A 139580-nucleotide genomic window follows, 5' to 3' on the forward strand; every position below is an offset into this window, starting at 1 on the left:
CCACTTGTTTTTGTAACAAGTTTTGCTGCTGCAGAGGGGAAGAGGGAGCTGCGAGCTCTGGCAGCAGACAGGATGAGATGAGCCATGGGGAGGAAATGAGTCACAGCCCCAGAGGGGCAAAGGGAGTTCCCCAGAGAAGAGACAGCAGAAATCAAAGCCTGCTGTACTCCTGGGGCACCCTGAAGAAGAGGAGACACAGCTGGGATGAAGTGTACCACTGGACAGGAGAACCCTGCACTCTCATGCCAGGGATGCTCAGAGCCATTTTGAGCTGTGAAAGGGCTGTGCAGGTCTAAGAGTTTAAATTCCTCAGATTCTGTCTTTCTGTCACATCTTTCAGTATTTCTCAGTACAGCAGGGAGATGCTTGAGACTCACAAATATCATCAGAGTCTTGGAAAAAAAAAAAAGGACTAAATAATACAATTTAACCAAAGTAATGGTGCACAGCTGATGCTGTTTTGATTCCCAGGAATGGCAGAAACCAGGGCACATCAAGGGCCCTTTCTGGAGGACTTGGGGCTGAGGTCACAAAAGCCTGTGTACAGCAAATATTAACCCAGATATGAGTTACCTTGAATGAACCTGTGCTGCCAGCAGGACAGTTTGAAGCACCCAGTAGCCATTAAAAACAAGAACAAAACCAAACCAAGCAAATAAACAAACAACCAAAAAAAGGTGAAAAGCACTGTGGTGAAATTTACTGGGCAAGGTCTAGAAATGTCTGGCACATATCTCCAGCTGTGATAGAAAAGGGTGTAAAGTCTGGTACCTCCTGGGTGTGTGGTGCAGCTGATTTTGGGGGTTTTTTTTACAGAGCCCTGGTCCACACGGTGAGGAGATGGAGAGGAGGGGGGCCAGTGCAGCCCCACCGACAGCACAAGCACAGCAGCGCCCAACTTGTCCCAAACACGTCGTTTCTCGGCTCAGAAATTCAGATCCGGGCTAGAATGACTCCTAGGAACCTTCCCGCACAGGATTTCTGGCAAGACAAGAAAAACAAAGAGTACAGGCACAGTCTTGTCAGCAGAGCCCGGCTCATCTGCAGAGTCAGGGAAAGGGAAGTTTCAGCTTTAACAACGCAGCTCCGCCAAGGTCCGGGCACTGCTGCGGGTGAGTCACGCCCTGAGCATCCCATAAAGAGCTGCTCTGTAAACACGGCAGGCAGCGAGGAGCAGCGGGGAAAGGCAGGACTGCGGTCAGGGGGAGGAAAATCACCAAGCACCCCCTCCGCCCAGCCCTGGGAACAGAGATAAACCACTGCCCAAGCCAAGCGCTGCTCCCCGCCTCGCTCCGCCAAGCCTTCCCGCCGCGCTCTGGAATTCCCCCTTGTGGGCTTGTGAAAAATGTGTATCTGTGAAAAATGAGTATTTTATGATTGGCTTTTCGCAAGTATTAAAATTAATGTTGTATTGTGCTAGAAAGTTATGCTATATTAATTTTCTTAAGTAGTGTATTAAATATAGTTTTAGGTTATAACATAATGCTAAAATAGAAACTATGCTGTGTAAGATATTTGTTTAAGAAAGGACTCGCACCAGATAGAAGCCACAGGACACCTAAATGTTTCAGAGAAAGGGAATTTATTGCTCCCTTATCAGCAGAAAACTAACTTCTTCCCACCTCGCTCAGACAGGAAGACAGCATGAGGATTCAGAGGAAGAAGTTGACAGAATCTTGTGTTTGAATAGAATTTATGCATCATGTATGAGATGTATGAATACGCAAAAGGCAATTATTTTTAAGGGTTAATCCTCTGTTAATGGGGGTCCTTTTTCGGGCATGTGTTGCCCAGGAAAAGGTACCTGGACGTATCTCTTTGTTTTTATTGTCTCATATTCTCCTAATCTCAGTTGTTCAAATTTTATTACTCTAATTACATTACTATTTTTATAGCCATTTTATTACTATTAAACTTTTAAAATTTTAAAAACAAGTCATTGGCATTTTTCACAGGCTGAACTTCATATTTCCCATCCCCAGAGGCGTCCCGGCTTCCCAGGAATTCTCTCTTGGGAGGGCAAAGCTGCAAACCCAGGGGTTGGGCAGCGGGGGCAGAGGATGCAGAGCAAATGTCAGTGCTGGCATCACCGTGCAAATCCTGGTGCAGAACTCTCCAAACTCTGTTCTTCCCAAATCACTGGCCTGCTCTCAGCCACTGGCAGCAGGTTTGGGGTTTAAAAGGATTGGTTCTCTTCTGGCACAATGCTGGTAGAGTTTTCCAGAGCTTTTTTTTGCAAGAATAATGTTGCTGTCATGATTTATCAATATTTTCCCTACAGTGGGAGAGGATGTTCACAAGTGTAGATATCTTAACCTGGCTCATGCAAAATACTGTTAGCCTTTTTAGCTGTTGCAAACATAATGGTTTTTTTGACTTGATCTAAAACTCACTGAGTGGCAGTGGAAAGCCAACCAACACTGAGGTTTGCAGCTGGTCCCTGGCAAGAACAAGCGACCACATTCCCTCCAGCTGTGGCAAGTTCTGAGGGGCGGAGGAGGATTTTGACTTCCTGGTTCCCTTAGTAGGTGGGCACTTGCACTCATACTGTGTTCTTTGCAAAAATATTGATTTTCAGGGTCTACACAGCACCATGCATTCATTTTCTCACTCCAGGCCGTTATTTTTGCCACATTTAATAATTGCAAGTTAATTATTTAGCTTACTACTCCACCCCAAAGCTGCTGTGCTGCTGGCCTGGTGCCTCAGGAGAGCAGAGCAGGAGAGATCTGTCATGGATCTCACTGGGGAGAGTCACAGCAGAGCTGTGAGGGGAGCAGCAGGCATGGGGTGAGGGTGTAATCCACCTGCCAGAATGGATCCTGGGGTCCAGCCCCTCTCCCCTTCCAGGGAGCTTCTCTGCTCCTCGTCCAGAAGCAGCCTAGGAATTTGGACACAGGGCAGGGGTGTTCTGCTGGTGCCAGGGCAGAGCATCACCATAAGCAGGGGTGGTTCTGGCTGGGCCTGGTGTGTCTGTCCCTTGCAGGGCCATCACAAGCCACTCCATACCAACCAAACTCATTTCCCCCAGCAGAGGATTTCCTGTCACTCCTCTCCTGCTCCATGGTGACTGGAATTACTTCGGATTTTGCAACATTTGGGGCTGCTGCTCGCAAAACCCAAGCTCCCCCAGAGCAGCCGTGCATTTGCCACCCACCCACGTTTGTGGCACAAGTTTGGTGTGTCTGCAGATGGAGTTTTCTCAGCTTCACAACACAGCACGGGGCACTGGGCACCCACAGGCAGCTCTGGGGGGGTCAGTGCCCACGGGGAGCAGAGCAGCACCTCAGCTCACAGGGCTGTCTGTCCCCATCAGCCTGCCTCACAGAAGCACCATGTGGCTCTGCCTAGAAGTGACAGATCTGTGGGTTTGTGATGTGCAAAACGCCCTCCCTCCCCGCCGCAGCTCATGGTGACTTGCACGTCAGCGGCATGTAAATCGTGCTGGCTTGCTCTACCAAGAGGTTTCACCACAAATCAAGTTCTCTGCACTCCTGTGCTCTCCTCTGCTCCTGAACATGCAAGGAAGCGGGTTTTGCTGCAGTGCAGGGCAGCCCCACCACACATCTCGGAGCAAACACAAATCCAGCAGATTAAAAGAGAAAGGAGGGACTGAGAACTGCTCCCAAGGGACAGCTATCTGTGCTTTGGCTCCATTAATGCCATATGCCTGTGTTCAGAGGAGCATGAGCAGGAAGGGAAGCTGCTACAAGCAGGGATGTCCTCGGGCAATGCATCACCCAGCCAGGCTGCACGGAGTGCTGCAGCCCTGGTGCTCACTTATCCACGGTTCAGCTCGATGCCCGTTCAATCTCCTGGCTTTTTTTAACCACAAAAAATGTCTGCTGCCTTCAGAGCAGTGCACAGCTGTAAAATGTTTCCCATGGTACCCATGTTTCCTTTCCAAGTAATCCCATCTCCGTGCTTTCACACACTTCTGAAACAATAAATAATTTACCGAGAAGCAGTGTTGTAATTTCCCATAAAATATTCCTGTGCTGGCCTGCCCTTGGTTTGGCTTCCTTTGTGTTCTTTTGACTGGAAGTTGTGCTTCTTAAGAGGCACCAAGTGTGGTATTAACCTAAGAAAAACCTGTGAAACTTTATCTGGAGGGAGCCACGGTACCAGCAATGGAGAAGAACTTGATCCATGCAACTGAGAAAAGATATGAAGAGGGAAGTAATGGCAGTGCAGTGGATATAATGGATTCAGGGAGGCAGGCTGTAAGCAGATACATGGTTGTCAATGTTAATGCAGCTTTTAACATATTAATGTCACTTTCAGATGAGGCACTAGTTAACCAAGTTAAACACAGGATGAACCAGATGCTAACAAGGCTGATAATTGCTCCACATCCAGCCAATCCGCAATTATTGAGCAGACAGAGCCCAGCATTTTAATTTCCCTGCCTCTCAACAGGAATTTCTTGTTTCCCAGAGGTTGTTTTTTTCCATACCCTGACACAAGTGCAGAAGGAAACACTATGGAAGTACTCTTGTGATTACTGACATTTTGTTTCACGGGCAGCTGCTGAAAGGATATAAGAAGAATCATAGAATCACAAAATAATTTAAGTTGGAAAAGACCCTTGAGATCATCGAGACCAACTGTTAGCCCAGCACTGCCAAACCCAACACTAAACCATGTCCCCAAGTGCCTTTTTACATTTACATGCCTTTCAAATCCCTCCAGGGATGGTGACTCCACCTAGGCAGCATCACTCTCCAAACAACATAGGATCAGGGAAGGATTTTCAAACCCTAGGAGGAAGCAAAAGAAATCTTTCACAGTCCTGGCAGAAGAGCATTTTGTGTTTTATAGCAACCAACACTGTCCAGGTCTCTCCCAGAAGCACAGTCCTGAAAACTCCCAAGGAACAGCTGTAAAATCTTTTATTTTATATTACAGATGTCATGGCCACACTGAGCTGCTTCTGCCACTGTCAGCAACAGCTGATATCAAGGCTGCTATCTGGATAACCCTTGCAAAAGCTGAGTGGAGGCAGGTGAAAGAAGTTTTTTCCTCACATTCCTAGCCACAGATGATCTCCAAGGTTTCTGTCAAAATTCTACCGTACGCTAATATTTTGGTGTGTATTGGTGTGTAACTTCATTGCAAATTTATATTGCCTATCAGTGCTGTTTTGAGTTATTCTCCTTCAGTGTTTAGTCATTGGTCTTTTATTCTACCTGTGAACCATGGGAGCATTGTTTAGTGGTACAGTGCATTACATCTTGTACAAAATAATTGCAAGATATTCATGTATGTGTGAATGCACATGCACGCTATATATAAAGTAGTTGAGAATTAGCTTTAACTTTGCTTCTGGATTAGTTATAAACTGTATTTTAATCTGGCTTGGGATTTTCCAACCTTGATGCCATGTGTATCTGAGTGAGACAGTGAGAAAAGGCAAGACAAACCAAAACATAAGCAGGGGTGTGATGACATGTGAAACCTTACCTTCATCACCCTGGCATCAAAACTCACCCACTGCACCTCTGCAAACCAAAACAGACCATTTTTGACTTCTTTTACGAAAAACACAACTCTTTTTCACAGCCCTTCCTCTGGGGAGCCTCTTAATACCAAGAATCTCTGGATTAATTTCACCTGAAGAAGGGAAGTGCCCTGAGGGGAGCATTGTTTACTTTGATGATTAAGGATGAGGGCACTGTGGCACTGGAGGGAATGCTATCAGTCTCAAGCAAATTACTGTTTCTGTAGCAAATGGAGACTATGTGAAAATATGTCCAAGGAGCACGTGGAATTTTTAATCTCTTGCATGGATTTTATGACTTGGCACAGATCAAAGCATTGTCTAAAAACCTGCACGTTGACAGTGTAAGCTGTACTTAAAAGCAATGTGTTTTATTTTGTGAGCATGGATTTCTATTGATTTTGAAACCCTAGTGTATAAAGAGTTTAAAGTATATTTCTAAATACACAAGGCTTTTCTGCCTCACCGCTCACAAAACTCACCAATCTGCAATTTCTACCTACAGAATTCTACCCACCACTCTAACCCTATAGTTTGAGAACCCAAGATGAATGGTACTGTCATTTTCATATACATATTCACAAATCAGGTTCATAAAAATCAATGAGGCTTAGTCCATAAACCCTTCTGCATTTTCATAATTCAGTTTACACCTGAGAGAACGTACCTCACACTGGGAGAGTCCTTTTCAGGCAAAGCCAGCAGACAGAGTGAGCTGCAGGCTGGGCACTCCTGCATAGCTGCAATGTTTGACATTCACTGGGGCAACGCCTCACTCGTCCTGCTGCTCTTCCTTTTGGACTCACTTTGGGGTCACAACCTCATCTGGATCTGTATCCAGCCCAGAAAAAAATGCCTGTGGTTTGCTAAAAGCTTAATTTATAGTGTGGTTTTCAAGACAATTACCTTGAATTTCTGCTGACTCCCAGAACTGACAGCAGCCTTTGGCTGCCCCAGTAGAAAACAGAGAGAAGAGAGGACCAAACACAGGTGGGAGAAACACAATCCTGTGTGATGAAGGCTACAATTTTATTTTTTTCCCCCTCATGGTTGTATGTGATACATTTACTAAACATTGGGATTTGCTGCATTTCAATGTAACGAAGGAGAAAATCTGCATAGATAAAAACTTTCATACATATCACTCAAATCTGGCGCCAGAAATTATTCAATATTAATTTTGAAATGGTTCTGGTTTTTAATTAACGTTGATCTTGGTATTTAGGGAATTACAAAATATCAAACCTCAAGGAAGACTCTAATTTTCTCCTGGTTGGTGTCAAAGTTTATGTCTTCTGTCTCCGGGGAGGAAATCCCCACTCAGGAGTGGGATAAAGTCCAGCAGGAAATCTTCACACTACATTAAACTAGCAGAGGACATACAACTTAAATGATATTAGATGTTTATAATATGTGCAAAAATACATGTATCCATAGATAAGGAAATAAACCTTTCTTTTCAATAGTAAGGATTGGCATTGTTTTCTAGAGCAAGAATGTCATCAAACTAGGCTTATCAACAAACAGAATTTCCATGATTTAAAATTCCAATTTCCACTTTCTGAATGTGTTGTGAACAAAAATAGTAGAAGAAGAAATGAAATTTGCTTCTCTGTCTTTTTTTTTTTTTGGTTGATGTGATAAAACAGGGTGGGACTGAATTTCTTCCAGGATTTGAATGTGTCAAATTAAAAAGAAAAAAAAAAAGTAAATCCTGATGGTTTTGGGTTTCAGAGGAAGACAAGAGAACAACAACTTCTAATGAGTTTCTTTGTAAACCACAGGAAGAGGATGAAAGAAATTTTTAAAAAAACTATTTAAACTAGTTTTTATACTAAGACTTCTTTTAAAATACCCTAGATAAAAATCTAGTCACACAAGACATTTTGTACTTTATTTTGTAGATTTTATGAATGACTCATAAGCTTGCAGTCATACCATTATGCAAGTTATATTAATAAAATATGTATGCCTGGCAAAAATTTCATCCCATCCTGCCAGAATTTAGAGCACCTTTTTATTGGGAAGCATTTGACGTCAACTGGTGCCCTTTGGAGATGAGGCATGGTGGGGAAAATGAATCTGTGATTCTCCATTCCAATTTTAGACTCCTAACACCTTGAATTACATGGAAATGTATCCATGACTATTAAAAGCACACCAATTCTTTTTGAGTACTTGTTCACATCACTGCAGTAAAAAACAACCTGTGTGCTCCTGATGTGGTCACCTGCTCTTTTTCCAGCCAATAAACACTGAAAAAAATTATGTTTGTGCTGCCCATCACGTCTTGTATCTGTTTCTGATCAGCCCTGTGCAGAACTCCATGGCTAATGCCATGTAAAATCTCAGCAAGCCTCAGTGGATTTGCTCACTTGCGGATGTTCTGAAGGAATAAGTAGCAACTATGACAGAAAACACAGTGTGATTTTGATACCACACACTTGTATGCTGCTGCAAGCTGCAAGGAAAACTTTTTTTTTCCTTAGTTAAAGATAATAAAGTGTCAGACTGACTTGGATAATTATGACTGCTCTACTCAAACATCCAAATCTTCACCCAAATGAGTAAACTGTTGGAGTGGTGTTTAGGCCTTTAGTATTTTAAAAAGCTGACTCAAGCATCCATCAGCTGACTCTCCTTCTGTCAGACAAAGAAGAACCTGCTTTTCCATCCCCAGGTTAATGTGTGCTGCCTGCACCCTTTACATATAAACTACATATAGCCAAGAATAAACTTGGGAAGAAATTGCCAATAAACAATTGTTTCCTGAAGCAGTGGCAAGCTGGAGAAGCCTTCTAATAGCAGCAACAATGCCAAGCCCTCGGCCCTACAGCAAGATTTCCTTGCAAGGCTGGAGGGAGCCCAATCAGTTTACAAAACTCTCCAACAACTGCAGGAACTGGGGCAAGCGTCTGGGCAGCTCCCCTCCTTCCTGCAGCAGCGTTCAGGCCTCATTTATAAACTGGACCTGCCAGCAGAGCTGGAATGATGTGCTTCTGGGTCAGCAGGACCCTGAATGTCCAGCATGATGCAGGCTGACATCACCGAGGGTTCCTTGGGCTGCTGCCCTGCTCCTGTGCAGCTCCACCACCCCAATTACTGTCAGCTCCAGTTGTTTGTCATCAGGCAGTGACGCTTCCTGAGGGCTGCCTGCAGCCAGCTGGAGGAATGCAGCACAATCTGCTAGACCTGTCAGAGTGACCCCAGGTAAACCTGCCGCACGTAGGAGCGCCTTGCCTAAGAGTCTGGAGCACCTTGGCTAAGTGTCACAGGCTGAAATCAGAAAGGAAAAGCAGGGGTGGCTTCAGGCAGATCCCTCTGAACATTCCCCCTCTCTCTGCAGAACAAAGTCCTTTCCCAAGGCCTCACCCACTTGTCTGGGGTCTGACAGCCGAGGGCGTGGGCACTAATTGGGTTTACAAGCTTCCAACCACGCGGATGAGTCCTACTGCCTGCTCCCCAAGGAAGCAGCTGACGAGCACTCCCTAAAGACTGGGACACTTTTCCTTCCTTCTGCTTATAGACAGGGCCTCCTGACACAAGGACGTGCTCAGGAGCTGCTGCTGTTTCCCCTTGAGAGCAGTGCACTCATCCAACAGCTGTTCCACCCATCCTGGAAGGGGTTGATCCTGGGGTTCCCCGGCACAGAACACCCCAAACACTGACTTGGACTGCACACAAACTGGCGAGGCAACCTCGTCAAACTCTGCTTATTCCTGCACACGATGCCTGTGTATTCCATTATATAGCCTGACCCGCAACAAATCCCCGGGATGTGAGGGTTAGCAGCACGCCAACCCGCGGGATGCGCGGCCAACTTCCCAACCAGCCGCGTGTGTTTGCGTGGTGGGAACGAGCTGATGGGGCCACCAGCTGAGAATCCCGGGTGGCACAGCTCTAGGGGGGCTGGCACAGGAGCCAGAGGCTGGTGGGGGAGCCAGGATGGAAAGGCTGGGGAAGGAGGCTGCCACAGGAACATGGTGGGAGGGAAGCTGGCAGAGGAGCCGGGTGTCAGAGGAGCCCCAAGCAGCGGCTCCATCTCGGGGCAAGGGCAAAATCCTCGCTGGGGGCTGCCACGGAGCCTGGAGCTTCCTAGGCTGGGCTGCCGACACCCAAACGCCGTCCCAAGGGGAATGACCGGAGTGAGGAGAAGAAAATCTGCGCACTTTTTTTTTTTTTTTTTAAGAAAACCCAGCTGAACGCCTCCCGCCACCGCCTCCCCGTCCCTTCCCCGCCGCCTCCTCCCGCACCCGCAGCCCCCCTGGTTCCCCCGTCCCGGCTCGGCCCCGGCAGGAAGGGGAGGGATCGGCGGCCGCTCCAGCCGCCCCTGGAGCTGCGATCCGCCGGGCAGCCTCTGCTCTTCCCCGGGACCGGCATGTCAGCGCCCGGGCCGGGCCGGCAGCCGCCGCCCGCGGCGGTAAGGCGGGCTCGGGGATGCGGGGAGGGGTGTGAGGAGGGCGGCGATGCCGCCCCGAGCTGCCCCCGGTGCCCCGCGGCCCCGGCGGGGGAGCGGCTCCGCTGCGGCACCGCCCTGGGCGCGTCCCGGGCCGGGCAGGGCCGGGCCGTGCCGGGCCGGGCCGGGCAGTGCCGGGCAGCAGGAGCAGCCGCAGCGCCATGGCTTTCGCCCGCTGGTGGTACGCTATGGTGAGTGCGGGGGGAGAGCCCCGGCAGAGCCGGGACCGCCGCGCTGGGGAGCCGGGAACACCCCGGGAACCCCGCGGGAGAGGCCGGAGTGGGAGCGGGCAGGATGCTCCCGGTAGCTCCCCGGCGCTCGGGATGGAGAAGGGGGTAAGGCAAGGAGGTTGTGAGGCTGGAGGCGAGACAGCGCTTCTTTTTTTTTTTCTTTTTTTTCTGTTTTTTTTTTTTTAAAAAAAAGCCCCAGTGCTTCAGGTGGGAGCGCTCCCGCTGTCCCATCGCGCTGCCAGAAAGCGACGCAGAAAACTGCGGGTTTTGGTGCTGTTAGCGGTTTTCGTCGTCGCCCGGGGTTGCGCAGGCTCGCGGCGTGATGAAACCGCGCCAGAGCGCGTTGAGACGGGATTTTGTGTGGGAATGTTCCTGTTTTGGGGGGGAAATGCCCGGCGGCTTTTCCCGGGAGCGTGTTCCTCACGGCAGGTGGGCGGCGGTGCTGCCGGGAAGAGCCGTTCTTGCCGGATCCTCCCCAAAAACCACAGCAAACCACAGCTCTCTGACGGCTCCGTGCGGCTTTGGGTCGCTGCTCATTACTTTGACGGACCCGCGACTACTTTAAAGGGCTTTTGAAAGCCTTTAAGAAAGATTTATGGTTTGTTGCACGTAGGAGGAAGCAGCTGGCCTCTCTGTGGAATGGTGAAAAGAAAAAAAAAAAAAAGTTTGCATTCTGTTAAAGTTTTACAGAAAGCGTGTGTTGTGAAACGTTGGTTTCAGAGAAAATATCACTTTAATGCATTTCCTAAGTGTGTGATCAGGTAGATGAAGCCTCTTGCAGTTATAAGTGCACTTTTAAGTTGCCTCATGTAGCTTGGATCAGTGTTTTCAGGTATCAGTCATTGTGTCAGGTCAGATCAGTGTGCGGGAGGTAGCACAAGGGGGAAAGTTTGAGAATTACTGCATTAGGTTATGGAATGGATTTAAAAGGCCTCCTTAGCTCTGTGTCATTGCATCCAGGGGAAGAAAAGACACCAGGATCACCTATGTGTGATCAGGCAAGGAAACTGCCCCCACAGCTTTGGAAACCCCTGGCTGTTGGGGATTGCTGGCTCTTGTGGGACTGGAGTCCTGTTCTGTTCATGGGGAGGCAGGAGAGGTGGATGAGAGGGACAGACATAAAGGAGATTAAGGTTTTTACTGGCTGGTGCATTTAAACCTGGGGTGGGATGCAATAAGAACCTCGGTTTCACCTTTCGATTCTTCACCTGGCTTGATTGTAACTCCCCTGGCAACTCTTTGCTTATGACAGTTTTCCAAGCAGTGTCCGAGATCTCTCTCTTCCTCCTGGTTCCAGCTGAGAGCAAAAGTCAGACTCCCATCTCCTTAAATGTCTGTAATGCTCAGTTGGGTGACTTTAGCTGAGAATCTTGCAAGACTTCACTTCTCACCCAGTTGTTGCACATCCCCCAGATGCTGGGCAGTGGCCTTAAACCAAAGGCTTGTAAATGCTTCCTAAATCTCCTGAGGTTTAGAAGGAATTTCTTGCAAGCAAAGCCTTTAGTGAGGGGTGGATTTTTGTGCGCAAAGGTGTCTGTTCAGTTGTTAGTAATTTTCTCTGTGCTTTTTCACCAGTTACTCTCTAGTTTATGAGTGCTGCTTGAGTCAGAAGCTTAAAGGTGTGTCTTAATAGTGTGGTGACATTTTTGTGCACTTTAGAACAGGATGAAGATCTCAGGGCAAACTTTCTTGTTCATGGCACTTACGTATTTTTGTGAACATGTGATTATGGGTAGGATTGTGTGGGTTTTTGTTTTGGTTTTTTTTTTGGTTTTTTTTTTTAGATAGTAAGGTTGGAAAATATTTTGAGCCAGCTTAAAAGCTACAAGGAGCTGTTAGCTCATGAGTTGAACTAAAATTGTCACTTCAGCTGTATGCCCACTGTGGATGTGAGAGAGCTGGAGCTGCTCTGATCCACTGCCTTGGTTATGAATCTGTACCTATGGCACTGGGAGATGAGCAGGAAAAGGAAAGAGTGCCCAAAGAAAAAGATTGTCACCATGAGTTGTGAATATGAATGAGCAGTGGATGTACAACTGTCCCACAAAACCTGAGCTTAGCTTTCTGACTACACAAATTGATTTACTGCCTGGTTTGTTGCTGTTGTTTTTTGTTGTTGTTTTTTGTTTTATTTCGGGTTTTTGTTTGTTTGGGGTTTTGTTTGGTTTGGTTTGAGTTTTTTGGGTTTTGGTGGGGTTTTTTTTGGTTTGTTTGATTTGGTTTGATTTGGGTTGGGTTATTTTGGTGGTTTTTTTCTTGGTTTTTTTTTTTTCTTTTTTTCTTTTCTGTTGTTGTTTGTTTGGAGTTTTTTGTTCATTTGTTTTTTGTTTTATTTCTTTTTGCATATTTAATTTCTTTCAAAGGTTGAAAATCCAGACAAGAAAAGTGCTGTTGAAGGGCATTATTGAAATGGGGATCCCTCATCATAGCTTAAGCATCAGGTGTACTGTGAAGCTGTGCTTTCCCAGGTTCCCTCTTCAGGACAGCAGACTTTCCTGCAAGGCAGTGCTTTCACAGGCTGTTTTATTATCTGAGGCCAGGGAGTGAGTATCAAGGCTCCATGTGTACACAGTGCATTACTCAACTTACTGGGAAAAAAAAAAAAAAACAAAACCAAAAAAAAAAAACCCCACAACAAACCAAAAAACAAAACAAAACTACTTTGCTCTGACCATATGTGCTTTGTTCCCTGAGCTGGAATAAACATATTTGGCCTCTGAGTCAAAGGCTCTTTATTACAGATGGTATTTGGCATTGCCTTCTGGAGGGAAGATGTCGTGCTCTCAGTGTCTCTCTGACTTGAGTTTAGGGGTAGCAAAGTTGTGGTTCTTGTCCTGGTCTGTTCTGCATCCTCTCTGGGCACTGAAGCTGCCCTGGGGTCCCTCTGGGATTTGTTCTGCCTGAGGTTGAGCGAATCCTGCCAGTCCCCTTCCACATCTCCCTCCTAGTCCTGGGTCTGGAGGCTCTCTTGGTGCCATGGTCCTGTCTGCTGTGGGTTTCTTTGGTGTGAGGATGAGGAGGTGGACTCAGGGAGGAAGAATAACACGGATTCAGCTCTGATAAAGGCTTGGCATGCTCAGTAAGAATCAAGAATTTCGTTCCTACATTCCCTGACTTGGTTTAATAAAACTTTAAAAAAAGAAAAAACAAACCAAAGAAGAGATCCTACAGTACAATTGGTGTTCCTTCTTTTAAAGCTATGTCTGAATTTGAAGAAGAAAACAAGTGAAAGCAAGCGAAGACTTTAATAGCTGGACTCAGGATAATACTTGATTTTTGGAGCATTTTGATGCTGAGGGTATCCATGCAAGAAGAGAGCCTGATCAACAACGTTCTCCTTTAGCTCCTGAGCCTTATGGCATTGCTGACTCTGAAATTCCTCTTCTGTGAGCAACAGGAGACTCACTGGCACTGCTCTTACTGATATATGTGCAATGTGCTTTTATTGTAGCAGTAAAAAGCACAGATAGCTGGGTAAATTGTGTTTCTACTGGAAGTGCTATTATGGAGCAGTGAATCAATTAATCTCTTACCTGAATAGACAACCAATGGGGCTTGTTTTTCCTCTGAAGAGGCACATTTGGAACATGACTATAGCATTTCCAATTTTAAAACTCGTTGAGTGTCTTAGTCATAACCAAACTCGTTTTAAAAACTTGAATTGTTAGAGGTTGTCCAAAACAATTACTGAAATTTTTGTTGCTATAGTACTTTTTTCAGCCTGCACTTTCTCCTGCTGATGTGCTGGAACTGATTTCTGTTGAAGACAGTGCAGTGGTACATGGATCATTGCTTTCTCCCTATAGCCATGTAAAGAAAAATCTGCAGGAACTCATTACTTAGTGGATTAGCAGGCTCTACCTCCTGCTGCTCAGTCCCAAAAACAGAAGGGAATAAATGGGTCTTGAATCATCTCCTGTCTTTACTTAACGAAACAAACCAGACGTGAATCCTCCCTCCCAGATGTCTCAGTTGCTGTGGGAAGTTACACTAGCTGAGATACTAGAGAGCAGTTCTATTATGTTGCTTTTCATATTAATTTATGCTTTTTGTTTTCATTATTTTTAAATTTTTTTTTGAGGGACAATATTCACCACTTTTCAGAGGTGCAGGCAGTGCCAACGTGCTGGATACATGTGTGTGTGCTGAGCAAAATGTGTCTACATTGCTGCACATGGGATGCTGCTGGGATTGTACATCAGGTTTAGTGAAAGGAAGAGCACATAAAAGATGCAGGAGGTTCAGGGGTCCTGAAAGGACTGTATTTCCTAACGTGCACCTGTGCCTGAACTGTTGGAGCATTTATTTTTTTCTGTGTCAGCACCAGAATTACAGCAATCATGGCACCATCTTTCTTTCAGGTGAGGAGGGCTGGGCATAGCAAGCATTTCAGAGTGTCTGAGGGGAGTTCAGATGTTGGAGTGGGTTTTATACACCATGCTGGTGTCTCTGAGAGCTGCTCACTTGCTGCTGAAGCCTGTGGCTCTGACATTTCCAAAACAAGCACTGGAGAGTGTTTTGCTGGTGAGGGATGAGTGATAAGTTGAATATCTCCCAGAACTTTTCACAAGAACAGTCATGTAACTGCCCTAAGAGTCATGACCTTATGACTGATTTCTCTTGAAGTTATCCAGCAGGATAGAAATCCTGTCCATTAATGAGAAGAAAAACTTCTAAAGCATTCCCTGCTGTGGTAGCTGAAATGAATCATCCTTGCACTAAGAATTTTGATAATTTCTTTGTGTGGAAGATAAGAGTTAAGGTCTAAATAACTACACATCTATTTTCTCTGTTCACAGCATGGTGACAAGAAGGCAAGTGAAGCTTCTTCCAAGGCAGGAGAGAAGAAAGCAGAAGTGGAAGAGGTAAATCCAAATGTTTGAATATATTAAGAAAAGTTGGCAATGAATTTCCTCCTATGCTGACTTTTTGCCTTTTGATAGCAAAGTGGTAGTTTTTGGACAATACACTGGTGACTCCAGGCAGCCATTATTCACCCCAGGAATGTTTAGATTTGTCTTGTTCTGCTGAACATCCTACTGGAAATGTTTTTTGGTTTTTTGTTTGTTTTTTTTTTTTTTTTTTTTTGCTCTGTTCACATTTTCATGCCTAATACTTGGTATCCATGGAAGTTACCTCAGTGGGGTGTGTGCTGTGCAGTGCTGGTGCAGTGTGGGACACATCTGATGGCCCTGGTTTTTCATTTGCCCAGAAGCACAGGTGAAGGGAGTGCACCCTGATGCTTTCCACCTGGTGGTTCATCCTCAGCAGAAGCTGTGTGGGAAATAACTTTGCCTAAGCCTGTTTGACTGCACTGCAAATCAGGGTCAGTGAATGCTTTTGTTACAGTCCTCTGAAGTAGATGATTCAAGCAATTGCTTTTCTTTCCTGCCCAGAAAGCAAGGAAAGCTTCTCTAGCCTGAGAATATGTTCCACCTTTCCTCTCCAGACAGCTTGGGTTTTTTTTTTCATAAATACCATTGTGCATTTGTACAATCTTGGTTTAGTGCCATATTCTCTGACTGCACATTGCTCTTCCTATTAGAGAAGTTTTTTTGTGGGAAGGGTGGGAGCTGAGGCCTGTAGTTTTGGGTTCTGGGGTTAATGTTTCTGACCTCTTATTGAGAAGATCTGTTTCCAGCAAAAACAAGACTCCTACTAAAATTTATTGTCCAGATACTTCTTCTTTTTTGAGTCCTTAGAATACTGCATGCATGTTTCCTCTTGTGAATTTATTCGTATGTTTTATTTGTTCCATCCACTCTGCAGTGCTTAAAAGTAGAAATAGATCAAAAACCTCTTCCAGAGACCCACTGAGGGTCATTGACTCCACTGTGACTCATACCTACATCCAAGACACTGACTTCTTAAGCAGTTGAGGCAACAACTCAAAATCATTCAACAGCTTTCCCAAGAGTCTGCAATGTTACGTTTTTGTTTATAAGTCAGAGAAAATTCCTATAGTCTTCAATTTTTAAGGCAGAAATTTATAATGTATCTGTAGAGATCTTTGGCGAGCATTGTCTAGAATATTGAGTTTGTTCACCTGCCTACTAGAAAAGGTTTGGCATTAGAAAAATTACAGTAAAACATTGAGGTCTTTGAAGAGTTTGTATCCATACTGAAAGGAAAACAGTAAAATCAGTATGGTTGTTTTTCTAACCAAAAATATCAACAAACAACTCTTGCCTCTCAGATTCTTTGGGTGAGTGAAGGAGTGAGAGATGGAGGGTAGAGCTTTGGAAAGCAAATTTAGGAAGGGCCTGACACTGGTTTGAGTGGGAGATGTCAGTTAGCCACAGCATCAAGAGGAGCTCTGCATGAATAGTGTTAGGGTGTAGAAGGGGCTTCTTAACCCTTCCTTCTTGGAGACTTAAAAGCAGACTGAAGAGAACAGAGCAGGTTTGGTGTAGATAGGAACCTGTTTGGTAAGAAGGGAAACCGTGGTGGACAGTGATGAGCAGCTGAGTGTGTGCATGGAGCCTTGTGGAAACAGGCAAAAGATGTGCTGGAAGTTCCAGATGTGTTAGGATATGTAATTGGAAAAAAAAAATTAAAATAAAGGCAGTTCTTCATCAGTGTAGATGTCAATAAAAGTGTATGTGCTAAGTTGTGTTAGGCATTGCTCCAGGACAAAGGCTCAAATCACAGGGAGCTGTCTTGAAATCTTGATGTCTTGGTTGTTAGAACCTTACATTTATTGAGTTCACCTTCTAGGGAGAATCAGACACTTGCTGAAAATCTTGGGAAAAAAACCTAGCTGAGGATCTCATTTCAGCTTTACTGAAATGTTTTCATTCCTTGTGGGTGTGTGTGTGGGGGAATGTGGGAAGTGGAAAAATAGAAACTTCCACAGACACTGAAGGATTTGATCTGCAGCCTTAGAAGAAACTTAAATTGATGTAAAAATAAAGTACACAGACATTAAGCAGAAAAAACTATAAACTTATGTTTCTATAGTTGTAAGTAAGAGTATTCCTTAAATAATACACTGTTTTGATACATGGTGAAGGTTTTATAGTGTAGCAATGTAATTGTATAGAGTAAGCAAAGAGTTTAGAAGTTATAATAGAAACATGTGTGTAGGTGTGACAGTAGCCCATTGGATAAAAGTATACTAATTGCAACAGACATAAGTAAAAGTGATAGTTTAAAAACGTGAAATACACTTTGTAGCAACTGCCCATTGGATTAGAAAGTTATTTATTGTCTTGTAAAAAAGACCTTGTGTGGCTGACTGCTTGCTCTTTGAAATCTCACAGCCTTTGAGACTGATGTTTATCTGGGCAATAAATAGTTTTTAGCCCAGCTGTGGCCCCATCCCTTCAAATTAAAGCGCCGATAATAATAGGGGGGTGTTAACAGAAAAGAATGGAGGCTGTTGCAGCTGCTGGTTGCTCCTGCAGGTGAAGCTGTGGCACAGTGTTGCAGCTGGGATGCAGCTGCCACCCTGTAGAAGTGCTGCAGGTTTCCCAGACCATTCCCTCTGTTCGCTCACTGTGATGGGACCTCGTGGAGCTGAGCCGGCGTGTTTGCAGCGTGGAGCAGTAAATTTCCTTTCTTCCCCTTGCTTCCCGGTCTTCCAAGGCTTTTAGCAGTTTGTCAGCACGTGAGGGACAGCTGGTGTGGTTTTATTTTATTCCCCATCTGGGCATTGTCTTCAGCTTACGTATGTGTGTGCCCTTCTACCAATTTCAGACCACTTCCATTTTTGAGGCCATTGGGGCACGAGTGCTCTAGAAACTTTTGGATGCTAAAACATAAATGCTTTCAAGGGCAGGTGGCACAAAATCACTGAAGAAAAACCCAGGATGGTTTGTCAAATACACTGAACTTAGAAAACCCTGACCCCCAGATTGAGTGTGGAAGAGTATGTAGAAGAAACATCAACATAGACCTGAACTATTTTCACATAACTGGTTTTGGTATTTTTCCTACCTGCTCCTGACCACTGTTAGAGACAGGGGAATGATGAAAGTGAAGCTTATCCAAACTCAGGAAGGCAGCTCTTGCACTGTGATGAGGCACATGGTCCTGCTGTCCTAACCTTGCACGCCACGTCCAGCCTGTCAGAGGGCTGCCCTTGGGGCACAGTGTGTTCTGCCACATGAAATTCACAAGAGTAATGCAGAACAAGTGCTTGCATTGTGTGTGGCTGTGCTCTGAAACCCCCCTGCTCTGTGCTGATCCATGTTAATAATGTGGAGAAGGGCCTGTTCTCTTTTTACTGTCCAAGAGGGAAATACCAGGGAGAGATTCTGCTTCTGTGTAAAAGCCCAGCCTGTGCATGGCTGCTGTCTGCATGTGAAAATGTGGTAGTAAAAAGGAAGACAGAGTCATATATTATAGGAATTGGAAGCCCCAGCTTAGAGTGAGGCCGTATTTCACCAGGTGTGTTGTGAAACAGGGCCCTCTCTAAGGTGGCATTTTGAGTTGCTCTTTACAGGAATGCAGGCAGAACCTGTGCTGCTTCTTCAGCTCATTGTACTTATCAGGAAATATATTCTCTGCTTTGAAAGGATGACGGTGGTGATTGGTACTAAAGCACTCTCTCCTTTTAGAATGGATTCTTTGCCCTGAAATCAGTGTGTCCTTGATACTTTTTAATCCTGAGGCTTGCCACTTAGGATTTATTATCCAGAGAAAGCATTGATGCTGAGTAAAGGCATTATGACTGGTGAAAACCTTGTTGGGGTGCCCACTGCTGGTCTGAGTCATGGAAGTGCATGGGTAGCTTTTATCTGGGGTGTTTGTGAGGTTTCTTTTCACTTTGGTACCAAATTATTAATTTATGTCTGCTTTGTTTTTTTGTTTTCCTTCCCCTTTGTGCCTCACAGCACCTCAACACTGGCAGAGGGGATTGTGGCCTTAATCCCTCTTCAGTAGAGGAGTGGGAAAGTTCTGGGAAGCACAGCAGCAGCTTCTTTATGTGTCTGCCTTTTCTGTTTTGGTGCTTCTTTTGGCTAAAATGCCGAAGGTAGTTGAAAAATAGCATTATTTCAGTTAAATTCTGGTACTCGCTGAGAGCTGTTGCAATGTAAGTGTCTGCCTTCAGAAGGAATATAGGGTGATTGCTGCTCAAGCTGTTCTTGAATTAAAGATTGATAGGGGGAGGCTGAAGTGCTGCTGATGGTTGTCAAAAGCATTTGCAGAACAGAGATTGCACATCCTTGCCTCTTGTGTTTTTTTTTTTTCCTCAGGACAAGTGTACTGTAAGAATTCTTACTGCAATCTTACAATGAACACTTGAATGTTGTAGTCCAAAATGAACACTAAGTCCACATTTCTGGACGCCAGTCTTAATACATGTCTTCCTTTGCAAATCCATTTAGCAGAAGAATGTATATTTCATCTCCCCCTTATTAAACCTGCAGAATTAATATTTCCACTCTGAAACAGTGTTCTGTCTTTTTGAAGCCACTGCTAACAATGACGAGTAGACTGTAAGCCACAGCTTTTATTCCTTCACACACAATTCTTCACAGGCTCATAATTCATTTAATTCATTTCATAAAGAAGATGTGCTTTGATAATTCATTGTCTCTGTTAATATCAGGTTGGCAATCAAAGTGTGAGCACAGCTGCAAGGTAATTCTTCACTTGTTTGTGTCTGAGAATGTGACAGGAGAAAAATACTCTTCCAGTTCTTGGAAGGGCAGAAGATGAGAACATCTGTGATGCATTTGTCAGTAAAGTGTATTTGAGCTGGTTTGCATGGAGAGAACATCTTGGGACACGCCCTAATATCCTTATTTTAATCAGGGTGAAAGAAGGATAAACCTGAATTGAATGATAAATGTTGAATGATGTGGTCAGTGCTTCTGCTTTTACAAGTGTGGTGAGGATACCTGGATACCAAAGAAGTTGCTGTTGAAAGATGACTCTGGGAACTAAAATATATATTACTCCATGTGCTGTGGTCAGCATTCACTGAGTGATACTCATTTGATATGGTGGCTTCAACTTCCACATGGCTTACCTCCAAGTGGTCTTTCTCTATTGCAGAGGATAATTTATTTGTTATTTTTTCTTCTCTATCTTTTATTGCTGTTTGGTTTGCCACCAAATAATTATTGGCATTAACATTTTTTTTTTTAATTCTGTTTAGCTGTTTAACACAAGTTCATACTCTGAACAAGAATTTATTGCACTCTGTTAGCTGGTTCTGGTTTTGGAGAAGGCTTTTCTTTGATTGTTTTTATTGTTTTTCAGGGAGACATTAGTTTTTCCTTGTTTTTTTGGGGGGGGGTTTGGGAGGTGGGATTTTTTGTTTCTGGTTTTTGGTCTAGGTTTTTTTCTGTTTTTTTTTTTTTTTTTTTTTTTTAGTTTTTTTTTGTTTGTTTGTTTGTTTGTTTTGGGGGTTCTTTTTGGTTTTTATTTTGGGGGGTTGTTTGGGGTTTTTTTTGTTGTTTTGTTTTTAATTGTTAGTTTAGTTTGGTTTGGATTTTGGGGGCTTTTTTTTTTTGTAGTGCAGACTTGCAGGGAGGTGGGGAAAGCTTTCCTTGTGCCTGAAATTTTTTGGGTGTGTTGGTAAGTGTCATAAAGACTCCCTTCTCTAAAACAGTACTCTATGGATTTGTGGAATTCTGTGATTTGGTGATATTTTCAGAGCATCACAGTTCTGTTAGACATAGTCTTTGTTACCAAAGGTAGATCCTGAACACCATAAACCCTGAGCCAAAGGCTGAGCATGAGGTGGCAGTCAAGATCTGTGGTGCTGAAAGTGAAGGTGTGCCCAGAATTCTGATACTCTTCAGAGGTTTTGTTTGTTTGTTTGTTTGTGGGTTTTTTTGGTTTTGTGGTTTTTTTTTGTTTGTTTGTTTGTTTGGTTTTTTTTTGTTGTTGTTGTTGTTGTTTGGGGTGGGTTTTTTTTTTGGTTGCGTGTTTTTTTGTTTGTTTGGTGGGGGTTTTTTTTGTTCTTGTTTTTTTGTTTTTGGTTTGTTTTTTTGGGTTTTTTGTTTTTGGGGTTTTTCATGATTCTTTTATGGTGACTTTATTTTTTTTTTTTTAATTTTCTCTTTGAAAAGAGGAGGTTAGCACTTCAGATTTTGAGCTACTTGGACAGCTTAATTAAAAGCTGAAGGATTGGTGGGTAATGCTCATTACAGAGTCTTCAGTGCACTGTGTCAGAGACAAAGCCCAAGGCGTTCTGCATCTCCTGGCTGTCTCTACAAAATCACAAATGCATCACACCTCCATCACCTGCCTCCAGGATCATTACCACCCCAGCTGGAGCACTGCTTCCCTCCTTAGGGAGTTAAAAATGCCCCTTGTAGCCAGGGTTGCAGAGCATGTGCAAGGAGACTGTCTGCTCCCTTAGGAATGTGTGGTCAGAGGAGAAAATATCAAGACAAACCTGACTGGCACATGATGGAGGGGAGCTGTGAGGCTCCTGGCTGTCCCTCTTAGTTTCACTTGGTACCAGATTTGGGCCATATTTTGTTAATCTCATGTGCATGGCCCTCTGCCTCATCTCTGGAGGTGACTGCTGAACGTGCACCTTTGCCCCAGCTTTTTGTTTTTCAAACAGAACCAGAAAGAGGAGGTGGGATTACCTGAATGGCAGAGGTCTCGGGATCCCCCAGATTGTTACAATTCTGGTGTCCCATCCATTGAGAACTGGTGCTTCTGAATTTGCTGCTTGAATCTCTGGTCCTTCTGCAGACCTGCCCTGCTTGTTGACACGTGAAATCTTTAACTGCATTGTGAATCTTGTGCTTCTTAGGAAAAAAAAAAAAAAAAAAAAAACAAAAACATGATTTTGCCCTTAACTTTGTATCTTTACTTCCTTGCCCCTGTGTTACCTCCTGGCTGGTCATTCACATTCTGTCTGAACAGCAATAGCTTGTCCCTCTTCTTTTCGTGATACTTTTTATGTAAATATTGTTGCTTTAACTGTTAGCTTAAAATGTGCCGCAGGAAATAGCACAGATTTATGTATCGTCCATAAAACGCTGCAGGAAAACTCAGTCTGCTCTGGGTGTGCACATTTCTGAGATCTGAAATGTGCCTGTGTGAATTAAAGCTACGTAGGAGAATTCATTTTTTGATGACTCGCCTCGCAAAAATGTTCTAGGGGACATTTTTAAGTGTGCTTTTTCTTTTTTTTAACAGTTTGAGTTCGGTTTGAGGGAGGATTTTTTTGTTTGTTTGTTTTACAGTTGGCTTTTATTTTCCTTCATTGACACTTCTGACCTTTATTATGTATTTTTATTTTCTAGAAGAAACAAGCAAGTGCTCATGTCAGCCAGCCGCCCAAAACGGAGACGAGTGGAGCAGCTGCTTCTGCTAAGGTAATGTGTGTACTTAAGGAAATTATACTTTTTTACAAGTGAAGAGGATGTGGTGTGACTCCATCCCCTGCACTGGGGTGGAAAATTATTTGTTTGCCCCCATCCAACACCACGGGGGTGCTCTTTTGTGACTTGCTAGAAATTGTAACCTGTTGGAAGGAAAGGGAAAAATCGTGAGGAAATAAATGGTAACATTCTCCCTTTACACGTGTTTTTTTGTTAGTTTCCCAGTTATATTAAAGGATCCTGGCCCTGCTGCTGTCAGTGGGCACCTTCATTATTTGGCTTTTGGGGATGCTGTGTTTCTTTTTTCAACCTGAGGTGTTCTTATTTTTTGGGTGGAACTCGGTGAGTTTGAAGAGCTGACAGCTTGTCTTTGCTTTCCTTGCCCCCAGAGCAGTCCAGCTGATCATTCAAGAAGCATTTTAAGGCTGAATTGCAAAGGAGTGCAGGTGGCATTCTCTGAGGGGAAGCAGGGTGCTCGGGTCTGGCAGGGTGTTGAAGGAGGGTGCTGAAAATGCTCCTGGTGATGCTGCCCCTGGTAGCCATTGTTAGTGCACAGTTGTCACAGGTGAGAAAAATTCAGATCACTTAAAGGACAAGCACTATGTTTATTGAAGTAAATAAATATTTTTTATGGAATTTGGTGAAGTTTGAGAGTAAAGTTTAACTCCAGCTGGAGTCCAGGGAGAACTCAGACTGGGCCCATTTTGATGGCAGCATTCAGGAGGGAGGCAGCTGGGTGCTGGTCAGTGCAGACAATATTAATGTCTTTGTTTGGGTCTGGTACCATGTCCTGTACTTCGGTTACCTTGAAATTCTGGGTTCCAGAAGCACCTTTTGGGATATTTCTCAGCCCACCTTCACTCCCATGTGTGTGCCAGGGGCTTTCCAGCTCCTCCAAGATGTGGAGCTGGCTGCTGCTAAGGCAAGCTGAGAGGGGTCCACAGATCCACCACAGTGTTCCATGTCTGGAGAGAGCCTCTTGCTGGAGGGATCCTAACAGCAGGAACTGTTTCTGCTTTTGAATGGGATTTTTCACTTTCGCAAACAGTGCTTTTGTAACATAATGCACCTAAAGATATCTGCATGCTTCCCAAGCAATTTATTTTTCCTTTTTACTCAGTGAGGGAGGAGACAAAGATATAAATCCAGTTGTCTGTTTCGTTCAGTGTTTCTGTCTATTACTAAAGACAGGCCAGCATTTTAATTTTTTTTTCTTTTCTTTCTATTCCTTGTACTTTGCCAAGGTTTACTCCTCCTACTCAACATGGATGTCACCAGCTGCATAGTCACAGGGATGCTTACATCTAATTTTCTTACTAATACATCCTTTTTTTTTCTTTTTTTTTCCTTTTTTTTTTTTCTTTTTTCAGTATATGTTCTTTCTGTGATTAGTAGAAATAAGTTTTAAGTGTGGAAGGCACAATTCATACATGCCATTAAGCCTAGGAACTGGAAGGTAGTGTCATGAAAATAATGCAATGGAATCACCAGGAATTGCAGCTTAGATTGTGTATTTTAGCAGTACTCTCCAGTTTCTGTGACATTCCAGCATACTTACTGGTAAAGATTATGTAATATAAAAATAAAGATTATGTAATATAAAAATACTCACCTCATACTATCTAATATTGACTTTTAATCAGACGCTAATTCAAGTTCAGCCTTTTCAGTTCCCACTCAGCCATTTCCATCTTTTTTCACTTAGGCTAAATCTTCTGTTAATTGTAACTTTTACTCTCAACAATCTCCTGTGATCATCTAGTGTTACTTAAAATAGAGGGAAACTCAGAGATTTATTGCAGTTTGTACCACACATACCTTTTTTCAAGCCATTTGTCTGGCTGTTTTCTTTTCTACCTTTATTTTTGTCTCTAAATTATCTATTGAAAACAATAATTTTGCAGGGTTTTTTTTCTTTTTTTTAACAGGAATTTTACAGGAAGGGAAGTATTTCTTGAAAAGTCAAGGCAGCACTTTCTACTTTCCTGCAAAACCAGATCAAATCTTTTAGTGCAGTCAGAGATACTCCATGAGATTTTGGACACTTTGGGGTCACTCTTTCTTCTATTATTTATTTCCCCCTAATGTAGCTTTAATAATTCTGCTGGTCAGTAGTGCTTACTTGTCATCGCTTATCCCAGCTACATTTCTAAATCCTGACCAGTGGCAAGGGAGGTGGGATAGTTAAGTTGCTCCAGCTCACGCTTTTTATTTTTTTAACCAATTCCTGCCTTATGGTGAAATTAATTAAACTGAAGAGCCAAGAGGGGGTTTGCTGCCTGAGTAATTTTTCCTTCAGCTAGAAAGCAATAATAACTGGTGGCTTGTTTCTTCTGGGCATTCTGGCTTTCAGATGCAGGAGCTTGTGTGGGGTGGAGGATTGTCACTGTGTCGTGTGGGCAGTCTGATCGTCCAAGGGAGGGCACTCAGCTGCCTGGCTTTGTTTTCCCACCCTGTCCCTCAGAAATGCAGTTCTCCGTGCCTTCACTTTACCCCTGTTGTGTCACTCTGGGGCTGCAGCCAGCGTTCACCCACTGCCTCTGCTCCCTGTGCTCTTACAGGGGTGTTGATTCCCTGCCTGAGTGTCCCTGTGGTGCAAGAAGTGCTGCCCCTCCTGCCTCCTCCTCCTCTGCACTCAGGAGGCTCAGTCAGCATCCTGGACGTGCCCAGTTTTTGTGTGACTCAAACCCAAGTGGATAATTTAGAGAGGCTTCACCAAGGCAGCTCTTCTGAATCCTTTTCTTTTTTTTTTTTTTTTTTTTTTATTTTTTTCTGTGACAAACCTTTCTTTCCTCTTCGATGGGGGAGTGCAGCTCGACTGCTGGTTTGGGGTTTTCAGCGAGCACCTGGCTTGGCAGGTAAATGGAGTGGAAAGGGAGGTTCAGGTGAGGCTGTCATCATCAGGAATGCCTGCTGGGTTGCCCAAGAGCAGCCTCTTCCATGCACACGCTGCCTGCCAAGGTGCACAAACCAGGTCACGGCTGCCAGGATTAGCAGGCAGCAGTGGGGAGGAAAAGCTGAACTCACCTCCTCCCTCTCCTGCCAGTGCTGCTGTGTTTCCTTTCACAGCCTCTAACGAGGATTTTGCCAGTTCCACAGCCATCAGGAAAGCCAATTTCCACCTCAGTGTTCAATCGTGTCTATTAATAGAAGGCACTAATACTTGAACACAGCTGGATCCAGACACCCTTCCTGGATCTTTGTGTTCTTATGTGGTATTTCTGCTGATAACAGATGGAGTTTTGCTGCTTTTTATGTAGCAGATTTTTTGCATTGCTCCTAATGAGTAATTATTTTCTTTTTCTGGGTGGCTGCTATAGCTTAGAGAAGTGAGAATCTTTGTCTGTATTACTTTCATGGCCTACTGAAGCAGTGCTGGGAGAGCTCAACAACATTTTTAATAATTATTGTTATTTCCAATTTGCAGAGGAAGCTTCTTGACCTTAATGATTTAAGAAATTTAAGGTTAATTACTTTTAGCTGGCACCCAAATTAACATTGCTTTAAAGGGGAATCCATTCTGCTTTCTCATGCAAAAAACAAGAAAACAAGGAAAAAGAAGAGAAGTTGATAAGTACCTTTGAGTGAAAACCCTACTATTTTTGCAGCAGGCAAATTTATCTAGTTTATCATCAAAAATGACACCTACTCTCAGTGTTTTTTTTTCTGCTACACACCTTATTAATTGTCAGCAAATTTTTATTTTGTGAGCTTTGCAGAGGCACCTTATTGTGAAGGAAGAAATTTTTTGAGTAGAAGGCATCTGAAGTCACAGGATTGTTTGGGAATGTCCACAGAAATAACTACATTTATTTTCACATTTCCAGTCATATTATGAAGATTGGAAATGCTACCTCTAAAATTTGAGATTATTTAGAAAAATAACAATTCAGGTTACCTGGGGACTTAGTTTCCATGTTCTCTCTGGGGTGGGTGTTTGTCATGACACAGATTCACAATTTATAGGTGTTCTGCAGCAGGACTGTGGCAAACCATGGGGCTCTTCCTGGAAGCTGCCCTCACAGCTGTTGGCAGCACGTGAAAATCAGGAGGGCTGTGCCTGTGTGGGGAACAGTGCTGGCTTTCTTGGTGACAGAGGCATGCTAAAAATAGACCTAAACATTAAAAATTGGAAGCTGCTGGAGTACAAAAGGTGCCTCGTGCGTGGAAGAGCTGGCTTTCTGTAAAGATGCAGGATTTGCAACTTGTAGAGCTGTGCAGTGGTCAAAATAGCACAACCTTTGCACAAAAAAAAAATTCTATACTTCACTCAGAAATGGGATATTTTCTTCATCAGTCTGCTGATGTTTATGCCTTTCTAATTCCCTTCCAGTGCCTGACTTATTTCTTATTATTCACTCAGGACAAAGGGCAATACAGAGGCTATTATGAAAAAGTGGCTGAAGGTTTTGTTAGTGGCATGGGGCTTTGTCTTGAAAAAAAAAAAGAAAAAAAACAACCCCCCCCAAAAAAAACCAAACCAAAACAAAACAAAAAAAAACCAAAAACAAACAAACAAAAAAAAAACCAACAAACTCTCGTGTAATACCACAGGTATTGAAAATTTGATTATATGGCTAAAAGAAATTCAAGAGCAGATCACTATTGGTATTTCAAGAAGCACCTGTTAATTTCTAAACTGATACAGATTATTTGGGTTTGTTATGCTTGAAAACAACCCTACTCAGTCACATTTAGGCCTTAAGTGGCCAAAACCATCTCAATTACTTTCAATTAGCAACTCAGAGAGTCTGGGCAATCAGTCCAAAATTGGAGACTGTAAACTTGTCATAGGGCTGAGGGGAAATGAGCAGGTTCCTTCCCTCGTCACCAGCGCTGAGAAATCCACGGGTGGGAGGCGAACACCGCTTTTTGGACGCGGGATTTAGGCTCACCCCTTGCTGTTGCTGCCTGTCCCTGGGTGACAGCTGGGTGACAGCTGGGGCACCCTGCTCCAAGGAGCAGCAGGAGGGCTTCTCTCCCCGTGGCTCGGCCCAAACCTGCAGGTCTGGGTGCCCTCCCCTGTGCTGCTGGGTGGGGATCCTGTGGCTCAGCCCTTGCCAAGGGCTTGGCTTGGCCAGCAGCTCCCGGAAGCCCCAGAGCCAGGAGCAGCCTCGTCCCTGCAGCAGGCAGCAGGCCCGCCACAGTGAGTTGGGGTTGGCTCTCCCTGCTTTGCTTCCCTGCTGCCTCTGCCTCAGGCTTGGTTGTGTTCCTGTTGCAGTTTTCTCTTTTTTTATATATATTTTTTTTCCTTCTTCTTTTTCTTGTCGTTTTCTCCCCTCTCTCCCCCTCTTCTGGGAGTCCTGCGGGCTGCGATAACACGAGCTGCCAGCTCCGGGGCTTTTCTGGCGTGCCTCCCCTGTCAGCAGGCTGGAGGCACTCCAGACCAGCCTGGGATGCAGTGTGGTTTACAACTTTCAGTTCGTTTATTTATTCGGATATGCTGGAAACAGCCTTTTTGGACGCCCGCGTGGCACGGAGGTTGGACAAGGAAGAGCCAGCTTTGTGTCCAAGTTGTTCTGTATTTATATCTTTGCTGCGGGGCGGGGTTGGTATTTTCTTCCTCGCTCACAGCCCACGCTGTTCTGGCTTCCAAGACCTGGGTGATTTTTTTTTGGCGTACTAATGCAGAGCCTATAAAGCCTGTACTGAGTGTTGCATAGCCAGGGTGTGGTGCTCTGCAAGAGCAACTCCTTGTTTGAACTGTGCTCAGGTATCTGTAGTTTATTGCACTTAAAAATATGTGTTTTAGCATATCTGAAATATGCTAAAACATCTGGGGAAAAAATAACACTTTTCAGTTGATTGTATTGTTCCTGCCGTAGTGAACATTAGGGTAGGCATTGCTTAAGTAATGCCACTGTTTGATTATTGTTGGTAATATTGTCTCTCCTTTGGAGAAATTAAAGTAGTGCATGAAATAGCCCAGAATTTTTAAACATTGCAGACACTTCTGCTGAGTACTTGACCCCTTTTATTTTCCCTTTTTTTTTTTTTGTAACTAGTTTCCTCAATATTGTGGTATTATAATAGCTATTTCTGCATTCGACATTTTCCTTTCTAGACTAATATTTGTTACTTTCAGTCTTTTAGATAACAGTGCTTTCTTGAGTGCTTTTTTGGTTTGGGATTGTGGGGGTTTTTTTTGGGTTTTGGGTTTTTCTTGTTTCTTTTGAGTGCTTAGATACTTGGGGTGTGTAGATCTTGCAGAAAATTCTGTTTCTGATCTTGGAGTTGCAGAAGTGAGCTCCATGACCAGTTTTTCCTCACAGCTCTGGTTGCAGAGCTTTGCACATTAGGGGGACACTCCCAGTTTGAATTCTGTGCTGCCCTGGTGGCCCTTGGAGGACTGGGAGTGAGGGGTAGAGAAGAAAACCTCTATCTCCAGCAAGCAAAGGAGCTTTTTTTCCACTGCCTTGGTCTCCAGCCTCTCCACTGTCCCCATTTCTGCCCCTTGTTTCCCTGAGGGGAGGATGCTCGTGCTCATTAACGCTGCGGGGCTTTGTCTGCTCTTCTGCCAAAGGGAGAGCCTGGCATGGAGACAGGGAGGGTGGCAGCTTTCAGCACTCTTTGGGAGCTCCTTAAGGCTCAGAAGCCCTGCTGGCTTTATGGAACAAGTCAGGTCTGTGCCTGCCTTTATGCCATGCTCAGCATGCTCAGTGCTGGAACCACCTAGAAAATGAACATTTTTGATCCCCAGGAGGGAAGACCCCTGTGAGGCAGGATAAAACCTCACCAAAGTGGAGATTTTGTATTTTTACCTGGACCATAATGCAGTTATTCCTCCAGAACATCCTGAAGGCCCTTCTGAAGTAATTTTAACTTGAAGCCAATGCTGAAGCAAGAAGTGCCCCAATCTGCTTCTTTTTAAGTGGGGACAATAACACAATGCTGAAATTTTCTAAAATGATCTAAGGACAAAGCCCAGTGACACACCACCACCAGCCCTGGTTATGCAGCTTTGCCCTGAGATGACATTTAAACAGCCATGTTCTATTCAGATTCTTTGACTTGGTGTTTTTTATCTGTTCTCCTGTGTTCTCCATTCATTTTGGTAGCCACGTGTGTGTCAGTCCATACAACCATTCGTGAATATTTTTTTCTTTTCACCTTCTCTGCATTCTGGGAGTGAAAAAACAAATTTCCTGTTCTGAGTGCTGCTCCCACATTTGGTATTGCCTGGTTTGGTTGCTGCAGTGGAAATAATCAAGTTCATAACCTCAGAGGCCTTTAGCCTCAAGACGAAGCTGCGTTTTACGTGAAGTTGTGAACGTAAAGTTGTTTTACACTGAAGTTGTGTTTCAGTGTCCTTTTCAACCCCCACTTTGGAGAACACTGGTTCTGTTTGTAGCTCCCTGCTTCTGTTTGTGGCTCCCCTTTGCATCCCAGCCCTGCAGAGCACAGTGTGGTGTGACACTGCAGACCAAGTGACACAAATCCCAGCTGAGCTCAGCAGCGCCGCGTGGCATGTGGCTGGCACCTAATCTCCTGTTTTCCTGGTGTTTTATGTGTCAGCTTGCTGCTGCAGACAACTGTGGAATGTTCTGGTGTTTGAAACAGCATGCAGAGAATGGAAACAGCTGGCGGGAGAACTTGCAGCTAGATGCTCACGTGAGGCAAAACTGAAAAGAGGATTTTTGAGCTGCCCACAAAAGCAGGGGAGTGAGTCTGCAGTGAGCAGCTCATACATTACTGTAATCCTCTCTTGTGCAGAGTGGGAACCTGAGAAGAGGCTGGACAGGGCTGGGGCACTGCTTCTAATATCTGAATGTGACTGAGTGAAAGTGAAATTTCAGTGCCTGCCAGCTTGTAGTTTATTGTCACAGAAAGAAGAAGTTTCCAGGAGGAGGTAAATGAAGAGCACGTTTTAAGGGGAAATAAGAATGAGGAGTTTAAAGCTGATTGTTGATTAATTTAAAAGAAAGAAGGATTGTGCAGCCGCAAATGCTGAAGTGGTCTGTCTGCAGACTCACATAATGTGAAGGCAGCAGATGAAGTCTGTTACCCTGCTTGGAACTTACTGACTTTTTTTCCAGATCACTTCCAATATCATGGAAGAGCATTAAATAGAAATTGCCTTTGTATATAGTGAAGTCTTTAAAGCAATAGGCCAAGCCACATGCTGGAATCTAAGTGATTCCTCACGGCCACAAATTGAACTGTGAGTATGTAAATTCTTGCTGTATAAATATTGTGCATGACCAACTTTCCCTCTGCTTCCAGAAGAAGCAAACAGGCACAGTGTTTCTTGCCACCAGGTGTGGGATACTTAAAAATTTTATTAAAGTCCTAACTTCCTGCATATAAGTAAGCATAAACTGAGGTGTTGGAAGCTAAAGGAAAAGTGGAATACTACAAAAATTACTTAAAGTGAATTGTCATTCACTGGCCTCAGTTGTGCTTTGTTCCAGCAAAAAGCTGTTCCAGAATCTTAACAGTTGCTAAAATAAAGACAAAACAAACATGCAAATATTAAGCCTCGAATTAGGTCACTGCAATCCAGACGTTGTAAGACAGACATCTCAGCTAAAGGTGGTTTGGCAGTTTCTAGGAGGTGTGAAGCCTTGTTCTAAGCTGTGGTAAATATAATACTGGTTCTTACTCACTGATTTGCTTGTTAACATTTCATTTAGTGTGGCCAAATTCAAATGCAAGTAGGTTGCCTCTAAAAACACTGCTTGAAAACCTGTTGAATTGAATTTGAGTGGTGTGGTTAACCAGCTTTAGCTGATGCATGAAATTCAGTAGAGAAGTATTGAAGAGTTTCATATCTGTGTCAGAATGGCAGAAATTTTATTCTAAATTCAAAGAGGAAGAAACCAGTGAATCTGTGTAATGGAAGTTGTCTGTCTCAATATTCCATGAGCATCAATAAATTTAGCAGCACTTGAGGCCATAAAATAGTCTTTAATGGCTAATCAGCACCTCAGTCTCCTGGTTCAAACCAGTTCCTTTAAAAAATTGTCATGTTTTTGTTTCATGAGGAAATGGCTGTATTTCCTCTGTGTTTTTACCTTCTCTAAATGGTGGTTGATATTGCTTCTGGGCGTAGATTAATAATTGTTGCAAATGCTTGTCCTGCATGGTGAGAAAATGGCAGAATAATGAAATTTTAGGGTTATTCTTTTTCACGATAGTAGCTGCAGAAATTTGAACTATAATGATAGTAATAGATTGTAGATGTTTTTCGGTTATATTCACACCAGCTGAATTTATGAATGCTAAAAGCACAAGGAAGCATCTCAGACAGCTACACCAGTGTCTGAGTAATACACAGGTGCTAACTAGAAACCTGCATCCTGCTCTTCCGTTTCATTGGGTTCTTAGTATTGAGCCTCCACAAAATTTACTGACTGCTTGAAATCTTGAGAACAATATTGTTTTCTTGGTTGTTGTGGGTATTTTTGATCTCTCTCTCAAAAACCTGTTGTTTTTCTTAGAAATATAATATCAGAGCTGCATATAAGAGCAGCAGTTGCAAAATAGTAGAATATTTCCAGAATTACTTGGGATGGAAAATAACACAGGAGGCACTCAAAGTTGTAATATTTTAACTCAGCTTTTATAGACACCGTAGCAATAAAAGATATTTAAAGAGTTAATGCTTAATCTTTTCTCCCATTTTAAGTCACTGCACGTCTGGCACGCCGTGCAGCTTTAAATGTTTATAGATTTATGTATTTATTTGTACATGTGAACACACACACACACACCCCCTTGGTGCTGTCCCTGCCCCACCTTCTGCCTCCTGTGTGTGTGTGTCCAGGGATGGGAGGGCTGCACAGCCCTTGCCACACACCATCAAAGCAAGTGAGAGGTTTAACCTCTTAACAGCTCAAGTGGTATTTCACACTTGAGCGAAATAACCCATTATTTTTCACAGTGGTTCCCTGAAGAGCTTTTGCTGCCCACATCTTACAAGCGCCATTAATTAAAGCTCAGAATTAGGGCCATTCATAGGAGAGAAGCAGCCACTCACAGTCAGGTAGATTAGGTTTTCCCTTGCATTGCACACCCTGTGAGTTAGTAATTGTGGAGTCATAGGGAAGCAGTCCCAGCTCAGTCATACCAAAAGGGTGTTATCCCACAGGAGCTCTTCAGTCCTCTGTTCTAGACTGAGTTCGGCTAGATCACTCTAAAAATGTTTGTACAAGCTCCCCCAAAGGCTGCTGGAGCTGGAGGTGCCTGATTTATCCAGGCAGCCTTTGCCTCAGAGTGAGTCTTCTCTCCGGAAGGAAGATCTTTGAGCACAGACCTGAAAGATTTTTTTTTTTTTTAATTAAAGGCTAAGTCACTTCTTTGCTTCCCATTTTCTTGGGGCCCTGGCCAGAGTACAAAGCATCAGGTCCTGACTCACCTTTCCCTGCCACTAATTCCTTCATACATAATTTTTCTTAATTTTCTCCCCTAAACCTGTCCTCGTATCTTAAAATATTCATCTCTGATGCAGTGTGATGGCAAAAATTGTGCTAGCACTTGACCTAGAGAACCTTAAGCCAAAGAGGTTGGAAGTTACATTTTACATTTATATTTACATTGTCACAGCAACAGATTACTTTTTCCCAGATTCCTCTTCCCTTGTTTGTTTTTGGTAGGAGAATCTCACTCTGTGACATTATGGCCGTTGCATGTTTTTGTCAGTATTGCTGCCTGTCTAGAAGGGTTTGGTGTTGTTTTGGATTTCTGTGCTGCTGCCTTCAGCCTACCCCCAGTGTCAGAGATCAGGAGCGCTGCTTTATTCTGAAAGCAAGATTGTAACTCAGTGTTACAGACCAATTTCCCCATTTTATTCGAGAAAATGTCACCTCAAGCAAAGTGAAAAGTTGCACTGGCAGTGTGTCCTCCTCTGGAGGTTTGTTGCTTTATTCTTCTTTATTCTTCTTTATTCTTATTTATCTTCTTGTTGTCATCTCAACATTTCTGTATGGGTTGCTTGCTAAATGTTTGCAGCATCTCTTCTGGTTTTGAAGAGACCCACCTGGTGCTTTGTGCTCTTTTCTGAGGTTGGGCAATGACCTTCCTCAGCCTGATGAATCTTCCTCATAAATTTACAGAATTTATAATTTTAGTTGATGTTAGCTCTCACTGCACTTGGTGTAGTTTCAATGATCTTTAAGTCTGTGAAACTGAGAGCACTCATGGATTTATTTGCCTGTTTTATTTTTTCAGAGGGCAGTTCTCTGAGCTGTTCAAATTTTTAATTTTGGTGTTGTCACTATTATTTTCTTCTTCCCCTGTAACACTTTCCATTTTTCATGCAGATTTCTGTAATACTCACAGTGAGACCAGATAACCAGTTTCTGATTGTTTTGTTTTGCTTACCCACTGCTTGGCTTCTGTGACAGTTCTCTTTCAACCAGCACGAATACTGCCCTGCTAACTTGACAAATGAGTTTCCAAGGGTATTCCTTCTCTTAACTCCATCAAATTGGATCCCAGATCTCTTCATCAGCCCTTCCTGGAAAGCCATCCTCTAACTCAGGAGCACCTGAGGTCCTTTGGTCAGCTCTGGTGCAAAGACTGGTGTTACCCCACACTGCAGGTCACCCAGCAGCTCTGCTGGCAGGGTGGGGTAATTAATGAGCCTTTGCCTAATCAGTGCTGTCCTGTAACCTCTTCCCTGTGTGCTGAGTCCTGCTGTGGCGGTGTTAGGTGGATGCATGCTGTGGATTTGCCTCCCAGCTGACACAGGAGCTGTGTGTTAGCCGTGCCCCAGGCTGGGATCCCTCCTGCCCCTCACTCGCAGGGCACCAGGGCTGGCACAGCACCCTCCAGGACCCGCTCCTGCTTTCAGGCAGGACCCACAGCGGGGGCAGCTGCAGGAGGAGAGGAACCAGCAGTGGCTGTGCTGGTTCTCCCCTCCAGGGATCCCTGACAGCTCAGAGGGCACCCCACTCTCCCTCTGCAGCATCTCCTGATGTTCCCTGCCCCAGCCTCCCGGCCAAACCCTCACTGTGTGACACCCCAGCCTTCCTGCTGGGGCTGTCCAGCCTGGGGTGTGAGCAGGGTGTGCCACAGCCACATGGCAAAAGCCTCCTCCTGCGTCAGGAGGGTTTTGTTGCCAGGTTGCCAGGCAGCACTTCACTATTTACCTCCACGCCTGACACACGATGTTGCTTCACGCCTTCTGCAGTCCCTCTGTGGAGCTGTGGCCGAAACATCTGGGCACAGCTGGCGGCAGAGCAGGGTCCTGGGGACAGAGCAGCGTGAGGTAAGAGGCTGATCCGTCCCTGAGCCAGGCTGGCGGTGACCAGGTGACCACCCCAGACAAAGGGCTTGGAGCTCAGCAGCCTCTTGGCGTTGTCAGCCTGGCTGCAGACCCCCCTGGCTGAGGGGCTGGCAGAACAAGGGCCCTGCTTCTTCCCTGCAGTGGCTCTTTTTTGGGGAGAGGGTGGAAAATGGTGGGCCTTTATTGTGGAACTTGAGCAGGAAGTGAAGCGCGGCGCTCCTGTGCTCTTCCCAGCTGTCCTGCTTTTCTCTGGCTCCTCGGGGCTTTGTTCTCCTGAGTGTCCCCAGGAAGGATGGCCTGGTGTCCTCCACAGCCCCTGGTCAGCATCGAGCTGTTTTTTTTTTATTTTCAGAGGGCTCCTCCTCCTCCATTCTTCACCCCTTGGCTTCTGCTGGTCACTGCCCTCCAGCTGGGCAGGGCAGGAAGGAGCAGCTGGGGTTTTGGGAAGTTTTCACTCATCCCTGCAGGTTGTGGTGGTGCTGCTCTGCTGGGGAAAAAAAGAATTTTTTCCGTGCATTTTGAGACAGTGGCTTGGTAGGAGTTTTCTGAGGGCTGGAAGGGAGAAGGGCTCAGATGAATGTTTTCATTATTAAACAGACAGGGACTATGGTGACTAATTCTAAGGTGTAGAACAGATACCTACTTGTTAGTCATGCAGAAGGAATTCAGATTAATTTCTTGCTGAGGAAAGAAAAGAAGAGGAAAACTGTTGAAGAGCAAATTAAGAAAAAATAGCTGATGGTCGTAGTGGAAATAGGTTAAAAGCTTATTAAAAACTTTATTTTTCTGCTGTGATGTAGGAGGCTCTTTACATTCCTGTGTGTCTCTCCACCCATGCAAAAACTCCCACATATTAAGTCGTCAACCTGTAGGTATATGGAAGCAGGAATTATTTGTTTACTTTTCTGCAGTGTGACAACTGCAGATTCTCTATAATATATATTTGGAACAATCAAACCTCTCCCTGAAGTGTGTGAGACATCAACTAAGCTGGTGGGGAGACCATGCTGTTGTCATCACAGTGTGCATTTTAAATTCTGTACAGCTTTCCTCTTATTGCTGAGAAATCCTTGTGGTGCAAAAAGTTAAGGAAATTACAATTTTTTCCATGTGGAAGTAAGAAGCCACACTGGGGTCTAGAGTAGTAATATGGTTTCTGCTCATTCAAACGTGTGTGTGTGTGTAAGTAGCATGGTAAACAGAGGCAATGTAAAAAAATGGATGGAGAGGAGAAGAAGTAAAAAAAAAAAATTATAAATTGTGCAGTAAACTTAAATGTGACCTAAGAATGTGTTACTGTGACAGAGATGGCAAATCACAGAATCATAGAATAGAGCTTTGAGCCTTTGCAAAAATACAAAATACACCTTTAAGCAGAGGAGCATGAAGCAGGAATAGAGGAGTAGTATTACTTCTTTATAAAGTATTGATGAGACAGCTGGAATGTTCTGGGCTTTGAGGTTTGATACAGCCACAACAGCAACACACCATGGTTTTTTTGGATTGACATCCCTGAAGCCAGGAGAAGAGACCATATCCTCTCTAGAGTTCCAAGAAGGTCAGATGATACATAGGAACACTGAGGGGGACTTGGGTTATTCACATATTAACTACTCCTTTTTGTCTTGACATATCTAAGTTTGATACTTTAGTACTCAATATTTTTCATAACAAGCCAGTAAATCCAAAGGCACAATTTTTGTTTAAAAAATTTAAAAAGTAGCATGGGCGAATCCTGCAAAATAAGTGCTTCAGTGTGAGAGCAGGCTTTGAGTTTGTCTTGGTACTTGATGGAAAATTTGCTGTCTGTGCATGTCAGAGGAGAAAATATAATGTCTAAAGAAGGTCTGTGGGCCTCTGTCAAAGTTCTATATGTATTGTGGAAATACAGGCTGGGCAAAAGATCTCCAATAATAACTCTAATTGTCAGAAACAATTTATTCTTCATTTTCATCTGGATAACAAGTGAATTCAGATTCTTTATGCTTGCTCGATACAAGTATTTATTACAAAAGTAAAGTTGGTTTTTTTTTCTCTTAGAAGCAGTCTCCTTCTGTGGATGCATCAAAACCACAAATTATGAAGCCATCTGAAACTAGGGTAAGAATTTCAGAAGGAAATCATGCTTGCAGGGCACATGTATGAGGCCATGGAATTTAGTTTTTAACACTTTGATACTGAATAACTTTACCCATATTTCTTATCGTAGCTTAGTTTCCTCTGCAAAAGAAGGAAAAAAAAAAATCCAAAAAAGTGCTATTCAAAGCAACCAGTGGTTTTTACAACGGCAATAAAAAGAAAATAGATTGCAATGTTAAATTTTAGCTCTGTCAGTTTTGTGACATGCGTATAGCTCCCCCCAGTGAAACTGCAGATTTATTTATCTGGTGATGATTTTTCACACACTCAACAAATCCAGGATGAGCTTCAGCTCTCTCTGTACGTACAGTTGCATCTTCTGGTTAATCTCCTGTGTCTCCCTGTCTGACAGCTCCCCTGCCTTTGCCCTTCACGCTTGTTCTGTCTTGTTTTATGACTGGGGCTTCCTCAGTGTCAGGGCTGTGTCATCAGTGCTGCCCTTTGCTGGCCAGGAGAGACTCATCGTGCTCACCTCGCCCAGCAGGAGTTACCTGTGTTGTTTCAACAGATGATTAATGGTTCTCCCCCCCAGCTCTTCTCATTTTCCACAGCCATAACAGCAAAACCAACAAAAGCTGGATGCCACAGCAGGCCAGCAGGGACTTGTGTGGTGGTAAAGGCTCGGGCTGCCTGCACCTCGTGTAAATGCCAAAAAAGGGGTGCGTGGAGGGGTGAGGGTGGGAGAGGCCCCAGAGCCAGCCCTGCAGGTAAATGGCACTGCTGGAAGCCCTGCCAGGCACCTTTTGGGCACCTACAGCCTGTTGGCACAGTCAGAGCTGAGGTTGCCTTCACAGTGGTGATTTTCTTTTTTTTTTTTTTCCCCATTTATCAAATGGGAAGTTTCTTTGTGGTAATCTTTCACTCTTGCCTCTGCTCATTCTGGCCTGCACCCCCATCTCTGCATTTGGACTTAGCCACTACATTCCACTCAGCCTTTTGAAACCCTTTTCCTCCGTGCACACGTACATCTAAGAGCTGAATGGCAATTAAACAAGTCTTCCATTTGTGCACCATCATCGTTACTCACAAATGAAGGCATCTGCCAGCATCTGGTTTCTCCTCCCTGTTGTGTTTGTGGGCAAACTCATTTGTGTCATGTTCATTAGTGCTGTGGTTCTCCATATGGTCTAACCCAGACAGCTATGGTCTTTCCCTACTTGAAATTTAAAACAACTCTCAGAAGAATGTGGTAAATGAGCCAAAAATAGAGTAGCAGAGGCATGCTTCAGCACTGTAAGACTGGCAAACACAAATCCCTTTGAAACAGTGGCCTGCATTTGCATGTGTAACATAATTAATGTTTTCTTTTAATGTCTGTTGCATTATTAATGTCTTTCTCCTGCTGGATTAAACAAGTTATTTGCATTTTTGACAGTAGACTTCTTTGAATAGAACTAAGGTTGCTGAGTCACTTCAATTTGTAGTCCTAAATTTCTTGCAAATTAACAAATCTTTCCCAGCTGCCTGCTATAACCACATGTCATCTGTTTTTCCTGAAGTCTCTCTAGTGTGCCACTGCTCTTAAACATGCTCTGGACCCCTCCTTAACCTCCCGTTCTCTGTGTGTGCATCCTTTGCCCCCAGTGAACCCTCAGAGCTGTGCCTCTCCGAGAAAGCCCTGAGTTCACTGTGGCAGAGGAAGGAATGTGGAATTTCTTGTTCTGTGGGCAAAGCCTGGGCTTAGGTGGGGAGTTTTCTCCACAGAAATTCAGTGCACTCCATCAGCTGATGCCATGGCTTCAGTCTGTGGCTGCTCACAGCTGACTCTGTGTAAAGGATGGCTGATTCCTCTGAATTGATAGTTTCATACAAAAATTGTTGGTTTGATTACCTGGTTTTTGTGTTTGATTTTTTAAAAAAATTAGATTTGAACCTTATAATTGCTAAAAGTGTATCTAAATAGATGTGTCTCTGTGTGTGAGCAGGTGTTTGTAATAATGTGTTTTGTTGTGGCCTCAGCTTTTGTGTGCAAGGCTTGAATCAAATCCTTTCCAATATGGGTCTATTTATTCTTCAGCGTCACCAAACATAAATTTATAGTATGGGTAATTCCTCATATTTTAAACATTATAGAAAAGGATAGTGAGTGATGCATGTCTCACACAGAAGGTGCATAAAATATTCAGTAAAATAATATTTACAGTATGAAAAAGAAGACTTACAGTTGTTCATAACTGGTTTGGCAAGTTGAGAATTTGTATTCAATGTTCTGTACAGGTGTTGCTGGGTGTGGGCAGAAGTGCAAGTACATGTATTTTATGGTCCTGCAAAAATAAGGTGTGCTTAGTTTTCTTCTGAAAGGCAGATAAGAAAAACCTGAATTTGTACTGTGACAGCAGGGTACTTAGAATCCTGAGCAAGCAGTAGTCCCAGAGTCAAACTCTGTATTTTTTGTACTTCATCTCTGCACTTCTGTTATATTTTTTGCATCTTGCTGCTGAAGGACACCTCATGTCTGATTGACTATTTGCTACAGATGTAACAGAAACACACCCAACCTTAATTTGTCTTATAAACTAGGAAAATCTTGGATTATCCTCTCATTACAGGATTATTTTGTGTGCAGGTACAAACAGGGATGTGTGTCTTTGAGTTAGCAGTAGTCAAGTAATAAGGACACACAAGTGGGAGTATATAAAGCATGACTGAACCTGAGAGCTGCTGTGCTTTAATCAGGTTTTAGGCATCAAGACAAAATACAAAGCAGGGAATTTGGGGAGAAGGTGGGAATCTGCGAACCTTAAGTGAAATATTTATTTTTAATATCTTTTTCTCACTTTGAGAATTTTTGCTTCTCCCTCTCCATCACTATCTCCCCATTTGTGCGTGGAGGTGTGTCCCTCAAAGCTTCCAACACCTCTGCCAGGATTATGCCCAGGCATCTGCATTTAATGTGTGCTCAGGATTTCCCAGCCAAGTGTCTGCAGTTCAGTGTGGGGGTGTGAATACTTGCGTAACAAAATGTAAACAAACTTAGCAAATTTCTCTGTGTGGTCAGCCAGGAAACGGAAGCTGGGTGATTCTAAGTGGTAGTGAATGTTTGGCAGATGAAAGGCTCTTTCTGTGCTGCTCATAGTGAACCAGCAAGAAGAAACAGGAAGAAAAATATGTGAGGAGGCTGGGTTTCTCTCTTCTCAACAATTCCATAATTTTTCATTTTCAGCTCTTACTGTTGTGAATTTATTGCTTACTGTACTTTGACTGGATGAATCACAGGAATTGATTTTGTGGCATGGCTGCAGAAGGTTCTCAGGTGTAAACCCTGGAAATGCAGTCATGTAAGATTATCCTAGCCAGGTTGTCCAGCTCTGTTGTAAAATAAGAACATTAGGAGGTTACAGAGGAAAGAAAAAACACAAATTTCTGCTGTGTAGTATAAGGGTATTAACTGAACATATCCCACCCTGTGTGTGTGCCGTTGAATCTAAGTAGTTAATGTCTTTTCCATCATGCCTACATGTATTTTTATAATTACTTACTTTGCAATTATAATTATTTTATTGATAAATTAGTGAAAAATAATCCATTCAATCCACATAATCCAAATAATATTTGAGGCTATTTCAGAAATTGCTAGTGGCAATTTGGGCTTGGTATCTAACTGGTTACTATATTTTTACATCTTTCCCTGTCAGTCCCCCATGTGAGGAATGAGTGTGTTTGTGTGTGGATGTTTGCACATATTTGAGTGCTCTTAAATCACTGGTAACCTGTGTTAGGATGTTATGAACTGCAAGATTAGTGTGTAGTAGTTAGACAGCATGTGTGCTGACAAGTGTGAGCCTGTCTGATATTCTCCTTTACATAATCTGATCCTCTGCAAATAACCATGCATATTAATTGCTGCATAAATGTTGTTTATATTTCAGTCTGCGCCGACAACCACAGCAGGAACTGAAAAAACCACCCAGTCAGACAAGGTAAATATCTACCTTTCACCTTTGCAGAGCTGCTGCACTTTGGTCTTTTACTAACTTTGAAAAAAGAGGCTGAACTCCTGGCTGTTTCTGTGTCACATGAAACTGGTGTGTGACCAGTGACATATCTGGGCATAAACTTCAGAACAGCCCAAGAAGTGTCCTCTTAACCATCTTTAGATCTGTCTTGTGCTTGTTTGGACTAGCATGGATCATGTTCTGTAGCACTGAGTGGTAGAAATGGTAAATTATCTCAATATTTTATTTTATGACAGCCAACAGACTCTCAAAATAAACAGCTGTCTGAAGAGAAGCAAAAGGAACCCGGTGATGTAAGTAGTATAATTTCTACCTCTCTCTCTCTCTGAATTTTTTAATTTCTTCTGATATTTTACTCTACTTTTAATAAGGGTTTCTTCATGTACTTTACCTCTGTATTTCACTTAAAAAATTATTTGAAAAAACAAAAAGCCAGCGCTCCTTATCTAGTGATAATGGTTTATCTCTACACAGGGAAAAACCACACCTACTGTGACAACAGCTTCTAAACCAAATAACACAGGAAAAGTAACTACAACTCAGGCTGGCCAGCCTCCACCAGCAACATCCACAGAGACATCAAAGGTATCGTAGAAACACAACCAGTTTTTATTACTCCAGCTAACTTTTATTATTTTATTGAGGGAGTGTTAGGAATCCATATAAACATGGATTGTTTAACTGAGTATTGTCAAGTGAGACTTCTGGGCCCCCAAAAATCACAATGTAGTTAAGCTCTTGGCCAAGCAAATAACAGTAAGAACATCACAGTTTTAGGCCTGTTTCTGTGTCCTTGGGGCTCTTCTGTTTTTTCTCAGTTTTTTTCCTGAGTTCCTTGTAGTTTCACAGCTGTCACTGGTTCTTTGCCAGGCTCTCCCCTTGCCCCTCACTGCCGAGTTGGCTCCAAATGTAGCAGGTCAGCCCTGAATGGAAGGCTCTGAAAAAAACTAAAGTGAGGAAGGCTGGGGGAAGAAAAAGCTGGGGAGGGGTGATTTCCACAGGGTAAATGGTAAATGGCATCAGAATGTGGATGTTTTTTCTGCTGGTGTGGATGTGTCTGGTGGCAAGGCCGGGGTAACAGCTCTGCAGCTCTGCTACAACACAGTTTTTGGCAGTAAATGGCAGTGTCAGTAATGCAGAAATCTGCCTTTTGTGTGGTGGTGGTGCCCCTCCACCTCCCTGCCTGCAGCAGTTTTTACCCCACCTGCTTGAGCACCTTTTGCTGCTGGAGTTTAATGGAGCATTGAGAGCTACCAGAAGTAAGTGACAGCTTTCCAAAAAAACATGGAAGGGGCCTCAAAGTCTTTCCTTCCCTGCAGATTTCTTTCACTGGCAGACAAAAATAAGGAGGTAGAGTGCTTAAAATAAAAAGCTTTCTTTCCCACAGCAGAATCTCACTGGAAACAAAGCTGTTATGGTGGTAGCTCACTCTGCCCAAACATCTGGGTGCTGTGCATTTGCACCAGGCAATTGCTGACTCCAAAACACTGTGCACAGCCTCAGCATTGGATGTTTTACCTTTTTTTTGTCTCTCTGTTAACATTGTTATAAACTGCCTCTTACTTTTTCTCTTTTACTTCTCCAGCAAAATTCCAAGGAGATGTCCACAGTGACGGGTGCAGCTGCTGGAACAGGCACAGCTGGTGCAAGTGTGGCTGCTGCTGCTGCTGACAAATCAAGTACTGAGGTTAGTAAACACAGCCTCAGACAAAGGGTTCCCTTGTGATAATGTCTCAGAGAGTGCTTCTCTCTCTGAATACTTTGGTTTCAGGGGAAAAAATGAATGGGTAATTGCTGAAGTTACATCCTCAATGTGTGTATGATGGTGGAGGGCCATCTGCAGGAAGAGGTGGAAAACAACTGATGTGTCATTTCTGTTTTGCTAAATAGGACTTCTTCAGAAGCTAGCTTAAAATTATACAAGCTTAAAATCAGTTACTCCCTATCCTCAGTTATATTTGAATATATATGTGTATCCACTGACACAAATATAAAATACCTTGTTAATGACACTGTAGAACTGAGTTTAGAACCATTCTCACTGAAAAATTTGTCAAGTGCATATCCTGCTGAAAGAAAGCTTTTAGATTGGTTTCTAGGAGTATTCTAAAGATTCACCAGATGTTTCAGGGTTTTTTTTCCCCCCCTGTCTACACCTTTGTAACCTCTGTAATGGTTTGCTTATTTTTTTTTAGCCTAGTATGGATGAGTCAGCACTTGATAGCCTAATAGATACCCTTGGGGGACCTGAGGAAGACGTGCCCACTACTCCTGTTTACACTGGCCCAGAAATTACGGTATTTCACACTTCACATTCTTATTTCTTAGAAGATTCATCCCTAAATTACATCTGTAGTGGCCCATTACTGCATTGATCCAGGACTTGTACCTGTGATCTGTAAAGAGTTAAAACTGTGTGCACAGTTACATTTTAATGTTAGTTTTGTTAATATAGAAATGACAGTTTTGGGAATTTGGTGAAGAATGCATAACTTTCTGAGTCTGAATAGGAGAATCATGTAAAAATTATTAGATTACAAGCTTAGTGGCTTGGTAAGACATGACAAAAATTTTGGAATACATAAATATTTAAAAAGCAATCTAGGTTCAGCAATACATCCTATGGTCTGAGACAGTGAAATGGCTTAAATTAGGAATCTGGGAATGTTCTGCTGGATGATGAGCACTGTTGAAGCAGATGAGGAAGCAAGTGCATGACAGTAGGTACTGAAAGATGCTATAGAGTGTCCTAGTCAATATTTGCATTTTCTTTTTGGTGGTATCACTGTAGGTGACTCTATCAGAAATTTATTTCAGTAAAGAACGGTGCACAAACATTGTATGCATTATTTTCACAGGAAGATATATATTCAAGATACTTGGAAGAATTGGGCAAACGGGAAGGTAGTCTCCCTCCAGAGTATGTTAAACTGTTGAAGGTGAGTTAAAAATTAGTACATTCTCCATGTGTGTTTTCTGCAATAGTGGATATTTCTTCTTTCCATTTACTACAAAATTCATTCTCACTTTAGAGCAAAGGATATGGCAAAGACGTGGTCCCACCAAAACCAAATGAGCAAGATGAAGTAAGACTTTTTTTTAATATACTGGAAGGTGAAAGTAACCCAGGTGAAAATAACCCAGTTATCATTGAATTCCTAGGAAAATACAAATGTTGCCTGTTCTCCAAAAGTTCCAAGCAGTAGGAGGGGGATGTGGACTTCCAAATAACCCAGCTACTGATAAAACTGAATAGAGTTTGGCGCAGATGGTTTTAATAAAGCTCTAGGAATTTTCACGATGCTGAAGCTGAAATGAGTCAAATAAATGCTTACAGAAATATTTGGCATACAAATAACAAAGGGAAGAAATACTACACAAGCAGGAGTCTCTCTGTAATGCCTTCAGCAAAGACTATTTGTATTTCTGTACTTGGCCAGAGATTTCTGTCAGCCAGCACAATTTTGCTGGTTAGGACGTTTGACATACTAAAAATAAAAGCTTGTCTGGGACATGAATCAACCAGTGGGGGCAAGCACCTTTATTTTTTGTTGTGTCAGGAACTTGTGCCAGTGAGGTCACTGTGTGAGTAATTGTGGGACACACTCAGGCTGTAAACTGAGCTTGACCCATGATGATATTTGAAGTTTCTCATGTTCATAACTGGGTTTGCAATTCCTTGCTCAGAAGCCAATGACAGATGATGAGCTTGCAGAGGCCCTGTCATCTGACTTCACCTGCAGTGCTGCTTCTGCTCAGGAGGAGAAGACAAGTCTTTCGGAGGTATTGACACTTTCCTTTCCACAGCATGCATTTATTGTTTGGAAAAAATTGACACTGTTATCGTAATATTTAATTTTGAAGTAGGTAAAATTTCCTGCTTCTTTTCTATATTTGCAAATTTGTCTGTAATTTCATCTCGCTCACAGAAACCAAATAAAGAAGGAGAAATTGTGCAAGCACAAGCAGCAAGTTCAGTCAAGAGCTCAATTCCTCCTAAGGAGAAGAAAACAAAATCAAAAGAGGTACACATAATCCTTCTTTCACTGGTTACCTTGTAATTAAAATTTACTGGCATGTGCTGCTGTTATGTGTTTTTTATTCTCATAATATGCTCATCATTCTAATTTTCAATTGTAAATCCACTTTATCATAGAAAATACAGGAATAACAAGAAATGCCATTGCCCAGATTCCATTGTGCCTTAAAGATCTTGCTTTGGTGTATCAGATGATTTTCCTTCTGGATTCTGAAGAATAACTGTGGTTCTTCTCACTAGAGGAAGTAGAGTAGAAATATTTGTAGGAAAATTTTCTTAGCTCTGTGATCTGTGTTTAAAACATGGATATGAAGTAACTTTCTCATGTTTTATGAAGTTTCTGGTTTTTCCCTCTGAAGAGCAAGTTTTCAGTTTGCCCAGTCAAAGCACATGAGAATTGTGTTAGATTACATTATGACACTGTGTTTTTGTTTTGTTTGCTTTTTTTTTACTTCTTTTTATTTTTTTTTCCATTGTCTCCTTAAGAAAAGCCTCATGTCTGACTAAAACTGTGCTAATTCTGTCACATAATTTGGTGTTAAGTAAATTGGGTAAAGCCAAATCAGTTTGGCTTTACACCAAATAACCAATCTGGTGCTGGCAGTTTTCTTCATACACAATCTAAAAATACTTGAGGTAAAAACCCATGCCAGTTTAAAGAAATTACAAAGTGGTTTGCACATTTTCTTCAAATACAGGAAATTAAAGATGATGCAATGGATGCTCTCCTTGATACTCTTGGAGGACCTGAACCTGAACCTGAAGAAGATCCTACCCCTATTGTAGAGGTGTCAGAGGTAACACATCACTCCTTTCTTACCCTGGCTTCCAGACTCTGACTCTGAATCCTGAGTTTTCTTTGTTAGACACTGGACAAATGTGTAAAGTAACAAGAAAGTGACTTTGATATCAAAGGCCTAAGAAATGTGTGATTAAGAAAATGAAAACTATTCAGAATCCCAAGTGGCTACAGTTAGAATAGAACATAATAAGATGGTCTAGAAAATTATGAGCATGTAATTTGTTTGCTTACACAAGCAAACATGCATATATACATACATAAATTCACAAGTAGATACAGCTCTGTTTTAGTTTTTTCTGCCCCAGCACTCTACACAATTTATAGCAAGCTTTCCTTTTGCACATATTTGCTGTTTGATTTTTGACTTCCAGTGTGTGTGTGCTCCTTTTTCCATCAAACTCCATTGTGTAATTTGAGTCTTGCCTTCACTGTCTTTTGAGAGTTTTGCTTTTCCCCAACAGATAGAATTTAAGTAGTTACCCTGTGTTTGCATGTTGAACTTGAACTTTTTGGTTTAGTCTTGCAAACTCTGTCTATAACAATAATTAGAGCAAGTTTTTTCCTGTCTTCACTTATAGTTCAGACCAAGCAAACAATGGGGAAATAGTAAAAAATCTTCTGTTGCTGAGCTAAATTTTGACTAAAAAAGAGCTTCTTGTAGTGCAGATTTAGTCAGTCTGGGCCTTCAGATAACTTAGCAGATGCATTTCTTTATTAAGGAGGCCCAGAGAAGTAAAAACTTTGTTTTGGTGCCAGTGATGGTAAAAGATATACAATTATGGGTTCTGTAATCAGAGTGCTGAAGTGCAAGAAAACCTGACAATTTTGTACACACACACACACAAAAATTCTAAAAGTGCCTGCCAAAAAGAGCTCTGAATACTGTCTAGAGTTTTTAGGATTGAAGTTTTTAGGATTTAAAATAATTTAGCAGTATTCACATATGGTGTTGAATCTTAAACCATTATGATTTTACCAGAGACATTTGACAGAAATAAATTGAGGTATTTTAGTATCTTGCTACACAGAATTAATTTGATCTGATGCCAGTCCTTTTGTACACAGTAGGCAGAAGTATCCTGACAGTGGAGTTATGTACCTAGAGCTTTTATTTTATTTTAATTTCTTTAAGTAGTTTTGTTTCTTTAATGTTTTTTTCTTTTCAAGGCAAAAGCCAAAGAGAAAAAGGAAAAGAAGGCTGGAGAACGTGATGATACAATACCTCCAGAGTACAGGTTAACACCAGAGTTGGTAAGTTTTTTATATCTCCATTGCTTTGTAGGCAGGGCACTGTGCCTGACACTTTCTTTCATTACAGAGAGAGAAAGAACATGGGGAAAACAAACTAAAATAGTATTTAATCAATGGCTTTCTTCTTGGTGATTCCTGTACCTCTTATTTCCTCCTCTACCTTTGTGGGTACCACTGTTTTTTCCAGGCACTGTGGGCAAAGATCTCATCTCATCTGAGTAATCTCAAATGGCAAAGTCACCCACTCCTTCTCCAAAAGTGAAGTTTTGTGTTTCTGACATTAAATCTCAGCCTTGTAAAAATCCATCGTTTTGCAGAAGTGCTCTTTTGTAATGTAACCTTGAAGCACTGATGTAAAATAGTGGGAAACTATTTGGAATAGGGAAAATTGCTTTTTTTTTTTTTTTTGGTCTCTTGTAATGTGCTGACATCCCATTTGCTTTTTTGGTCTACATATCTGGCCATGTAAAAATCCCCCATGTAGGGGAATTCCTGTCACTGATTAATTCTTGAGTATGTAATTTACTTTACCTTATTTTGCTGGTGATTACAGAGTATGGCACTTCCTGTAACAACAGAAAAATGTCAATAATACTTAATTTCCTTCTAGGATAAAGATGGAAAACCAATATTGCCGAAGCCTGAAGAAAAACCAAAGGTTAGAAAACTGACAATATTGTAGGAGTGTGGCTAGATATCCTGTTTTCTCCCTCTCTGTCATCACTTCTCTCTGTACCATGATGTAAGTCTCTTGGTCTGCTTGTGTGTTTTACTTCCTTGCACAAAACCTGCTGGTCACAAGCATCAGGTGGAAGTTGGTTTTATTGAAATTCACTTGTCTGTGAATGAAGAGCTCGTATAAGGAAAAGGTTTAGAAACTTTAAGACAGGAGAGATTTAAAAAAATTACTGCTGACTCAAAAAAAGGCTGTGTGGGGAGCTAGTATGAAGTATTCTATAGAGGTGTGTTGGAGCTGTTAAGGACAGAGAGAGGTGAAGCAGGAAAATCTTTTATTTTCTTGACAGTTTACTCTTGCTAATGATCAAATATAAAGAAATTTGCCTGGAAAGAAGGAAAAAAAAGCTGCTGTGGACATTTTCCTAATCACAAAGAACAACTTGGACTTTACAAAGAGTATCCATCATGGCCTAGAAAGTGAAAGAGCGGATTAAAATACTGAAAGAGACAGTTGCAAACACTAATTTTAAAGGCAGAGGAAGAAAGCAAAGGAACTGTGCACTGAAGAAACTGAGGGCTCCACTCTTTTGAGCTGAGGAGTGCTGCCAAAAATTGGAAAAGCACAGGAAATCTCTGCTCTCCTGAAAGGAGTGTGGTCAGGACCAGCTCAAGTGACTTCTGAAGTTCAGGGTTAAAGTGTGGAGGGAGGGAGTGCAAAGTGCTGGGAACCAAAAGACTTCTGGTCTCTAGAAATTGTTATTTCAGGTCTCAGACGTGTGATTGTTGTGAGTGGTGGATGTTTGAGAGCTGGACAGAAGGGAACTCCTGCCAGGCCTGTCATGAGGAGGAAAAGGGAGCAGCTCTGCTGTGGGGGGAACTAGGCCATGCTGTCAGGGAATCACCACTAATATTGAGATCAGTGGACCCAAAATCAGCAAAATGGCAAAAGCTGTCTTAAAAACTGTGTTAATAGCTGGGAACCATCAGCCACCTGCTGTTCTTCCATGATTTCTGGTGAAGGCAAAGCCTTCCTTCAGGAGATCAGCCAGTGTTTGTCTTTTCTTGGGCCTCCACTCTCTGTAGCCTTAAGCAGTGGCATTACTCTTATCGAATAAAATTTACTACCTTTTCTTATTTAGTGTCTGAAGGAGGATTTCAGGCATTATGAAAAGTTGAGACACTTGACAAAGAATTAGGGAAAGGGAGTGAGGGAGGGATTTCTCTGTCAGAAATGTAATTTTATGCATTGTGAGTCTGTCCCTAAGCTGTTGAGTTACATGCAGCAGGTGAATGGCCATCACTGCTGGCAAAGATTTAAACATTTAGCTTTGAACAGCAATTTGGAGGGTCCCAGGGACTTCAGGTGTATGGATGTAGGGATATATGGATTGCCTAGTTCACATAGCATCAGTAGATTGTAATATATCACAAACAGCAGGAAACTAAAACTGAATTTTTTTCACCAAAACACACATAGTGAAAACCACTGAGTGTCAGCAATCAGTGGACAGCTCAGGGAACTTTCAGGGAACTCTAGTTCTGCTAGTAAATATTAGCATTTTCTTTCTAATTAAGAGGTTGTATTTTCCTTTCCAGTAGCCCTGTCTTGAACATTATACATCTGGTTCTCTATATTATGTTTTATGTTATATGTACAGTTCTCTACATTATACTGACTTGTGATAACAAAGAAACTTATTCTGAAGTGTGTTTTTCTTAATTTTATGCACGAAAAATTAATTCTGTTTTGTTGCACATAATTTTGAAAGGTTATTTCAGTGTAAACAACATATATTTTTCCTGCTTTATGAGTAGCTGAAATACAGGTTTTGAAAAAGTAAGCTAAAAAGAGGCAGTGAGTCACCTGTGTCACATGTTGGTTGTTTTTTGGGTTTTTTTGCAGCCTATGAGTGAATCTGATCTTGTTGATGAATTTTCAAAGGACTTTTCCTGCCCTGCACAGCCTGCAGTAGAACCCAAAGCACCAAAGCCCAGCAACATATCCAAAGTAAGTCTTTTTGGCTCACTGGAGAAGCTGACACTGACAGTTTTGCTAACATTGGGTAGTGCTAGTGTTCTTTCAAAAAAAAAAAAAAATTTCTTCTCTTCCTGTTTTTTTCCCATTGCCTTTAGTGGAACATGCAGTATTGGCACTCAGCTCTTCACTGAGCATCTTCAGCCTTTAAATTTAGACTTTTCTTTCTTGTTCAGTACTGTATTTAGGAAAAAAAAAACTGTTTAACAGGCATATTTTATGTTTTCTAAGCATATTCACTAAAATACAGTGTAAATTGTTCTGTTTCAGAAGAAATCAGGTTCTGTGTCTGCAAAAGCTACTGAGGATAAGGTGGTCCCCCGTGCCACAGCATGCACTGTGCAGTCTGCAGCTCCTGTGCCTTCAGTAAGTAGTGAGCCCCTTCAGCTGGAGCTGAAACAAAACTTGGTGTTTCATTTAAGGAATGGTAGAGCATGTTGTCGGGATGCTCTTTTCAGTATTGCATGTTCTTCCTCCACAGTGGTAACCCACAAAGGCTGAGCGGTTCACAAAAAGAAAACAAATAAACAAAAAAACCCAACAAACCAAAAAACCAAACAAACAAAAAAAAAAAAAAAACAAGTCAAGCACAAAATGAATGGTCAGTGACCTTCCCCAGAGAGGAAGCCAAACTGATATTCTGTGATGTCTTGTGCTCTTCCTGCCCTAAAGGGGATACTGTTTGTGAACCTAATAGGGACTGCAGGAGAAGACAAAACCACGTTTCTTCAGACTAAAATTTTTTTTTTCCTATATCAACACCCATGCAGGTTGGTCCTGTGTCAGATGAAGCACTGGAAGCCTTGTCCAGTAGCCTAGGAAAGAGGGAGCCTGATCCAGATGAGAAAAAGCCTGCTGTGGACAAAGTTAAGGTAGAGGAAAAAATCAGACCTGAAAAAATAGACTATTGATGTAACTACCTTCAGCATTACTCCATTTCCTCAGGTCACAAACAATTAGACATTACATTTTCACTTTTTTTTTTTTACAAACAAATGTACTGTTGAAAGCAGTTCTGTTCTGCTTAGGAAGTACTAGTAGGATTTCAACACAATGAGTACACTTTCCTAATAATTCTGACTATTGCAGTGCAGTAGTTCCCTCAGTTTCTGAAAACTGTGTTTTGCTGTGTGCTGCTGAACTGAAGCAGAATTAAGATGCACATCAGGGGTAGCACACAGTATGGTCCTTTTTCTGAAGGAACCAACTTTATGCTGAGGGGTTTAAATTGGGAATTATGCACACAATTTTTGGGATTTCTATATTGAAATAGGGAATCATAAGTAAGACACTGAAATCCTTTCCAGGGGAATGCTGTTCATGTCTGAATGCCCTCATGTGCCACCCTAAACCTGATGGAATTGGCTGGAGTCAGAAACAGCCCTTCTGGTGGCTGGAATTCTGTCAAGCAGAAGTTCCCAAAGTTGGCTTTAGTCCCTTCTCTTAGTTGCCATTTTCCCAGCATAACTCATATGGGGATAATAATTTTTGAAGTGGGCCACTGATTTCTCTCTTCAGCCTTCCTTTGCATGCAGCCCAGACAGCTGTTGAATGAATTTGCAAAAATGTCAAGAATTAAGACTCGGAGGTATTTTTGATTTTGGTCCAACCTTGTCTATTCTTACATCTTACCTCTGCTAGCTTCACTGAAATAGATAGAGCTACTTCTAATACACAGAGGAAGAAACAGGCATGAATGAAGGCTTTCTCAAGAGAAAATGCTTTCTTTTAACTTTTATGAGATTTGTATCTAGTGGTTGGATTGAATGAGAAAGACCAATTTGAATCAGAGGACTGAAGGCTGGACGCTTGCTCATGTGAATTTCTAGGGGTAGTTGTTTTTCTTACTGTGATTCCTATTTTTCCTTCACAGGAGAAAACCAAAAAGAAGCAACACAAAAAACTGGGTGAAGAAGAAGAAACAATTCCTCCAGAGTACAGATTAACAGAAACCAAAGTAATTTAATGTGCTTAGTTTTACTTCCCTTTCATTCCTCAGAACATGTGGGTGAAACCGAGACTCCCATTTCATTTTGAAACACTGAAGTTTTCATTCAGCCATTTTTATAATATCTAGAAATTCTGGTTTGTAGTTCCCACAAATATCTGTCATCTGTCATTGGCATAGAAGTGGTTTAGATGCAGGTACCTGCATATCAATAATTCTAAGATTAGGCCACCAGAGTATTTCAGTAGCTTCTGGTATTTTAGAAATAAATAAATTGTGATTGGTTACAGCTGTTAAGTAAGTCCCAAGGACCTGGATGTTTTAAGTGGCATTTTAAGTAGCAGCAGTAGATGCTGCATAGACTGCTGGTTAGGTCCCTGTCCCCTGTAACAACTTCTGTTGCTCAGAGAATGCTCCCAGAATGCTTGAATTGCATGGCTTTTTAAGGGTTAATGCAAGGGATTTTTTTTTCTTTACAGGATAAAGATGGAAAACCACTCCTACCAAAACCAGAAGAGAAGTCACAGGTAAAAAAAGGAATGATTTCAAATAACTGTTTCATTTATGACTTACCAAATATGAACAGGGTTAGCCAGTGTTCAGTTTAAAAATGGGATATGTTACCTGCTTACTTTTTAAGAGATAAAGAGACTTATAATCTTCTTATTTTTCTTTCCAATGGCAGCCTATGAGTGACAATGATCTTTTAGAGGGTTTGACAGAAGGATTTTCCTGTTCTCCATCACCACCTGCACCACTGCCTACATCAACAGTACCAAAGGTGAGTATGTTAGATTTCTGAAATCGGATTTTATTTTCAAGTTGTTTGACTAATAATGACATTTTCTATGTTTTCTTTATATAAATTTCCTTCAATGAAATAAAATAACTAAAAATTTAAAATACTTATTGCAGTAAGTTAATAGAAGAGCAGGACTTTAAAAAACAAACAAAAAACTAGTTATGTGACCAATCTTTTTACCAGTTGCTTGCATGAGTACTGCTTTCCAGCTGAGGATTTTAAAAGTGTTTTTTGGGAATATTAGACGGCTTGGTGAAATCTTAGTTCTTTTGGAGCCATGTTAAACCTGTTCAAACTTCAGCTGTGGTGAGGTTTATCCCAGTGGTTGAGATGGAAGAACAAACTGAGATGAGGAACAGTTGCACAGTGTGTGGGGGGGGGGGGGGGGGTGTGTTTCCATCTGAAATAAGCAAAGCTCCTCAAGAAAATTAAATGCTAGAAATCAGCTGTGTGGGTGCTGTGTTTTGGATACATTTTTGGGTCTGATGAGTGTTTTTCTCTGGTTCCCCTGTTCTTCCAGAAATCCAAGGATGGTGCCAAGCCTGCGAGTTCCTCGGATGTGATCTCTGCTGCTACAGTTTCCTCGGTGCACTCAGCAGCCCCTGCACCTTCTGCCACTGTAAGAAACCTCTCCTGTAGGTTCTTACCCCAAAACAAGGGGCTGAGTAGTGAGGAAAGGCAGCAGTGTGATCTGGACAGTGTGACCAGTGTGAATTGTTGCAGAAGTTAATAATTTATTGCTAAAAATGGCTATTGCAGAGAAGGAGAATGTTCCCCTGGGGGAAAAAAAAAAAAAAAGTGGAGAAAAAAAGAATGAGTGGAACCCTCCATTTTCAACAGAGTTCCACAGGCAGTACCATGACCACCTTTGAATACCAGGGGAACTTTCCTTCCTGGTGTTTATTGTAATGTTGCTCACACATTTTGATCCATGCTGAGGGATCTTCCCCTGGTGCTCCCAGCCTGGCTTGGAAGGAGAATATAAAGCTCCTCCTGCCTGTCTTGGCTTTAAGGGCTTTTTTCCTATCCAGCCTCTGTATAAAATTGCAAAATCCATGGTAATTGCCAAACAATAATTGCCAAGCAATTGCCAGTTGTTTCACAGATCTGTTCTCATTGCAGCAGCTTGGCTTATTTATAAAAAAAAGAAAAAAAAAAAAGAAAACCATTCAAGATAATTCCATAAGCCCTTCTTGAAATTATGTTTTCCACAGGTCAGGAATATTCTGTATTTTCCCCCAGCTATTGTGCTACACTGCAAGCACAACAGGAGTGCTCTTTGTTCACTCAAGTTCTACAGTTCATTAGCCAGTACTTACAGTAGATTGATGAATTACATCATTTTTGCAGCAGATGTGCTTTCACAAATGTGTTTCTGCTTTGTTAGGGAGGAAAAGAGGTGGATGAAGCCTTAGATCTCCTCTCTGATTCCCTGGGACAGAGGGAACCTGACCCTGATGAGAACAAACCAGTTGTGGATAAAGTGAAGGTAACAAAAGACATTCTGAAACTTAAGCAATTTGGGGAGAAGGAGTGGTGGGTGGGAATAAACCAAACCAACCAAAAAAAAACCCTTCAAACTCCCCAAAATCTGCAGTGGTTTCCACACACTCACAGGAGTATATGGCATTGGGATTTTAGATGTTGTAAGAGCAAGGTTATTGGAAAAAAAAAATCCATGTTCTTACATATGGGTATATCAACCACTTTTCAGTCATCCGGATTACCTGTGTGTTCTGTGAAAAATGATGATTTGGTTAATATACTTTTGCCACTCCAGGGCAAGTGTTGAAATGTTACGGGAAATTTGAAATAATTTTAATTCAGTGCCTTTCATTGCCATTATTCTCATCATTTTCCAGGTGTCTTCTTGGGCCTCAGTTTCTAAAATTGATTTTCTGGCCATCTTTTTGTCAAGCTTTGACTTTTATAATGACAAGCTCACTTAATCAGGCACATTTTTAAATTTCCTTGTTTCTGCTGGTCTTGTCTTCATTTAGTCTTTCATAAAATCCTATAAAGACCCTTCTGCTAACAAGAAAATAAATTTCTGCATAATAGTAGTAATAACACAAACAAATTGTAATTTGAAATAGCTAGGGTAAAGTACATTACTGGGAGAAAACAAAACCACCATATGCTGCCTATCAATAAGTTTAAGCTGGAATCTTAGCTGGAGAAAAAAGAAAAAAGAGGCCCCTAAAATGTCTGCATTAAGAATAACAAAAATGTTCTTCAGCAGTCTTTTTAAAAACCTTATTGTAGTGTTCTGTGTGGCATCTTCCTGGTATGCTACCAAAAATCAGAGCAGCATAAGTTGAAAAATAAATGTAGTTTTTAAAACTTTCAGGCGTGAAACACGCTTCATAGTTAAATTACTATATGGGGGTTTTCTCAGTAGTTTTAAAATTTTTAAGTGAAAAAGGATATCTGTCCTGAGTCTGATATGCCCTCTGACTTGTTGATTGCTAACATTTCCAACATGGATAACAAAGTTTTTTGGGGTTTTTTGGTTTTTTTTAATGTAATACTTTCAGGAAAAGGCTAAATCTGAACACAGAGACAAGCTTGGAGAGAAGGATGAAACAATCCCACCTGACTATCGAAAACTTCTGGAGTCAGGTGAGCAGGTAAGGAAAAACTTCCCTAGATTTTATCTGCAACAGTGGAAACTGAGTCTGTCTGAGCCAGTCTGTCCTCTTTGGGATTAAAAGTGGAATAAGTGAGTGTCTGCACTGAATTAGGGTAAAACATGGAAATATCCTTCAGTGAGAGTAGCTCTATCCTCACATGCTTATAAGTAAAAAAAAAAAACAAAAGGGGAGGGAAAAAAAAAGAAGTTTTGTTCTTGTTTTGCTGGTTTTTTTCTTCTTCAGCTGGGCAGTCTGAACAAATCAATCACTTTGAACTACTAAATTCAGAACAGTGCAGGCTCATTGGCAATCTGTGAACACCCAGTAGTGCCATATGTAAATACTTGTATTTTAAAACTAATCTGTCTGGTTCAAAATGAGTGAGGATCTGGTTTTTTTTCTTCCCAAGAGTAAGCCAGCAAAGCCAACAGCAAAGGATGATGTGAAACACAAAGGAAAGAAGGTAACATTTATGATCGGGTTTATTGAGGGGTTTTGGTGTTTGTTTTTTTTTAATATTTATGATATTTATTCTGTGTTTTCTTTCATGCTATGGGCTATGATTTTGTTGTGTCACTGTAGGCTTAAGGGGTGATTAATTGCAAATACTTATAAATGAAGGTGGTGATAGGAACAGTAGTGGACAGTAAAACTTTTGTGAGGAGTAACATAAACACAGTTTTTATGTACAACTGCATTATGAATGTTCAGGAAATCATGCCTCTTGGGAGCCTCAAATAGATATCTCTAACAGATGTGTGGAGTTCAGGTGTGCTTTTCTTTAAGAAAAGGGATAATTAATTAAAGCAGACATAAATTCCTGAACCGCTAATTTGACTGTGGGACGCTGAATTGCACATTTTGAGACTACAAAATTAAAATTATTGCAGAAACCTGCGGATGACAGTGCAGCTATTGATGCCTTATCAGGTGACTTTGATACTTGTGCAAAGGCTCCTGCTACGCCCCAGCCCTCAAAGGTAGGACATTTTCTGCTAATAACTTGCAAAATAAACAGTTTTTCACTCCTCACTTTTCTTTGCAGTAGCTCATTTTAGGTTTACAGGAAGCCTGTCCAGATGCAGGGATTGTCTCACTTCTGCAGTGGAAGTTGGATGTATTTTGCTGTGTACTAAATGTCTGGAAGAAGGAAGGTTTGTGGTAGTTAGAGCCTTTCAGACAGGCTTGGAGGAGTAAGTCGAGCAGAGAAATGTGGTAACAGTTTTTAAGAGTGTTCATAAACTGCAGAGAGGCAGAGAAACCTTTGCTCAATGACAGCAGGCACTGTGTAGCAATGGTTGCTGGCTGGAGCTGAGACACAAGAGGGTTTTGTAGAGGGAAAAGCAAGGACCAGCAAAGACTTTCAGATGTGTTAGGGAAAACAGTAGAGTTGACAAGAAGAAAGCAGAAGGAATGGGCTCCAGAGGTCCTTTAACTGAGAAAAGGAGCAGCAGCTTTGAAACTGATGTTCAAATCAGCTGTATTCCTGAAAGAGCTGTTTCCAAACAGCTCTTCTGGCCACTGCAGTGCTTCCCCAGGGGCTTCCCTCAGGCAGCTGAAGACAGGACCACTGGTGTTTCAAGAGCTGCTTCATCTGCTCGTGAAACCCAGGGCTAAATCTGCTGCTGCAGCATTATTCCTCAGTAGTAAATACAAAACCTGCCCATCTCTACCAGGTTTTTCTGATGCAGTCTCCTGTCAGCACAGCCTGTGTTGCTGCCAAACCCTTCCAAAGATTGTGTTCTGGCAGATGTCAAAGCAGGAGCCACCAGTGCTCTATTCTCCTTGTAACTGTAATTATTTTTTTCTTTGGAGTGTAGGACAAAAGTGGAAAGGAATCTACGACCACTAAACCAAGCTCAAAGGATAAAGGAAAGCCCAGAGACCCTAAAACGGTACAGACACATTTATTATACTATGGACAGGCATACAACAGGGGCAGCTGGATTTTGGACTTATATTACAGGGTTGTTATTTTGGGGAGAGTTTTTGTAAACTCTCTCTTTTGTTATTTTGAGATCCATTTTTGTAAACATGCACAGAGGAGAAAGGCCCCTTTCTATTTCAAGGGAAATTGGCAATAAACAGGAGCAAAAAATATGTATATTTCAGACAGAGTGTTGTTCTCTGAGGGGGTGCTTTGGGGGTATGCTCCACAGGTTCTCCTTCCCAGATTTGTAGATCTAAGGATCCCATTTTGCCTGCCTGTAGCTGTCTCAGGCACAGGATCCCCACCACTTCTCTCATTTCTTGACAGTTTTGAGTAACAGCATCCAAAAGTGATTAAAAAGTACTCCTACAACCCCAGCCAGGTTCCCAAATTATTATCATAAATTATTTTTTAAAATTAATTACTACCTATATACTGTCGTTTAAAACTATGAATGAACATGGTGGGGAAAGGCAGGCAGCTGTTTCTATATTCAAAAACAGGGGTGAGAAGGGGAAGGTAAAAAGGGTTGCTTGAATTTTTTTTTTTTAATCCAGAATAGAGGAAGTTGATTCAGGTCAGGGTGAAGCTTGTTCCATCATATTGTCCTAACAGAGGATATGTGCAGTAGATGCCTGAATCAGATGATTACATCTGCTCTGGGAATTTTACATTTCACATGTCAGTGATGGGATTTCTGGTTGTTGTTATTATTAAAACACCACAGGTGCCTTTTTTGAGAACCCAGAACTGACTTGCAGTGTAAAACTGAGGGGGGTCTTTATCTCCTCTTCAGGAGGACTTTCTGAGCTGTGGCCTGATCACTGGGGTGGATAAAAGGGAACAGGGAATAATGAGGTCAGGCACAACCCATTGTCTTAAAGAAAGCAATTGATGGTGAAAAGGTGAAAATATTCACACTCAGCACAAGTCACAAATACTCTTGTTAAATTATTGTATTTCAGGTGCAGTTTGTATTTATGTCTGAACTGTAATTCTAACGAGTGTCTTGTCACTGCCTGATTTCAGGTTTTAGCTTGGTTCACTTTCTCATTGTCTCGTCCTCTCTTTAGGCAAAGGGACAGTCCTCCAGCAGCAAATCTGAGAAGCAGAAAGCAAGCTAAACGTTAACCTTACCAGGTGAGATTTCTTCTTCCCTGTTCCCTGGGCTACCACAAAGACAATTTCATGCTCGTGAGTTAAAGCTGAGTTTTGCTAGCAGTCCTTGAACCAAACCAAGACATGGTTAAAACTGCTGCTAAGTCAAAATGCTTGACTTCAGGGTTCCCAGGCAAAAAAGTTTTTTTTCACACCCCTTCAGTTTGTACAGTTTTGAAGTTTTTTGAAGTTTTTTTTTTTTTTCTGAAGTTTTACAACTTCATGTTGCCAAACTCCTTTAGGCTGGTGGAATTCCAAGCATTCTAAGATGTAACGTGCTGCTTCCCTAAGACATTTTCACAGAGTAATGAGGATCAAGCACATCTCAGCTGGGGGTTTTGATCTTTGGATATTGACCTTGTGTCACTACCTCTGCTCTGGATCCACCTGGAGGCTTAGTTCCCATAATTTCTCCCAGATTTACGTTGTGAGTTTTATTTCCAATTAACAGAGTATGAGCACTCTGACTTTGTTTTTTTGTTTTGTGTCTCCCCCCACCAGGATCCTGCTGCATCGTGTAAAATGTCTTCTTTCTGTGGGTGGATGATTATTCCTGAAGAACAAAAGCTGATGCCAAAAGCACATAGTTATTCTGGGTGGTTTTTGTACAGTGATACTTGCTGGACTTTTTCTCATCTTTTCTTTTTTTCCCAGTAGTAGACTCAGGTTTGTTTCTTTCCCCTAACAATTCAGTTTATTGACTCACATAGTCTGACTTTTTTGTCATTTCCTTCAGCATTCAGGGGGAAAGAATGCTTTCTATTTGCAGGAAATATATTGCACCAATGAAGAGCTATGCCAAAAAAAAAAAAAAAAGAGAAAAAATATCTGCAGACTTTTGCACATAATCTTCACATAGTGCCTGTAAATCTCTGAAGAGTTCATATGTGCTAGCATTTTTCAATGTTGCAGTGGATGCATTAAGTATTCTGGAATATAGTGAGCTTTAGTTACCCTCAGCTGGGCTGTGCAGCCTTCTGCTCAGGCCAGCTCCTGGTGGGAAGCTGCAGGCCAGCTGTGGGGTGGCTAAAGAGTGAGAAACTGGGGATTAGCCGCTTTTTCCAGCACATCTGGACATCGAGCAGGTATCTGGGATGCTGCCTTTAGCAGTAGTTAAAACACACTAGGGCAGGACTTTTTTTTTTTTTTTTATTATTAGTATCACCATTATTTCCAATTGTATCTGTACTGTTATCTCATTATTTCAGGAGTCTCCTGGACTGGACAAATTACAAATGTAACAGCTACCAACACAAAGGGGTGGGGAAGGGAAGGAAAGGAGGCACACGAGCCTCAGCAGCGATCAAAGCTCAGGTCCAGGGGCGGGCTCCTTTTTATCTTATTTTGCACTGTTTCTACTCCTCCTGTCCCTGGCGCTCCAGCAGGGAACAGAGGGATGGGGCTGAAGGTGTTGCTGCAGGGAGCAGAGCCCCATTCCTGCTGTTCCCTGTGAGGACAGGCACGGCCAGGCGCCTCTCACGGGTCGGCTGCCGCAGCCCTGGGTGTGCCACCACCTCCGTGGGCTTTCCTCCTCCTCCTCCTCCCTGCCCTGCAGAATGTCCTTCTGCACGCCCTGACACTCGCACAGCCCTGCCGTGGGCTGGCACTGGCAGCAGGGCCCAGGGGGATGGTGCAGAGGCTGAAGTTGGGGATATTTAGACTCGTGACTGTACTTGCAGCCTGCACCGTGCCGCTCCAATAAAGTTTTTGAGGATGCACTGTGCCCTTCCTGGCTTTTCATTTATTACCGCTGCTGGCAGGCAGAAGGAAACCTAGAAGTATTTTTTTAAAAAAAACCCGCACAAACGTTGGCATATTAAAATTGAATCAAACATTTCAGAAAAAAAAAAAAAAAACCCGCAAAATACAGAACTGCAGAATCAGCTAGGTTGGGAAAGGCCTTTGAGACATCAGGTCCAAGCCGTGACTGAACAGCAGCTTGTCAGCCACATCCAGCCTTTTCTCAAACACCTCCTGCAACTCCACCACCTCCCTGGACAGCCCCTTCCAGTCCCCAGCCTTTCTTTACATGTTGGTGACACTTCGCATGTTGGTGACTCCACGAAAGCCTTCACAAGCTCATCGAGACATTTTTTGTTGCCCCTTTTCCCTTGTATCTCAAAGAGCAGCTCCACCTTGTGCTGGGAGGCAGCTGGAAGAGCGAGGTGTAAATTCCCTGAAGTTGTTTGTGCCCAGATAAATTGGCAGGTCCTGAAATATCCGTGTGTGAGGTCGCATCTCTTCTGCAGGAGGGCTGCAGTGCAGGACAACAGGCATATCCGAAATTAAAGGCTGGGGAGGGAGTAAGAAGGGCTGGAAGGCACCCTCAGAACTGAGCAGTTAAAAGCAGAAATGCCATTCACTGCTCACAAAAAGAAATGACTGCACAACAGGGGACGAAAAAAGACTTTGCGGAAAAATCACCTGCAATTTGAGTTTTTGTCCAATTCCGCGTTAGGCTCTTAAAATGTTTTGAAAGCAGCAGTTGGCAATACTTGAACAGCACAAAATGATGCAGAGCTTTCTCAGAACTCCTGATTTGTGTATAAATATATGTATATATTAAAAAATACACGGAGTTTGCCGTGAGCAGGAGGAAGTGGTGCTTTCTGCAGGGTTGTGTCAGAGCTGCTGGCTCTCAGCACTGCAACAGGGTGCCTTCCAAACACCCACGGAGTGTTTTTTCACACCCTGTATCCAGTTTGTACAGTTTTGAAGTTTTTTGAAGTGTTTTTTGGGTTTGTTTTTTTTTTTAAAGTTTTACAACTTCATGTTGCTAAACTCCTTTAGGAGTTTGGGCAGGCTTGATCTGTATTTAGGAGAAAAGGGAGGCACAGTCTAACACTTGAGATTAGTTCTAGGTTATGATTTTTTTTCTCCCTCTCAGTCTTCACCTCTGTTAAAATTCCAACTGTTTGGGCACATCCATGAGGAAACTGAGGCTGGAACCACACAGGAAATAAACACCCAGGACTCAACAGCAAGGGCGAGCTTTCAAGAGCAAAGAAATCAAGTACCCTTAAGCACAGGTGGCAGTTAACGGATTTTGCTTCAGTTTGACACAGAAATGAGACTTTTCAGCCGGGTAAACGGAGCAGGCCACACACACAGTGATGCCCTGAAAAACAGAAGCTCCACCACCACAAAAAAAAAAAAAAAAAAAAAAAAAAAAAAAAAAAAAAAAAAAAAAATTAATTCAACCTTGCTTTCTCGCGACTGGACGTGGCCCTGGCTGTCAGGGCTGGGTGAAAAGCAGCACTCCATTGCCCTGCAGGCGGCACACGACAGCCACCGGGGGTGGCCCCGGCAGTGACACGGCCCGGCCACGCCGCGTGTGGGGACAGCGCTGGCCACGCCCCCTCCCTCGCGCGGAACCCGCTCCGAAACCGCCCCCCGTCGGCTGCGGCTCCGCCCCCAAGCGCCCCGCGCAGCTCCCATTGGCCGGCGGCGTCGCCTCGCGCCCGCCGCGGCCTGCCATTGGCTGCGGGCGGCGCTGTTGTTGTTATTGCTGTTAGCGCTGTAAACAGGAGCGCAGTCGCCTGTCGGCGCCGGGCGGGTCGCATCGCCTCACAGCAACACACGCCTCTCGCCCGTCATCTCCTTTCACCTCCCCGTGTCACCTCTTGTCCCCCGCCACTTTCCGGAGCTCCCTCCCTGCGCGGGCCATGTCCCTGCGCGGGCTGCCCGTGTCGCCGCTGTCCTCCGCGGGCACGGCTGAGGGCCGGGACAGGTGAGGGGGCTTTGTCCGCCCGCCCCACGCGGGGCTCCCCACAGCCGCGGGGCCGTGCCCAAGGGCGCTTTTGGGACTCTCTTGGGATGGTTCAGCTCCTGCCCGCGGCAAGGAGGGGCTCAGGGCTCCCGAGGCGCTGACGCTGTCCCGTCCCGACCGCCCGCAGGCACCGGGACGCCCCGAGCAGGGGGCACGGCGGGCCGCCCCTCCCGCGGCTGTGGCGCTCGGTGTCCCCCCATCCCCGGGGACAGCCCCTGTCCCTGTCCCGAGCAGCAGGACCCCGGCTCAGCCTGGGGCTGTGACCCCCAGTCTGTGTCTGGGGGTGGCACCATGAGCTGCTTGGGCGGGGACGCGGGTGGAGCACCGATAAAACCCCTCTCTGCTCTCCCCACAGCTTCCAGAAAAGCATCGCGGAGTTTGGGAGAGCTCTCAAAGAGTACGTGGAGGGGCTCTGTCCCTTGCGGCAGGACATGACTGCCAGGCTGTCCCCGTCCCAAACTCAAAAACCAGGCTGTCCCCGTGCCCAGGCTGTCCCGGTCCCACACCCAAAAAGCCAGGCTGCTCCCGTGCCCGGGCTGTCCTTATCCCACACCCAAAAAGCCAGGCTGTCCCCGTGCCCAGGCTGTCCTTATCCCACACCCAAAAAGCCAGGCTGTCCCCGTGCCCAGGCTGTCCCTGTCCCAGACCCAAAAAGCCAGGCTGTCCCGGTGTCCGGGCTGTCCTTATCCCACACCCAAAAAGCCAGGCTGTCCCGGTGTCCGGGCTGTCCCTTTTCCCAGACCCAAAAGCCAGGCTGCTCCCGTGCCCGGGCTGTCCCTTTTCCCAGACCCAAAAGCCAGGCTGCCCCCGTGTCCCTCCTGGAGTCCCACTCAGGCCATTGTTGTTTGCCCGGTGCCTGGAAGTGCTGTTGTCCCACGTCCCTTTGGGGAGCTGTGACAGCCCTTTAGCGGCCTTTCCCCACCCTGAGGACATAGGGGACGGAGGTGACAATGGCAGAGGGGTGGGACACAGCGGTGCGGGACATCTGCAGTCATTCGACGCTTCCCTTTCCCGGCTCTTGCAGCAGGAAGCTCCTTCGCCAGAGGATCGGCTCCTTGCCGGTGAGTGCTGGAGCCTGTGCAGGGTCCTGCCGAGTCTCGGGCCGTGCCGGGACGGGGAGAATGGAGCCAAGAGAGGGGACAAGGCTGTGCAGCACCGCTCACCCCCTGGCTATCCCGCAGCAGTGCCAGCTGGAAGCCAGCCCGGTCCTGCAGGACATCTCCCAGCTCCAGGTGCGCAGGGACAGAGGGCGGCAGCGCCAGAGCGAGCCCGAGGATGAGGTGAGGGGCACGGCGAGACCTGGGGGGGTCAGGGAGGGGGCACAGGGGTGCTGACGCCGTGTCCCCCCGCTGCAGGAGGGCTTTGTCCCCAGGAAGCTGCAGAGGCTGGGCCAGCGGAGCCGCGGGGCTGCCAGGAGGGACCTCCTTGCCAAGAGCCCACGCGGCACACCAGAGCTGCTGGTGAGAGGGGCTGGAGCGCCCGGAGGAACCACGGCTGGGTGATCATGGGCCATCAAGTGGCATCTGCCGCTCTGCCTCTGCGGGAGGCGTGTGCGTGTGGGAGATGGGCGGGCTGGGGGGTCACGGGCACCCCCTGACTTCAAAGCTGCGAGGCACTTGGAGGAGGATGGCCTTGGGCAAGGGATCCGTTCCTGCCTGGGGGTGGGAAGCAGCTGGCCGGGCTTGTCCCCTTCACCATCTCCTCTGCCTCCCCGCCAAGTTCCCCCAGCTGCTGCCGTGGCAGGGTGATGCCACCGCGCCCCAGGGCATGGAGAAGCCGGTGACCACGCCAGTGATAAAGAAGGAGGAAGCAAAGCTGGTACGTGGCCACCTCTGGCAGTGCATGGAGCCCCACGGTCCCCCCTCCAAAGGGGGGTCTGGGGCCGGAGGTCCCTGGGGCGGGGGCAGGTTGGTGAGCAGCGGCGCGGGCTCTCCCCACAGCGTCCGGGCAAGCGCGGCCAGGGCCGGCAGCTCTTCCGCTCGCCATCGGTGCCCGGCGGTGTCCCCGGGCCCGTCCCGAAGCGGGGACTTCCCTCGGACAGGGACAGCCCTGACAGTGCCAGGCAGCAGAGGAGGGTGGCCGGCAGCCCTGAGCAGGAGGCATCGCTGGAGCCGGTGGGTGATGGGGAAGGTGTGGGGGGAGAGGCAGCGTGTCCCTGGCAGGACTGTGCCACAGCCCGGCTGTGCCAGAGCCCCTGCTGACACCTGGGGGTGTCTCTGGTTGGTGCCTCCGCAGGGAGTGTGGCCGGAGCCTTGCAGGAATGCCCAGCTGGAGGAGGTCGAGAACCTGCTGGCCAGCGATGACCAGGAGCTCATTGGGGACTTCTCCAAGGTAGGGCCACGAGGATGGGCCAGCTCTGGGATGGGCCAGCTGTCCCCGTTGTTCTGAGCAGGGGCCAGCATCAGAGCCCCGCAGTGCTGCCAAAGAGAGCCCAAAGCGAGCTGGTGGCCCTTGCTTGGGGACACGGGGCCTTGGGGCTGCAGCGCCTGCAGGGGGTGAAGAGCCCCGTCACTGCTCCTCTGCTCCGTGCCACAGGCATGTCCATCTGTCCCTTCCCCGGCCACTGGGGGCTCCTGGGCTGGGGGGGACAGGTGCCACCCCCGGGAGGTGCCCCTGGGACGGCGATGAGCCCCAGGCTTTTCTCCTCCAGCCTCACCTCCTGCCGACGGTGGAGGGGAAGGACCCGGGCCTGAAGTACATCTCCCCTGGCACGGTAAGAGGACAGCGACCCTTCCGCAGCACCCCCGAGGGGTCGCCTGCCTGTTCCCGCCCCCGTGTGTCCCCCGTGTGTCCCCCGTTGGTGACCCGCTCCCCCCGCAGCTGGAGAAGGTGCTGTCGGGGTGCTACAGCAGCTTCATCGAGAGCAGCGTCGTCGTGGACTGCCGGTACCCCTACGAGTACGAGGGCGGCCACGTCAAGGTCAGAGCCCCCGCGGGGCCCCGGGGCCGGGAGGAAGGGGGGTGTCCGAGGTGCTTACAATAGGGATTCAGGATCCCCCCGGGATCTGTTGAGTACCCTCCGAGAGATTCAGCAGCCCCTCCAAAGGGGAGTGAAGCACTCCAGAGCCCCTCTGAGATCCCGGAGGGACTGAGCAGCCCCTCCCCATGGAGGGTCCCGAGCCGCCCGGAGGGATGGAGCAGCCCTTGAGAAGCGCCAAGCCGCCCCCTCAAAGTGATTCCCAAGTGGAAAGAGGAGCATGAGGGTGGGGGCAGCATCCTGGAGAAACTGAAGTTGGAGGCAGAGGGGAAAAGGCGCCTCGTGTTCCTCCCCAGGGCGCCGTCAACCTGCCGCTGCAGCAGGACGTGGAGAAATTCCTGCTGGAGCGTCCCATCGTGCCCCAGGACACCGGCAAGAGGGTGATCCTCATCTTCCACTGCGAGTTCTCTGTTGAGCGGGGGCCCAGAATGTAAGCCAGGGCTCGGGCGGGGACACATCGGGGTGTGCCAGCCCCCCGATCCCCGCCCGGGGCTGATGCCGTGGGCTGTGCCCCGCCACAGGTGCAAATTCCTGCGGGAGAAGGATCGCTCCTGCCACGAGTACCCGCAGCTGCACTACCCCGAGCTCTACGTCTTGAAGGGGGGGTACCGCGAGTTCTTCTTCCAGTTCCCGGTGAGTCCCTGCCGGCGGCAGGAGGGCAGGAATTGGGGGGCACGGGGCAGTGGGGAGGGGCGGCTCTGCCTCTGAGAGGGGAACTCCGGGCCGGGGGCTCCGGCTTTGTCCCGGGCCGGGGGCTGAGCCGCGAGGGCTGACGGAGCTGTGGGTTGCAGGGCCACTGCGAGCCCCGGGACTACCGGCCCATGGAGCACCCCGCGTTCAAGGAGGAGCTGCGCCAGTTCCGCGGGCAGAGCCGGCGCGGCCGGCGGGCGCTCTTCGTCCGCGGGCGGGACCTGTGAGCCCCTCGGGGGAACGATGGAGCTGGGATGGCAGGAAGGATTATTCCCTTGGCTAGAGATGCACCTCGGCTTGGGCATATTTAGTGATATTTAGTGTTAGGACTGGGTCTGCGTTTGTTTATTGCTGTAATTTTTTTTTGTCTATTATTTTTAATATTTTTGTGTTTATCGTTATGAATTTTTGGTGTAATTATTTGTTTGTTTATTGTTATAAATATTTCTGTGTTACTTGTTATAAATATTTTTGTGTTTATTGTTATAAATATTTTTGTGTTTGTCATTAAATATTTTTGTGTTTATCGTCAAATATTTTTGTGTTTACCATCAAATATTTTATGTTTACTGTTATAAAGATTTTTGTGTTCATTGCAATGAAATTTTGATTATTGGTTATTTGGTATGTTGGTATATTTGGTTATGGGTACATTTGTTTATTTGTTTGTTTGCTCATTATACATATTTCTGTGTGAACTGCTATGAATATTTTTTGTGTTTGTCTGTTGTTAGGGCCGTTTGTTCCAGTCTCTGTCAATAAACTCCCGTTGCAGGAGAACAAACGCGGCTCCCGAGCTCTCTCTGCCCGCCCCAGGGCGCTGCAGGGCTGGGAGCCCCCGCTGCAGGCTGGAGGGCTCTGGGCTCTGGGGACGGGTTCAGCTGCTGGCAGGGGACAGGGCTGGTCTTGGGATCACCTCTGGTCTGGTCTGGTTGGGAAGATCCCGAGGTGTGTCTCTGTTAAAAGTCTCTTTTCCCCAACCCAGCAGCCGAAGAAGGAGACGAGAAGCCTTCGGTTCACGTTCTCAAGGTTGTTTATTATTTCTTTATCTCAAACATTTTCTGTCTGTTCTGCAGGTCAGTCTGAGGCACACTCTCCACCTCTTGGGCTGGTGCTGTCTTTTATACTAAAAACTACCTATACTATGTTTACACTATGTTATGTGTAAAAAACTACCTATACTATGTCTATCACCTATGTTAGACAGTGACTTTCTACTCTAAAGCAATCTGTGAATGCCAACATCATCCTGAACATGGGAGGAAGGACAGGGAGGAAGGACAGGGCACGCCCAAATCCCTCCATCTTGGAACCCCTGACCCCCATGTACAGAATTCCAAACCCCCCTGTACAAGGTTCAAAACCCCCCTGTACAGTGCTCCAACATTTTTTCCCTTCACCCTGTGATTGCTACTACTACTCTATTTAAACTTTTGTGACTTGTAATTCTTCATATAAGGTTGGTAATTTGTTCCATGAATTAAGATTGAATTCCCAGGTGTCTTTGGCTTTCTGCCAGGGTCTCTGAGCCCCTGCCAGGGTCTCTGAGCCCCTGCCAGGGCTTTGAGACATCCAAGGCATCCAGAGAGATGTCCTGGGTTCTGACAGGCTGGGGGGATGGCTGCCCAGGGACAAGGTGGCTGGGGCTGGGACAAATTTTGGCCCCTTGGCTGCCATTCCTGCATGGTGGGCTGGCAGCAGTGTGGCCCCAGATCCCCATGGGATCCTCTTTCCTGGGCACGCTGGGCTTGGCAGGAGCCCTGGGACACTTGGGGTGGCTGTGGGACACCCCCCAGGCTGGATATTCTCTTTTGTCAGGGCATCTCCTGAACTCTGCAGCACCCCCAGGGCTGGGACACCCATTCCTGAGGGGAGGCTGGGCTCAGTTGGACCCCCAGAACTGTGGCAGCCCAAATTTGGGGGTCAGGGCTCATTGGGGCACTCAGGGGCATCAACCCCTCAAATTCTGAGAAACAATTTCTAATGACCTGTTAAAATGGAGGAAAAAAAAGATAATATCACATCAAATTAACTTTATCTGTAAAGGGCTGCCACAACAGTTTGGCTGTCACAGAATACATTCCCTCACTTGTGGTTATGAAGGACTATTTATTTAATTGTTGATATCTTTTACATTTCCCTTGAAATGCTACAGGTTCAGTAGACCCTCTGGTGTCCATAGGACCTGCTTTGCTATGGGTCTATGTCATACTAACAAAACACCAAACCTGACTCTTTCTCCAGGAGTCTTTATAGCCTGTGCTAAAGCTTCAGTGGGCTTTGGTGCTCCCCAGCTGCCATAAAGTAATGATAATAACGTTATATCACTATGTAATTTTTCATTACAGAGAAGTATTTAACACCACGAGAAATGGGAAATATAATCTACACTGCCACCCGTTGTGATGTGGCTGTGAAATACACAACGACTAAATAGCAAGTAAAACCAATGAGTATGATAATGCCTCACCATAACCCCATTTTAAACACTCTGCTGGGTAATTTTGACATGGAAGCAGCATGCCAGTAAATGCATATTCCCTGAAACTCACTGAGTGTTTATCTGAGCAGTGTCACAAAGAAGCCAGGAAGCAATTTTCATCGTGGGCTGCCAGCAAAAGGGATTTCCCTGCAGGGTGCTGTGCTCAGACCACTGCTGAAGAGCCAACTTTCTGTCTGGTACCCTTGTCCCAGCACAGCCAGGAGAGCATGGTTATGAAAGCCACCTGCAAAGGTTTTAGGTTGCCCACAGCTCCCCTCCTGGACCTGCAACCACCCAGTGTTAGGCTCAGCTCTGTGAAATCCTCCATAAATAATTGCATTTGCTTCAACTTTGTGTGTGTTGACCCACACTTATTATTCTGGGACACTCCTGGCCTGCTTTTTACCCTATGCATGATCAAGAAACCGAACCAGACCTGCTCATTTTGCTGCAGATCCTTGCAAATTGAATTTTCTGAGACTGCTGGATCTTACTAGCAGCTCAGAGCTCATTAGTGAATCTGTCCTAGCAGTGTACAACTGCTGCCCACAGCATGCATGGATACGTAGCAGCAGATTTGGAAGCCCCACAGCAATAGTGCTCCCACTGCTCCAACTGGAGGCTGAGTACAACTCCCTGAAAGGAAATGGTGACCTTTTTTTCCTCCTCTGGTTTCCCCTGCCAGAGCACACAGCTCTTTTTTACATCTGTCCCAGGCCTCTAACAAACCAGCAAAGGGCAGTTAGTGTCCTGAGAGCCCATGACATGACCAGGAAAAATAATCCCAAGTCAGTCTCCAGTCTTCAAAGGCATTTCCTGGACCAGCTGCTGCTGGGGACAGCCCTGTTCTGAGTGAGCTGGGCTGTGTGGCTCAGTGCTCCTGCATGCAGGCAGCCCAGGAGTGCTGCCAGAAAAAGGAAGGATGGAAGAGCAGATTGTCTCCCAGCTATTCCCAGGTTCCTGTGTGACCAAACTGAAGCTGCTGCTCCCCAAGAGGTGGCAGAGAATCAGCCTTTGGCACGAAGGTCATCTTCTGCCTGTTTCATTTACAGAAAGCATAGGACAGGGTCAGAACACCCATTTTCTGCTCCCCAGATTTCTGTTACCTTATCATGCCCAACCATGCTCTGGAGTTTTCTTCTTGCTGCCAATCTTTATCCCTGCAAGGTTTGGGAAGCTGAGGGGTGAGGTCCACCATCCACTGCTGCTCTTCTACGAGGGCACACAAGAATACACAACACTGCCTTTGCAGAGGTGCAGAAATGCAACTTTCAGCCTTTTAGTAATTCTCTTCCTGTCCCCCAGGCTCACATACCCTGAATTTTGCTTTTTACCTTAACTCAGTCACTGTAGTCCTAATTTTTTCTTTTCTTTGGACACACAGGAGGTCTTCATGCCACATGTAAAACTCAGTCTGGCCTTCTGCTGACACTTTCCTTCTCCATTATCTGCCTTAAGCCCCTTCTGTCCACAAACTCTCACCTAACCCTTGCTGGTTGTGCCTCCCTCTCTTTTCTGCTGCCCATAATTCTCCAAGATCAATCCCATGGCCCCAGCCTCGCACACCATGTATGATCCACACCTCTCCTCCACCCAGACCTTCCCTCCGTGTCACTTCTCCTCCATCTCAGACCTGAGGTGTCACACAGCCACAGCTGCACACCCCAAAGCTGCTCCTGAAACCTGGGACAAAGCTCCTTGCCTTTCCACCTCTCTCTTTCTCTTTGTCGTTTGTCAAGCCAGATATAAAATCTGTCTGACTCACAGATTAAACATTACCTGGGGGAAAGGGAAAAAGAACGGAAACTGTCTCCAACTCTGGCTTGCCCTGATGGTGACATATATGGAAATCTCTGCCCTGCAAGATTGGTGGCCATGTTCTACTGATATTTTGAACTTTAATCTCCTTGCTTTTCTGCTGGCAACAGTGAAAGTGTGAGTGCTACTTCCTCCCACATCCCTGCTGCAGTTCCTCTCTCTGTGGAGGAAACCAGGGGTTCCACTCCCTATAAAATGCCTTGGTGGGATTTTCAACTGCTCTTAGCTCTGACCCCCTCAGCAGACAAAGGGGAGGGCAGTAAGGCACTTTCAAGTACCTTTAACCATATTACCTTAAAATTACTTCAGCAAGGACTCTCATGTAGTGTGGGTTTGAACTTCACTCTTCAAGTACCATTAAAGTGGAAGTGGTAGATGCAGGGTCCCTGTTAGCACTTCATTCTCCACAAGACAAGAAGAAATATAAATACAAGCAGCACTTTGTCTACGTTTCATTCAGAGGCCAAACCTGGACTCGGGTCTTGTGGTGATGTGGCAGAAGCCCTGGGATGCTGCAGGGCATGTCAAAGCCAACAGAAGTGCTTGCAAATTCACACCCTCCATCTCCCTGGCTTGTCTTTGTTCCTCAGACCTTTGACAAACTTGTCCAAACGTGCCCGACAACTTCTATTGACCTGAGCAAAACTGCAGCTACTTCTGAAGAGGACATGCCAGCTACCAGCTCAAAGCCCTGGAAAGCCACGAGCCAGCCTCAGCCCAAGTGGCCATGGCATTCCAGAAATTTTCCCTGTAGTACCTGATAATTATATGATGTCACATCTGATTAATTTCTAATAGCTGTTAGCATCTTTCTTTAGCAGCTCTCTGTTCCAAGATTCAGCAGTCCTCTTGTGAAGAGAGCTGCAGCCACCTAGAAGGATCGGGTAAAAACACTATTAAATATAAATGCCCGGCGGATTAAAGACTCTTTCGGCCAGCAAAAGCCAGGCTTTTCCAGCCAGGCACGGGCGAATCGCTTCTCCTCCGTCCGGGAAGGCTGAGGGGACGCAGTGCCATCAGCTGGGCGCTGGCAGCCACTGTCCAAGAGTTTTCCAGCCAGGCAGGGGGGGCTGGATCATCCAGCATCACTCCTCCCTGGAGAAGCTCCTTGCGCAAGCAGAGCCTGTGCATGCCCGAGGCAAGGAGGGCAAACCACCACAAAACCAGGATTAGGAGCTCCTGAGCCTATTAAGAGGACAGCAGCTAATCCTTGCTGCAAAGGAGATTTAGGGGCCTTGTGTCCTGCAAGGTGCGCCAGCACTTATCACCTGGTTTGGGCTGGGATGGAGTGAGTTTTCTTCTAGGCTGCTGGACAGGGCTGTTTTGGCTCTGTGCTGAAAACAGTGTTGATAACCCAGGTGTTGGAACCCAGGGCACAGGGAATGTTTCTCTGCCTGTCCTGAGAAGTCCTGATCCCCAGGAGAACACTGCTCTTAACCTTTGTCCATGGAGAAAGCTTCCAAGACTTTGGGATGAATTGGGATATACGAGTGTGTGAAATAGACAGTAGTATAGTTTATCACAGGGTGAAAAACTTAGGGTTTTGCGTTTTTAGTATGGAGGTAGATAGAAGACAAGATGGAGGATTTTGGGTGTTGTCTGATCTCCTTCTTGTTCTTCATCTACTCCATTTTCTGCAGTGTTGCAAGCACCGAGTGATTGGTTAGAAAGAGCCTCTATGCAAATGTTGCATGAACAGACAAATAATTATTGATAGAAAGGTAGAAATAAAATACATTCTAAGAGTTAATTGGACAAAATAGTTTTAAGAGACCTTGAACCTGTGCATATTGGGACTTTTGGTGCCTTTTCCTTGTACACTAAGTCTTGTGAGCAGAGAGCGTGCTGAACTGTTGATAAGAGAAAAAATAAACAGCAACCTGAAGACCAAAAAAACCAAAAGTCCCATCCGTCTCTCAATCCTGGCACAGAACTTTTTAGGGGTCTCCCCATCAGGGGGATCCTTGGGGAGGGTTTCTGCACCCAGGGATCTTTTTTTTTAATTGCTGAAGAGGACTTGCACAGCTTCAAGTCCTTTCCTGCTTCTCACACCACCCTGCTAGCGAGGGAATGCACAAGGATTTGGAAGGAGGCACAGCTGGGAGAGCTGATCCCAGCTGACCAGAGGGATATTCCAGACCATATGGTGTCGGGGTCAGCAAGCAGAGCCTGGGGGGAGCAGGGGGAAGGGGGCATGTTTGGAGTGATGGCCTTTGTCTTCCAAAGCCTCCTTGATGGAGCCTGGCTTTCCTGGGCATGGCTGGCACCTGCCTGCCCACAGTGAATGAATTCCTTGCTTATCTTTCCTTGTGTGTGTGGTTTTTCCTTCCTTATTAAACTGTATTTATCTGATCCCATGAGTTTCATCACTTTTACCCTTTTAATTCTCTCCCCAGTCCTGTTGCAGGGACAGTGAGTGAGCAGTTGCTGGCTGAGGTTCAGTCTGTGACATCAGTGGAAGCTTTTGCTTCCTAGCAGCAGTCTGCCGTGGAGGCAGAAGCTCCTGCCCACAATTCTCTCTGGGACCTCTGGAAAAGAAATGGGAGGTCCATGTGACAAGCTGGAGAAACAGTATTCCTTAATTTTTAATGGCCAGAGGAGTGCAACTGACTGTATAGCCCAGCAAAAGCACAGACAGCCTTGAAAACCTCATTAATTATGCTCCTTCTCTTCCACCACAACTGGCCTCTCCAGTGGAATATGCCAGCACATTTCTCCCTCAAGGGGAGAGCTCTTATTTTCTCTCCTCCTCTTACCTTCTGCTATATGAAAAAACCAGGCAGCTGCAGACCCTTTTCCCCAGCTGTGCTTGCTATTATGCCAGGTTAAAAAACCCTCCCTTTCTCTTCTTTTCCCCTCTTTTTGTTACCTCTGCTCTTCTGCAGTTTATCCCCTCACTGCCTGCCTTTTTTCTGCTGCTGGCTGGCTGCAGGGCTTCTCAAACCTGGTTTTAAAATGTAAAGTGACTTCTGACTGTGTGGCTCTGAGCAAAACCTTCACAGGCAGTGGCTAAGAAAATGTTCTTATTCCCTGTCCTCTGAGGTGGGTCAAAGCTTGTTCCAATAGGTGCCTTGGCATGAGAGCAGCAACTTCAGAAACTGACAGAGCGATGTGATTTGAGGGACTCAGCTTCACGGGTGGGTGACTCCTGACCAGTGTCCATGGAGTGAGTCATTTTGTTTCTTTCCAGCAGCCCTCATGAGCTCCTCTGGCTCTGCTTAACTTGAGCCATGTATGTGGGTATATCCTATTTATACAAATATTTCCTCTCTCCTAAGAGATTCTCCCTCTCTCTCTCTCTCTCTCAGGGGTTGTTGAGGGAATTTTCCAGCCTCTGGGATGAACCACACTCCCACTACCCAGGTCTTTAACTGCTGGGACTGGAGCCATCTCACAGCACACAGTGAGCAGGTCAGAAAAGAAAGAAATTCACCGTACTTAAGTGAAATTGAAGGCCAAACTCGACTGAGCTGGGTCCCTTTGAAACTTATCCAATGGAACCATTAGCAGGAAAATGAAATTCACAGCAGGGCAGTGTCCCAGCCATGGCACAAGCCTTGCTGTGCTACCAGAGCAGCACAGGGCAATGCATGGCATGAGCAGAACTCATTTTACTGGGCTTGGCTATTCCCTTTTATCCCCACAGCTCATGAAAGTTAATGCCAGGCCAATTTCCAAGGATGGAGAATGTCTATTTTGTGTCAGTCCCGGCTAACACGAGCTCTGCACCACCTTGTGGCACTGGAGGGCTGTTTCCTGCAGGCTTGGATGCGCCCAAAACATGCAGCACCTATTTCCCCTGCATCCACGTGCAGTTTTTGTTACCACTCTACTGATCTGAACAAGACTGTGACCCAGGCACAGCCCTGAGGGGCTCTGTGGTACCTCTGGTGCCGTGGCAGAAGTTTGTGTCTAAAGGGGGACCACACTCTGACAAAGGAGCTGACTTAAAAAACGGGTGTGGAATGGTGTGTGGTGCTCAAGGGAAAGTCATGCATCGTAGAAATATCCAGAGTGTGAACCTAGGGATATGGAAACAGGAAGTGGGAGAGGAAAGGAATGTGGATTTCAGCAGTGAAATGTACTCTGGAGAGCACAAGGTGTCTAACTTATTAGTTCAGGTATGGCTCTCCTGGTCACTTCTGGAATTTTTTTAATTTTAAGAACACTTTGTTACCAGGAGCATGTACAGGTGTTTTCAACAGAAACACGCAAAAGTAATCTGCAAGGGGCAGGATGTTTATGTTCTCTGGAAGAGGCTGTGGTTCAACACCAGGACAGAAATACCCTCCTCCAGGAGCTGCAGGGTTAACGTGGGACAGCCTGTCCTGCATCCACTGTCTTCCCAGATAACTGTGCTTACAGGAATCAGCTTTCTACCCAAATAAACAGCAGAAATTCCAAATCTCCAGTGTTGTGACTATCAAAGGAAGTGCTCCATACCACTTTTATTTTTTTAGCTTTTTGCTGTTGTTGTGTTTGGTTTTTTTTCTTTTTTTTTTTTTTGGTTTTGTTTTGTTGTTTTGGGATTTTTTGTTTTGTTAGTTGGGGTTTTTTGTGTGGGGGGGTTTTTTTTGTTTGTTTGGTTTTGTTTTTGTTTGCTTTTGTTTTTTGTTTGGTTGGTTTTTGGTTTTTGTTTGTTTGTTTTTTTTTTTCTTCCACTCAGAAATATCCAAAGTTTGAACTCCAAGCTGCAGGGAGCAGGGGGCAGAGAGCTAGCACAGCCACTCTGCTACCTGGTACAGGATCAGGATGTGTCCTTAAAGGATCCAGACTCCCCAAGTTTTTCTGTCACATTGATCATGTGAAGCTGTAGTTGAGGACAAAAAGATTTCATCCCACCCATCCTGATTTATGATGACTGTGGGTTTTACATCAGTTTTTTTCCTCCCTCCTTGCAGTTCCACTGGAGACAGTTTTACCACTGACTTACGGTGCTTTAAATGATAAAAATACTATTTTTAAAGATTCAAGCCCTCATTTGACACCATATTTATACTGGGCATGTTGGTAGCACTAAATGAAGAGCAATTCAAGGGTTTGTGGGTATTTTTTTTTTTCTCATCCCACAAGTTTTCTCACTCTCACACTTCTGATTCTCTCCCCCATCCAGCTGGTGGGGCAGGGAGTGCGTGGCTGTGTGATGGTTGATTGCCAGGTGGGGTTAAAACTACAATATGTGTGTAAAACTAGAAAGGCAGTGGATTTTAATAGGAATTCCAGGGGAGAAAAATCAGTTGCTCAAGTCTCGGGACACGTTTTACTTCCCTCTGTTTCTAACTGGAAATTACTGCTGAGAAAATCCACGGGGAATCAAAGCTCTACTATACCAAATATAGGTGCATAACAGGCAGTTCTTATCACAGAGCACTGCTTGTGCGCAGATTTTAATTTTAAATCGGTGCAGAGCCTACTGTGGAAACAATAAAAGCAGATTTGACAGCCACAGCTTTCTCTGCGCGCGCACAAATAAAACCTTTCTGTGTCTCCCTCAGAGCAAGGGCTGATTCAGGGAGCTGAGGAAAGCCTGTTTTTCCCCTGCCCACAGTCACTTGTTCTTGCTCTGCTCTGAGAGAGGCAGCAGAAGCTGATCCTGGGCAGCAGGGGAACTTCCACAAATCTCGTTTTCTTGGGTTATGATAGGAACAGTGCATCAATTACATCCAAAGGCGAACGATCCATCAGCAGAGCGACTTCTGAGGCTTTTCATCAGGGTAATGAAGTGATAAGCAAGCCTTGTCAGGATGCCCTGGTTCCCCCCGCAGTGACTCCCTGCCGGCCGCTCAGCCATTTCCAGGTAGTTTGGTGGCAGGAAAGCCGGGGAAGTCTTTATTGTTCTCAGATTATTTCGTGTCCCATTCACAGAGCCTTCTCTGCCGCTCCACCGATCCCCCTCTGCCTGTGCTGGTGGCTCCCGGTCTTCTCCAAACAGGGACAAAACAGGGAAAGGCAAGAAAGGACTGATGCATCACAAAAAGCCTGCACAACGAAGAGGCAGTTTGTGACTCACTCCTTGCTTCGTCCACTTACAAACCCCCCAAAAACACAGGAGGGCTGTGGTGTTGCTCTAACCACCCAAAAAAAGTCTTTTCCAAAGTCACAGTGACCTGGAGCTGCCCCAGGAGAGGTGCCAGAGCCACACTGAGATGCACATAAGCAGCTCCAAATGTCTGCAGTGGGCACCACAGGGTCCAGCCCTTCCCGAAGCCAGCCCAAAGGATATTTACTGTGCCACACAGGCCTTCTTCCCCTCCTGTTATTTGGTTAGCTCTTGCTTTCCCAGAAGGAGTTTTTATATAATTTTTAACTGCTTCCGAGACTTCTTCCATACAGAAATGCAGCAACCTGCTCTCTCTTCTTCTCAGATTTTTTAGATCTTGTAAATCTTTACACAGATTTATCTGGCACTGCAAATAAATATAAGTGCTTCCATCTGGCTATTGTTTGAAAAAAAACCCCACAACAGCAGTCTTGTCTTATGCCTGCAGCAGCAAGAATAGTGTGTTAATATTCTATTTCTTGTGACTTTCAAGATAGTAAGTGCTTTTAGGAGGTGGCCAGGTGAGGCTAACTCTGGTTTATGCTTCAGGGGTTAAGTGTAAGGAAGTGTTTGGTGGCAGAAGAAAATTCTCTGGGGAAAAAATCATTCCTTAAAACTCCAAGCCTTGTTTCAAATAAAAATTTGACAAGGAGATGCATCTAATTCACCACCCTGCATGGAGACAGATAAAATGCAACTTCTGTTTGTGTTATTTGTGCTTGCCCAAGCTGGTCCATTATTGTTTAAGGGGCTTGAAGTATTTCTTCCTCCTCCAACTTCTGGCCATGGTTTCCTTCATGTCTCCTGTCTGTGACATTTCTTTTTGGCCTAAGATACACCGAGAGTGTTCACTCTGAAGATATTTTTTTATCCCCTCTAGCACCACCACCTGTGCCAGGGCCTTACCACCCTCAGAGGGAAGAATTTTCTTCCCAGTGCTTAATCTAACCCTGCCCTGTGCCAGTGTGAAGCCATTCCCCCTTGCCCTGTCACCCTAAGTCCTTTAAAATTCTCTCTTTCCATCTTTCTTGTTGGCTCCTTCAGCTGTGGGGATTAGGTCTGCCCAGAGCTTTCTCCTCTCCAGGCTGAGCAATCCCAATTCTCTCAGCCTTTCCTTGGATGGGATGTGCTCCACCCCTCTGGTGCCCTTCTCTGGACTCATCACGAGAGTGCTGGAGGAGCCCACAAAGCTGTGGAAATATTTCTCCACAAGCGGTGACACTTCCCCTCCTTTAGCACTTTAGAAAGGAATTTGTGGTCGAATCTTCCCACACAACCCAATCTGGAATTAAGGAGTGGGCCCAGAATGGCAGAAATCAATTCAACCCGACACACTGCAGAGGGTTTCAGTGCTGCTGGCACCCCTGGGTGTCTGACCACAGGCACTATTTCTGACCCTGCTGCCTCCCAGGCCAAGAGATTAAAAATCCCTTTGGATTTTAGCACTTTGTTTCTAAACTGTTTGGAGAAAACCTCGATTAATGGGCTCATGGTCGTGGTCATGGTCCTTGCCTCTGGGCAGCCTGAGGCATGGCATGACCAGACATGATTTTCTCTCCTTATCTCCTGGCTGGCTGAAAATTGAAACTACCACTGTCAGCCCAGGTTGTGGGTGCGAATTGGAAAAAAAAAAAAAAAGATATCAGGTACTTGGAAGACAACATGGATATTCAAACCACAGCCAGGGCCCACAATGGTGAATTTCCGCACTGGAAGTGGGCTCCTGATGCTGGGCCCGTGCCTAATTTTCATTTGCATTTCAATTCCAGCACGGTGCTTAGAGCTGCCAGGAAACCACCACGCTGCTCTCCAGCGCAGTGACTGCATCTCTGGCAAATGCCATCATCATGAAGCTACTATTCCTCTTTCCAACACTTCCTGTGACTGGATTAGTGAGATGTGAGGTAAAATAAAGCTGCCTCACAGGTCATCCAACCTCATACAAGTGCTGTCCAGAGAAAGGAACGGAGCTGGGAAGGGGCTGGAGCTCCCAAGAGAGGCTGAGGGAGCTGGGAAGGGAATGGAGCCCCAGGAGAGGCTGAGGGAGCTGGGAAGGGAATGGAGCCCCAGGAGAGGCTGAGGGAGCTGGGAAGGGAATGGAGCCCTCAGGAGAGGCTGAGGGAGCTGGGAAGGGGCTGAGCCTGGAGCAAAGGAGGCTCAGGGGGGCCCTTGTGGCTCTGCACAGCTCCTGCCAGGAGGGGACAGCCGGGGGGTCGGGCTGTGCTCTGCTCCCAGGGAATCACACACCTGGAGCGGGTGACACAGGAACATGCCCAGATGGGGTTTGGATGTCTTCAGAGAGGCAGCCTTCCACAGAAGTTTGCAAAAAGATTGCATTCTAGACGTGTAATATGTCATAGGGTCTCCTAGGCAACTTCCAAAGGTTTTGGTCACTTAGGGCAGGAGCATTTCAAGAGCTGAGCACAACAATACTGTTGTCATTGCAAAGTAATTTCTTGCACAGCTGACTGTCACTGTTTCCTGTGTTTAATGGCTCTCCATGAATTTTGACAGCCTTTTCCGTGCCACAGTTATTATCTTTAGGTCTTCTCTTTCACCTCTAAATAATTTCCTGCACTTAAGCATCGTTATTCCTTCGGTTGCACAATTATGCCACCCCCTTAAAATCCATGCTATATTTGGCCAGGGAGAATACACTGTTGGATGCATCCACTCTTTTTTATTTCCTCTTAAACCTAAAATAACAAGTAATGAAAGGAATAAACACCCACAGAGCCTCGGTATTGTCCTGTTACACAGCAGCCACTGAGACCCCAGGTCAGAAGAAGCTTCTCCAACAAAGACTTGCAGGAGGAGATTCAGATAAGAGTCGGTGTGTGACCCGACCAGTGCCCTGCCATCCTCAGTGGAAAAACTCAGGTGGAAGTTTTGGCGTTGAGGTTTTGCCAGTGGGCACCAGCAAAACGAGTCTGGAGGTATTTATATGGATTTGGGGTATTGGTGTGGACTGGGGGTATTGATATGGATTGGGGTTATTGCCATGGATGTGGGTATTTGTATGGATTTGGGGGTGTTGGCATGGATTGGGAGTATTGCTGTGGATTGGGGTTGTTGCTGTGGATTGGGGTTATTGCTATGGATTGGGGGTATCAGTATGGATTTGGGTTATTGCTGTGGGTTGGGGGTGTTAGTATGGATTGGGGGTGTTTGTAGGGATTGGGGGTGTTTGTATGGATTGGGGGTATTTGTATGAATTGGGGGTGTTTGTATGGATTGGGGGTGTTGGTATGAATTGGGGGCATTGGTATGGATTTGAGTATTGGTATGGACTGGGGATATTAGTGTGGATTGGGGTTATTGCTATGGATTGGGGTTATTGATATGGATTGGTGGTATTACTATGGATTGCGGGTATTGATATAGATTTGGGTTATTTATATGGATTGTGAGTATTGCTATGGATTTGGTGTATTGATATAGATTTGGGTTATTTATATGGATTGTGAGTATTGCTATGGATTTGGTGTACTGATATAGATTTGGGTTATTGATATGGATTGGGGTGATTGGTGTGGATTGGGGGTATTTGTATGGATTGGGGGTATTGATATAGATTTGGGTTATTGATATGGATTGGGGTTATTGGTATGGATTGGGGGTATTTGTATGGATTGGGGGTATTGATATAGATTTGGGTTATTGATATGGATTGGGGTTATTGGTATGGATTGGGGGTATTGATATAGATTTGGGTTATTGGTATGGATTTGGGGTATTGCCATGGATTGGGGGTGTTGCTATGGATTTGGAGCATTGATATGGGTTGCTGAGATGCTTTCTCAAGGCGACGAGAGCAGCGCTGCCCCCGCCGCCCATCGCCTCACCGGGGCCGGGACTCGAACCCGCGGCCCCGAGACTCGAACCCGCGGCGCCGCGGGGCGGGCGGCGGCGGGCGCGCAGGCGCGCGCAGGCCCGGTGCGCGCGGGGCGGGGCGCGCGGGCGCTGACCCCGCGGCGGCGGCGGCGGCGCCGGGAGCGCGTCCCCGCCCCGCGCGTCCCCGCCCCGCGCGTCCCCGCCCCGCCGGCCCGGCCGCAGACATGGACGAGGAGCGGGTGAGTCGCCGCGGGGCTGGGGCTGAGGGCCGCCCGGCAGGGCCTTTCCCCCGCGGTTCCCCGGCGTTTCCCCGGCGCTCGGCCTGGTGCGGGAGGGGAGGGATGCTGGCGGAGTTGTGAGGGATCCCCGGTGCGCTTCCCGGCTGGGTGTGTCTCCCTCCTCCTGGAGACGTGCCGGTGTCCCCTGCTCCGCCACAGGGATGGGGTTGATCCTTCCCAGCCCCCGGCTCTTCCCTGTTTCTGGAATGAAGTGCTCCAGCGGCTGAGGAGCTCTTTCATTCTGTGTATTGCTGTCGTAAGTAATTACGGTGCCTGCGTAAGCCCTTCTGTTTGCCGTTGATGTAATCTGGTGTTGGAGGGCACTAAGGCATAAAAGGGTTTTGTTGGGGATTTTTATTTTTATATTTTCCCCCTGTGGTTGCTGCCCTGTAATTCCTTCCTTCCCTTGGTTGCCGTCAGAGCCCTCGGGGAGCTCGCTGGAGGGCAGGGATGCTCGCCCCAAAGCCTCGGGGCTTTCTTTGAACAGATATTCCTCTGCAAAAAGTTGTGGCTGAGCCATTCCCTCGGTGCAGAAGGGCTCCTCGCCCTGTGTCCTGTGGGAGCTGTGCTTTCCTCAGCCTGGGAACGGGTTTGTGTGTGGGGTGGACCGAGAAATTTGGTGCTGATAATGAAATTTACAGATCAGTGTGATTTTCTCCCGCTAGAGCCAAGCGACAGCACTGTAGGAGTTTCTGGGAAGTTGCTGAGGAAATTATCTGTATCCCAGCCACAACAGAACTTGCTGTGAGTTCACAGCTGGCAGCCCAAGGCCAAATCCAGCTCCTCTTCCTCAGCGAGCAGCACCCTAAATCACAAAATACTGCCATTCTGTATAACTTATTTTATGTAAAACTTATTTTACATAAAACTTATTTATGCTAGGCAGCTAGTTTCTCTGAAGGTGTGCTTTGGCATGTGAGGTGCGGAGTGCCATAGGAAGTGTGCTTCTGGTAGAAACTGTGGATTTGGGTCTGTCTTTGCCTGCTCCACCTGAGATCTGTCCCTCTGGGGGAAGAGTAAACGAGGACTGCCCCTGTTGTGGGTGCTCTAGGGATGTTTCTGAGCGGGGTCGTGGATGATATTTGAGTTCCAAAGGTTCTGAATGCGGCAGTGAAGCTGCAGTGGGTCTCGTATTTTACAGTACTTCCTCTGCCAAGGGTTAATTTGGTAATGTCACCTGTACTGTATGAAGCTCTTCAAACTCTGGCAGCCTCACTGTGTTGACAAGTGCAGGAGTTTAAATTAATGGAAGCCAAGTAAGCACGACCTCCTTGAAATTTGATCTGGATATGAAGGTTATAATGCCTCGTGATTTTGTCCTAGACCCAGGACTGCTTCAGGAACTGTTCTGCATGCAGGCAGCTCGTGAGCCTTCAGTATGATCTTGAGCAGCTTTGTAACTTGCTTCTTATGCTGCATTGCCATGATTGTTTCATTTATCAGAATTTAGTTTTTATGAGTTGCTTGTGTGCTTCAAGAGGTGCCATATCATGTTAGTTACACTCAAAGTTGGATGTTCTGTTTTTATCCACTTGGCAAGACTGCAAACTACATGTTGTAGGGCTCCCTTTTATATTTTTTCTATCCTTTTTTACTCTTAATCCTTTGCTCGTCCACACTCTTGCTTTACCAGTGGCATGTTTGAGTTGTTTTCCTTTTTGTTTTGTTTCCCTAGCAAAGTGCATTAGATTCAGAGAGGAAGATTAGGGCACAAAAGGGAAAAGCATCATGAAGCTCACTGGGAGCAGCAAAAATTACCTCTGTAATAAACATTTCATAATGCTTTGAAAATCCATTTGAAACTGACCTCACATGGAGGTCAGAGAGAAAGCTCAAAGAAAATTGGTTGTAATAGAATTCTGTGAAATACTGCATTCAGTATTTCAGTGGGCAGTAGAATTAAATGTCCTTTGGTGCAGAAATACCAAGAAACTTTACTGGGCTTAGTGCTGTTGCAATTCTTTTATAAGCTAATGTAGGCCTCTTTTGCTGCTTACATCAGTAATTTTTCTAGAAGCCTTTTTTCTATTAAATTATACTGGCTTTTCAGAAATTCCCCTTAAAGGAAGAAATGGAAACACTGGAGCATGTTTTTAATTGGCATGTATGGTGTGTCTGGAAGGAAATCTATTTATTGCTTATTAGTGAAGAGAAAATTATGTTGGGAAATAGAGTAAGACAGTGGTTCCTAAAAGCTGCCTTTGCTCTGGTGTTCCAGAAAAATTCTGTTTGCTGTTGGTGCATACTTTTAAAGAGAATTCAAACTCTGTAGCCATAATATTTTCTGAAAAAATCCTTTTGCCAGGATTTTTCTTCTGAGGAGCCTCGGGAAAGAAATGTAAGCAATAACTATCTGCTGCTGTGCAAGGCCACAGGTGCATCTTCCATTGGTCCATGTGGATTGTTTTCAATCAGTGACCAATCACAGCCACCTGTGCCAAGGCTGTGAGCAGTCACAGGATTTTTGTTATTCATTCTATTCTTGTTCTTTCAAGCCTTCTGATGATCTTTTTCTCTCTATTATTTTAGTATAGTTTTTATGTAGTATTTTAATATAATATATATCATAAGGTAATAAGCCAGCCTTCTGAAACATGGAGCCAAGCCTCATGTCTCCACACATGGGGAGTTCCCAACAAAACTCATTAAAATTTCACCAAACCTGGTTGAATTAAGTGACAGAGAAATTGGTAGCTTACTTAAAAAGAGCCATACCAGCCCACCTTTAGTCAGTTTGCTGTAACTTCAGGTGAAGATCTTGTTTTACAGCTGGCTTGCAATTGCTGCCGTGCGTGTGGCTGTGTAAAGGCCTTTTAAATGTTCCCCACGTGTAAATGTTTCCCTTTAACCAGGATGCAGCTATAAAACCAAGCAGCATTGCTCAGCGCTGCACACAGGAACACTTTTCCCCCGTGTGTTGCAGCTGAGTAAGCCCTAAGACCCGTGCTGAAAGAGGATTGTGAGTTTTCCGTGTTCATCCAAATTGACAGTTGTGCTCATAGGATCTAAGGCTTATCTCCAGGCTGTCTGGCCTGTGACAACAATTGCCCCTGGTCAGTGGTGAATGCAGAAGCAGCTGGCTGGACAATGGCTATTCATCTGGCATTCTGGTGTCTACAGAATTGCCTTCAAACGCGCTCGGTTTTCGCCAGGCGAGGAGGAGGTTCGGTAATGAAGTGGTCAAGATTTTCTGTGCCTCTGTTTTCTGTGAGAAGCCAAGGTTTCTGTTCCCCAGAGTGCAGACCTGAGTCATTGCTCTCTGTTCTGTTACCTCTGCGTGTAACACCATCAACACCTGTGGCAAAAGCACTAAAATTTGATTTTTTTGCTTGTGGTTTGACTTCCTGAGTATGGCACTATTAAACAGGCAGGGGCTGGAGAACCCATAAATATCTTTTAGATTTGTTGGCAACTGCCTGGGGAGGTGTCAGAGGAAAGAGGGAGGAGCACATCTTAGGGCTAATAGAGAAGTTCTTTAAATCTGGTGTAGTGTTGAGGTTCACCGTGGGTGTTGTGAAAGCATAAAACATTTTTCTTGCTTTTTAGCAAACAAACGTGGTCTGGGCAGTACATGGTTATTAAGAAATTGGTTCTGGGAGGGACTTCTGCAGCACCCCTTTGGTGGTCTGGTTGTTTCCAAGGTGTATTTTATTATCTACCTATGCCTTGGTTTCCTAAATTTTATCAGGCAACAACATTAGGATGAGCAATTGAAACTCTGGATCAGCTAATTAATAATGTTTTAATTAAGACAATGTTGATCTCTCTTTTTAAAGTTAGATTTGTGTCTAAAACTTACCAGCCAGCCTGAGTTAAGTTATAGAAAATTCTTAGTTAACTCATCATATCACCCTTTATTTTTACTTACATATCCTGATATGCTTTATTAATACAACTTTACTTAAAATTCTTGAGCAATACAACTTGACTTAAAGTTAAGTACCAAGCATTAATGTGTTTTTGTCAAATTCTTAGAATATGTGACTAGCTGCTCAACAAACTTAGACTTGATGGTCTTATTTAATTTAAAATAAGTTTTGATGTCCTTTAATAGTTTTTCTGCCTTGGGGTGTGTTTTGTAAGCTGAATCTGCTGCTTTTTGAACAGCTGGGATGCACACCACTGAAATAACCTTGGTTCTCTTTCTCAGCTGTCAGAAGCTTTCGTCTTTGAGGTCACTTTTAATTTGAAGATAGAAGTTACTCACCCAAAATATTCTCCCATTTGCAGATTAAGTTTACAAATCACTTTTACAGATTTATTCTGCATGTAGAATAAACTGTCAGCGTGGTTATTTCACAGTATCTTCTTTTGACATGAGGAGATCTCAGCTTTTTTCTGGGTTTCCTTTTACCAGCTTTTAAAATTTTCTTTATTGGTTCTTTTTTTTTTGGCTGCACAAGGACCAGCTTTCTCATCTGGAGAAGCTGTGGTGCCAGTGGGTATTTTGGTGCAGGTGACTTAGGTAGAAAAACGTGTCAAGCAGTGGGGTATCTCAAAGCAGGTTCTTGATTTCTCTCAGACTAACACCTGGAGATCTTTAATTTAGTGTAATGCTTCCTAGAGGTTTAATAGTCTTTCTCTGTCCTGAGAAAATGCATTTTCTGATCCCATCAGAACTGAATTTGCTGCAGCTGAAATGTCTGTGATGAATTTTCATGCATGTTGAAGTGGTGCTAATTTGAAAAAAAATTGCAAGACAATTTTTTACAACTTCTCTTACTTGTTTTTTAATTCTAGGAGACTCTGCAAAGGATTGTCAGTACTCTAGTGAACAAAAATGATGAAATTCACAACTTCATTGACATGTTGAACCACACAATATCAAATGTTCAGGTATTTATTTTAAGGCTCATAGCTTGTATCTGAGGGAGGGGGGCACCTTTGCACTTTTCTTAGTCTCAAACTCTGTAGTGTCTAAAGGATGGGCTGTGAGAATCCAGTTCAAAATACATCTTCATGTTGGAAACTAGACAAACTTAAGAATTAAAATGTTTTTCTGTCTCTATATGACAGGTGTGGTAGTCTTGCATTTTTTGTGAAGAGGTTTTGTAGAACTCCGTTTTTGTGGGAAAGATAATCTTTAATCTGATGCATGATCTGAGTCTCCCATTTGTGGGAAATAGTCTGTATTTTCAGATTTCTGCTCTGTTTGGCAGACTGAAAAATGGTACTTGGGAGAAAATTCTTTAGTCTTTTTGTTTTCACCAGTTTCCAATTGTTGGGCTCAAGTTTGTAGTTAGACATGATTGTTAAAGCATCTGCAAGAGGATGAGGTTTAGGTTCATTCAGCCTGTCAATCAGCCAAAAGTTGTTTCGTCCTAAAGCTGAGTCAGGTTGGCTGCAGAAATGGAAATTATCCAGCAAATCTTTACACTGCCTTCTTGAGTGCAGTTTTTAGCATCAAGTGAAATATTTTTATTTGGAACTGAGCAACTTCCTCCTTCCAAACATCTAGCAATCCATATACAGTTTGTGTGAGGAATATCAAGGCTTTTGGCATGGAACAAAGTTGCCAAGTGTACTGGTTTTGTGCAAGTTTGAGTATCATGGAATTTTCACAGACTGCAGCATTCTGATATATCCTGATACAGAGTCTGCTTAGGAGACAGATCATTCATAATATTTTTCCCCTTTTTTGATAAGCTGAAAAGCAGTCACAAGTTATCCAGTGGTCATGGCAAAACATGTGTAGGGAATTGTGTGACCTTCAGTTTCTTGGCAGCGTTTCCAGTTTAAACAGCATTTTCAATTCTCTTCTCAGGCAAACTCCTCTAATGCCATCAGCGAGCTGGATGAGGAGTTTGATGGTCTGTATTCTGTCCTGCATGAGATGAAGGGGAGCATGGCCAACACTATTCAGCAAGAAGAAGCTCGTAAAATTCAAGCTCTGAAGGTAAATAAATAACCCCTTCTGAAAAAATTTTGCAGCTGCAAAGAAGCATTTTAAAACTTCCTCTCTTCCTGTTGTGCTATCCCCATTTGTTACACAGCAATATTGATTTTCAGGATTGTCTTGTGACAGTTCCAGAGCTGGTAAAGTCACTGTCTTTTTCAGGGCTATTGCTACACAGTCATTCAGTGATGAAGTGCAGTCCTGTAAATAGAAATTGTAGTGCACATGAGTATAAGTGTTTACTTCTCTGCTTTCTGAAACCCTGAAGCTGGGGGAAACAGGACATTGAAATTAAATCTGGCTTTTAAGTCAGACTTCAGCTTCGCCCCCCCCTTGGAGCTGTGGGATGTGCCAAGTATCACTGTGCACTTGTCAAGCACAGTGAAGTGAGGGCACTGTCAGAGGCCTTGGTTATATAAGGGAATAACTTGTCACAAATGCATAACAAATCCGTGTAGTTCCTGGGACTGGTGCCTCACAAGTTGCTGTTTTGGTGGGAATACAGCAGATTATTCTTTCTGTGTTTGCTCCAGGATCAGCTGAGCCAGTGCAGCCGTGCCCTTGAGAGCTCAGAAGAGCTGCTGGAACTTGCTGTGCAGTCACTGGACATAAAGAACCCTGTGGAGCTCTTAGAGGTAGAAAACATTGCCTGGATGTGTGAGAGACAGGTGTTGACATCTGTCTTGATTTGAAATATCCTTTGCATTGCTCTCCTGGACACTGCAAACTTACCAGGTGTACTTAGAGTGAGGGTAGACAGGCATATAAAATATGAAATACAGTTAGTGCGCTGCTGAAAAGCCAAGTTAAACATTGTAGTCCTGAATTTTTATGCAGTTTCTGATAAAATAAGTTGGTTTTTTCCTACTTTAGGGTGACGGGGAGGGAATACAGTGCCTTCTCCTGGACAACTGTTATTGTTAAGCAAACTTGCACGGATGACCCCAGAAAGGGAGGGTGAAATAACATGTATCTAACTAGAAGAGTATTCTTGCAAATTAAGGAAACAGTTCCACATGTCCACTGAATCAGTACAGTCATGCTTGCTACAGTAATCCTGGTGGTAGCAGTGGGATCAGCCACGCCAAATCCAAGGCCCAATTAATTTTTTTCTCTTTACATTTTAATGGGAACACGGACACAAATCAGTTTACAAGGGGGAAAGCTGTCTTCCTGTGTCAGTTTTACCTTTTGGCTGCATGTTTGTGTGCTGTCATGCTTTCTGGGTGTCAGCTTTGATTTATTTGCCTCGAATAACTGCAATTCCTAAACAGTATTTTTCTTCAGCTGGAGTTGTCCTTTCTGCCTTGTAGCAAAAAATTGAGTTGGCTTTTGAACTCTGTGCAAAATGCAGCTTTGACATTCTTGGAAGTTGTTCTATTTCAGATCTCTCTAATGCTTTTTTTTTCCCAATCAAACACACCAAGGAAAGCTAGCTGAGCATTTGCTGGGGGAAAGCCTCTTCAGATTTGGAGTCTGAAGATTAAGATACTGAAATCCAGTATGCAGGATTTGATACTGGTATTACATTTGTGCATTTGGGGAAGACATTTTAAGGTAATATTGCCTTGGTTATTAGGCAGCTAATTGTATTGCTCTGCTGGTAGGAATAGCAAGTGTTTCTGAAGGGGCAGCTCCAGCCCTGACTCTTGTATATTCACAAATTTTCTTTGGATACTCCAGTAAATCAGTTCAGGAGCAACTAGCATAAGATTATTTTAATTTTTTTTTCTTATGTTATATTTTTATGGCTTTATTCTCAGAATTAATTTTCCTGGAAGTCAAAAGAACATGAGTGGCAGATTGCAGGAGGGTTCAGTGTTTAGGTAGGGTGTGACCAGACACTGCTGGGCAGCTCCTCAGGGATGGGCTGTAGCTCTGTCCATAGCCTGGAAACAAACTAAAGTCAGTGAAGTTAAGCTGGGACTGTCTTGCAGAAGATGTTGAGTCCTGGCTGCCCCATATTTTACAAGACATGGAGCTGAAACCCAAGGATTTTGTTGGGAAGTTTTATATCATGTAGGAAAATCAGTCAGTAATTCCTACAGTAACTTTGTTTTGAGGTAAAGCAAAGCTACCTCCTAAGCTAAATTATTTCTGAACACTTGGTTTGGTTTATTTTCTGCTTCCCACTTTAGGAACATAGAATCAGTTTTGTAGCAGGGACAGCCTGATTTCCCTTGTTTTTTTCAGTGTGATTTGTATTTAGTGAAAAATTGGGAAGTTCTCCACTTTGGACTTCAAATTGGGAAGCTGCCTGATGATTCTTGTCCCTTTGAAAGGGAAAATAATTCAGCTGAATGAGCAGCTGGATCAAGGAGCAGTGTTGAAGTAAGGCTTCAACAGACACAACCAAGCCCTCACTACTTCAGCAATAATCTTTTGTCTTAGGTTTGTAGCTCCTTTTGGTGAAGGAGAGAGATTTTTGTCTTTCCGCATGGCCAGCTGATGTTTATCTTTTAAATGTCATCTGCTTCAGTGTTATTTATTTGAGAGGAACTATTTGCTGTCATTTTTGAATGCTGACATGCGGAGAGAGTTTGATTATACTTTTCCAACTACACTTCCTACCTTTCAGAGGAAAAGTTAGAATTAAGTCCTATTTTTGTCTTATTTATCAGGGCATTGTGGGTGTGTAGTTCAGCAAGTCAGGCATGGTTAGTGCCACAAATAAGCAGTTGTGTAGTTTCACAGAAAATACCATGCCAGTTAAATGTTATTGGCTTGGTCCTGTAGCTCTTTTAAAAAACCATGGAGAGTAAGTCTGACTGATTAAGAAAAATCTAAAAATACAAAGTCATACTCACAAAGTTGAGTAATTTGGAGTTGGTTTGGTGTGGTTCTGGAAATCAGCTTTTTCACCTCCCAGGTGTTACAGTGTTGCTGTGCTAACCCGTGCTATTAACATGCTTCACAGGACAGTTTCTTTTGAGGAAGATGTTAAACTCATTTTGAACTTCAAATCTGAGCAATGCAGCAGAGATTGTTCTTGGCCTTCTTGCATGTTACTGCCATTGATACTTGCATGGAAATACTAACTACTTTTTCTCTCTTCTCCCTGACATGCATCAAGGCTGCCAGACAGATCAAAGATAGGTACAGTACAAAATCTATCACTTTTGTGTCTTTGCATTAATCTTATCCTTGAAAATGCATTTACTGTAAAAGGGCCATAGTCAGCTTTAACCAAATTCATTCTTTTCTAAGTGTTAGTTATCACAGTTTCTGAGAGGGAACTAAAAACTTCTGTGCTGCTCATGTCGTATGGTTTTTCCTGACTTTCCATAACTTAAAAAATATGTTTTTGATGCAGGGAAGTGGAGCTCTGCATCAGCTGCTGCTGCAATTATCATGTCTTTGAATATATATGTATATCATTAATTATTATTGTTAATAAGCTTATTATTAATACCTCATGGCTGAAATTTAATGATGTTTCAAGCTGATTCTGCCCCTTTTAGTTGTGAGAGAATCTTGTTGGGTTTTTTGTTTCTTTAAAGATTTTTGCTAGCTAATTTTTCTTCAAAATGTAAAAAGTCTTGTAGCTGTGGAAATACTTCTGGTGACACTAGTACAATGAAATTATTTCTGGTAGCTTTTCTTTGAACAATTGTTTAAAAAGCAAAGCTTTGCTGTTTCAAAATCAATATTAAGGCCATTTTCCTCACTTGGAAGAATGTTAACTCTGTTCCAAAACTATGACCTTCTAGTTCAGAAAACTTTCTATGATGTACGTAATATTTTGAGATGGATGTAGCTTATTTTTGGACCAAATAGGTTGGCTTTCAGTGTGCAGGTTTTTTAGTGAAGGCTCTGATTTACTGAATTCTCTGACCTCCTGTGTAAAATGAGTAATTGTTAGAGTTTAATTTAATCTTTGCTTTTCCAGAGGTAAAGATTTAGTATCCTTAACAGGTCAGAGGGAGAGTGGATAGTGCCAGTGAAGGGACTCTTCAGCACCTTTTGTCAGTAATGAGCATCCTCTTTTGGCTTCTTGAAATTATCACCCAATCCTTTGTTGTTCTCTGTCCAAGACTGTGTCTATGCAGAAGTTAAAAAGTTGTCTGAAGCCCACTGTTCCCTGGTGTTTTCTTGCTGCTAATAAAAGGATTATTCTTCCTTAAGGAGAGATTTTCTCTTCCCATCTGGCTGAGCACTGATGTGCTAGGCAGCCCATGCTGAATTTCAGAGTGTCAGCTTTGTCTTGGGAAATCAATTGAATTGTCTTTCATGATGTCCAGCTCAGTCTCATAATTGTCTCATACCCCAGAACTGCAAAGCTCATCACTCCTGACTTGCATATATCTTTAGTATTAAACTTCACATTTCCACTTCCTTCCACACTACGAGATTTTTTTGGTTTTCAGTGTTCTTTGATGTATCTGTGGTTAGCATACAATCTCTCTTACATTCTGGTGGAGTGCAGGAAGGAATATGTATCAGGTGTTCTAAAGGAGCCACACATGAGTGGCTGTAAAATGGATTCAGGTCTTGGCAGTTGACTTTTGTGGTGTGTATATTATTTTGTAGTTGAGAATCTTTTTTTTAAAGGAGGAGTTGGGATCTCTATGCTGTCTGGATCAATGTTACTCCAATTCTGCTTCATGGCCTGGTATCTTCAGAGTTAGAGAATGATATGAGTTTTTTGATGGTGTAGTTGGAGTAAAAAAATGTCTTGGGAGTGTTTGTAACAGTACTCAGCTAAGATTTCAGGAGTGGAAATGGGAGCAGTGCTTCACAGAATCCCAGGAAGGGACCACAGTGGGCCATCTGTCCTAATGTCCGTGCTCCAGCAGGGTGATCCCAGAGCACGTGGCTGAGGGTTGTGTCCAGGATCTGGAATATCTCCAGTGTGAGAAACTCCACAGCCTCTCCTGCACTCTGTTCAGGGCTGGGTCACTGCACAGGGAAGGAGTTCTGCCTCGTGTCCAGGTGGAACTTCCTGGGATCAGTCCCTGCCCATTCCTCTTGTCCCACTGTCCCTACAGAGCAGGTCCTGGGCCCTGCTCTGCCCCTCCCTGCAGACAGGGACACACAGGGATGAGGTCCCTCATCCTCTCCAGGCTGAGCAGCCCCAGCTCCCCCAGCCTTTCCTGGTGACGGGAGATGCTCCAGGCCCTTCCCCACCCCACAGCCTTTGCTGGCTCTGCTCCGGGAGCTCGGTGTCCCTGCTGCCCTGAGGAGCCCAGAGCTGGACAGGGCACTCCAGAGGTGCCTCCAGGGCTGGGCAGAGGGGCAGGATCCCTCCCTGGCCTGCTGGCAATGCCCTTCCCAGGGCACTTCCCTTGGTCTCCTTGTCCCCCAGCACCTCCAGGTCCTTCTCTGCAGAGCTGTTTGCCAGCAGATCACGCTGAACTGTGCTGGTGCTTGGGGTTACTCTTGCTCAGGTGCAGGACTCTGCATTTCCTTCGTTGAATTAAAGTTCTTCAGTGTTTAGTCTGTCTTCTAAAACTGGTCTGGTGCTTGCATGTCCTAATTCACAGCTTGAAAAATTTCTTATTCCCCTGATAAGATTATTAATAGATAGATATAATATCAGCATAGTCAGCTTGTTAATTTCTGTCTAGAAATGCATAAACATGATCCTGAGTCTGCACTACTTCAAACTTTTCATACTTGCTGAATTTATGTCAAGTGATGTGAATTTTGTTCTGTTTCTTATCCAGGTTTTTTGTCACTAGTAAAAAGTTTTAAACTCATCTTTAGTCATCTCATGAGTACTTACTTGCTTAGTGATATAGAACAGCTGGTAGATCACACCATTATTCTGAGACAGTCACATTAGCAAAACTTTCTATTTTGAGTGTGCTAAATGGTAAACAATTATGTGTTAGAAAAATGTTCTAATCTTTGATCGGTAGTTTGACGTCAGTGATACAGATGGTCTGATTGCTGTTTTGGAAAATGGGATATAGGACTTGACAATGTGAAATACATTTTGCTAATGCTGCTTTCTTGGCTTCAGTGCCACAGTGGCTTCGGCATTCCGCCTCTCTCTGAAACCAAAAGTCAGTGACAGTATGACTCATATGATGGTGGACTTTGCCCTGGAAAAGCGGATGCTCCAAGCTGTGAAGTTTTTGCCAGGTAAAAACCATATTCAGTGTGTTTATTTTGTTGCTATGTGAACAGCTTGCTATATTTAAACCAACCAAACAAAAGAAAATTGCACCTCTTGCGCCCTAATAAGCAAATTTTTCAGAGTACCTAAATTCATTTTTACTCATGGTATGTTAAATTGAATACCTTGAGGATGAGAGTTTTCTAGTTTTATTGTGTTCATTTCTGCACAAGACACTGTTTTGGACAGCAGTATTGATCTCAGAAGTGAGAGTGAGTCTTCTGGACCAAGTTTTTTCATGAGTTGTCAGTTCCTCTGTACTCTGTGAAGTTACCTGAGGTTTCTTAGGGCTGTCCATGCCAGCTTGATCGTGAGTGCCCCCCAAAGTCCTGCTCATGTGCAGCAGTGTTGTGTGAAACTGTAAACTTAGACATGGCTTACAAGAGTGGTGACATAGTCTGAAATACAAGGGAGGGACAGTCCACTAGTACAGTGATACCACCATATTACAAATTGTGTATTAATCTATCTATTCCTGTTTGATAGTAAACTTAGGTGCATTAGACCAGTGTGTATCTTTCATGCCTTTTTAATCCTATTGCTTTCCAATTTAAAACACTTTGCCCTTGGCTGTTACTGAGAATATATTGACAAGAGCACTGCTGGCAGGGATGTAAAGTTGTTTCGTCTCTAGGTCACGAATCCAAATCTGTTAAGGACTTGGCAGCATCAGTTTTCATTTCTGCCCCATGTGTTGCAGATACAGTATGTGGTAGCAGGTGCAGTAAATGACCACTGTTATTCCTAGTGGTCATCTGGCAGTGTCCAGGCAGAAATTCACCTTCTAGTCTTGGACTCTGGGTGTCAGTCACTGCCCTGGATTTCACAGTGCACGTGTTTAACAGCAATGGGAGTGCAAAGATCTAACAGCAAGTTAGAACAAAGTTTTGTCTAGATAAAGGTATTATTTAGTATGATCCTTCCTATACTTATTTCCTTGTTAAATAGATAGGAATTTGAAATGGGCCTCTGATTTGTTAACAGGAAAACTGACTGTTTGGGTATCAGTCTTGCTTTTTCAACTGTAGTGCTGTGCTTCAGACATCAAAAGCTCAGACTGAAAACAATAAAACTTCTTTTTCATTTCCTTCATCAAAAGTCTTCCTTGCATGTCCTTTAGGCTCTACAAATTGTAAATGTCTTTTTCCAAAACTTCTTTTCCACAGACTTAGGCATTGTTTGATTTTGTGGAAGTAGAGTTCTCTTGCCTGTAAACAAAACCTAAGTCTTTATTGGACCTTAGGAACTGTTTCCCCCCTCCTTCCAAGGCAAAGGGATGAAAAGAAAGGAAAACTGGGTAACTGAAGAGAAGCTAGTGGAAAATATTAGTGTCTGTAGTGATGGAAGTAAGTACAAGTGATGCTGTGTGAGGGGTGCAGCTGAACTTGCCTTCCATAGACATAGGAACAGAAGTGTGCTTCCTGGTGTTCTTCCTGTGTGGTGTTTAATCCAAATGTAGGTTCATATTTTTATGTCCACTCTACTCTAGCCTTCTCTTTTTCAAACTGACCTGTGTGCTTGTCTTTCTGCAGTCCCTAAAGCTCCAGAGATAGATGTAGCAGCATGTCTGGTTGCTGACAACTGCATAACAATATCGTGGAAAATGCCTGAGGAAGACAGCAGAATTGATCATTTTGTGCTGGAGTACAGGAAAACCAACTTTGATGGGCTCCCTCGACTAAAAGGGGAACAGCGCTGGGAGCTGGTGGACTACATTAAAGCTACTCAATACACATTATCAGGTATAGGTTTTTTACACTTCAAACCCAAGAATATTGATATAACTCTTTAAGCTTGGAAGTTTTGCAAAATGCCCATTTTTCTGCATGTAATGAAGCTGCCATTATATCACATCAGTTGTGGGTGCTTTGTACAATAACAGTTCTGTCTTTTATTTTGACTTTGAGGTTTTATCAAAAATTGTGTGTTATATGAAGTTCACACTGGTCTTCAAGCATGTTTTTTGCAGATTGAGGTAAATGAAAGACAGATACATGGGGACAGATCTTAGTCTTGTAGGAGTCATCAGTAATAAACACAACTTCAAATTTGTAAACATTTGCTTTGTAGGTCTGAAATTTGATACAAAGTACATGAACCTTAGAGTACAAGCTTGCAACAAAGCTGTGGCAGGTGAATACTCTGACCCCGTGACTCTGGAAACCAAAGGTAAAGTTTGAAAAAGTCTTGAACCTTATCTGTGGTGAAAATCCTGCACTTAAACTTCTCTGCCTTCCTACATGAACCTGTTGTGTTCAGTCTGCTTCTGCATGAGCCCTGCTGAAACACTTCCTAAGTGGAAAAGGAAACAACTGTAAAGGATTAAGAAGCTTATTGGCACAGAGCTGCCCTTTTGGCATTCAGACCCTGAAAAAAATGGGGCAGTTAATGTCACTTTCTCCCAAAGCTTGGCATTGGTTGCTTTGAACTGTGGAGTGACAGTCCCATGTGCTGCTGTATGATGCCAACATACAGCAAGAAGAAGGATGAATGTTGTGGGTGACTCTTTGGGCATCTAAACAGTTGGTGTGATTATCCTGTTATTGGTGGCAGACAGCATTCTGTAACTAGAAGTTGCTGGAAAGGGTTTTCTTGACTTCGTAGCTGCAGTTTCTGTTTACTGTTAATATTTAAAAAGCTGGCAGCTTCAAACTGCCTGAGGCGTGTGGTCATGGTGTTAGAAGTTAGTTGATCAGAGAATTGTTAGAGTGGCTTCTTAACATTTTGTAAATAAACTGAAAGAGAAATTTCTTGGAAGGGATGTATTGTGACAGAACACAAAGTTGTTAAGGTGAGAGAGTGATCCTGAGGTTTGATTTACGTCCAGGTCTGGTGTAAAAGGTCAAAAGACTGGTATCAACTGTATAATTTATATAAGTAAAAATTCTGTTCCTTTTGAATGCTATTTATAAGAATAAAGCTGTATAGAATTGGAATGAGCTGGTGGGCATTCTGGTAACTTTTCTATAATTATTTTAATACTCTTGAATAATCTTGTTTGATACTCAACAGTCATTGTCAGAGACATAGTATCTGTTTAATAGCCACATAATTCCCTAGTCCAGTACCAGAAAAGTAATTCTGGTTTTGATTGTCTGGGCAGTTACCATGCTTCCCATATTATTTTAGTTATTCCTGGGTGAACACTTAGTTCACTTTCTTTAATAATCAACCCAGAGAAAATAAATTTTGTTTACACTTGTGCATTTCTGAGCTCTGAACTCTTAAAAATCTCAAGTATATGTTCTTTCAGGGTCAGATTGTAATATCTGATGATATCAGGACATTTATAGAACAGTCTGTAAATATATTTAGGAAATTCAGTCTGTTGTATTAGTTTTTTTTATTCCAAGTGTCAGACTGAAGGCTGGTGTTTCCATTAGGCTCAATAAAGTTCTGTGATAACTTTACTACTGCTTCTATAATTTTCTCTGAATAACCACTATACCATTTCACTGTTTTCTGTTTTCTCTTGACCAGCATTTCTGTTCAGTTTGGACAGTACTTCATCTCATCCGAACTTGAAAGTTGAAGACACTTACGTTGAATGGGATCCTACTGGAGGCAAAGGACAAGAAAAAATAAAAGGGAAGGAAAATAAAAACAGGTAAGAACTCTGTTTTGTAAGTGTCTGGCATATCACTTCTGGCAGTTAAAGGAAGAGGGCAGGAATTAAAGCACTTGGAGACAGTGGGACATGAGAGGAATTTCACTCAGAAATGTTTCTCTGGAAGAAATTTAAATTTTTTTTTTATTTCCCTTCCTCTGTCACACTGATGTAGAGGCTAGAATTGTGTTGTAATTGTTAAAGAATATTTAGTTATTTCAAAAATGCATTTGTTAGAGTATCATTCAGTGTACTGAGCTAAGGGATAATTGTGATGGACTCACCTTGGCTACCCACCCACCTCCTCTAGCTTCTCCTTCTCCTGGTACTAAAACCTTGCCACATAAGGCCAGGGCAGTAGATAAGGTAAATGTGAACAGGCAACTGATGTAATTCTGTGTTTACAGAACTAGTGTTGCAGGTCAATTCTAGTCAATAGACAGTATTTCTACTATAAAAAAATAAGGAAAGAGCTAACTGCCTTGCCCTTTTGAGAAAGAAATGGTTAAATAAAACTGGTACTGTGTGTAGATAGTGTCTGAATTTATCTCAAACCCTCATTGGAGGGGAAAAAGTACCAATAGAACAGACAGCAAAAGGTAAGGGATAATGAAACATAACTGTTGTGGATGTGGCAGCTCTAAACATACTGCTTTCATCCAGGAAAAGCACTTAACTTCAGCAGAGCTCTTGGCAGGTTGTTAGATGTCTGCTATTCTGAGTCGTTGGATAAACACTGTTGGAAGAATGTTTAACTCTGCCTACTGTGGCTGAGCCTTGAATATTTCCAGGGATGAAGAATGTGTGGATGAGGAATGTATTAACTTGCTAGCCCTCTGTTCCAGACCTCTTTTATGGGAGGGGAGGAATATCCTGGCACCTGACTGGAATTCCCTGTGGTGCAGTGACTCCCAGGTGCTTCTCAGCCACCAGTGTGACCCCTGTGAGGACAGCCTGGCTTGATCCTCTCTGCTCCCCTTCCTGTTACCTCATTAAAGAGGAGGAGAAGTCACTTGCTTTGAGCTCCTGGTCGCTGTGTTGGGGCTGCAGGCTGGGTTTGGCTGTCCAGCCCTGCCACGAGGGCACAGGGCACCGTTCTTGTCAGCTTCTGCTTCCCAAACTGTCTCTCAGTGGTTTTTCTGCAGAGCTGTTCTTCCCTTGGGTGTCCCCCAGCCTGTCCTGCTGTGTGGATTTTCCTCACCTGGAGGGCTGTGAGCCTGGTGTCCAGCTGGATCTGTGCAGAGCCCTTGGCCCCACTCCCAGTCTGTGCCTCATCTCCTGGGCTTTGGGGATGCTCTGTGGGAATGGGTCCACACAACTGGCTACTCCCTCAGCCACAGTTTATTGGCTTTCCATAGTCACAGTCTGAGATAATTTATGAACAAATGTTTTCTCCACAGTCATATATTGCCAGAGGCATGATAGGATAACTTCTATTGGCATTTTAAAACTGGGGATAATTTACTGTAGTGCTACACCAGTTCTTTAATGACTACTTATTTCTGTCGACAGTGGCCAGAAACCTCTGCTGAAGAGCAATAGAAGGTGATAATATACCTCTTATTCCTAGGATCTAGCACCTAGTTTTCCTGGGAATTTGTGCTACTTTCCTTTGCTTGGTGTCATGAAAAACAAATCTAATAGCCTTTATCAGTAACAGTGCACATGCGAATTTAGAAGTTATTTTGCAGTTTAATTTGGATTCACAGAGATGATTTATTCTCCAGTGACTGGAAGAGAGTTTTTCTGGAAGGATTCATGCTAATGTGTATGAAACCTGATTTGCAATGGCTGGAAGGGCATTGTGTATTTTAATGTTGATCCAAAGATCCCTGTTACTTACAGAACATATTGATGCTTTCTTAACCCTTTAGGAAATTTTTTACAAATATGATAAAGATCTCCTTTCTGAGAACTCTTAAAATATTTTTGGTGATTATTTTTGAACCTCAAAAACCTCTTTGCTTCTGAACTTGTGCTGTAGCTGTTACTAGACTTCAGAGGGTAAGAAGTAAGTGTTTTTACATATTTTAAGAGGATGAAGCATATGTTAAAAGCTTCATGGGCATTCCAGTTGCAGAACCAAGTGTTTGAATGAGCAGTCCATTTTTTTGAGAAGTAAAGTTAGGTAAAATATTCTCCTAATCTTTGTGCAGTTGTGGTTTTTTAGTGTCACATATTTTCATTGTTTTTCTAGTGAAACACCTTTCTGAGAAATTGCTTTTCCTGTTTTTGATATTGTGCTTTCTTTTGCTGCTTTAGAAGTTATGGGATCAAAAGAAGTGCCCAGGATCCGAAGTTCTTACAGGTTTTACTCCCCCGTTATTCATCTATCAGGTGGATCTATCTCTGATTTGAAATCAGAAGTAAAGAAAAGCTTATATAAAAAGCAAAATAAGCTCTTGAAGCCATTCAATTTCAGTTGTTGTACTAGACAAATTATAGCAATTTGTACTAACCTAAGTTTAAAAAATGTCTTGGAGATGCTCCTACTTGTTCAGCTCAGGGAATTTTACACCTTGGTCTCTCTTTGTAGCTGTCAGTAAAGAACTTTCCTAGTTCTTGGCTCTGCTGTGGTGGAAGGATGTGGTCACATGTTCAATTTTGCATCTCAAACTGACCTGTTCTAGCAGGGGATTTAGATGAGCTTTGTTCTTGTAGGAGGCTTTTATTCCCACCTAAAAACATCTGTGAGGTGTCTGTGTTAGAAGAGAAATTTGGAGCTGGCCCTATGGGAAGTGGGGGTAAAAATTGTTGTATAGTTACTTTAAACAAAAAATGTGCAGTTTTTAAGAGTTGGAAATACACAATGGCAACAAAATTCTTAATTTTCTTTCATTTGTTAGACCAGAAGAAAGCCTTTCAATAATTTCTGATCTCCTTCCTTGACCTTTGTTCTCCAGAAGAGAATACATCTTGTGTCGAATATAGTCTGAAATGGATGAGGAAATGGGGATTAATTGCAGTGCTGTAGGCAACAATCCTGAACCATGAGACAAGAATATCTGCCCCTGAATATTGGAAGAAATATGTCAGTTACTGGCTAATAAGGACTGTGCTCTACTGGAAAAAGGGCACAAAACTGACTTCCTGCTATGAAATTTGCTCCCTTCCATTGGAAGGAAGTTATAAGCACTGTGGAGGAAAAGAAGCCTGAGCAACTGGTTTTTTTTGCAGCTTTTATGTCAAATAGTCAGTGTAATTTTCTGAACTGATAAAGGCTGTTAAATTTTGAGAGGACAAAGCACATGCAGTGGCCATTTACAGACTTGAACAAAGTAAATTATACCAAGAAGCTTTTAATGCTTGCTTAACCTTGAGAAAATTCTAGCAAAGTGCCTGCATTTTTCTTATTGTGAGTCTCTAAATGGCCACATTGCCACATTGCTTTCTGCATAGCACTGTGTCTAATAGAAAATTTTCAGCAGCGTTTGTTGGGAATGTGAGTGGATGATGTCTGATGCACATGAAGCAGGTTGGAATCTGCAGAGTGCCTCCCTCCGAAATTATGCTTTAATTCTTGGCTTTGCTATTTTTTTTTTTTCATGCTATCACTTGCTAACTTTTTCCTTTGGTAAGTAAACTGCAGCATCCCCCATATTTACAGAATCCAAAAGCACTTGATGTGGTGCAGCTGTACACTTAACCCCTTCATGTATCTCTTGTGAGCAGTTTGGAAGCTTAGTTGTCTAAATAGTAATGCTCAAATAAACAGCTTTTTCATCACTTATTTTTTTGTAGGCTTCTATAAATGGAATAAAAAAACTTGGTCATGAACTAGATTTTAGCATACATACATCTAGCAGCTTAATGTCACTTAGCTTTTGATTCCCATGTGACTTTATTTTGGTGGTTTATTAGGAAAAAGGGACATGTCCCAAACCTTCCTGGAATGGTTTTTGAGAATAATGAATGAATTGGAAAGAAAACAAGCTGAATTTCACTGTATTAATGGACATAAAAGTAGCAAGTAGGTTCACCAAATAGTAGCTGAAGGAGCAGTTGGAGAGAAAACTCTTTTGTAGGTGGTATTTCTTCCAAGGCTAATGTGTGATAGATTGCAGAGGATGAGAAATTGAAAATTACTTCTCAAGTGTATTTCAGAAACTGACTACTTTTTTGGGGTTTTTGTCAATGAAATTAAACTGTAAAACAGTACAGCTATTTCTGAGAAGTTACAATTCTTTGCTGCTGATTGCCTTTAAAGTAGTAAGCAGATGTGATTCTCTGCCTACTGAGGAATATTTCAAATAGCCCTCACTCAGTTTAATGGTTAAATTATTGGTAATTATTTCTGAGGGCCTAACAGAGGTTAAAAAAAGTTTGAAAACCTCATTAGGTTAAAATTATTCTTTTATACGACTTGATTGCTCATTAGACTATTCTCCATCCTGAAGTGTTTCATTCAAACCACACATCTGCTTTTTCCCCCCACCTCTGTTTCCACTCTCAGCTGCCTCTGAACCTGTTTTTTCACAACATTCTGTATGTTTTCTTCTGTCACCTCTTCCCTCTCAGCTGTTGTGCATGCATGCTGCTAGAGGCATCAACTAATGTGTCATTTCCAGAGTGTTTGTGTGTGTGTCTCTGGCACCTGAGGCGCTCGGGGGCACCTGAGTGTGCACTTCTGTGGTGTTGTCCAAGTTTTGAGTGGTTGATCTCCCCTGCAGAAGCAGCACAGCGTCTCCGAAGAGATCCACAAACAGCCCGAGGGCCTCGGCGAGGGGCAGCCGGGATCGCTTCGCTGGTGAATCCTACACAGTGCTGGGTGAGCTGAGCTTGTTTGCTCCCTTAGGAAAGGGCAGAGCAGGCAGGAATTAGAGGGAAAGTTTGGGATTGTTTAAGGCTGCGTACTCCACATTGTCCTGCCCGGAGCAGTTTGCCCATGTAACAGCAGAATTTTCTGTCTTCAACTCTGCTTTGGGTTAGAAAGCTCTTAGTAACTGACATACACTGCTTTTAAACATAAATTGGTGTTAAATGTATCTTGTTGTGATAAGCATAGATAAATACAGTCTCATAATACTGTTTTATATTTATGTTCTATTATACAATTTTCTTGTTCCTTACGGTTCAGGTTTCTTTGCCTTAAAATAGAGAAGACATCACTGGTGCCTATTAGAAAGGCACTTAATTGTAATTAACCACACTCAACTGTAATTAAATGTATTTCTGTTGATAGGAGACACTGCTGTTGAAAGTGGGCAGCATTACTGGGAAGTGAGAGCCCAGAAGGACTGCAAATCCTACAGCGTGGGAGTAACCTACAGGAACCCGGGGAAGTTTGACCAGCTGGGAAAGACTAATTCCAGCTGGTGCATCCATATCAACAACTGGCTGCAAACCACCTTCTCAGCAAAGCATAACAATAAAGCAAAGACTCTAGATATACCTGTCCCAGACAGAATAGGAGTATACTGTGACTTTGATGGAGGTAAACTACACCTTAAGAGATTTAGTAAAAAGAGTTAATTACTCTTTCTGTTGAGCTGGAGCAGTCCAAGGCTGAGGAAGTGCATTACTTCCAGACTGATCCAGCATGACAACACAGACCATAAAGTGCTTGTCATGTCAAATAACAGAGTTCATCTGTGTGACAGAGCTACTGAAATTCAGGGAAAATGGTGAATTTTCACTCTTGCAGACTGCACTTAGTGTGTCCTGGAAAATAATAAAATTTTTTGTACAAGTTAGACAGCAACTGCATCTTAGCTTAAACTCTGTTTAAGCTGAATTTCAACTTATTCTCTGTCTTCCTCTCTCTCTTAGGTCAGCTCTCATTTTATAATGCAAGCTCAAAGGCATTGTTACACACCTTCCGAACAAAGTTTACCCAACCATTGCTACCAGGCTTCATGGTCAGTATCTATAAAATCTTGCCATTTCTAGCACTGAATGCAGTTTTAATTGTTTTTTAAAGATAGAAACTGCAAACACTTGGTTTGGCTACTAATTTTTAAAAGTGTTTAACTGTTCTCTTTTGGGTTTTGTGTGGTGTTTACAGTGGCACCTCAGCAGGACTCTGCACCTGGATGTCTCAGCTATGTAAATACAAGTAATTAAATTTGTGTATAGGAAATTAATAGCACATTGCAGTGGCTGATGAGCCCACTGCAATAACTGATCCAAACTGATGGAATCCAGGATGCTCTGAGCCATCAGAGCAGGTGCCATGGGACAGAACAGCACCAGAAGTTTTCCAGAAAAAAAGTCTCCACCTTTCACATCTTGAAAAGCTCAGTGGGATTTTCTTGCCAGTCAGTGCCCTGCATAATCTTTTTTTGTCACTCTAAGCTAATTGGTGACAGCTTTCTGCAGTGTTAAAGGCTCAAACCTTGCCAAAAACACACAGGGGAAGGATTAGTTACTATTAGTTTTCCTTTAATGATTTAAGAAATTCGTTCAGCTGATTTGGGAGGGCCTCAGTTGCGTTGTAAGGTGCCATCTAGTGCTTTGTGCTCTGGGAGCTGAGTGTGTAGGCCTGGGATTTTATCAGGTCTGGATTTTTTCACAGCTGTTTATTTGTCTTGCTGATCATTTTCGGCATAGGGGGAAAAGAGCAGCTCCAGAGCTGCTGGGATGCATGTGTTAGCCATTCCCTAGCACAGCAAAGGCTGACTCGTGTAAGTTCAGTTCCCAAGTCATCTGGGGAAACAGCTGCTTGCCAAAATTCAGGCTGTCCCTCTGCACCTCACACAGCCAGCCCCTCACAGAGTGACAGCAGCCTTACTGACTGAGCAGGACAAGTGGAAATGACAAACTGCTTAATTACAGCTCTCAAACTTATTTATAATCATTAAAAGACTGCATTCTTTCATGTGCAGAATAGAAGTGATGGACACCTGTGACCCTGAAGCTTCTCAGTTTTATTTTTTCTGTGTAATATGTTTATGATGACATAATTCCAGATGACATAGCAAAAATAAGCACTGCTTTGAGGCACTAGAGCATAGTGAGAGAGTTGCTTTTCACTGTCACTCTACTTGCTGCTGGCACATTTGCCTTCAAAGAATTTTTGTAGTTAGGAGCAAGTGATTTGAGTACTAGGTATTAGTAATAAACTTAGTTATGAAGCATAATATGTGAAGCATCTTAGACTTTATGGATTTAAAAATCAGCATCTCTGTGATTAGAATATTTTACAGAGGGCTTGCAGCTGTGTTTGTGCTAGTTAATTGTGGGATGGGAGGAGAGAGATGTGTTTGGTTCATAATGCACATTTTATTTCTTTTTCTCCCCCAGATCTGGTGTGGAGGGCTCACAGTGACTACTGGATTGCAGGTGCCAAGTGCTGTGAAAACTCTTCAGAAGACTGAAAATGGATTGGGTGGTTCAACAAGCAGCCTGAATAATGTTGCCTAGTAATGTCTGTTCAACACTTCTCCTGCTGAATGTTTTTGTTTTTCTGTGTAGCTACTACTCACAGAAGCTTGTGAGCATTGGATTTTGCTGGGTTTGCTACCTTCTGCTGTTTAGGGCCTGGGTACTGATAGTGCAAACGTTTGGGGCTAAAGTGTTAGGAACCAGTGCTGGGAGTCCAGAAGAATGTCAGAAAGCTGAACTGTTGCCTATTTAAAAAAAAAACAAAAAAACCAAGAGCTGTAACTATGTACTTTTCTAATACTGTATTCAAGCATTTTGTTACGGACTTGAATATTAATTTTGTTGTAAATGCTATTCTTCTATGAAGAATATAGCAAATACCACTTTTTAGCTCTCCTAATGCAAATTACTTAACTATATATTTAATTATTACTAGGCTTCCCATTAGAAGTTGTGATTTCTGAGATGTATTTTGAAAACAGACTGATTTTTGCTGGCCTAGCCTGACAAAATACCACAGCAGCATGGTTTCAGAAGGATATTACAAGAATGTGTAGGCTTGGTATGAAGAAACAGTAAAAGAGCAGGCTGTGATTATTTCCCCCAGTGATACAAAATCTTTCTATTTTCCATGGGTAGCTCCTTTTTAAAACCATGTGTATTGATATTGGCTCCTGTTTGTCACCATTACATTAATTGCATTTTAATTACCTTAGAAAATTACGTGTAGATGTTCCATTGCCTTGACTCCCATTTGAAAGCCTAGTAAAACAGTAGTAAAATGATTAATAGTAAAGGGAGAGCTAAAAAAAAGAAAAAAAAATCATGTTATATTCTTCGTGGAAAATCCCAGCTTGTCAGTGGGAATTACTAGGTTATTGCAGGCTTTTTTAATCTTCTTTCTTCCCTCTAATCAAGCCGAGGAGCCTATAAATAGTTTTCAGGTACACTCTTGAATCAGGTGTTTCCTAACTGAAGATTGTTTTCTGGTATCACCCTGAAAACTATTACGAATTCATGGTCCATGACATTTGGCTCATTTCCTGCTGGGCCAGTGTATTTCCCTTTTGTGTATCCTTTAGCCCATAAAACCATAAGCACCTAATCGTGTTAAACCTCAGTATTGGCTCCTTTCTGTCCGTCAATTTCTCAAGAGAAGAAGAAATTCCTTGAGACACCTTCTAATAAACTGGCTACGATGTTCAGTGAAAAGTTAAAACTAACAAGGAAATGTAATTACCTGTTCTGGAAAGTGTTGTTTTTTCTTGAGGAGTCATGAAGTTGACAGGTTGGCTGAGCCCTAAAATGTTTATTTTGTATCTGGAACTCGAGCATCTCTTAATTATTTGCATTGTGAACGTGTAATCTCTTTTTGCAGAGGAAAGTACAAACCAGTTCCCAGATTAACTGTACCTTCTTCTGCGTGTTCTGTTGCTTGGGCTTTGGGACAAAGGCACTCAAAAGTGACGTGGTTCTTGGTCAACAGTGTTTGAAGCTGCTTCACACATTATCTGCAGATGTTACTGTTATGCAAATACTCTGTGTATAACCTTTTCTATTTCCATTTTACTGCAATGGACACCTGACTAGGAGTTCTTGGGGATAAATTGCTACAAACTCAGTTTTGCAGCCAGTTCTAGTCCGGGGATATGGTGCCCAGGCACCAGGGCAGACTGGCACCTCCTCATCACCACTCATCACTTGTCTTGATCTTGGGTGTTCAGCTGCAGTTCCTCTTCAAATTTCCCTTTGTGGAAAGAAAGGGGATGTTTACAAACAGCTAATGTGTTGTGAGAACCATGAGTATTATCCAGCCCTCTACAAGAGCATTTAAATAATGAAGTTTTTTTTGTTTGGTTTTTTTTTTCCATCCCTTTTTAGCAAGTTGTAGTGTAACCTGCAAGGTGAATTTGATATGCACGGATGTAAAAATGTAATTTTTCTTATAACAGTTAGAGGAAAGCTTGGGAGTGTTTCATACTGTGACTTGTGACTTGCAAGTTTAACTGATGTCCTAGGTGAACCTTAACATGTGACTTTTTGCCCTTAAAAGGATGGATTTGTTATATAATAGTTTGCACAGATGTCCATTTTTTGCTGCTAACATCTAGTCCAGTTGTCTTTAGTAAATGGGGATATGAAGAATTGCCTTAAGCACTTTAGGTATTTTTTTTTGAAGTGTTTTTTCTGAGCTAGTGTCTCTCCAGCACCCATCATGATAGGAGGATGAGTGGCCCCACGCTGCTCCCAGTGATCCTTTCTGTTGCAGTGGATGCAGGGTTTCTGCCTGCAGCTGGACAGGGATGCCTGGAGCCTGTGGAGTTACCTTTTCCTTTGTGAATCCGCTTTCAGGGATTTGGAGAGGGGTGGCTCTTTGGCAGTGGATGAGATTTTTTGGAGGTCTGTAGTTCAATCCACCAGGCTTGTTTGCTCCGGGGCAAATACTGCATGGTGGCAAGACGGGTGTTTTCTGCTCTATGACCAAAAGGAGATGCTTAGTTTTTTTCTTTTCTTTCTTTCTTTCTTTCTTTTGAAGTTATTTTTAACTTCGAAAGCCTGACTTTTGAGCAACTAAAGGTTTTCCTTGGGGTATTAATACATCAGACGAGGTTAGCTGCCATTCTCCCGTGGAAAACTAAGAACTGTGTTAACTACAGCTAGGCATGTCAGTGTCAGGATAATTAAAAAGAAAAAAAAAAAACCAAACAAAAAAACAATCTGGGGATATAAATACTTTCTGCAAATACCAAACGGGCAGAGCAGAGGTGGCAGGCTCATTTCTTAGAAAAATGCAGGAAAAGCAGAGTCCAGTGTACGTTTCAGGTGGAGACCGGGGGAGCCGCCTGGGACTTGTGCGGGGTTTCTCCGCGTTTTTATTTCGAGGAATGCGGGGTGTTGGATGGACGCTGACCGTGACTTTGTGTTGGTGTCGTGCCCCAGCGTCGCTGTTTGTGGGTGTCCCGTGGCAGGGCCCTTTGGGCTCCCTTTGGAGCTGATCCCGCTCCCCGCCATGGAGGGGAACGTGTGCGGGGGGGTGTGTGTGCCGTCCGCGTGTGACGCGATGTTTTGTACTAATACAACAAATCTGCAACCCTCTGTGTCTCTGGCTGTGTCGTTTTGGGGGGATTTGGGGCGCTTTGGAGGGTTCGGGGCGGGCGAGAGCCCCCCGTGAGGGGGGGTTTGCGACAGCGGGGGGGTGCGTTTTGCGACGGCGGGCGGCGCTTTGCGGCGGCGCTTTGCGGCCTGAAGCCGCAGCGCGGTGAGGGCGGCCGGGCAGCGGCTCCCGGGGCTGATGCAGAAAATCAACAGGAACGCGGTGCTGGCGCTCCTCTCGCTGACCAGCCTGGTCTTCCTGCTCTTCCAGCTGTGCTACTACAAGTTCTACCTGTCGCAGAAGGTGAGAGAGCTGCCCGGCTGCCTTTCCCTGCGGGGCGCCGTGTGGGCGGCAGTCCCGGCCCCGGGGTTCCCTGGAGCGCCTGAGGGGCGGGCGGGGAGCCCGGGCCGGTGGCCGGTGGCCGGGCTACAGTCGGGTCTGGGCTCCCAGCCTGGTGTCCAAGTCACTGTGTCAGCCGTGGGGTTTCTCCCGCAGGGAATGATGCCCTCGCCGGCTCCCGGGATTTTAACCCTCAGCTCTCGTTTCTCCGTGGCTTTTATTGCCGCAGCGAGCTCTGTCTGAAGGCTGAGCTGAAGGGAGGCAGGTTTTCCAACACTGCTACGGCGGAGAGAAATCCCCAACTCTTTTTGCAGTCGCTTTTATGACTCATTGCTCCTAAAGTGCTGCACGCCACAGTTTAAATCCTGCTTTTATACCTGGAGTGCTGTCTGTACTTCTTTTTACACCGAACCTGGAGTGTCGAGGCGAGTGGTTCTCTGCGACAGCAAAGTGAATGTTACTGTAAATTAAATCCTCCGGTGGTTCTTGGTTTACAATTGCAACTCTGATTGTATAAAGGAACTCCCTTTATGTTCACAGAAGAACCGTGCAGGTTTCAAGGCGCCCTGACTTGTTTTTTGGCTTTTCTTTCATTATTGAGTGCAGGCAGTGTCAGTGACAGCTGCTGCTGCAGCCTTCCACTTCTTCCTCACCATTCCCGATTTTTAAACAGCAACTGAGAAATTCTCCACGCTCTGGAAAAGCCAGAAGCCGAGCCAGGAGCTGCCTTGACTCCCTCAGGTGAAAATGCTGTCCTTAAAATGGAATTGTCTGGGATTACACCTGGAAATTACACAGTGCCCCTGTGGTGTTTGCCTGGCAGGGTTTGTCACCCTCCTGTTTGCTGGCACACTGGCTTGGAAACCCGAGGCCTCACCACTCCGTGTCTGGAGGTCCCTGGGGCTTGGGCTGCCCTTCTAAATATGTTTGGGCCACAGCAGTTGTTCCTGGTTTCACATTCAGCACTGTGAGCTGCATGACCAGGGGCACAGCCCCAGCCATAACCAGGAAGGGGATAAATGCCCCTGAATGCCAAGTTAAGAGAACAAGGATTCAGCTGAAATTTTTTTTCTCTGCTTTCTCCCTCCCCCTTCCCTTATTTTTTTTTGTTTTGGTTTTTTTGGGGTTTTTTTTGTTGTTCTTTTTTTTTGGTGGGTTTTTTTTTGTTTGTTTGTTTGTTCTGGGGTTTTTTGGGGTTTTTTTTTTTTGGTTGGCTTTTTTTTGTTTGTTTGGTTTGGTTTGGGGTTTTTTGGTTTGTTTTTTTTTTGGTTTGTTTTGTTTTTGGGGGTTTTTTTGGGTTTTTTTGTCGTTTTTTTGGGGGGTTTTTTTTGGTTTGTTTGTTTGGTTGGTTTGGTTTGGGTTTTTTTTGTTTGGTTGTTTTTTTTTTTTTGTTTGGTTTGTTTGTTTGGTTTGGTTTGGGTTTTTTTGGTTTGGTTTTTTTTGGGTTTTTTTTGGGTTTTTTTTTTTTTTTTGTTTGGTTTGGATTTTTTTGGTTTGGTTTTTTTTTGTGGGTTTTTTTTTGTTTTGTTTCTGTTTTTTTTTTTTTTTTTTTTTTTTGGTAGAATGGAGCAGCTTTTTCCAAGGCCAGAGGAAGCCAGTCAGGCCAAGACAGCACCAGATGGGTATGTACAGCGTCACTGGCTCTCACAGCTCTTCCGCAGCTCCCAGAGCTCGCCTGGGGCTGCAAGCTCAGCTCTCCCTCTTCACCCGGAGATGAAGAGATACACTTTGTAACTTCGCTCAGCAAAGAGAGGGTCAAAACAACAGTGTAAAGTAAAAAAGAAACAGTTACAGCTTCACAGCCCTTGCCAGTGCCCTGCTCGGATGCGTTGTTAAAGTTTCAGGAGGAAACACTTGTTCTTCCTGGGACAGAAGCATTGATCCAGGGTTTTGTGTCCCTTCAGGCCGGGAGTTGAACAGGCTGGCTGGTTTGCCATGCAGCTCCTTTGTTGTTCTGAGCGTGCCCTGGGTCACACATCCCTCCTTTGCCCACTCCAGGTGTGTCACCTGCTGGCCACTGCTCTGTTGCCTGCTTGTCCTGGCTGTGAAGCTCTTCTTCTTCAGGAAAATGTCACGTTTCAGCATTCACCAGCTGCTGCATTCCAGCCCTCATGGCCAGTGCTGGGAGTGCTGTCAGGGGCTGGAAATGGGATGTTTGTTGTGTCTTGCTTCAGGCTTGCAGGATTGAATGCAAGCAAAAACTGCCCACCCTGGGGAATCAGAAGGTCCCCTGTCATATTTGTAGTGAGGATTTGTTTGGAAACAGTTCTACAGGAGACTTTTTGTTAACTGATCTCCCAGTGGAAAACCAGCACAGATGGTTAAGGAGAGGGATGTGCTGCCTTTCGCTTTGGATGCAACATGATAATGCTGCTAATTAGCAGGATGGCCATTTGAAGGCCTGGTTTCTGCTGAGCAACAGGGAAGGTGCTCTGGCTGAGAGCTGTCCCTGGAAAAAATCCAAACCAACTGCTCTGTGGACTGCTTGCTTGTGCCAGGAATGCCCTGCTGTTCTTGGAGGTGACACCCCTGGGAGCTGCCTGCCGGGTGTGAGGTGTCACGGTCACAGGGGGCTTCCAGTCTGTGGGCAGAGCTCTTCTAAAGGTTTAACTTGCTCTTCTGAGATCATATGTGATAAAGGATGTGCCATGGCCCTGCCACCTCCTGCACTTCAGGCTTTCCTTAGAGTCCCTGCAGTGATGTGTCCAAAATACTAAGTTTGAACACGTTTCTCTTGGTGACTTAACATCAAGGCCATGCTTTTCTACCATTATCTATGTTGGATTTTTTTTAACTTTTTTGAGTTTCAGCTGAAAAGCATCTGTTTTCTTGGAGTAGTGATGGATTGGGAAGGTGGATACTTTTGCACAGATTTTTTTTTTTTTCCCTGTTCATCATTCTGGTGTGCCAGTTTTACTCACAGAAGGAATACGAGCTCATCACTCCCCTTTCAGCTTCGTGCAGCTGAAATCACCATGAGGGTAGTCTTGCTTGTGCCTGTACCACACAGGTAATGCTGCTGCCACAACTCTGTTGTTGACCCACATCCTGTGCTCATGTTTTCACATCTCTCTGAAGCCAGAGCTTTAAAATCATTAAATGAAAATGTTACAGTTGAATATATTTAAGTGGCAGAGTGACTGTGGCTCCTGTAAGTGGTTTCTGTGTGCCATGGGCACTTAAATGTGCTTGATTAATGTTCTCCAATGAATCAAATTAAACCCTTGCATTAGGCACAGAATTGCTGCAGCTTTTTACTCCTTATGCAATGCCGAGTGCCCTGGGTAGACCAGAATGCAAATTCTGTGTGGCACTTGCATCCTGCCTTCTCACTCAGCCTCACAACTGTTTGTGGAAGTGAAGTGTACACTCAGAGGATGTATTTAGGGAGATAAGATTTCCTTCTTTCAGTAGGTTGGGGTTTCTTTTGCCAAAGAGTTTTAATGCAAAGATGGTCTTTCTGTCCTCTGTCAAGCAGCACGTGGTTAGGAAGTTCCTAGGATTGATATCCAGTCACAACATTCCAGTGTATTTGATCGACCCTTTGATTCTGGGATTGGTTGATAAAGACATTGAGCAGATCAGAAGCTCTCCTGATAGCCCCAGCCCAGAATGCAAATACTTCTGTGCTCCAAGAGACTTCACTACCTTTGCACTACTGGACAAAACGTGGAAACATGATGTAAGTGCATGTTTTCTGCTCACATTTGTGTATTTTAATGCACTCAGCTGTTCTCTGATGTTGTCACTTAATGCTTGCATGTTTGTATCTGAGTTCATGTGGTGGTAATGCTGTAGGCAGAGGAAACTTTGTTTGAAAGTAAAAGTTGCCCATTTACTAGCCTGGATACATAGGAGTAATTTATAGCTGAAACTTTTCAGAAGCTGTCTGCAATATTAAAAAAAAACCACAGGTAGTCAGGGTCTATGCCAAAAGGAAAGAAAGAAGTCTGTTAGAAAGGAAGGAGGAGAACCTGGATTCTGTGATGTAGGTGCCTCTGTTATAAATCTGGAGTTTGGGGACTTATCAAGAAGGAAATGCAGTTATTGATGTGACAATTACCATAGTCTATTATTTTACAATTCTTTTAGCACATCCTTGTAATTAATGCCATTTCACTTAATGTGTTGGTGATACTTGATGGTGTCTCTTCTTCTCTGTGGTGTTAGGACATTTTTAATGGCTGTGTTAGAAATAGGTGTAGCATGTGAGGAACGACAAATTTAAATCCAATATTATTTTAACAATTAAGTGTAGTCTGGAAATATTTATTAGACATTTCTACAGACTAAAGGTGTCAATGGCAAACAGCTTTTTTCTTTTTTTTTTTCTTTTTTTCCCCTTTTTAATTTTTTTTAATTAGAAAAAGCAAGAGACACTGAAATGATCAGTGACTATTTCACTGAAGAACTTGAGTGAAGAAGGGTGTCACTCTGGGCCTGATCAGGCAGCTGTTTTACCCACAGGTGTGAAGAAATTTCAGAAACTAAGAGTAAAGTTGTATGGCAGCACATAAATCCATTTTCCCATTGCTTTGTGTCTCAGTGATAATTTCTGTATCATTCAGGGGAGAAGCTGATATTCTGCTTATACAAAATATTCCAAGGGGGGAAATTGACAGGTGCTTCAGGTGCTGATTAGTTTTATTTTTAAATCAGCCTGAATTTAATTCCCTTTGCTTGTAGAAATATGAAAGCCTGTTACCTGAAAGCAGTGCTCAATGTTTGGTGACATTTTTATTTGCCCCACAAAAGAAGGTTTTGGATTAATCATTTTTGTGTTAGTGGTGTTGTTATTCAAGGACTTAGGAACATCAAATTTCGCAGAAGAACAGTTTTAGAGAATAGTTTGAGACTGCAGGCTAGGGTGCTATGGCAAGGAACAAACCTAATCCAAGCATGGCTTACAACAGTTATTTGTTGTTTTATTTTGTAGTTTGAAGGACAAAATTTAAGACAAGGAAAGAAGGTGGTTGGAATTGCTTGTGACTGCTAGTCTTCAAGCTCTTAGAGATTTTTGATTAATTTGTGCTTAAGCCTGATTAGAAAATGAAATGGGGAATGGTGTGAGTTAGTAATAAGCATTTAGCTTCCAGTTTTGGTTTCTCTAATCTTTAGCCTGCTCTGCTTCCTGTCCTCCTCATTTTCAGGTGGGCCTTTTTAGAACTGCTGAGAAGATGGGGTTCCAGTGGCTAAAGATCATAAACAAGGACCCCCGCCTGGATGGGATGGATGACCTGTCTGGGATGGAAATTCCCTTGCACTACATATTCAAACTGGCATCCCATGCCATTCACCTGGTGGTCTTCTATGAGAGGAGTGGCAACTTCCTCTGGCACGGGCCCCTGAGACTCAAGCAGCAAATGGACAGAAAGTTTGTGCCTTTCCGGAAGCTCCACTTCGGTCGCTACCCTGGGGCCTATGAAAAGTGAGCTCACAACAGGGCAAGGAGAAAGCCATCATGGCACTCCCAAAATTACTCCCTCTGTGTGTAAAACTACTCTCTTTCCTGTAGTCAGGTTCTAAAATTCAGCTCGGGTATGAGAGAGACCCCAAAGTGAGGGCTTTGAGAACATAGTTTCTGAGAAAACGAGAAAAATATTGAGACATCTCACACATCAAAATAAAACTGTTTAACTTTTTCCATTAATTTAACCCCGTTCTTTTGTCCTTTTAAAACACAGAATCTATATGAGTTATGTTCCTAGATGTTGAAGTAAACTGTGTAAGCTGTTAAATAATCCCACTTCAATCATTATGAAGGCTGAATATTTTTTAATTTTTAAAAGCAAATAGCCTCAAAGTACAGAGTAAAATTTGATTCTAAAGTGCATCTCATACTTAGACAACCAAATAGACTGATTTTGAAGATGCACTGAACAACATCTCTGAACACATTCAAGTCAAGAGTCAGTAAAGGAATCAGTGATCTGAAAAAACAGCTTGGGGTGTGGAGGTGTAGGATTTATTTTTAAACAAAGTTTTGAAACGTATGGGGAATTTGGTGAACCTCTTGTTCTTTTTAATTTATAATTGGTTTTGGCTGTGTTTGGACAGAGGGATCACTGCCAGTAGTGCATTGCATTAAGATTACAACCTGAATTAAAGGATAAAATGCTATGTGGTTTGTAATAGAATTAAATAGGGTGATATATTATCTCTCTTTCCATGCAGGCCAGAACTTGTGCTTGTTTCCATCGATGACTTAAAAGTTCAAATTCCAAAAAATCCGTCCAGTTTTCTAGAGGAGATGTCCCACTCTAGATTTCTTGAATGTAGGTACAGAGAAGCTCGGGCTTTCTTTCAGGTTAGTGGTAACTGGGTGGTGTCTCTGAGATTAAATGTGTGTTTTCACTGATTGACCCAAACCTAAGAACAGTTCACTGTTTTTTTTTACCTAAATGGGACTGTTCACAAAGCTAAATACAACACTTGATTCTCATTCCACAGATCTTGCTAAATGGTAATGAAATCAAAACTTTACCTGAAAATCATGGCCTTTTTTGTTTTTTTTTACTTGTGAGCACATTTTTTTCCCAAGAGGGAACCAACATATCCATGGTTCTAACACAACTTTACCGTTAAATGGATCTTATGTAAATAAAACTAGCTTGCTTTATTAGATACACAAATAAATCTTGTCTATCTTCATGGCTGAAAACTTTCCTTATAGCAGTCCTTGAAGTTTTGAGAAGTATTTAATTTTACATTTTTTGCATCTTGTCCTGCAGTTCCATGTTCCTCATTGGGCTTATCTGAAATGGTCACATTCCAAAGTGACTGATTTAATTGCTTTTCTGACTGTGTAAGCTAATGTTTTCACCACTATTCAAAGCATTATTTTTAGAATTTTACTACTTGATTTAGCAGATAGAAATGTCTCTGCTTCAGTGTGGGGGGCATGTTGTCCTAACTTGGAAAGGACATGAGTTATAAAGTGATCAAGAATTCACAGTTAAGACTACAGAGTCAGACCACTGAATCTGAGCCATCTCTGAGTTCATGGAAGGGGGAAAAAGGGCACTGGAGGCTCCAGTCTCCAGTCATTCAGGTGTTGGGGAAAGGGGGGACCACTCCTGTTCACTCTAGTGGCCTGAAGATCCTTATTTGGGTAGCAGGAGGGTCACAAGGGCATCCATCTGTTGTCCCTTCAAGTGTGGAAGACAGAAAATATATAATCCACTTCACCCTCCAGGCAGAAATCACCACAGGCAGAGAAAATGTGCCTCTAAATGTTTATTGAACTGTGCTGGAGCTTTAACACTGAGACAAGCTGCTGGTACCTGTTTTGAAAAGTTCATTTCGGCTGCTCGTTGCCCAAGAGCTCTTAAAGAAATCCATGACAAAGCCGAGTGGTTGTTCCTTTGTTGGAATTGGTAATGTTTGCCCAGCCTCCCGTGTTGTTTTTGGCTTTGCATGGACGGCAGACCTTGCCACAGTTCTGTCTGCAAGATTTTTGGGTTCACACTTTCTCCTTGGCAGCTCTCCTTAAAACTCAACACCCAATTCTGACACTTGGTGGCGCCAAATAAATTGATCATGGAGTGCTGGAGGTTGGAAAAGCCTTGCTGTGCTGGCAAGGACTGTTTCTGTCCCTGTGTTCTCCTTGGACTCCAGGAATTTACTTCAGCATGTGCAGAACAAGGGCTCACCCATGTTGCTGCCAAGTGCTGAAAATCAGTGTCTAATACATATTTTCTTATTGTAGTCCACTGTGAATTTTAATTCTGATGTTTAGGAGAAAAAGAAAGGTTGGTGATTCAGAGTTTTAATTTCCACTTGTTATTCCAGTGCATATTTTGAACATGGACTGTGTATGTAAGAACAGTTATTAGCCCAGGGGTTAAGTTAATCATTTAAGGTCATTTCTCCCTAGGATGCTGAAAAAATGAAGGCACAAGTTTGATTTCTGTTAGTAACTTGCTTGCTCTTGCCTTCCAGCTATATCCTGATGATGCCTCTCTTGGTGCAGTGGAATTCAGGAAAAAGGCAAAATCCTTGCTTCATCTGGCTGCCCTGACACTGAATAAGTTGGGAGTGAAGTTCTGGCTGAGCAGTGGAACATGTCTTGGTAAAAAAATTGTGTTGTGTTGTATTTTTAAACTCACCTGAAACTTTAAACACTTGATCTTCCATTGCTTGTGATGTCAGCAGAGGCGAAATGTACTGGGTTGGAAGGTAATAACTGTATTGCAAGAGGCCTTTTTTCTCCTGAAATAAGCTTTTTCTTTAGAAACCTGAGCGGCAGAGATGCTGGGCAAATTAACAGTGTTTAGTGTTGTTAACAATTACCTGTGTTGTGTTCATCCCTGCTAGGATGTAATCAACAGTTCCCTAATTTGTGTGACTTGGAATTCACTGAAGTGCCAGTTGGAAAATGCAGTGATGAGCACATTGTTCTGCTGTCCAAGTACACTCTAACCCTGGTTTTCTTCCCATGCAATTAGATGCTTGTCACTGACTTCTAAAATACAGTTTACATTAATTTATTTTCTTTCAAAACAACCTTTTATTAAAATTACAATCCTTTAAAGTAGGTAATGCAAGTTTTCAGTTCTGCTGAAGGTACAAGTGTCTTATCACTGATGAGGATTCCTGTGTTTCTGAAACACTTAGTGAAAACTCATGTGTTCACATTTGTCTTGTATTTATTTAACACTAGGGAATATAATTTTCTGAATGAACAGTTACTAAAAGATGCCTTAATGAAACAGACAAAAGGATGTCCCACTTTGTGTCTTTCTGCTTTGCAGTGGTGATTGAAAGATGATTAACATCTTGGATGCAGTATAAAACAATAGTTGCAAATCAGAAGCACAGCTGTGGCCCTGTAGCTGTTAACTGCTGATTAGATTTGGACCCACATAAAGAATGTAATTTTTTTTATAAATGGATTTAAATTAGGAAACTGAAGATACATTATCTTTGTTTTCTCTTGCATTCTTGGCTTTCTGAAGGGAGAGAAATGACTACAAGTGCAGTAATACTTGTTTCCTTTGGTGTGGTTCATCCCATACTAAAAAAAGGCAGAAGTCTTGTTTTATGGCCTCAAAAGTCAAAGACTTTTGCCTGGTGATCTAAGGAGAGTACATTTTTGTGTTCCTTTAGTTCTATTAAATTCACATTCCTGAATTAACTAGTTTGGGATTTTTCTGCTTTATTTTCTTCCCCCTCAGGCTGGTATAGGCAGTGCAATGTCATTCCTCACAGCAAGGATGTGGATTTGGGAATCTTTATAAGGGACTACAAAGCAGACATCATTCCAGCCTTTCAGAAAGCAGGGCTGCCACTGAAGCACAAATTTGGCAAGGTACATAGAAAACGAACATTTTACTTCATGTGTATGTTTCTGTGGATTTGTGGACTTTGACAAAGTTAAAGAAGTGTTTAATATTAAAAATAATGCAGAATTACTGCGTTTTCTTCAGTTAGAATAGAAGTATGTCTGTACATCTGATGAAAATTAATTTATTTTCTGCTGACATAAGTTGCTTTGCATTTTTATGTGTATATACAGTGTGTATTTTTGTCTTTCAGGTGGAAGACAGCTTGGAACTCTCTTTTCAGGGAGAAGATGATGTGAAACTTGACATTTTTTTCTTCTATGAAGAGAATGACCACATATGGAATGGAGGAACTCAGGCCAAATCGGGCAAGAAATTTAAGTAAGAACTGGATTTGTACCACTAGTAGGAAAGAAATTGAACAAGATAGTGTTTACTGATGGCATTTTGTGTGCTGTTGCCTGGCAAAGCCTGTGCTTTTTGTGGAAATGTGGATGTCAGAGGGGAATCAGTGGAGATTCTGCACTCTGAGACCAGTGAAGCAGAGAGAGAACAGTCCTGTGCCTTACTAGAGAGTAAATGTCAGATCTCTTGTGAAATCAAAAGCAGGGCTGGCATATCATATATCAAGCAGATCTTATCTGACTGTGACAGGCTCCCAGTTACATAAACACCCAAGATGAGGAAAATCTCTAAAACAGTGTTTATTGCACAATCTAATTTTGTAGTAGAACATTAATCCTTAGGCATCTGTCTTGATGAGGAAGTATTATGGCAAAAAGCCTCAACTCTCCTTGCACAGAAAAGCCCACAATTTGGGATTTTTGAGGTAGCAATTTGGAACACAGACAATTCCTGCAGTCCTTACTGTTCATGTTCTCAAAATGGAATTTTGAATAGGATCCCATGTTTCTTGTTTCAGTATTAAATCACACCTTTCAGTATTAAATCAGCAATGACTTAATAATTTAATTTAATGATTCAATCCCAATCACTTCAGCAAACTGAATGTGGATTTTGATAATTAGATTTATTTCTTTCAATCACATACCTTCACTCAGTAGGTGATTCTTGCAGACTAGTTGAAAACCTCTTAGGCTTCTACAGGATTTCATTATCTTTCATATTTTGCCTGAAATGTATTTGTTTTTGTTTAGTGAGCACTGTCATCCAGTTGAAGATAATGTACAAATCCTTGTCTTAGTTATCGTTGTTCTGAAGTGATAAATAAAGACTGGAAAAGATATTTTGATAACCAGCTTCAAAAGGCACATTTAGAAATAGACAAAAGAAAGAGGTCTTGGAATATCCCCACAGAAAATGGGCTGTGTAGCAAAGTTTGGTGTTTGGGTTTTTTTTTAGAATACAGCAGCAGTTCCAGTTTTCATGTGTGGTGCATTCTGAAAAGCAAGGTGGCCAATAAATTCCTTTCTTCCTCTTTGTGCTCTTGTTGCATCTGCATTGCTGTTTCCATGCCAGCGGAGTTGACACTGCTCCTTCAAAATTCCATCAAACCTTGGATACTTGGGAGATGTTTTTCCCCCATTTTTTGATAATGACTGGTCCAAGAGATGAGAATAGGGGATCAATGTGACCCTGTGCTGCACTCCAGCTTTTGTATCCTTGGGTATTACAGCTCTTTTGGGGCTCCATCTTCCACAAAACTCTTGCCTTTTCTTGTAGCCTTGTACTTATTTTTGGTGGTAGCTTGTTACAAGTTCCAAATGTAGCTTTCTAGTTCAGTAATAACTTTGCTTAGGCGTAGCATCATAAGGAAGCCAAGCCTCTAATTCTGAGCTGGTGTTTCTTAGTTTAAAACACACAGAAAAGGATCAGGAAAACTTCTTGTTTACCACCATAAAGGCCCTGAGCCATGTCAGAACTGTAGCTGTTCAGAATCCTTAGCCAAGTAATTCCAGTCATGTGTTATTCCAAATAGATCCTCAAAAAGAGAAAAGAGACGCAGCTTTTGTTACTGTGAGATGTGAGACCACTTGGAATGCCTGATCTGACTATGTGCAACACCAGAATGACCCTCAATGTTGCTTAAGCCCTGTCAGAATTTTGGAGGAAGGCAAAAGTGAGGAGGTCAGTCAGAAGAGTAGTGATTGTTTGCTCATGCTGAATCCTAAATCTACTCTAACAATTTTAAAGAAATTGTAGTGTCAGAAGAGATGCTGATTGCTACTGGGTCATCACAGAAAAGGGTAGAAGTTCTTTTCTAGGATTAAAACTGAAAGGTAGAAGGTGTTTTCTTCGGATAGCTAAATTTTTTGCACAGGCATACTTTCTGTACATCTAAATTAGAGGGTGGAGAGCTAGAGCATTTCTCATTGAGTCCCTAAAATATTTCTCATAGTCATTTTTAGCCTCTGTTTCCTTGGAGAGCTGGTTTCTAACCCTCACAGTCTGGCTGTGTGGTTTGCTTTTCCATGTGCACAAACATTTCCTCAGAATTCCTGACACAAGCATGTGCATCCTCCTGATACTGTCTGGGAGTTGCAGCAACTGAGGCTTCTTCTTTCTTTGCAAATTTAATATTGGACAGTTGCAATCTCCAGCAGGCAATCTACAAAAAACTGAGTCTGGGAATCAAATCCACCCTGTTTGCTTTAGTCCTTAAGGTGAGCTAATTCTGTAGGTTTTTAACAAAGAGGACTTTGTGTAAGATTTTAGTTCAATCAGCAGTCTTTGGATATATATCCAAAAAATGCTTGATCACTTTGTTCTTTCCCTCCACTTAAGGCATGAAGCACTATTGTTTTATTTTCTCATACTGTTTGCTGAGAGCTTAGAAATGAAATTAACTTCAGGTTTGAAAGAAGATGGAGGGGGCAGTTCTAGTTCATCATACAAATGCACAAACCTTTTTTTTAAAGGGCAGAATGCTTATGGTTTCATTTTAACCTGTGAAAAAAGGTTTTTTTCACAGGTTAAAATGAAACCATTTAAAGTGATCCTAAAATTCCTGAAAAAGGAATTTTAGGATCACTTTAAAAATTTTTTTGTGTGTGTGGAAGTCTTCAGAACTTCAGAAGTGGGAGTGATCCTCTGCAGGAATAATGGGTAGACTTTGGTATTGTTTGACACCTCGACTCTGACACTTGATAGGATGTATTTCTGGTCAAGCTGTGAAATTTACCTGTGAACTGCCACTGCTGTAAGCATGCAGTGCTTTCTATAAGGGGTAACTACTAAATCCCATTTGTAACAGGCAAAGCAGAGGCAGGGATGAACCTGTAGGTGGCAGAATGACGTGAATAAAAGCAACAAAAAAATTAGGAATGCTCCTTCCTAAGCACACGAAGCAAAACGTTCACCAGTTACTGTTAATAACACCCCAGTGTGTAAGAGAAAAAACAGTACAAATGTAACACGGCCACTTGTTGCAGTTGCTTGCTCTCTCCTTGAACTTACTCAGAGGTGCATTCTAGCTTTTTTTCCAGTGACCATACCCTTTTGTTCTGGCACAGGTATCTCTTTCCCAAGTTTACTCTGTGCTGGACTGAATTTGTGGAGCTCAGGGTGCACGTGCCCTGCGAAACCCTGCAGTACGTGGAGGCCAACTACGGCCCGGAGTGGAAGGTGCCTGTGAAGACGTGGGACTGGAAGAGCTCACCCTTCAACGTGCAGGACAACGGAGTCTGGCCTATTGATGAGTGGGACAATGTCATCCAAATCTACTGACCCCTGTCTGCTGGCAGAGCTGTCCCCAGAGCTGTCACTTCGTGATTTCCCAGTGCCCGAAGGCACGGAGATCTGTTTTCTTTGCCCCACCTGTTTCCTAAGGAGGCATTTTCCTCCCTTTGCTTAACAGGTGTTTTCTTCACCTTCATTGTGCTTTTTCCACGTGGTTAAAGGAGAAGATGAAAAGCAGCTGGAGGGAAGGGAAGCTGAAAGAAAAGCTGCACAAAAGGAGTAGAGAGGACTGCAGTGCACTTACGGGCAGTTGACTCCTTAAATGTAAAGTGGCCAGGTGACTTTGACATTCCTGGGATCATCAAAACCTTCAGACTGTTCAATTCTCAAGCTTGAGAGAAGGTTAGGATGGGAAAATCTCAGAGAAGTTCCTCTTTTTTCAAAGGTGATGTATGACTGTTTAACTTCAAAACACCAGAGTTAGGAGTACCTCAAATGTGCTTGATTTGAGACTGGTACATCCCTACCATGAGCAAGGGGTTGCTCTTGGGAGTGGAATGTTTCTGTGGCACAGAACCTGTGTGACCTGCTTTACATCCAGGAGGTATGTGGTAATGGTGTAACACTAAGTGAATGGAAGGAGAAACTATTGACATTGGACATTTTTCAGTTTGTCCTTCTTTAAGAATGTGAAGGTACATGTTGCTGGGCTGGCTTCCCTGTGAAAAGAAATAAAATTCTGGTTTTAATGTTCCAGTCCTTGTGTTCTCCCTGTAAAATGTTTTACTGTTTTTCAGCAAATTACAGCTATCCCTGCTTTCCTGCAAGTAGATTGAAATGGGGGTTATTCACAGTTTTCTGTTCCACAGAACTCTTTAAGGGAAAGAAGAAATGTGTACAAATACCAACTGTTACATCAAATTTGCATCAGCAATCCTGCCAGTCCTCTCAGTTTCAGTTTCTCCTGCCACTGAAACACTGGAGTAAATTTTCAGCTTCTGGCAACAACTTGTCAGGCTGGCTCTTCAATTGGATGGTAACTTTGCTCTGCCTGGTGAAGTAGAGAGAGAGATGTAAAATCCTGCTAACACCATTCACTTGCTAAAGTAACCATGACATCATAAGGGATAATTTCTCAGGTAGATTTTTTTGTATTTTTTCCTTAAAATTGAAAAAAAAAAAGGTGAACGTCCTTGTGGTTTCCATGTTCATAACTCTATTGTCCTGAATTTCTTGGTGTAATAACATGCAGCAAGTCTGTGAGTTTCTCAGATGTGGTAAATGTTTAAGAGCAAAAGAAAAGATGCTCTCAGAAAATTATAATCTGTCAAACGTTTGACTTTGTAGATGAAAAGACTAATGAAAAAAAAATGCATGTCCCTGAAAGGGAGGATGTCTTGAATGGTTGATAATACCTGTAAGATAGTCTTCAGGTTAAAATGTTTTCACTTCAGAAGATACAAGTGTATATTTAACACTGATTAAAAGGAGAGTCTAATTTGCAACTTGAGATGCTGTTTCATCCTTTGTTTTGTCATCTTGGGCAGCATTTAACACACTTCATTGCAGTTACCATGACATAATACATAGAGGAGAATCCTGACAAGTTTCTTACTCTGCTTATTGGCTGGCTGTCTTTGAGGGTTTATTTTTTAATAAAGATACTTGGATACAATGAAGATACTTGGAATAAAGCAGATGCCCACATGTAGGAGAAAGGATCCTTCAGCTGCCCAGAGAGATGGCACATTGCACATCTCCTGTCACTCTCTTGCAGTGCTCTGGCCACAAATTTCCTGCTTGGATGTAAACTGGGTGCCCAGGAGTGAACATCGTGGAACTGCTGCTCTTTGGGGGCACATCATGAGGCTGAAGCCTTGGCATTCCCTCAGAAACAGCCAGATTGAGGTGTGCTTCCTTTTGGGTTCTCCTGAAATGGATTCTTGATTCTGGCTTACCTTCTTAACTTACTACTGCCTTCATTTTGAAAGTGCTCTGGAGAGGAGGATAATTCCTAAATTTCTCTTAGTGGTCTTCAGCAACCACATGTGAAGTCCCTTGGCTTCTTGTAGCAAACAAGGTTCTTCATGTTATTTATGTGCAGCTGTTAAAGACAGAAAAGTGATCAAAGCTCCAGAATAACAGCAAGGAAAGACTGAAGAAATACCACTGCCTGAAGAAAAGGGACCATAAAAGGCCGTTTTCAAAAGCCATAAAAGATGGATACAAGAAAAGGAAGGGATGCTCCTTTCTGTGGGTGGTAGGAAGTAGAAGTAAATGGGAGGAATGCAAATTGATCCACCAGCACAGAAGCTGGAGTATTTAACGTGTGGAAATGTGTAAAACCTGTGATTTTGGGGGTCTCTGAGAACACATCAGGCAAATGCCAGCCACATCTGTGCTGAGTGTAGTTAAGGACTGACTGTACTTAATCCCATCTTCCTGCTGGAGGGAGCTCCTATTTCCCATGATTCTGTATAATTCCACAACTTCCTGCTTTCAGAAGGTGGAAATTGGAGTCATTGTTTGTATGTGAGCTCAAGAAAGGATCTATTTCTGTAATCAGACTGGAGCTCATGCTAAGAGTGATGCTCTCACGGGAAGTGAGAGAAAACCACAGCATCCTGAACACTTGAAAAAATTGTGATTGCTTGCACCAGAAGGGCAAATGCAGCCCTTCCCAAAAGGGTATGTCTGCTCCAAACTGGGGCTGCAGAACAATCATGGGATGGACAATGCTTGGCTGCACAGAGGCTCCCAGGGAGATGTTCACACTTTTCACCTGTCCAGGAGCCATATTCTGACAGGAGGGCCCATGTCTGTTCTGCCACGCTGCTCTTTTAGCCTCAGACACAGAAAATGGGCAAAACTCTGCCAATGCAGGCAGGAGAGGATCCTGGAAGCACAGCTGCCTTTCTCTGCTGTCCAGATGAAAAAGTGTTAACTGATCTTGTTATGCCCTTGCTGTTGAAGCAGAGCCTGGGAGATGCTGGTGGCTGGTGTTGAACAACTTGCATCCTTTGCTGCCTTAGAATTCTCCAGAAGTCTGAAATGTGTCACCTCTAGAGAAAACCAGTCTCTCTTTGCACTGCCCACTGTGGTTGTGTGTTTTGCACAGATGGAGGAGACGTGTAACCACACCACAGACACCTTCCTTCCGAGGGGCTTGCCCGTCACCGTGCAGTGGCTCCCAGGGATGTGTTTCTGTCCTTTGTTACTCCCCAGCAGAATTCTCCGAGCTCACACAGCAGCCCAGGAAGCTCATGGCTGCTGCCTTGCTGCTCAGGCTTGTTTCCTTCCTCTTTGTCTGTTTCTGTCATACTGTGAATTGCAAACAGAACCAGGGAACTTGAGGAATTATGTGTAAGGACATCAAAGTCTGCCTGGCACTTGTGTTCACTGATCTACATCAGCTGTTTTGGTAAAGTGGCACCAGCAGACGATTTTACGCCAGCTGATAATCTTTTCTTAATAGCATTGTGTTTCCTCAGCTCAGCCATTTCTGTTCCTTCCACTTCAAACCCAGGATAAGCCAAGTGGCTCTCTTTGACATAAAGCAAATAATTACAGCACCTTTCACCCATCCACTTCCTGTCAGAAAAGTCAAAACTCTTGAGTAAAGCAGCTTCCACAAGGAGCTACTGTTGAACTGCGTGGCCTCTCTCCTTGAGTTGACACTAGCCCTTCTTTATCACTGCCATTGTCCAGAGCACTGTCTCAGGAGCTGGCTGGGGCAGCAGGAGCATTTTCTGTTGAAAAATCTGTGTGTGTTTGCTCTTTGGGCTCCTGTAATCATCTCACATTGTCAGCATTCAGGCTTGGTTGCCTGCTGGTAACAACCTTTCTCAGCTGCACTGGAAGAGGGATTTCTGAGCAAACATGGAAAGGGAGAGAAGATTAAATAGGGAACAGCTGGTAAATACAGGAGCCAGGCCAGGCTGTTGGGTTTTAGGTTGGTATTTATATCCCTTCTTTTTTTGTGATTTGTTTTCATTAATTTATTTTAGGAAGCCAAGATACATTTGTGTCATGTGGAAAGGGGGTCCCTCCGTGACTGACCAGACACCTGGTGTCTTATTCCCTGGGAAAAAATTTTCTTTATTGTCGTGGTTTCAGCTGGGGCAGAGTTAATGTTCTCAGTAGCTGGTGTGTTGCTGTGATTTTGGATTCGGTATGACAATAAATGTTGATAACACGCCTGTGTTTTAGCTGTTGCTATGTAATTTACACCCTAAATCAATGAAGTCTCAGTTCCTCCTGACGTACCAGTGGGCAGGTGCATAAGAAGCCATGGGGGCAGGTGAGCTGAACAATCCAGAATATCCAGAGAATATCTGTGTATAAAGTGGGGGCAGCTGGCTGGGAGGGCTGATCACTGCTGGGGGTGGGATGGGCATCAGTTTGTGGGTGGTGAGCAAACTGTGCTGTCCACCACTTCACTTTGGTGTTTGCTCTCTCTCATTATTCTTGTTACTATCATTATTGTTGTTATCAGCATTGTTAGTATTTCACTTTGTTTTCAGTCACTGAGCTGTTCTTATCCCAACCCGTGAGTTTTACAGGGTTTTTTTCCCCCAATTCTCCTCCCCATCCCTCTGTGAGGGTGAGAAGTTACCAGATTATACCCCTGTACCCCCCCAGTTAAGCAGTGCAGTGGGTTCTCCTGCATTATTTTGAAGAAAATGAGGTGTTTTTTCCTTGGAGCATTACTTCTCCAGGGTGTGACATCCTCTGCAATGCAGCCTCCACTCCTCCAAAAGGAGTTGTCCTGCTCTGTGCCTGGAAAGAAAAGCGTTTCTGTGACTCAGTCCCAGCAGAGACAGGGAAAAGCATGTCAGGAGGGCTTTTGCCTTGCCTTGGAGATGTTTTTGGGTAGTGTTCTTTTGCTCTGTGGTCCTCATCAACACAAGAGAATCAGGTACGTTGGGAAAGACCTCTGGGATCATGGAGTCCATCCTGTGACTGATCACTACTCTGTCAGCCAAAGCAGAGCACTGAGTGCCACCTCCAGCCTTTCCTTAAACACCTCCAGGGACAGTGACTCCACCACCTCCCTGGACAGCCCTTTCCAATGTCTTATCACCCTTTCTGTGAAGAAACTCTTCCTCATGTCCAACCTAAACCTCCCCTGGCCCAGCCTGAGGCCGTTCCCTCTGCTCCTGTCCCTGTTCCCTGGGAGCACAGCCTGACCCCCCTGCTGTCCCCTCCTGCCAGGAGCTGTGCAGAGCCACAAGGGCCCCCTGAGCCTCCTTTGCTCCAGGCTCAGCCCCTTCCCAGCTCCCTCAGCCTCTCCCGGGGCTCCATTCCCTTCCCAGCTCCCTCAGCCTCTCCCGGGGCTCCATTCCCTTCCCAGCTCCCTCAGCCTCTCCCGGGGCTCCATTCCCTTCCCAGCTCCCTCAGCCTCTCCTGGGGCTCCATTCCCTTCCCAGCTCCCTCAGCCTTTCCCGGGGCTCCATTCCCTTCCCAGCTCCGTTCCCTTCCCTGGCCCCGCTCCAGCCCCTCCATTCCCCGTGTGAGGGCCCAGAGGTGACCCAGCACTGGAGCTGTGGCCTCAGCAGGGCCAGCACAGGGCCGGGCACTGCCCCGCTCCCGCTGCCACCCACGGCTGGCACAGCCCAGGGGCCATGGGCTCTTGGCCGCCTGGGCACCCCTGGGCTCTGTCCGGCTGCTGCCACAGCCCCCAGGGCCTGTCCCAGCCCCTTTCCCCCATCCTGGAGCTGCAGGGGTTGTTGTGACCCGAGGGCAGGACCCAGCACTTCCCCTGGTTGTCCCTCATGCCAAGGATCCAGCCTGTCCAGAGCCCTCTGCAGAGTCCTGCTGCCCTCCAGCAGATCCACATCCCACCCAGCCTGGTGACATCTACAAATTTGTTAATGGTAAACTCAATCCCCTTCTTTCCAACACACCTGGACACACAGGAACACGACCAACGAAGGAGATTGGGACCCATCTCCATCAAACACCTTCCACGTGCTGCCTGTAGCCACCTGTGATGACTTTCCTGCCCTGCCGATGCCTTTAGCCCCTGGCTGTTTGCTGCAGCCACTCCCTGGGTTAATGATGCCTCTGTAGTGCATTTGGTGTTTAATCAGAAAAAACTGCCTCTTCTTTTTTGCTGAGATAAAGCTGATGCTGGGGTCAATGTGCTGAGACCATCGTTAGCCTCCTCCTTGCTGGTCTTTTACAGCCACTTTGCTGCAAGCAGCTAATGAAGTCAGCCAATTAATCTGCTGCCCCTCAGCCCTCCAGGGACCTGCCTTTCCCTGCAGCACAGTGGAGGTGTTCTAACCTCTGAGTAAAGGTCCACAGTATCTCCTGTGAACAAGACAAGGAAAGACCCAGAAATTACTGCTACCTGTTCTTTCTTTGACCGCCAAAATCTTCCAGTCCCTCCCAATACCTCTTCTGAAAGGCTCTGGCTGTTATCAAATCCTCATGAATTTCTCACCTGGCAGGCTGGCATGAGGCTGGTGGAGATGGGTACTTTGGGTTTTGGCCAGAGTGGTGACCAGACTGCCACACCTTCCATCTCACTTTTTGAGGCAAGGGAGTTTCATGAGAACTTCCACTGAAGTGACACAAGGCTTTGCCACCGTGGCTGCACAAGCCCAGATTTCACCTACAAATGGGCCTGAAAAGGGGGGACCTGTTTGAAATGGGGCTAGTGCAACTTTTGTGATGGTCAGCAGTGCTCATGCTGAGGGTTGGAGTCCTTAAAAGACGTGAGAGAGGGTCGTGCTTACCTGTGGCACTAATTTTTGTGTCACTCCACAGCATTAGCAAGGACTGAGGTAGAAATGCAAATCCCTACCAGGATGCTTTCTGCCTTGCTAAGGTCTTTCTGCCAAAAAAACCCTAAAAAAGTGTGTGCAGCAATGGCAGCTGGAAACAACAGATGATACAGATTAAGTGAGTTTGTAATTGCACTGGCTGTCAAATCATGGAAGGCCTTGTGTTTGTTAATTGTTTTTGTGTGGCTGCCTTTCTCTGGGACTCTCCATCCAAAGGGGACTGGAAAAGGATTTTCTGAATCTGAATTAGTGTGATAACCTGAATAATGCCCAGGATCTGTGCAGAAATGGGCACCCACCTCCTGGAAAGGCAGCACTGCCCAAAGAGATTGGCCTTGGTGCATTCCCTGCACACACTGCAGGTGCTGGGGAAAAAAAGGGGGAAAGTCTGAGGGTGTTCTGGTAGTTTTCTGTGATTCATCAAGGCTGTTTTACAGCAAAATGCCTGACTATGGCCTGTTTGAAGAGGGAGGAGGGAGGAGGGAAAACTGCCAGGGGCTTGGGAGTCCGTAATTTCACATGTCAGGGGCTGTGGGTTTTTTTATGTGAGTGATGCCTTGTGAAGGCTGACCTAGAACAGAGGCTGGACAGAGTTAAAGAACAAAGTAGAGATTTATTAAAAGGCCTCCATGGATCCACCTTGGGCAGCACAAGAGCCCAGCCTGGGCTGCACCCAGGATGAACCAAAATGGTCCCAAAATGGACAGCTGGTCACGGGGTCTCTCACTTTTATAAGTTCTGCTCCATTTGCATATTGGGGTTAATTGTGCAATTACAGCTTTAGGTTATTAAGTCCCATCCTGCTTGTTTTTCTCTCTTCCATGTTGTTTCTGCTCTTGGGCCTGCGATTTGGATCATCTGTCCTTGGTCCCCAGCTGGAGAAGGAATTGTTTTGTCTCCCTGCTCTGTGCACAGAGCTCACCATCCCCTAATGTGAAGCTCAGAATAAAGCAGCACAGAATCTGAAAAACATAAAAGCCAAAACCTGAGGCATCATGAGGAAAAAAACATGAAATAGAAGGAAATGTGGACAAACTCCTTTTTCCTGTTCTGATCCTCCACTGGTGCAAAGAGGGAAGGCTGCTGCTGCCAGCCCAGCTGCTCTGGTTTGCACTGGAGAGGGCAAATCCAACCCAAATCCTCCAGGTGGGCACTTCTGCCCTCCCACACCCTGTGGATCAGGACCACAGCTCTAACAGTGACCAGTTGTAGTGGAGAGGCTCCAGGCTATTCTTCCCTGTCCTCCCTGCCCTCCCCCACTGCTCCCTGGTCCCTGTTCCATCCCAGAGACACAGGACACAAGCAGGGACCTTAATTTATAGGGGAAAAAAAAAAAGAAGTCAGTGCTGACAGGCGGAGTGGAAATGAGTTGTGCTGATAAGCCCTCCTGACTGTATTTTATTTTACTGAGGCTCTTAACAAACAATCTTTATGAAATGCAAACCTGGCTTATCAGGCTAATGCAGATTGTCTGAAATCCTTATCTCCACGGGCCAGTTAGCTGGAGTGATTCCCTTTTCATAAGGAACAGGGAATGAGGGGCTGCACAAGCCTCCCCCCCTGCCCCACCTCCTTCCAATCGCTGCCAGTGAACCGAAGGGCTCTGATTTCCAAACTCATAAATAACAGGAGCTGAGCTGTCCTGGGCTCCCGAGCAGTGGTTCAGCTGCACGGGGAGCAGGAGGGGCCCGGGGGGGCAGGGCTGGGAAAAGGAGAGAGGGAAGAGCCCCTGGTTTGTGTCACCTCTTTGAGAGCAGCCAGTGTTGAAGCTGACACCTAATGCTGGAGCAGCACAACCTCCTCACAAGATCCATCTCACTGCTGTGAGCAGACCTAGACCCTGAATTCTGAACGTGTTTCCTTGCTCCTCAACTTGGCCTGCTGTCTGCTGGGGAGGAGCTGCTGCTATTTGTGTGCTGAGGATTTATCGTGAGAAATGTGCCCGCTGCCCAGGAGAAGGAGTTGGTGGTTTGTTTTTTTTTTTTTGTTGTTTTTTTTTTCCTTTCATTCTGTTTGTGCCGTCTGTGTGTTTTCTGTGCCTCATGTGGGTCAAGTTTGTGTGCCTGGGGAATGGATGGCAGCTAAATAGCTCTGCTGCTTTTTTCTGGGGACAGAAGCGTGGAAAAAAGGTAATAGCAGCTGTGAGGAAATGTTTTTTGTTCTGGCTGCTGAGCCTCTGGGGAATATATATATATAAAAGTCCCTCTCTGGGAACACAAGGCAGAGTAAGCAGATGCTGCTGTTCTCTCTGCTGTCCCTGTGATCTGTGGAAATGTTCTCCTTTTCTGGGACACCATGAGATGCCAGATGATCTGCACCAGGTCCCAGCCCTTCAATTCCTGTACTGAAGTGACAAGACCAGGTGAAGAAGGGGCCTGGCTTTTGCCCACCAGCACACATAAACTCCTTTCACATCTATTTTGCCTCTTGCCAGTTTGAATGCTTTTCTGATCAGGAGACAAGGGTCTAGATTCAACAGCCATGAGGTGCCAGGAGGCCTCACAGAGGTACAGCTGTACAGAAAAATAAATCTCTGTAGGAAACAGTTTTCCCACAGCACGTGGCACAGAGAAATCCTAGTGGGGTTGCTGCTGGTTTCTCGTTCCTCTTGACATCTGGGAAGATGCCAGCATGAAGGATTAGTTTAGCAACACAGATTATCTTTCTCAAAGCAGGAGAGCGAGTGTACCCCAGGATGCAGTGTTATCCCTTTCTGTAGATGCCACTTAACTCCCAAACCCAGGAATATTAATTGCACCAAAGCACGGAAACGTCTTGGTGACCCCTCAGCCACGGAGAGGAGCACGGAGATGCCACGGACACCTTGGACACCTTGCTGGGCATCCCACAGGTGGAATGCCTGTCAGGTCAGCCAGCAGCTGGCAGGAGCCAGCACTTCCAGGCAGCACTGAGGGCTGAGCAGTGAAAGGACATCTCTCTGTGTCACAGCTCCTTGGAGGAAAAAAACCCAACCCACTCCGTGGTGATGGCTGTGCACACACAATGTGTCCCCTGGTGGCTGCTTCTCAGCCTTTGTTCTTGTGGTTTTTACCCCGAAATCAGAAGCATTTCCCCCTCTTGATGGAGAAGAGGAGGAAAATTTGGACGAGCAAACAGGCAGGATGACTTGGCCACACTCTGCAGCCTGCCTTTGCTCATTCACACCGTGGGCAGGAGTGAGGAAGACACACTGAGCTGTAAATCTGTTTAGGTGGTGTCTGTGAATGGCAGCTGCCAGGCAGGCCTTCAGAGACAAATGCAGCAGTCTGAGTCACCAGAGAATATGTAAAGCATCTCCAGAGCTTGCTGTGGGGTTGGAGTGTGCTCCTGGAAACAAAGACTCACAATTAGTCTTGGGTGATTACATTGCAGCACTTCTACTGGTGGCAGGGGGGAAAGGATTAAATTTGGTTGTGTCTCTTTTCTTCTAGGAAGCCCCATTCTAGCATCCTTGGAATGTTCTGAAAGTTGCCCGCCTTGCAGATGTCCCTGTGTACAATGGAGGAAAAAAATAAATATCCAAATTATTCCTCTTTCCCTGGTTTTTGATGTGAATGTGTGCAGGAGGGCCCAGCTCACACTGTCTGGTTTTTCTCCTGAGCTGAAGAACTCTGTGTCCCTAGTTCTTTCCATTCTAGGGTTCAAATGTTTCTCACTTTGGGGTTTCAACCCTTCATTGTGGGTGGATCCTTGGGCTGCAGACCTGCTTCTGTTGAAACCAGCAGATGTTGAATGCATCTTGCCTTGCCAGGACCTGGGTTTCACCCACCTCCCATTCCTTCTGGAGAGCTGGGCTCAGCCCCTGTCGATGCCCTTATGTGGTGCTGAGTTTTGCAGTGTGTTAAAGGAGCTGTGGAATTTATCTGTCGTTTCCAGCTGTTTTTTTTTTTTGTTTTTTTTTTTTTTCATCCTGCCTGCTGAATTGTTACAGGAGAGTTTGCTGCTCTCCACTATGAGAACTGGAATAATTCTGCCTGGGGAAAAAAAAAAAAAAAAAAAAGGAGGTTTGGGGTGGGAGTACCTTATTTTTCTTTCAATTACCTGCAAGGCAGTTGTAGCAAGGTGGGGATTTATCTCCTCTCCCAGGTGACAGGACAAGAGGAAACAGCCTTAAGTTGTGCCAGGGGAGATTTAGATTGGATACCAGGAAAAGCTTCTCCTCTGAGAGCTGTGTCAAGCACTCAGGCTGCCAGTGGAAATGGTGGGATCACCATCCCTGGAGGGATACAAAAGGCATGTAGATTAGGCACTTAGGGATGTGTTTTATGGTGGGCTTGGCAGTTAATGGCCAGGCTTGATGATCCTAGAGATCCCAGAGCAAGGGTTGGGCCTGGTTTGCTCCCAGCTCAGTGAGGCACAGGGGAAATTGTGCTTTAGGTCCTTGCATGTGCAGGAAGGACCCTTCCACCCAGCTCCTTTCACGGCAGGTCAGGATGGCCCACACTGAACTGGCCACAGGGAATGCAGGAGGAGCCACACAAGCTGGCCCTTCCCAAAGGTGATGGCTGTTCCTGATAATGCCAACTGGCTCAGCTTTCATTCCCTCTTCCTAGTGGCTAATGCAGACAGATCAATTAGGGGCTGCACACAAGGAGCTGCAGCTCCTCAACCCTCCCCCAGATAATAATAAAAATGTGCCCCTGCTTTTCTCCTTCCTTGAAGTCCCCAGGAGAGTATTAGCTGGTGCTGCAGGTGCAGCCGCCCTGCAGGGTGGTGAGAGCAATGAATAGTAAGGTTTTTAGCTCAAGCACACTAAGGCTGTTCAGCAGCCATTGGATAATCCCCCGTTAATCAGATTATGCAAATTACTACTTCAGCACCCCTATCCCATCTCTCGTCCCGCTGCTCTCCAAGCTGGGAATAAAAGGCACTCTAAAAAGGAACATTTAAACTGCAAAAAAGGCAGCGCTGCTGAAAGGGGTGGGCAGAGGGTGCTGGGGTGAGGAGCAGGGCTTTGTTTCCAGGCAGGCAGGCAGGCAGGCATCCTGCCCTGGCCAAGCAGTGGGAGACACCAGCAAACCAAGGTGCTGTCCCCAGCCTGCACTCAGCCCCTGAGCACAGCGACCAGACTGAAGGAAGGGACACCTTACCAAAAACAACCTGTGCCTGCAAAGCCTGGGCTTGTGTTGGCCCAAACCTGCTCCTGTGCTTTAGTGCAGGCAAGGTCACCACCTTCTCTGGCTCTGGGTTTAGTGCAGACTCGTGTCTCCCTGAAGCACAGGCCAGCAGCCCCAGCAGCCACAGCAGCACCTTCCTCCAGTCTGACCACTGCTCAGAACATGGTTTGTAGCTCTCAGTCTCTGAGGCTGAGCTTTTCATCCAGGGAGAACTGAGGGTATTTTCTTCACCAACTGGACTAGAAAGCTGGAGGAGGCAAGGGAGGTCAGTTGTAACTAAAGCAGAGGAGCTGAGAGCTTGTTAATTCTCTGTGTGCCCACTGGAAATGACCCCGAAAACCAAGCTGAGCTCCATTTGTGGGCAAGGTGCTCCTGGATAAATGCAATTTGTCTGTGACATGGATGAGGCTGCCTCTGTTGTGGCAGGCACAACCAGGGCTTTGCACTGGGCTTTTGGCCAAGAGAATTTGCTCCCCAGCCCTGCTCTGCTGTTGAACACACATCCTGATATTTACACCTTTTTCTCTCGGGGTAAGGATAGGTGTCTCAAGGGCTGTTTAAAATTTGTGCACACAGCTGTCCTGCAGGTTTGATGGGTCCAGCAGGTCACAGGGCACACCAGGGCTCCGTGGGCTCAGGTGACAGACTCAGGTGGGGTGGGGACACGCTGATGTGCACACAAGGGACTTCTCTGGTGTCAGCGGAGCTGCTTCCCTGTGCTGTGGTGTGAGAGGCTGGGGCATGAGCTCTGCAGGAACAATATTCATGGCCAGCTGGGGAAAATGAACACCCTGGTGCAAACTGTTAGGGGCTTCTGCCTGACCTTGAGGAATTACTTTGAAAATGCAGGCGACCAGATATGCATCTTGCACAGTTCTCACCCGTGCAATAGGAATTTTGTCTAAATTTTGTCTTTTCTCTGTCTGCCCTTGGCTTCTGTTGAGGCAGTGGAAAGTAAAGGGGTGTTTAGCATGGTCATGGGATGGAATACAGGTGAATTAAAAGAGCAATGGGGTGACTCCTGCAGGCTGCAAGTCAGCTCTGTTCTGTAGTAACTGATGAAAGTTCATCCCTTTGCACCAGCTGAGCATCTGAAATACAGAAATACTTTTATAAGTATTTATCAAAATTGATAAAAATTTATAAGAAAGTACTTAAAACAATGGGAAAAAAGCCACTGAAAAGAAAATTTGAAGCAATCCCATCTCTCCACCAGCAGTCCCAGACACCAAACCTGGGACCTCTCCTTTGAGGATTTCAACCTCGGCCATTCCCTTACAACAACCTGCACTCAGAGATGTTGGAGAAATTCAGAGCAAATTCCCTCCTTTCTTGGAAGAGTTCACCTCAGAGAGCAAGCTACATGGTTCCAAAGAATTCTGCATGATGGAAGAGGACTTGCCAGACTGTGGAAAATCCTGGAATCCCCAGCACATAAAACCCAAATGGTTGTGGGGTGAGGGTTTTGCCTGAAGTCATGCTGGAAATTAAAGCTCTTGGTCTCTTGACAACTCTCTGTCATTAATTGCAAGTTTGTTGCAGGAGGTGCACCTATGGCAAAGACCCTTTGGGGCTTTTAGTCTGGTCAGAAATACTTCCTTAAATTCAACTTCACGTTTCTTTTAATCCCTGTTTTGAGTGATGCTGATGTGGTTTCCTTACTGCTGCATGCAACCTGGCTGAGCTCCACACTGTGTGCCCCTGAAAGTGGCAGCTGCTTATCCCTTCAGATGCCTGACTTGTTTTCCTCTATTTTAGGTGATTTCCAATAACTTTTAATGTTGAGGTGCATCTGTGTCAAGTGGAAAATGAGCTGTTTGTCTCTCCCCTTGCTGCTAGTGAAAAGGTTTAGAGGCACATTAGGTTTTCAGTCTCTTTATTCTGTGGCTAAACATTTCCTTCAATGCTATCAGCAAGTTTCAGCATTAAAAGGGAGATTTTTGGCTTTTGGAATTAAGCCAGAAAGTGTGGCCAGAATTTAAAGCACCCCCTGGTGCGTTTTGTTAACACTAATAAGAGATTCAAAATGCTTGGAAAAAGCTCTAGATGATGAAAGTTTAATATTTCAGCAGTCTGCATGCAGCTGCTATTCTGAACCTCAAGCAGCCTCCTCCAGCTCAATATACTCAAAATCCATTAATCTAAATTATGATTTTAAAGGGCAGGAGCCCAGATGTGCGTAATTGTTTCTTATTGTTGCCATATGTGGAGCAGGGCTCTGAAGTCACAGTGGTAACACAGCTGTGGGTTTGCAGCCTCTGGCTGTCCTTTTCCTGCCCGTCACTCTGTGCCTGCTGCTTTCATCAGGCTCACCTGGGTCACCTCACAAAGCAGGGAAAATTACTCAAATCCAGGCCCGTCCTTTGAAATCCCTGCTTGTATTTAGGCAGGGCTCTCTGCTATATCCTGGTCACTTGCAAGCAAGAGTTTTGCTAGAGGGGGACAGAGCTTGAGGTCTGGCCCAGTGGGAACCACTAACATTTGTTTGCCCATCTGACCATCACTCTCTCTTGGAGAGGCTTCTCTTGGCTCTGGAAGTTGTGCAGCAGGATGAAGCCTTTTGCTCCTGCTGGCAAACCACACAGTTTGCCAGAAACAGCTTTTCTTCCTTTTAGGAAGGAGGAGAACCAGGGTTATGCCCCGGTTTGTGTCAGGGGCTGCAATTTTAATCCTGGCACGGCAGAGTTCGGAAAGAGGCTCGGTTTTGAGATGTCCACACTTTGCAGCCACCCACGTGCTCCTGACCTCTTCAAAATGCCCAGCTCTCACGTTCCCCACTTCACAGAGTGCCAGGTGGAAATGCAGCTCATCAGACAGAGCATTCAGTCTGCTGCTTCACCCAGGTCAGACAGCTCCTGTGGTGCAGAGGTGAGCTGGCTGAAGTGACCTGCTAATATCACACCTTACAAAATCCTTTTGGTGCCCCCTTCCATTTTCATGAACTGGAAACGGGTGGCTGCTGAAAACCAGACCTGTTGCAGGTAAAGAATTGCCCCAGACTCCAGGGAAACTGCTAGGATGTATCCCAGCAAAGATTTTTGTGAGGAGGAGCAAGCCCAGGGTGTGACACTGCTCCCACAGCGCTTGTTCCTGGCTGAGCTATACCATCCTGGTCTGTGGAAAAGTAATGGGATGGATTGTAATGTGTTCCCCCTGCTGCCAGGTCACAGACAAGCATGGAGAGGAAGATGATTAAGACTGGTGTTGTTTATGGGTGCCAAGTAACCACAACTCAATAGGAAGCTTACTAAAGACACAGTGAGGCAGACCCTGATGTATGACCCCTTCAGAGCACTTTGACAGCAAGAAAAAGACCCTTGAAGCTGGTGCAAATGTCAGCAGCCCTGTGCCACCTCACCAGTGCTGGCTCTGCACCTGGGACCTCCTGCCCAGTGCCTGGCAGTGGGTCCTGGTGTGCCCCAGCAGTGCAGGACAAAGCTCTGTCATATTTGCAACCTCTCCTGTGTGGATGCACGAGCGGGAATGAAAAGCAGTCCATCCTACCCCGCTCCCTGCAAGGAAAGAAGCTTTCCTGGTTGTGCAGTTTTCAGTGCTTTGCCTGGACAGGGTTTGAAACTCTAGGCAGTGAGGTGTCCAAGCAGTCAGGGATTGAAATAAATGGGCAGGAGATCTTTCTCCTTTTAAATGCCTTTATTAAGAAGAATCAGCTCAGGTGGGGAGAAATCGACGGGTTGCGCCCTCGCCGCCGTTGCTCCCAGGCGTGGCACGAAGAAGGAGGATGATGCAGCTTTGTCTGCTGGTCTGCAGGCATGAGAGATTAGGAGATTCCACCTTTTTGGTCCAACACCTCAGTTCCTCTCTCTAATCAACATCTTTTGAGGTTAGTGTGAGAAGCAAAAAGGATCCAAGCAGGTACTGGACTATGCTCCCATCCTTAGACATCACCTAGGTCACTCAGTTCTATGTCGGCTCGTTATTTTTAGGGGTTTTCCTGGAAAACTGCAAAATTTGGTGCAATGCATTTCTCATCTGCATACTAGCTCTGATGCCACTCCCATTCTCCTGGTACCTGCAGGGGCCCGGTGTCCCTCCCTGGCAAGCATCAGGGTGACATTGGTTAATCACCAACCATTAACAGGTAATTGAAGAAGAACTCTTAACAATGAAGCTAACTTAACAGCACTGGACTAACGTGTTTTACTCTGCAACCTTAAAAAAAAAAAAAATAGATAACTTTTTATTCATAACAGGGATCGAGAGCTTCAGTTCCCTTCCCTTTCTGGACCTGCAAGCCCCTTTCCCTACTGCTGCCCCCTGGGCTGGCCGAGGCATCTCAGGGCAGGTTTTGGGTACATAAAGGTTGGAGGAAGTAGCAGAGAGGAGGGACACTCTCCAACTCTCCAATGTAAATTACATGGAAATTAGGCTTCTGCGAGGCCAAAGGCCCCTCCGGAATAGGGCCTTTAGTTAACATAACACTTGTGCTAAATGAAGCGGTTGACACAGCTTTCAGGCTGCAGTGCCACTGTTAATTTACCGTGTGAAAGGGCTGAGCCTTCCTTGGAGTTCCGCGGGGAACAGCTCTGCCCTGGCAGGGACCCGGGGCTCATTCTCTCCGGAGAGCGACCGCATCACTCCACTGCTGGCTTATCGATATTCATGGGGCGATCCCGTCAGCTGAAACATCCTCAGCGCTGTTAAAAACCCTGTAGGTGAGCGCTGCTGAGCCGTCTCAGTGTTTGGTCTGGGTAGGGGCTGAGCTTTCCTGGCACCTGGCAGAGGGAAGTGCTGGGGTGTGCCTGGAGCTGCTCATCCTGGGTGCAGGAGTTTTCCTGCCCCGTGGAAGCGGGGTGATGAGCTGGGCCTGCTGCTCTTTCCCCACCCCTTGCTCTCCTTTCTATCCCCAGGATATTTCCTGCTGCTCCAGGGCATAAGCAGGTATCTTGCTAATTTTCTCCCTATTTGCTCTTAAGTTCACCCAAAGCAAACTCCCAGCAGTTAATGGAGAAGTGGATGGAGGAGCAGAAAGGATTGGATGGGTCCCAAAGGATCTCTATGGTTGCAGCAAGGCTCGCTGGACTGTGCCTGGGGCAATTTTATGACTATTTTCATAGGAACAAAGAGTGTTTTGGGCTGGAAGGAGCATTTAAAGGCCACCTAGTCCGAGCACCCTGCACTGAGCAATATTTTCAATTAGATCAGGCTGCTCAGTGCCCCATCCAGAGTGACCTTGAGTGTTTCCAGGGGTGGGCAACCTGTGCCAGTGTTTGACCTATAATTGGATGGTTTTCCCCTTTGTAGGGCAAGGGTGAGGCTGGATGGGGCAGTCCCTGTCCTGGACACAGACACATGGCTGGGGCAGGGTTATTCTGCAGGTTTTGGGTTCTGCACTCAGGTGTCACCTTGCTTCCCTCTCGTCCCTGCTCAGAGAGGAAGCTTGGGGGATGCAATGTGAAATAAATGGGCAGGAGATCTTTCTCCTTTTTTAATGCCTTTATTAAGAAGAATCAGCTCAGGTGGGGAGCAATCGACGGGTTGCACCCTCGCCGCCGTTGCTCCCAGGCGTGGCACGGAGAAGGAGGATGATGCAGCTTTGTCCGCTGGTCTGCAGACAGAACTGGGGACTCTGTCCTCACGGGAGAGTTGTGGATTCCTGCTTTTTTAACACCCCGGGGTGTCTCTTTAATCAGTATCTTTTCAGGTTAGGGTGAGAAGCAAAAAGGGTCCAAGCAGGTACGGGACTATGCTCCCATCCTTAGACGTCACTTAGGTCACTTGTTGGCTCGTAATTTTAGGGGTTTTCCTGGGAAAAACTGTAAAAATTCGGGGCGCAATGCATTTCTCATCTGCATACTGGCTCTGATGTCACTGCTATTTTCCTCGTACCTGGAGGGTCTGTCCCGTGTCCCTCCCTGGCAAGCGGCCAGCATCAGGGGGACAATGGTTAATCACCAGTCATTAACAGGTAATTGAAGAACTTTTCTTTGGCAGTGAAACTAACTTACAACAACTGGTCTGACTTGTTTTTAACTCTGCAACAAAAATAAAAATAGATAGCTTTCTATTCATAACACAATGCAGAAGGAAGTCTGTGTTTCACTGAGCCAACATCTTAGCCACAGGAGTATGGAGGTGCAGAAGGTGCCAGCTGTGACTCCAGGTGAGAGGGAGCTCCCACCAAAGAAGGGAGGGCAGGATCCACTCACCTGCACGTTTTCATCCCCCCAGCTACACCTCGCATTCTGTCAGAGCAGAGCAGGAGCTTCCTCCTGCTTGGGAGTGCAATAAATACCCCCAGCCTGTTCCTGAGTTCTGAGCCAAGGAGGGCTCTTGAAAGAGCTATCTCTGATTCTCTAAACACTGACAATGTCAGAGCTGGATAAATATATGAAATTAAAAAAAATAAATCTCCCCAAACAGAAGAGGAAAAAGAGGGGAAAATTAGACTATTGCTAGTGCTGGTTCCATCCTTTCCTGCAGAGTTCTGGCCAGAGTCATGAGATAAGTGACTCTGGTAAGGGTGGCTCCAGCTACCAGCCCCAGAAAAGGGCAGGGGGCATGTGGTGAGCAGAGCAAAGGCAAGACAGAGAGAGGATCTCCTGGGAGATGCAAAACAAGCTCCCTGGATTGCCAGGACTAGTGGTGACACGCGCCAGACAAAGGAACTGCTACTCTATAAAGGAGGCAGCCGGGACCGGCGCTAGGCTGACTCCAGCAAGAGCAAGCTCCCTGGGCAGGCACTGGAAAAGCAGTCGGGAAAGAAGCACAGGAAGATTTTGCTGCCTGTTCGCCCCCCGACCAGGTTTCCAGAGGCAGAAGTACCAGAAAAGTAAGTGGCAATGGCCCCTTCCTCTTTACAGCAATCCTCCCCTCTTTCGGGCTCACCTTGCAACTTTCTTAGGAAAGCCAAAATTCCCCCTCAGAGCAGGGAATATCCTAAAAGGAAGCGATTTCTGTAGTGGCCTTTTGCCAGTTCTCTGGGTTTTTATTTCTTATTGTGGCAATTCGGGTTCCTGTCATCAAAAATTTAAGAGTAAGGCATCTCGTCTGACAAACAGCCGCTCACAGGTGGCTGAACTTCATCAAGTGAAGAGACAGTTTGTGCCTGAACTTTCCAAATTCCTAGTCCCCACAGAGACTCTGTGAGTCAGACCTTACCAGAGGAAAATATTGATTGGTTTTACTGCTTTTGAGAGAAATGTTGGCGGAGGAAACGAAAGTGATTTCATAATCACTGTTCTTAACTATTCCTAGATTTCCTTACAGCTGTGTAATTACACATTAGGCAAGCTCATTTATAGAACTGCAAGCTGCTGTAAATCAGAGTTATTGCCCCGGTGCAAAAGGATTACACAGAGTGTCATAGACGCCCTGAGTTCAGAAATAAAACTTAAATGAATTCTCCAATGCTGTTTGAGATTTAAAACAAATTCCTTGCAAAAGCACAAATAATCATGTACTACTTATTCACTAGACTGTGTGGAAATTCACTGACTGTGTCAACAGGTAAAAGTGTAAGGAATAAGTTTTAAATTCGAATCCTCACATATTTAAAAGTATTCCCATACTTTACTGGTCATCCGTGTGACAGCTGATGCAGATGTAAAACATATAGGCATTTGAATTTTCTGCAGTTCAACAGTGCACTTAGAAGGAAAAACTTAGCATTATTTAAAATTTTCACTTTTCCTGTTAAATGTTAGTAACTCTCAGATTTGTGAAAAAACTTTTGAAACTGCCAATATAAAACATGTTTCTATTTCCAGGGGTAGCCTTCTGCATAAACCTATTTTTTGAGAAAGTTAATAAACAGCAAAGCATGAGTGCTTTTGAAGGAGCGGTCTCTATCCTTCCTGATTTCCTTGTAACACTACAGGACAATATTTCATTTTCAGAATCTTTTTCCACCATGCATTTCTACATTATTTCACACAGACAAAAAAAAAAAAAAAAAAAGAGAAAAAAAAGGCCAAACAATGAACTGCAAAGCTAACAACCAGAAAAAAAAACCCTAAAATAAATGCTGCTTGGTTTTACTGCCTGTTTACATAAATCTTTACAGTAGTGATCTGAGCAGGTGATCCAAGAAATTATGTGCTCACAGCGCCAGCATTCCAGGCAGGAAATTTGGACTAAACAGAGGTGGCTGAGGCAGGGATGATCTTTGAGCTGCTGCTTCCCTCAGGAACAGCCCCACAGAGGTCGGTGGCAGACATTTAGGGGAAAATGGGGCTGTGCTCTGTGCCTTGCTGTGGTTTGCATCCCACTTTTGGCAGCTGCGTTTTGCCGTGGTGGCCACTGTGACCTCCGGGGTGGCCCGAGGTGGCCAGCAGCCTGGTGGGAGCTGTGGCAGGAAGGATGCTGCCAGACCTCCAGTCCTGCTTTGCCTGCAGTCACAGACAGGTTTTCCACCAGCCTCAGAGCAGACCTGCACAA

The 139580-nt window shown here is 44.3% G+C and overlaps 5 protein-coding genes and 3 long non-coding RNA genes across 25 annotated transcripts in view; all 8 read left to right on the top strand.

The window, feature by feature from the left end:
* Positions 1–1935, top strand: part of LOC135291507 (uncharacterized) — an 11832-nt gene extending 9897 nt beyond the window's left edge. For both annotated transcript variants that reach the window (XR_010354318.1, XR_010354317.1), the window contains exon 3: positions 817–1935. This is a non-coding gene — a long non-coding RNA (uncharacterized LOC135291507). The remainder of the gene's footprint in view (positions 1–816) is intronic.
* A 7828-nt stretch (positions 1936–9763) lies between these two features.
* CAST (calpastatin) lies at positions 9764–59803 on the top strand. Of its 10 annotated transcripts, none has more exons than XM_064403555.1 (30): positions 9764–9920; positions 14986–15051; positions 22408–22479; positions 36755–36814; positions 40723–40773; positions 41046–41102; positions 41284–41394; positions 42395–42496; positions 43005–43106; positions 43668–43748; positions 43842–43895; positions 44497–44592; positions 44739–44834; positions 45547–45645; positions 46818–46901; positions 47512–47559; positions 49483–49587; positions 49885–49980; positions 50385–50486; positions 51488–51571; positions 52042–52089; positions 52248–52343; positions 52885–52983; positions 53752–53853; positions 54902–54994; positions 55407–55460; positions 55888–55977; positions 56813–56892; positions 58001–58067; positions 58587–59803. In XM_064403555.1, exons 1-29 carry the CDS (start codon positions 9879–9881, stop codon positions 58056–58058), a joined length of 2328 nt encoding a protein of 775 aa, XP_064259625.1. In that variant the 5' UTR covers positions 9764–9878; the 3' UTR covers positions 58059–58067; positions 58587–59803. The 10 variants fall into 10 exon arrangements, with proteins under 10 accessions (XP_064259625.1, XP_064259629.1, XP_064259627.1 ...); XM_064403559.1 differs by lacking the exon at positions 9764–9920 and adding an exon at positions 10033–10147; XM_064403557.1 differs by lacking the exon at positions 9764–9920 and adding an exon at positions 14104–14547.
* Positions 59804–64120: 4317 nt separating this feature from the next.
* Positions 64121–65073, top strand: LOC135290679 (uncharacterized). Its single transcript, XR_010353449.1, has 3 exons — positions 64121–64185; positions 64505–64567; positions 64675–65073. It is a non-coding gene; the product is annotated as an uncharacterized LOC135290679 (long non-coding RNA).
* Positions 65074–65083: 10 nt separating this feature from the next.
* LOC135290678 (M-phase inducer phosphatase 2-like) lies at positions 65084–66304 on the top strand. Its single transcript, XM_064404604.1, has 3 exons — positions 65084–65260; positions 65352–65463; positions 65622–66304. Coding segments are annotated over exons 1-3 (240 nt in total). The 5' UTR covers positions 65084–65258; the 3' UTR covers positions 65748–66304.
* Positions 66305–72257: 5953 nt separating this feature from the next.
* LOC135290768 (uncharacterized) lies at positions 72258–78961 on the top strand. Its single transcript, XR_010353570.1, has 4 exons — positions 72258–72986; positions 73129–73231; positions 77630–77764; positions 78621–78961. It is a non-coding gene; the product is annotated as an uncharacterized LOC135290768 (long non-coding RNA).
* Positions 78962–79861: 900 nt separating this feature from the next.
* FSD1L (fibronectin type III and SPRY domain containing 1 like) lies at positions 79862–105525 on the top strand. Of its 4 annotated transcripts, XM_064402983.1 has the most exons (14): positions 79863–79933; positions 84713–84808; positions 85737–85868; positions 86402–86503; positions 88942–88964; positions 91834–91955; positions 93522–93731; positions 94060–94158; positions 95470–95596; positions 97109–97141; positions 100267–100364; positions 100779–101030; positions 101366–101454; positions 102839–105525. In XM_064402983.1, the coding sequence occupies exons 1-14, from the start codon at positions 79919–79921 to the stop codon at positions 102956–102958; spliced, it is 1518 nt and encodes a 505-aa protein (XP_064259053.1). In that variant the 5' UTR covers positions 79863–79918; the 3' UTR covers positions 102959–105525. The 4 variants fall into 4 exon arrangements, with proteins under 4 accessions (XP_064259056.1, XP_064259057.1, XP_064259053.1 ...); XM_064402986.1 differs by lacking the exon at positions 97109–97141 and having other exon boundaries at positions 79862–79933; positions 100270–100364; XM_064402987.1 differs by lacking the exon at positions 97109–97141 and having other exon boundaries at positions 79862–79933; positions 100273–100364.
* Positions 105526–106132: 607 nt separating this feature from the next.
* Positions 106133–120785, top strand: FKTN (fukutin). 4 transcript variants are annotated; one of them, XM_064403474.1, is made up of 9 exons: positions 106133–106316; positions 107915–107974; positions 109831–110034; positions 111503–111780; positions 112527–112659; positions 114294–114423; positions 115529–115662; positions 115890–116017; positions 119110–120785. In XM_064403474.1, exons 1-9 carry the CDS (start codon positions 106212–106214, stop codon positions 119321–119323), a joined length of 1386 nt encoding a protein of 461 aa, XP_064259544.1. In that variant the 5' UTR covers positions 106133–106211; the 3' UTR covers positions 119324–120785. The 4 variants fall into 4 exon arrangements, with proteins under 4 accessions (XP_064259544.1, XP_064259543.1, XP_064259545.1 ...); XM_064403473.1 differs by having other exon boundaries at positions 106158–106316; positions 109828–110034; XM_064403475.1 differs by lacking the exon at positions 119110–120785 and adding an exon at positions 117576–117726 and having other exon boundaries at positions 106158–106316; positions 109828–110034.
* A 17027-nt stretch (positions 120786–137812) lies between these two features.
* The window catches only part of TAL2 (TAL bHLH transcription factor 2), an 11199-nt gene continuing 9431 nt past the window's right edge, over positions 137813–139580 (top strand). The window contains exon 1 of one of the 2 annotated variants that reach the window (XM_064403790.1): positions 137813–137973. The gene's annotated coding sequence lies outside the window, so the exon portion shown is untranslated. The other variant, XM_064403791.1, reaches the window with a different exon arrangement.

This window comes from Passer domesticus, chromosome Z (assembly GCF_036417665.1).
Source record: "Passer domesticus isolate bPasDom1 chromosome Z, bPasDom1.hap1, whole genome shotgun sequence".
Taxonomy (NCBI): domain Eukaryota; kingdom Metazoa; phylum Chordata; class Aves; order Passeriformes; family Passeridae; genus Passer; species Passer domesticus.

Coding starts and splice junctions, on each gene's coding strand:
- CAST (XM_064403550.1), top strand. CDS start 14,624: ATGCTGGTGTCTCTGAGAGCTGCTCACTTGCTGCTGAAGCCTGTGGCT. Junction 40,774..41,045: donor AAACCACCCAGTCAGACAAG/GTAAATATCTAC, acceptor ATTTTATGACAG/CCAACAGACTCTCAAAATAA. Junction 41,103..41,283: donor AGCAAAAGGAACCCGGTGAT/GTAAGTAGTATA, acceptor ATCTCTACACAG/GGAAAAACCACACCTACTGT.
- LOC135290678 (XM_064404604.1), top strand. Junction 65,464..65,621: donor AGTTCTTCTTCCAGTTCCCG/GTGAGTCCCTGC, acceptor TGTGGGTTGCAG/GGCCACTGCGAGCCCCGGGA.
- FSD1L (XM_064402983.1), top strand. Junction 85,869..86,401: donor GTAAAATTCAAGCTCTGAAG/GTAAATAAATAA, acceptor TGTTTGCTCCAG/GATCAGCTGAGCCAGTGCAG. Junction 91,956..93,521: donor AGCTGTGAAGTTTTTGCCAG/GTAAAAACCATA, acceptor GTCTTTCTGCAG/TCCCTAAAGCTCCAGAGATA.
- FKTN (XM_064403473.1), top strand. CDS start 106,212: ATGCAGAAAATCAACAGGAACGCGGTGCTGGCGCTCCTCTCGCTGACC. Junction 106,317..107,914: donor AGTTCTACCTGTCGCAGAAG/GTGAGAGAGCTG, acceptor TTTTTTTGGTAG/AATGGAGCAGCTTTTTCCAA. Junction 115,663..115,889: donor TGAAGCACAAATTTGGCAAG/GTACATAGAAAA, acceptor TTTGTCTTTCAG/GTGGAAGACAGCTTGGAACT.